A 123,207-nucleotide genomic window follows, 5' to 3' on the forward strand; every position below is an offset into this window, starting at 1 on the left:
GACTGAGTGAAATGGGATGCAGTGACTGAGGGAAAAGGGATGCAGTGACAGAGTGACATGAGCTGCAGTATCTGATGGAAATGTGATGCAGTGACTGAGGGAAATGGGATGCCGTGACTGAGGGAAATGAGATGCAGTGTCTGAGTGAAATGGGATGCAGTGATTGTGTGAAATGGGATGCAGTGACTGAGGGAAATGGGACGCAGTGACTGAGGGAAATGGGACGCAGTGACTGAGGGAAATGGGACGCAGTGACTGAGGGAAATGGGACGCAGTGACTGAGGGAAATGGGACGCAGTGACTGAGGGAAATGGGATGCAGTGACTGAGGGAAATGGGATGCAGTGACTGAGGGACATGGGATGCAGTATTTGTAGGAAGGAGGATGCAATCATGGAGTGAAATGCGATGCAGAGACTGAGGGAAAGGAGATGCTGTGACTATGGGAAATGGGATGCAGTGAGTGTGGGAAATTGAATGCATCGTCTGTGAGATACGGGAAACTGTGACTGATGGAAATGTGATGCAGTGATTGAGTGAAATGTGATGCAGTGACTGAGTGAAATGTGATGCAGTGACTGCTTGAAATGGGATGCAGTGACTGAGTGAAATCGGATGCAGTGACTGAGTGAAATGTGATTTAGTCACTGAGTGAAATGGGATGCAGTCGCTGAGTGAAATGGGATGCATCACTGAGGGAAATGGGATGCAGTGACTGAGTGAAATCGGATGCAGTGACTGAGTGAAATCGGATGCAGTGACTGAGGGAAATGGGACGCACTGACCGAGTGAAATGAGATGCAGTGACTGATGGAAATGGGATGCAGTGACTGAGGGAAATGGGGTGCAGTATTTGTGGGAAGAAGGAAGCAATCACTGAGTGAAATGAGTTGATGAAACTGAGGACAAGGAGATCCTGTGACTATGGGAAATGGGATGCACTGAGTGTGGGAAATTGAATGCAGCGTCTGTGAGATACGAGAAACAGTGACTGATGGAAATGGGATGCAGTAACTGAGTTGAAGGAGATGCAGTGACTGCGTGAAATGCGATGCATGGACTGAGTGAAATGTGATTCAGTCACTGAGTGAATTGGGATGCAGTCACTGAGTGAAATGGGATGCATCACTGAGTGAAATGGGATGCAGTGACTGATGGAAATTGGATGCAGTGACAGAGTGACATGAGGTGCAGTGACTGAGTGAAATGAGATGCAGTGTCTGATTGAAATGTGATGCAGTGACTGAGGGAAATGGGATGCAGTGACTGAGGTACTGGGAAGGAGTGAGTGAGTGAAATGCGATGCAGTGACTGAGTGAAATGAGATGCACTGACTGAGTGAAATGAGATGCACTGACTGATGGAAATTAGATGCAGTGACAGAGCGACATGAGCTGCAGTGACTGAGTGAAATGAGAAGCATTGAATGCACTGTCTGTGAGATACGGGAAACAGTGACTGATGGAAATGGGATGCAGTGACTGTGGTGAAGGGGATGCAGCGACTGAGTGAAATGGGATGCAGTGACTGAGTGAAATGTGATGCAGTGACTGAGTGAAATGTGATGCAGTGACTGAGTGAAATGTGATGCAGTGACTGCGTGAAATGTGATGCAGCGACTGTGTGAAATGGGATGCAGTGACTGCGTGAAATGGGATGCAGTGACAGAGTGAACTCTGATGCAGTGACAGAGTGAAAGGGTATGCAGTGAGTGTGGGAAATTGAATTCATCGTCAGTGAGATACGGGAAACAGTTACTGATGGAAATGTGATGCAATGACTGTGGTGAAGGAGATGCAGTGATTGAGTAAATGTGATGCAGTGACTGAGTGAAATGTGATGCAGTGACTGAGTGAAATGGGATGCACTGACCGAGTGAAATGAGATGCAGTGACTGAGGGAAATGGGATGCAATCACTGAGTGAATTGCGATGCAGAGACTGAGGGAAAGGAGATGCTGTGACGATGGGAAATGGGATGGCGTGAGTGTGGGAAATTGAATGCAGCGTCTGTGAGATAAGGGAAACAGTGAGTGATGGAAATGGGATGCACTGACTACGTTGAAGGAGATGCAGTGATTGAGTGAAATGGGATGCAGTGACTGAGTAAAATACGATGCAGTGACTGAGTAAAATACGATGCAGTGACTGAGTGAAATGTGATGTAGTGACTGCGTGAAATGGGATGCAGTGACTGCGTGAAATGGGATGCAGTGACTGAGTGAAATGAGGTGCAGTGACTGAGGGAAATGGGACGCAGTGTCAGAGTGAAATGGGATGCAGTCAATGAGTGAAATGGCCTGCAGTGATTGAGTGATGTGGGATGCAGTGACTGAGGGAAATGGGATTCAGTGGCTGAGTTAAATGGGATGCAGTGACTCTTTGAAACGGGATGCAGTGACTGTTGGAAATGGATTGCATTGACTGTTGGCAAAGGGATGCAGTGACTGAGGGAAAGGAGATGCAGTGACTGTGGGAAATGGCATACTGAGACTCAGGGTAATGGGATGCAGTGACTGAGGGGAATGGGATGCAGTGACTGAGTGAATTGGGATACTGTGACTGAGGAAAGGAGATGCAGTTACTATGGGAAATGGAATGCAGTGACTGAGTGAAATGGGATGCAGTGACTGTTGGAAATGGGATGCTGTGACTGAGGGTAATGGGATGCAGTGACTGAGGGTAATGGGATGCAGTGACTGAGGGTATGGGATGCAGTGACTGATGGTAATGGGATGCAGTGACTGAGGGAAATGGCCTGCAGTGACTGAGTAAAATGGGATGCAGTGACTGAGGAAAGGAGATGCAGTGACTGTGGGAAATGGGAAGCGGTGACTGAGTGGAATGTGAAGCTTTGAATGAGTGAAATGAGATGCAGTGACTGTTTGAAATGGGATGCAGTGGCTGTGTGAACTGGGATGCGGTGACTGTGTGAACTGGGATGCGGTGACTGTGTGAACTGGGATGCAGTGGCTGAGTGAAATGCGATGCAGTGACTGAGGTACGGGGAAGGAGTGACTGAATTAATAGGGATGCAGTGCCCGAGCGGGCTTGGGGTGCAGTGACTTAGGGAAATGGGATACAGTGCCTGAGTGAAATGTGATGCACTGACTGATTGAAATGGGATGCAGTGACTGAGTGGAATGGGATGCAGTGACTGAGTGAAATGGGATGCAGTGACTGAGTGAAATGGGATGCAGTGACTGAGTGAAATGCGATGCAGTGACTGCGTGAAATGGGATGCAGTGAATGAGTGAAATGAGATGCAGTGGGGAGTGAAATGGGATGCAGTGACTGGTGGAAATGAGATGCAGTGACTTAGGGAAAGGAAATGCAGTGTCTGTGGGAAATGGGATGCTGCGACTGAGGGTAATGGGATGCAGTGACTGAGGGTAATGGGATGCAGTGACTGATGGAAATGCGATGCAGTGACTGAGGTAGTGGGAAGGAGTGACTGAGTTAATAGGGATGCAGTGCCCGAACGGGCTTGGGGTGCAGTGACTTAGGGAAATGGGATACAGTGCCTGAGTGAAATGTGATGCACTGACTGATTGAAATGGGATGCAGTGACTGAGTGGAATGGGATGCAGTGACTGAGTGAAATGGGATGCAGTGACTGAGTGAAATGGGATGCAGTGACTGAGTGAAATGCGATGCAGTGACTGCGTGAAATGGGATGCAGTGAATGAGTGAAATGAGATGCAGTGGGGAGTGAAATGGGATGCAGTGACTGGTGGAAATGAGATGCAGTGACTTAGGGAAAGGAAATGCAGTGTCTGTGGGAAATGGGATGCTGCGACTGAGGGTAATGGGATGCAGTGACTGAGGGTAATGGGATGCAGTGACTGATGGAAATGCGATGCAGTGACTGAGGTAGTGGGAAGGAGTGACTGAGTTAATAGGGATGCAGTGCCCGAACGGGCTTGGGGTGCAGTGACTGACGGAAATGTGATGCAGTGTCTGTTTGAAATTGGATCCTGCGACTGAAGTTAATGGGATGCAGTGACTGAGGGTAATGGGATGCAGTGACTGAGTGAAATGGGATGCAGTGACTGAGTGAAATGGGATGCAGTGACTGAGTGAAATGGGATGCAGTGACTGAGGGCAATGGGATGCAGTGACTGAGGGAAATCGGATGCAGTGACTGAGGGAAATGGGATGCAGTGACTGGGAAATGGGATGCAGTGACAGTGGGAAATCGGATGCAGTGACTGATGGAAATGGGACGCAGTGACTGAGTGAAATGGGACGCAGTGACTGATGGAAAGGAGATGCAGTGACTCTGTGAAATGGGATGCAGTGACTGAGTGAAACGGGATGCAGTGACTGAGTGAAATGGGATTGCCGTGACTGTGGAAAGGAGATGCAGTGACTGAGGAATTGGGATGAAGTGATTGAGGGAAATGGGATGCAGTGGCTGAGTGAAATGGGATTGCCGTGACTGAGGAAATGGGATGCAGTGACTGAGGAAATGGGATGCAGTGACTGAGGAAATGGGATGCAGTGACTGAGGGAAATGGGATGCAGTGACTGAGGGAAATGGGATGCAGTGACTGAGGGAAATGAGATGCCGAGACTGAGTGAACTGGGATGCAGTGACTGATGGAAATGTTATGCAGTGACTGACGGAAATGGGATGCAGTGTCTGTTTGAAATGGGATGCAGTGACTGAGGGACATGGGATGCAGTGACTGAGGGACATGGGATGCAGTGACTGAGGGACATGGGATGCAGTGACTGAGGGACATGGGATGCAGTGACTGAGGGACATGGGATGCAGTGACTGAGGGTAATGGGATGCAGTGACTGAGTGAAATAGGATGCAGTGACTGAGGGGAATCGGATGCAGTGACTGAGGGGAATCGGATGCAGTGACTGAGTGAAATGGGATGCAGTGACTGAGGGCAATGGGATGCAGTGACTGAGGGCAATGGGATGCAGTGACTGAGGGCAATGGGATGCAGTGACTGAGGGCAATGGGATGCAGTGACTGTGGGAAATGGGATGCTGTCACTGTGGGAAATGGGATTCAGTGACTGATGGAAATGGGACGCAGTGACTGAGTGAAATGGGACGCAGTGACTGATGGAAAGGAGATGCAGTGACTCTGTGAAATGGGATGCAGTGACTGAGTGAAATGGGATTGCCGTGACTGTGGAAAGGAGATGCAGTGACTGAGGAAATGGGACGCAGTGACTGATGGAAAGGGATGCCTTGACTGTGTGTAAAGTGAAGCATTGAGTGAAATGGGATGCAGTGGCTGTGTGAAATGGGATGCAGTGGCTGTGTGAAATGGGATGCAGTGGCTGTGTGAAATGGGATGCAGTGGCTGTGTGAAATGCGATGCACTGGCTGTGTGAAATGGGATGCAGTGATTGAGTGAAATGGGATGCAGTGACTGCTTCAAATGGGATGCAGTGACTGAGGGAAATGGGATGCAGTGACTGAGGGAAATGGGATGCAGTGACTGAGGGAAATGGGATGCAGTGACTGAGTGAAATGGGATGCAGTGACTGAGGGACATGGGATGCAGTGAATGAGTTAAATGAGATGCATTGACTCATGAAAATTGGATGCAGTGACAGAGTGACATGAGCTGCAGTGTCTGATGGAAATGTGATGCAGTACCAGAGGGAAATGGGATGCAGTCAATGAGTGAAATGGCCTGCAGTGATTGAGTGATGTGGGATGCAGTGACTGAGGGAAATGGGATTCAGTGGCTGAGTTAAATGGGATGCAGTGACTCTTTGAAACGGGATGCAGTGACTGTTGGAAATGGATTGCATTGACTGTTGGCAAAGGGATGCAGTGACTGAGGGAAAGGAGATGCAGTGACTGTGGGAAATGGCATACTGTGACTCAGGGTAATGGGATGCAGTGACTGAGGGGAATGGGATGCAGTGACTGAGTGAAATGGGATACTGTGACTGAGGAAAGGAGATGCAGTTACCATGGGAAATGGAATGCAGTGACTGCGTGAAATGGGATGCAGTGACTGAGGGTAATGGGATGCAGTGACTGTTGGAAATGGGATGCTGTGACTGAGCGTGCTGTGATGCAGTGACTGAGGGTAATGGGATGTAGTGACTGATGGTAATGGGATGCAGTGACTGAGGGAAATGGCCTGCAGTGACTGAGTAAAATGGGCTGCAGTGACTGAGGAAAGGAGATGCAGTGACTGTGGGAAATGGGAAGCGGTGACTGAGTGGAATGTGAAGCATTGAATGAGTGAAATGAGATGCAGTGACTGTGTGAACTGGGATGCAGTGGCTGTGTGAACTGGGATGCGGTGACTGTGTGAACTGGGATGCGGTGACTGTGTGAACTGGGATGCAGTGGCTCAGTGAAATGCGATGCAGTGACTGAGGTACGGGGAAGGAGTGACTGAATTAATAGGGATGCAGTGCCCGAGCGGGCTTGGGGTGCAGTGACTTAGGGAAATGGGATACAGTGCCTGAGTGAAATGTGATGCACTGACTGAGTGAAATGGGATGCTGTGACTGAATGGAATGGGATGCAGTGACTGAGTGGAATGGGATGCAGTGACTGAGGGAAATGGGATACAGTGGCTGAGAGAAATGGGACGCACTGTCTTCGTGAAATGGGATGCAGTAACTGGTGGAAATGGGATGCAGTGACTGATCGAAATGGGATGCAGTGACTGACAGTAATTGGATGGAGTGACGGACGGTAATGGGATGCAGTGACTGAGGGAAATGGGACGCAGTGTCAGAGTGAAATACGATGCAGTCAATGAGTGAAATGGCCGGCAGTGATTGAGTGATGTGGGATGCAGTGACTGAGGGAAATGGGATGCAGTGGCTGAGTGAAATGGGATGCACTGACTCTTGGAAATGGGATGCAGTGACTGTTGGAAATGGATTGCAGTGACTGTTGGCAATGGGATGCAGTCACTGTTGGAGATGGAATGCAGTGACTGTGGGAAATGGGATGCAGTGGCTGAGTGAAATGGGATGCACTGACTGTTGGAAATGGGAAACAGTGACTGTTGGAAATGGATTGCAGTGACTGTTGGAAATGGATTGCAGTGACTGTTGGCAATGGGATGCAGTCACTGTTGGAAATGGGATGCAGTGACTGTGGGAAATGGGATGCAGTGACTGAGGGAAAGGAGATGCAGTGACTGTGGGAAATGGCATACTGTGACTTAGGGTAATGGGATGTAGTGACTGAGGGGAATGGGATACTGTGACTGAGGAAAGGAGATGCAGTGACTATGGGAAATGGGATGCAGTGACTGAGTGAAATGGGATGCAGTGACTGAGGGTAATGGGATGCAGTGACTGATGGAAGTGGGATGCAGTGTCTGAGGGAAATGGGATGCAGTGTCTGAGGGAAATGGGATGCAGTGACTGAGCGTACTGTGATGCAGTGACTGAGGGTAATGGGATGTAGTGACTGATGGTAATGGGATGCAGTGACTGAGAGAAATGGCCCGCAGTAACTGAGTGAAATGGGATTGAGTGACTGAGGAAAGGAGATGCACTGATTGTGGGAAATGGGAAGCAGTGACTGAGTGGAATGTGAAGCATTGAATGTGTGAAATGAGATGCAGTGACTGTTTGAAATGGGATGTAGGGGCTGTGTGAACTGGGATACGGTGACTGTGTGAACTGGGATGCAGTGGCTGAGTGAAATGCGATGCAGTGACTTAGGGAAATGAAATGCAGTGTCTGTGGGAAATGGGATGCTGAGACTGAGGGTAATGGGATGCAGTGACTGAGGGTAATGGGATGCAGTGACTGATGGAAATGGAAGCAGTGACTGAGTGAAATGGGATGCAGTGACGGAGGTACTGGGAAGGAGTGACTGAGTGAATAGGGATGCAGTGCCCGAGCGGGCTTGGGGTGCAGTGACTTAGGGAAATGGGATACAGTGCCTGAGTGAAATGTGACGCACTGACTGAGTGAAATGTGACGCACTGACTGAGTGAAATGGGATGCAGTGACTGACTGGAATGGGATGCAGTGACTGCGTGAAATGGGATGCAGTGAATGAGTGAAATGAGATGCAGTGACTGAGTGAAATGCGCGCAGTGACTGATAGAAATCGGATACAGTGACTGATGGAACTGGGATGCAGTGACTGACGGATCTGGTATGCGGTGACTTTGTGAACTGGGATGCGGTGACTGTGTGAACTGGGATGCGGTGACTATGTGAACTGGGAAGCAGTGGCTGAGTGAAATGGGAAGCAGTGGCTGAGTGAAATGGGAAGCAGTGGCTGAGTGAAATGGGAAGCAGTGGCTGAGTGAAATGGGATGCAGTGGGGAGTGAAATGGGATGCAGTGACTGGTGAAAATGAGATGCAGTGACTAAGGGAAAGGAAATGCAGTGTCTGTTGGAAATGGGATGCTGCGACTGAGGGTAATGGGATGCTGCGACTGAGGGTAATGGGATGCAGTGACTGAGGGTAATGGGATGCAGTGACTGAGTGAAATGGGATGCAGTGACTGAGTGAAATGCGATGCAGTGACTGAGGTACTGGGAAGGAGTGACTGAGTTAAAAGGGATGCAGTGCCCGAGCGGGCTTGGGGTGCAGTGACTGAGTGAAATGGGATGCAGTGACTTAAGGAATGGAAATGCAGTGTCTGTGGGATATTGGATGCTGCGACTGAGGGAAATGGGATGGAGTGACTGACGGAAATGGGATGCAGTGTCTGAGCGAAATGGGAGGCAGTGACTGAGTGAAATGGGATGCAGTGACTGAGTGAAATGGGATGCAGTGACTGAGTGAAATGGGATGCACTGACTGAGGGAAATGGGATGCAGTGACTGACGGAAATGGGATGCAGTGACTGACGGAAATGGGATGCAGTGTATGTTTGAAATGGGATCCTGCGACTGAAGTTAATGGGATGCAGTGACTGAGGGTAATGGGATGCAGTGACTGAGTGAAATGGGATGCAGTGACTGAGTGAAATGGGATGCAGTGACTGAGGACAATAGTATGCAGTGACTGAGGGAAATGGGATGCAGTGACTGAGGGAAATGGGATGCAGTGACTGGGAAATGGGATGCAGTGACAGTGGGAAATGGGATGCAGTGGCTGCGTGAAATGGGACGCAGTGACTCAGTGAAATGTGATTCAGTCACTGAGTGAAATGTGATTCCGTCACTGGGTGTACTGTGATTCAGTCACTGAGTGAACTGTGATTCAGCCACTGAGTGTAATGGGATGCAGTCACTGAGTGAAATAGGATGCAGTGGCTGAGTGAAATGGGATGCAGTGACTGAGGGAAATGGGATGCAGTGACTGAGGGAAATGGGATGCAATGACTCAGGGAAATGGGATGCAGTGATTGAGTGAAATGCGATGCAGTGACTGAGTGAAATGCGATGCAGTGACTGAGGGAAATGGGATGCAGTGACTGAGGGACATGGGATGCAGTATTTGGAGGAAGGAGGATGCAATCACGGAGTGAAATGCGATGCAGAGACTGAGGGAAAGGAGATGCTGTGACGATGGGAAATGGGATGCAGTGAGTGTGGGAAATTGAATGCATCATCTGTGAGATACGGGAAACAGTGACTGATGGAAATGTGATGCAGTGATTGAGTGAAATGGGATGCAGTGACTGAGTGAAATCGGATGCAGTGACTGAGTGAAATAGGATGCAGTGGCTGAGTGAAATGGGATGCAGTGACTGAGGGAAATGGGATGCAGTGACTGAGGGAAATGGGATGCAGTGACTGAGGGAAATGGGATGCAGTGACTGAGTGAAATGGGATGCAGTCACTGAGTGAAATGGGATGCATCACTGAGTGAAATGGGATGCATCACTGAGGGAAATGGGATGCAGTGACTGAGGGAAATGGGTTGCAATGACTGATGGAAATGGGGTATAGAGACTGATGGAAATGGGATGCAGTGACGTTGGGAAATGCGATGCAGTGACTGAGTGAATTGGAATGCAGTGACACACGGAAATGGGATGCCTTGACTGACGGGAATTGGATGCAGTGATTGACGGGAATGTGATGCAGTGACTGATGGAAATGGGACGCAGTGACTGAGGGAAATGGGTTGCAGTGACTGAGGGAAATGGGATGCAGTGACTGAAAGAAATGAGATGCAGTGACTGAGGGAAATGGGATGCAGTGACTGAGGGAAATGAGATGCCGAGACTGAGTGAACTGGGATGCAGTGACTGATGGAAATGGTATGCAGTGACTGACGGAAATGGAATGCAGTGTCTGTTTGAAATGGGATGCAGTGACTGAGGGTAATGGGATGCAATGACTGAGGGAAATGGGATGCAGTAACTGTGTTGAAGGAGATGCAGTGACTGAGTGAAATGGGATGCAGTGACTGAGTGAAATGGGATGCAGTGACTGAGTGAAATGGGATGCAGTGACTGCGTGAAATGCGATGCAGTGACTGAGTGAAATGTGATTCAGTCACTGAGTGAAATGGGATGCAGTGACTGATGGAAATTGGATGCAGTGACAGAGTGACATGAGGTGCAGTGACTGAGTGAAATGATATGCAGTGTCTGATTGAAATGTGATGCAGTGACTGAGGGAAATGGGATGCAGTGAATGAGGTACTGTGTAGGAGTGACTGAGTGAAATGCGATGCAGTGACTGAGTGAAATGCGATGCACTGACTGAGTGATATGAGATGCACTGACTGATGGAAATTGGATGCAGTGACAGAGCGACATGCGCTGCAGAGACTGAGTAAAATGAGAAGCATTGAATGCACTGTCTGTGAGATACGGGAAACAGTGACTGATGGAAATGGGATGCAGTGACTATGGTGAAGGGGATGCAGTGACTATGGTGAAGGGGATGCAGCGACTGAGTGAAATGGGATGCAGCGACTGAGTGAAATGGGATGCAGCGACTGAGTGAAATGGGATGCAGTGACTGAGGAAAATGGGATGCAGTGACTGAGGGAAAATGGGTTGCAATGAGTGATGGAAATGGGATATAGTGACTGATGGAAATGGGATGCAGTGACTGTGGGAAATGGGATGCAGTGAGTGAGGGAAAATGGGTTGCAATGACTGACGGAAATGGGATATAGTGACTGATGAAAATGGGATGCAGTGACTGTGGGAAATGCGATGCAGTGACTGAGTGAATTGGGATGCAGTGACACAGGGAAATGGGATGCCTTGACTGAAGGAAATGGGATGCAGTGATTGATGGAAATGTGATGCAGTGACTGATGGAAATGTGATGCAGTAACTGAGGGAAATGGGATGCAGTGACTGAGGGAAATGAGATGCAGTGTCTGAGTGAAATGGGATGCAGTGATTGTGTGAAATGGGATGCACTGACTGAGGGAAATGGGATGCAGTGACTGAGGGAAATGGGAAGCAGTGAATCAGGGAAATGGGATGCTGTGACTCAGGGAAATGGGATGCAGTGATTGAGTGAAATGGGATGCAGTGACTGATGCAAATGGGATACATTGCCTGAGGGAAATGGGTTGCAGTGACTGAGGGAAATGGGATGCAGTGACTGAGGGAAATGAGATGCACTGATTGTGTGAAATGGGATGCACTGATTGTGTGAAATGGGGTGCAGTGACTGAGCGACATGGGATGCAGTGACTAAGGGACATGGGATGCAGTGACTGAGGGAAATACGATGCAGTGACTGAGGGACATGAGCTGCAGTGACTAAGGGACATGGGATGCAGTGACTGAGGGAAATACGATGCAGTGACTGAGGGACATGAGCTGCAGTGACAGAGGTACTGGGAAGGAGTTTCTGAGTTAATAGGGAATCAGTGCCCGAGCGGGCATGGGGTGCAGTGACTGAGGGAAATGCGATACAGTGCCTGTCCGAAAAGGGACGCACTGACTGAGTGAAATGGGATACAGTGACTGAGGGAAATGGGATGCAATGACTCAGGGAAATGCGATGCAGTGACTGAGTGAAATGCGATGCAGTGACTGAGTGAAATGCGATGCAGTGACTGAGGGACATGGGATGCAGTATTTGGAGGAAGGAGGATGCAATCACGGAGTGTAAATGCGATGCAGAGACTGAGGGAAAGGAGATGCTGTGACGATGGGAAATGGGATGCAGTGAGTGTGGGAAATTGAATGCATCATCTGTGAGATACGGGAAACAGTGACTGATGGAAATGTGATGCAGTGATTGAGTGAAATGGGATGCAGTGACTGAGGGAAATCGGATGCAGTGGCTGAGTGAAATAGGATGCAGTGGCTGAGTGAAATGGGATGCAGTCACTGAGTGAAATGGGATGCATCACTGAGGGAAATGGGATGCAGTGACTGAGTGAAATGGGATGCAGTGACTGAGGGAAATGGGTTGCAATGACTGATGGAAATGGGATATAGAGACTGATGGAAATGGGATGCAGTGACTCTGGGAAATGCGATGCAGTGACTGAGTGAATTGGAATGCAGTGACACACGGAAATGGGATGCCTTGACTGACGGGAATGGGATGCAGTGATTGACGGAAATGTGATGCAGTGACTGATGGAAATGGGACGCAGTGACTGAGGGAAATGGGTTGCAGTGACTGAGGGAAATGGGATGCAGTGACTGAAAGAAAGGAGATGCAGTGACTGAGGGAAATGGGATGCAGTGACTGAGGGAAATGGGATGCAGTGACTGAGGGAAATGAGATGCAGTGACTGAGGGAAATGAGATGCAGTGACTGAGGGAAATGGGATGCAGTAACTGTGTTGAAGGAGATGCAGTGACTGAGTGAAATGGGATGCAGTGACTGCGTGAAATGGGATGCAGTGACTGCGTGAAATGCGATGCAGTGACTGCGTGAAATGCGATGCAGTGACTGCGTGAAATGCGATGCAGTGACTGCGTGAAATGCGATTCAGTCACTGAGTGAATTGGGATGCAGTCACTGAGTGAAATGGGATGCATCACTGAGTGAAATGGGATGCAGTGACTGATGGAAATTGGATGCAGTGACAGAGTGACATGAGGTGCAGTGACTGAGTGAAATGATATGCAGTGTCTGATTGAAATGTGATGCAGTGACTGAGGGAAATGGGATGCAGTGAATGAGGTACTGTGTAGGAGTGACTGAGTGAAATGCGATGCAGTGACTGAGTGAAATGCGATGCACTGACTGAGTGATATGAGATGCACTGACTGATGGAAATTGGATGCAGTGACAGAGCGACATGCGCTGCAGAGACTGAGTAAAATGAGAAGCATTGAATGCACTGTCTGTGAGATACGGGAAACAGTGACTGATGGAAATGGGATGCAGTGACTGTGGTGAAGGGGATGCAGTGACTGAGTGAAATGTGATGCAGTGACTGAGTGAAATGTGATGCAGTGACTGAGTGAAATGAGATGCAGTGACTGAGGGAAATGGGATGCAGTGACTGAGGGAAAATGGGTTGCAATGAGTGATGGAAATGGGATATAGTGACTGATGGAAATGGGATGCAGTAACTGTGGGAAATGGGTTGCAATGACTGATGGAAATGGGATATAGTGACTGATGAAATGGGATGCAGTGACTGAGTGAAATGAGATGCAGTGACTGAGTGAAATGAGATGCAGTGACTGAGTGAAATGAGATGCAGTGACTGAGGGAAATGGGATGCAGTGACTGTGGGAAAATGGGTTGCAATGAGTGATGGAAATGGGATATAGTGACTGATGGAAATGGGATGCAGTGACTGTGGGAAATGGGATGCAGTGAGTGAGGGAAAATGGGTTGCAATGACTGATGGAAATGGGATATAGTGACTGATGAAAATGGGATGTAGTGACTGTGGGAAATGGGATGCAGTGAGTGAGGGAAAATGGGTTGCAATGACTGATGGAAATGGGATATAGTGACTGATGAAAATGGGATGCAGTGACTGTGGGAAATGCGATGCAGTGACTGAGTGAATTGGGATGCAGTGACACAGGGAAATGGGATGCCTTGACTGATGGAAATGGGATGCAGTGATTGATGGAAATGTGATGCAGTGACTGATGGAAATGTGATGCAGTAACTGAGGGAAATGGGATGCAGTGACTGAGGGAAATGAGATGCAGTGTCTGAGTGAAATGGGATGCAGTGATTGTGTGAAAAGGGATGCACTGACTGAGGGAAATGGGATGCAGTGACTGAGGGAAATGGGAAGCAGTGACTCAGGGAAATGGGATGCAGTGACTCAGGGAAATGGGATGCAGTGATTGAGTGAAATGGGATGCAGTGACTGATGCAAATGGGATACATTGACTGAGGAAAATGGGTTGCAGTGACTGAGGGAAATGGGATGCAGTGACTGAGGGAAATGAGATGCACTGATTGTGTGAAATGGGATGCACTGATTGTGTGAAATGGGGTGCAGTGACTGAGCGACATGGGATGCAGTGACTAAGGGACATGGGATGCAGTGACTAAGGGACATGGGATGCAGTGACTGAGGGACATGGGATGCAGTGACTGAGGGAAATACGATGCAGTGACTGAGGGACATGAGCTGCAGTGACTAAGGGACATGGGATGCAGTGACTGAGGGAAATACGATGCAGTGACTGAGGGACATGAGCTGCAGTGACAGAGGTACTGGGAAGGAGTTTCTGAGTTAACAGGGAATCAGTGCCCGAGCGGGCATGGGGTGCAGTGACTGAGGGAAATGGGATACAGTGCCTGTCCGAAAAGGGACGCACTGACTGAGTGAAATGGGATGCAGTGACTGAGGGAAATGGGATGCAGTGACTGAGGGAAATGGGATGCAATGACTCAGGGAAATGGGATGCAGTGATTGAGTGAAATGCGATGCAGTGACTGAGGGAAATGGGATGCAGTGACTGAGGAAAATGAGATGCAGTGTCTGAGTGAAATGGGATGCAGTGATTGTGTGAAATGGGATGCAGTGACTGAGGGAAATGGGATGCAGTGACTGAGGGAAATGGGATGCAGTGACTGAGGGAAATGGGATGCAGTGACTGAGGGAAATGGGATGCAGTGACTGAGGGAAATGGGATGCAGTGACAGAGGGAAATGGGATGCAGTGATTGAGTGAAATGCGATGCAGTGACTGAGGGACATGGGATGCAGTATTTGGAGGAAGGAGGATGCAATCATGGAGTGAAATGCGATGCAGAGACTGAGGGAAAGGAGATGCTGTGACTATGGGAAATGGGATGCAGTGAGTGTGGGAAATTGAATGCATCGTCTGTGAGATACGGGAAACTGTGACTGATGGAAATGTGATGCAATGATTGAGTGAAATGGGATGCAGTGACTGAGTGAAATGGGATGCAGTGACTGCTTGAAATGGGATGCAGTGACTGAGTGAAATCGGATGCAGTGACTGAGTGAAATGTGATTTAGTCACTGAGTGAAATGGGATGCAGTCGCTGAGTGAAATGGGATGCAGTCGCTGAGTGAAATGGGATGCATCACTGAGGGAAATGGGATGCAGTGACTGATGGAAATTGGATGCAGTGACAGAGTGACATGAGGTGCAGTGACTGAGTGAAATGAGATGCAGTGTCTGATTGAAATGTGATGCAGTGACTGAGGGAAATGGGATGCAGTGACTGAGGTACTGGGAAGGAGTGACTGAGTGAAATGCGATGCAGTGACTGAGTGAAATGCGATGCAGTGACTGAGTGAAATAAGATGCACTGACTGAGTGAAATGAGATGCACTGACTGATGGAAATTAGATGCAGTGACAGAGCGACATGAGCTGCAGTGACTGAGTGAAATGAGAAGCATTGAATGCACTGTCTGTGAGATACGGGAAACAGTGACAGATGGAAATGGGATGCAGTGACTGTGGTGAAGGGGATGCAGCGACTGAGTGAAATGTGATGCAGTGACTGAGTGAAATGTGATGCAGTGACTGCGTGAAATGTGATGCAGTGACTGCGTGAAATGTGATGCAGTGACTGCGTGAAATGTGATGCAGCGACTGCGTGAAATGGGATGCAGTGACTGCGTGAAATGGGATGCAGTGACTGCGTGAAATGGGATGCAGTGACTGCGTGAAATGGGATGCAGTGACTGCGTGAAATGGGATGCAGTGACTGCGTGAAATGGGATGCAGTGACCGCGTGAAATGGGATGCGGTAACAGAGTGAACTCTGATGCAGTGACAGAGTGAAAGGGTATGCCGTGAGTGTGGGAAATTGAATGCAGCGTCTGTGAGATAAGGGAAACAGTGAGTGATGGAAATGGGATGCACTGACTACGTTGAAGGAGATGCAGTGATTGAGTGAAATGGGATGCAGTGACTGAGTAAAATACGATGCAGTGACTGAGTGAAATGTGATGTAGTGACTGCGTGAAATGGGATGAGTGACTGAGTGAAATGAGGTGCACTGACTGAGGAAAATGGGACGCAGTTTCAGAGTGAAATGGGATGCAGTCAATGAGTGAAATGGCCTGCAGTGATTGAGTGATGTGGGATGCAGTGACTGAGGGAAATGGGATTCAGTGGCTGAGTTAAATGGGATGCAGTGACTCTTTGAAACGGGATGCAGTGACTCTTGGAAATGGATTGCATTGACTGTTGGCAAAGGGATACAGTGACTGAGGGAAAGGAGATGCAGTGACTGTGGGAAATGGCATACTGTGACTCAGGGTAATGGGATGCAGTGACTGAGGGGAATGGGATGCAGTGACTGAGTGAAATGGAATACTGTGACTGAGGAAAGGAGATGCAGTTACGATGGGAAATGGAATGCAGTGACTGAGTGAAATGGGATGCAGTGACTGAGGAAAGGAGATGCAGTGACTGTGGGAAATGGGAAGCGGTGACTGAGTGGAATGTGAAGCATTGAATGAGTGAAATGAGATGCAGTGACTGTTTGAAATGGGATGCAGTGGCTGTGTGAACTGGGATGCGGTGACTGTGTGAACTGGGATGCGGTGACAGTGTGAACTGGGATGCAGTGGCTGAGTGAAATGCGATGCAGTGACTGAGGTACGGGGAAGAAGTGACTGAATTAATAGGGATGCAGTGACTTAGCGAAATGGGATACAGTGCCTGAGTGAAATGTGATGCACTGACTGAGTGGAATGGGATGCAGTGACTGAGTGGAATGGGATGCAGTGACTGAGTGAAATGGGATGCAGTGACTGAGTGAAATGGGATGCAGTGACTGAGTGAAATGGGATGCAGTGACTGAGGGCAATGGGATGCAGTGACTGTGGGAAATCGGATGCAGTAACTGAGGGAAATGGGATGCAGTGACTGGGAAATGGAATGCAGTGACAGTGGGAAATGGGACGCAGTGACTGATGGAAATGGGACGCAGTGACTGATGGAAAGGAGATGCAGTGACTCTGTGAAATGGGATGCAGTGACTGAGTGAAATGCGATGCAGGGACTGAGTGAAATGCGACGCAGTGACTGAGTGAAACGGGATGCTGTGACTGAGTGAAATGGGATTGCCGTGACTGTGGAAAGGAGATGCAGTGACTGAGGAAATAGGATGAAGTGATTGAGGGAAATGGGATGCATTGACTGTGGAAATGGGATGCAGTGACTGAGGGAAATTGGATGCAGTGACTGAGGGAAATGGGATGCAGTAACTGAGGGAAATGAGATGCCGAGACTGAGTGAACTGGGATGCAGTGACTGAGTGAAATGGGATGCAGTGACTGAGTGAAATGGGATGCAGTGACTGAGGGCAATGGGATGCAGTGACTGTGGGAAATCGGATGCAGTAACTGAGGGAAATGGGATGCAGTGACTGGGAAATGGAATGCAGTGACAGTGGGAAATGGGACGCAGTGACTGATGGAAATGGGACGCAGTGACTGATGGAAAGGAGATGCAGTGACTCTGTGAAATGGGATGCAGTGACTGAGTGAAATGCGATGCAGGGACTGAGTGAAATGCGACGCAGTGACTGAGTGAAACGGGATGCTGTGACTGAGTGAAATGGGATTGCCGTGACTGTGGAAAGGAGATGCAGTGACTGAGGAAATAGGATGAAGTGATTGAGGGAAATGGGATGCATTGACTGTGGAAATGGGATGCAGTGACTGAGGGAAATTGGATGCAGTGACTGAGGGAAATGGGATGCAGTAACTGAGGGAAATGAGATGCCGAGACTGAGTGAACTGGGATGCAGTGACTGATGGAAATGGTATGCAGTGACTGACGGAAATGGGATGCAGTGTCTGTTTGAAATGGGATCCTGCGACTGAAGTTAATGGGATGCAGTGACTGAGGGTAATGGGATGCAATGACTGAGTGAAATAGGATGCAGTGACTGAGGGGAATCGGATGCAGTGAATGAGGACAATGGGATGCAGTGACTGAGGACAATGGGATGCAGTGACTGAGGACAATGGGATGCAGTGACTGAGGACAATGGGATGCAGTGACTGAGGGCAATGGGATGCAGTGACTGAGGGCAATGGGATGCAGTGACTGAGGGCAATGGGATGCAGTGACTGAGGGCAATGGGATGCAGTGACTGAGGGAAATGGGATGCAGTGACTGAGGTACTGGGAAGGAGTGACTGAGTTCATGGGGATGCAGTGCCCGAGCGGACTTGGGGTGCAGTGAGTGAGGGAAATGGGATACAGTGCCTGAGTGAAATGAGATGCAGTGACTGAGGGAAATGGGATGCAGTGACTGAGTGAAATGAGGTGCAGTGACTGAGGGAAATGGGACGCAGTGTCAGAGTGAAATGGGATGCAGTCAATGAGTGAAATGGCCTGCAGTGATTGAGTGATGTGGGATGCAGTGACTGAGGGAAATGGGATTCAGTGGCTGAGTTAAATGGGATGCAGTGACTCTTTGAAACGGGATGCAGTGACTGTTGGAAATGGATTGCATTGACTGTTGGCAAAGGGATGCAGTGACTGAGGGAAAGGAGATGCAGTGACTGTGGGAAATGGCATACTGTGACTCAGGGTAATGGGATGCAGTGACTGAGGGGAATGGGATGCAGTGACTGAGTGAATTGGGATACTGTGACTGAGGAAAGGAGATGCAGTTACTATGGGAAATGGAATGCAGTGACTGAGTGAAATGGGATGCAGTGACTGAGGGTAATGGGATGCAGTGACTGTTGGAAATGGGATGCTGTGACTGAGCGTGCTGTGATGCAGTGACTGAGGGTAATGGGATGCAGTGACTGATGGTAATGGGATGCAGTGACTGAGGGAAATGGCCTGCAGTGACTGAGTAAAATGGGATGCAGTGACTGAGGAAAGGAGATGCAGTGACTGTGGGAAATGGGAAGCGGTGACTGAGTGGAATGTGAAGCATTGAATGAGTGAAATGAGATGCAGTGACTGTTTGAAATGGGATGCAGTGGCTGTGTGAACTGGCATGCGGTGACTGTGTGAACTGGGATGCGGTGACTGTGTGAACTGGGATGCAGTGGCTGAGTGAAATGCGATGCAGTGACTGAGGTACGGGGAAGGAGTGACTGAATTAATAGGGATGCAGTGCCCGAGCGGGCTTGGGGTGCAGTGACTTAGGGAAATGGGATACAGTGCCTGAGTGAAATGTGATGCACTGACTGATTGAAATGGGATGCAGTGACTGAGTGGAATGGGATGCAGTGACTGAGTGAAATGCGATGCAGTGACTGCGTGAAATGGGATGCAGTGAATGAGTGAAATGAGATGCAGTGGGGAGTGAAATGGGATGCAGTGACTGGTGGAAATGAGATGCAGTGACTTAGGGAAAGGAAATGCAGTGTCTGTGGGAAATGGGATGCTGTGACTGAGGGTAATGGGATGCAGTGACTGATGGAAATGCGATGCAGTGACTGAGGTAGTGGGAAGGAGTGACTGAGTTAATAGGGATGCAGTGCCCGAACGGGCTTGGGGTGCAGTGACTGACGGAAATGTGATGCAGTGTCTGTTTGAAATTGGATCCTGCGACTGAAGTTAATGGGATGCAGTGACTGAGTGAAATGGGATGCAGTGACTGAGTGAAATGGGATGCAGTGACTGAGTGAAATGGGATGCAGTGACTGAGGGCAATGGGATGCAGTGACTGAGGGCAATGGGATGCAGTGACTGAGGGAAATGGGATGCAGTGACTGAGGGAAATGGGATGCAGTGACTGAGGGAAATCGGATGCAGTGACTGAGGGAAATGGGATGCAGTGACTGGGAAATGGGATGCAGTGACAGTGGGAAATGGGACGCAGTGACTGATGGAAATGGGACGCAGTGACTGAGTGAAATGGGACGCAGTGACTGATGGAAAGGAGATGCAGTGACTCTGTGAAATGGGATGCAGTGACTGAGTGAAACGGGATGCAGTGACTGAGTGAAATGGGATTGCCGTGACTGTGGAAAGGAGATGCAGTGACTGAGGAATTGGGATGAAGTGATTGAGGGAAATGGGATGCAGTGGCTGAGTGAAATGGGATTGCCGTGACTGTGGAAAGGAGATGCAGTGACTGAGGAAATGGGATGCAGTGACTGAGGGAAATGGGATGCAGTGACCCAAGGAAATGGGATGCAGTGACTGAGGGAAATGAGATGCCGAGACTGAGTGAACTGGGATGCAGTGACTGATGGAAATGGTATGCAGTGACTGACGGAAATGGGATGCAGTGTCTGTTTGAAATGGGATGCAGTGACTGAGGGACATGGGATGCAGTGACTGAGGGTAATGGGATGCAATGACTGAGGGTAATGGGATGCAATGACTGAGGGTAATGGGATGCAGTGACTGAGGGGAATCGGATGCAGTGACTGAGGGGAATCGGATGCAGTGACTGAGGGGAATCGGATGCAGTGACTGAGTGAAATGGGATGCAGTGACTGAGTGAAATGGGATGCAGTGACTGAGTGAAATGGGATGCAGTGACTGAGTGAAATGGGATGCAGTGACTGAGTGAAATGCGATGCAGTGAATGAGTGAAATGAGATGAACTGACTGATGGAAATTGGATGCAGTGACAGAGTGACATGAGCTGCAGTCACTGAGTGAAATGAGATGCATTGTTTGATGGAAATGGTCTGCAGTAACTGACGGAAATGAGATGTAGTGACTGCGGGAAATTGGATGCAGTGACTGAGGGAAATGGGATGCAGTGACCGAGTGAAATGAGATGCAGTGACTGAGCAAAATGGGATGCACTATTTTTGGGAAGTAGGATGCAATCACTGATTGAAATGAGATGCAGAGACTGTGGGAAAGGAGATGCTCTGTCTATGGGAAATGGGATGCAGTGAGTGTCGGAAATTGAATGCAGCGTCTGTGAGATACAGGAACCAGTGACTGATGGAAATGGGATGCTGTGACTGTGGTGAAGGAGATGCAGTGATGGAGTTAATTGGGATGCAGTGACTGAGTGAAATGGGATGCAGTGACTGCGTGAATTGCGATGCAGTGACTGCACGAAATGCGATGCAGTGACTGCGTGAAATGGGATGCAGTGACTGCGTGAAATGGGACGCAGTGACTCACTGAAATGGGACGCAGTGACTCACTGAAATGTGATTCAGTCACTGAGTGAAATGTGATTCTGTCACTGAGTGAAATATGATGCACTCACTGAGTGTACTGTGATTCAGTCACTGAGAAAACTGTGATGCAGTCACCGAGTGAAATGGGATGCAGTGGCTGAGTGAAATGGGTACAGTGGCTGAGTGAAATGGGATGCAGTGACTGAGGGAAATGGGATGCAATCACTGAGTGAATTGCAATGCAAAGAATGAGGGAAAGGTGATGCTGTGACGATGGGAAATGGGATGCAGTGAGGGTGGGAAATTGAATGCAGCGTCTGAGAGATACGGGAAACAGTGACTGATGGAAATTGGATGCAGTGATTGAGTGAAATGGGATGCAGTGACTGAGTGAAACGTGATGCAGTGACTGAGTGAAACGTGATGCAGTGACTGAGTGAAACGTGATGCAGTGACTGAGTGAAATGTGATGCAGTGACTGCGTGAAATTGGATGCAGTGACTGAGGGAAATGGGATGCAGTGACAGAGTGACATGAGCTGCAGTGTCTGATGGAAATGTGATGCAGGACCTGATGGAAATGGGATGCAGTGACTGAGGTACTGGGAAGGAGTGACTGAGTTCATGGGGATGCAGTGCCCGAGCGGACTTGGGGTGCAGTGAGTGAGGGAAATGGGATACAGTGCCTGAGTGAAATGAGATGCAGTGACTGAGGGAAATGGGATGCTGTGACTATGGGAAATGGGATGCAGTGAGTGTGGGAAATTGAATGCAGCGCCTGTGAGATACGGGAAACTGTGACTGATGGAAATGGAATGCAGTGACTATGGTGAAGGAGATGCAGTGACTGAGTGAAATGGGATGCAGTGATTGTGTGAAACGTGATGCAGTGACTGAGTGAAATGGGATGCAGTGACTGAGTGAAGTGGGATGCAGTGACTGAGTGAAATGTGTTGCAGTCACTGAGTGAAATGGGACGCATCACTGAATGAAATGGGATCCAGTGATTGACAGAAATGTGATGCAGTGACTGATGGAAATAGGATGCAGTGACTGTAGGAAATTGAATGTAGTGACTGAGTGAAATGGGATGCATTGTCTGATGGAAATGGGATGCAGCGTCTCATGTAAATGGGATGCAGTGTCTCGGGGAAAGGAAATGAAGTGACTGAGTGAAATAGGGATGCAGTGACTGAGTGAAATAGGGATGCAGTGACTGAGTGAAATAGGGATGCAGTGACTGAGTGAAATGGGATGCAGTGACTGCGTGAAATGCGATGCAGTGACTGAGTGAAATGGGATGCAGTGACTCCTTGAAATGGGATCCAGTGACTGAGGGAAATGGGACACCGTGACTGAGTGAAATGGGATGCAGTGACAGCGTGAACGGGGATGCAGTGACAGCGTGAAACGGGATGCAGTGACAGCGTGAAACGGGATGCAGTGACTGAGTGAAATGGGATGCAGTGACTGAGTGAAATGGGATGCAGTGACTGAGTGAAATGGGATGCAGTGACTGCGTGAAATGGGATGAAGTGAATGAGTGAAATGAGATGCAGTGACTGATGGAAATTGGATGCAGTGACAGAGTGACAAGAGCTGCAGTGACTGAGTGAAATGAGATGCAGTGCCTGATGTAAATGTGATGCAGTGACTGAGGTACTGGGAAGGAGTGAGTGTGTTAATAGGGATGCAGTGCCCGAGCGGGCTTGGGGTGCAGTGCCCGAGCGGGCTTGGGGTGCAGTGCCCGAGCGGGCTTGGGGTGCAGTGACCGAGGGACCTGGGATGCAGTGACTGAGTGAAATGGGATGCAGTGACTGACGGAAATGGGATGCAGTGACTGAGGGAAATGGGATGCAGTGACTGAGGGAAATGGGATGCAATCACTGAGTGAAATGCGATGCAGAGACTGAGGAAAATGGGATACAGTGAGTGTGGGAAATTGAATGCAGCGTCTGTGAGATATAGGAAACAGTGACTGATGGAAATTGGACGCAGTGACTGTGGTGAAGGAGATGCAGTGATTCAGTGAAATGGGATGCAGTGACTGAGGGACATGGGATGCAGTGACTGAGGGACATGGGATGCAGTGACTGAGGGACATGGGATGCAGTGACTGAGGGAAATGGGATGCAGTGACTGAGGGAAATGGGATGCAGTGACTATGGGAATTGGGATGCCTTGACTGACGGAAATGGGATGCAGTGATTGACGGAAATTGAATGCAGCCTCAGTGAGAAACGGGATACAGTGACTGAGTGAAATGGGATGCAGTGACTGAGGGAAGTGGGATGCAGTGACTGAGTGAAATGGGATGTATTGACTGATGGAATTGGGGTGCAGTAACCACATCAATACTGGGTGATGATCCTGGCCAGGTGTTCGATTTCAAAGTCGTTGATCACCTTGGTGATAGCGATCACAATTCTGTTATGTTTACTTCAGTGATGGAAAGGGATAGGTGTACACCACTGGGCAAGAGTTATAGATGGTGGAAAGGCAATTACGAAGAGATTATGCAAGATTTAGGGAGCATAGGATGGGGAAGGAAACTGCAAGGGATGGGCACAATAGAAATGTGGAGCTTATTCAAGGAAAAGCTCCTGTGTGTCCTAGATAAGTATGTACCTGTCAGGCAGGCAGTAAGCTGTAGAGTGCGGGAGCCGTGGTTTACGAAGGAAGTGGAATCTCTGGTCAAGAGGAAGAAGGCGGCTTCTGTTACTTTCAGATGTGAAGGCTCAGTTAGGGTGATTGAGGGTTACAAGGTAGCCAGGAAAGACCGAAAGAGAGAGCTCAGAAGATCCAGGAGGAGACATGAGAAGTTGTTGGTGGATAGGATCAGGGTAAACCCTCAGGCTTTCTATCGGTATTTAAGGAATAAAAGAATGACAAAAGTAAGATGAGGCCCAATCAAGGATAGTAGTGGTAAGTTGTGTGTGGAGTCAGATGAGATAGGGGAAGCGCTAAATGAATATTTTTCAACAGTATTCACTCTGGAAAACCACAATGTTGTCGAGGAGAATACAGACAAACAGGCTACTGGACGAAGTGGGATTGAGGTTCACAAGGAAGAGGTATTTGAAATCCTACAGAGGGTGAAGATAGCGATGTCCCCTGGGCCGGATGGGATTTATCCTCGGATCCTCTGAGAATCCAGGGAGGAGATTGCCGAGCCTTTGGCATTGATCTTTAACTCGTCATTGTCTACAGGAATAGTGCCAGATGACTGGAGGATAGCAATTGTGGTTCCCCTGTTCAAGAAGGGGAGTAGAGACAACCCTGGTAATTATCGGCCAGTGAGCCTTACCTCACTTGTCGGTAAAGTGTTGAAAAAGGTTAGATGGGATAGGATTTACAATCATCTAGAAAAGAATAAATTGATTCGGGATAGTCAGCACGGTTTTGTGAAGGGGAGGTCATGCCTCACAAACCTTATTGAGTTCTTTGAGAAGGTGACCAAACAGGTGGATGAGAGTAAACCGGTTGATGTGGTGTATATGGATTTCAGCAAGGCGTTCGATAAGGTTCCCCATAACAGACTATTGTACAAAATGCAGAGGAATGGAATTGTGGGAGATATAGCGGTTTGGATCGGAAATTAGCTTGCTGAAAGAAGACAGAGCGTGGTAGTTGATGGGAAACGTTCATCCTGGAGACCAGTTACTGGTGGTGTACCGCAAGGGTGGGTGTTGGGTCCACTGCTGTTTGTCATTTTTATAAATGACCTGGATGAGGGCGTAGAAGGATGGGTTAGTAAATTTGCAGATGACACTAAGATCGGTGGACTTGTGGACAGTGACAAAGGATTGGTTGCAGAAGGACATAGATAAGCTGCAGAGCTGGTCTGAGAGGTGGCAAATGGAGTTTAATGCAGACAAGTGTGAGGTGATGCACTTTGGTAGGAGTAACCAGAAGGCAAAGTACAGGGCTAATGGTAAGATGCTTAGTAGTATAGATGAGCAGAGAGATCTTGGTGTCCATGAACACAGATCCTTGAAAGTTGCCACCCAGGGTGACAGGGCTGTTCAGAAGGCATACAGTGTTTTAGCTTTGATTAATAGAGGGATCGAGTTCCGGAACCAAGAGGTTATGGTGAAGCTGTACAAAACTCTGGTGCGGCCGCACTTGGAGTATTGTGTACAGTTCTGGTCACCGCATTATAAGAAGGATGTGGAAGCTTTGAAAAGGGTGCAGAGGAGATTTACTAGGATGTTGCCTGGTATCGAGGGAAGGTCTTAGAATGAATGGCTGAGGGACTTGAGGCTGTTTTCATTAGAGAGAAGAAGGTTGAGAGGTGACTTAATTGAGACATATAAAATAATCAGAAGGTTAGATAGGGTGGATAGGGAGAGCCTTTTTCCTCGGATGGTGACGGCGAACACGAGGGGGCATAGCTTTAAATTGAGGGGTGAAAGATATAGGACAGATGTCAGAGGTAGTTTCTTTAGTCAGAGAGTAGTAAGGGAATGGAACGCTTTGCCTGCAATGGTCGTAGATTTGCCAACTTTCGGTACATTTAAGTCGCCATTGGATAAGCATATGGGCGTACATGGAATAGTGCAGGCAGATGGGCTTGAGATCGGCATGACAGGTCGGCACAAGATCGAGGGCCGAAGGGCCTGTACTGTGCTGTAATGTTCTATGTTCTATGGCTAGCTCTCCCTGTGCTCCGTGTGATTTAACTTCCCTCTTGGACTACCGTGAGGAACCACCTTGAACGCCTTACTGAAGCCCGTATGCGTCCATCTTTCTGCCTTAATCAATGCTCTTGATTACTACTTTAAAAAACTCAATCAAATTACATGAGTTATGATTTCCTGTGCACATGTGTCCTCGGATCCCATGGACTGTTTCCTGTTCTAACAGTCTTCAAATGGGGGATCTTGTCAAAAGCTTTGCTGATGCCCAAGTAGACTGTATCAAATGCATTGCCCTCATGCACACACCTAGTTAGCTCTTCAGTCATAGATTCATAGAGTCATACAGCACAGAATCAGGACCTTCAGTCCCAATCATCTGTACTGATCAGGTGTCCCAAACTTAACCGGTCCCATTTGCCTGTGTTTGGTATCCGTCCAAACCTTTCCTCGTTGTGTACCTGTCCAAATGTCTTTTAAATACAGCAATTTTATCTGCCTCGACCACATCTGTTGGCAGCTCCTTCCATTCTCGAACCCCACCCCCCCTACCCCTTGTGGAAAGTTGGTTGAAAGTCAAAGCTGTGAATGTTAGAGATTCATCAACAAACCTCTTGCTGTCAACTGAAAGAAACCAGAGCTGATAAATCTCATTCGTAAACAAAATCATAGTTCTCCAGATTTAGTAACCATTATTTCGTAATTCCTCTTTTAATAGCTCTCACACAGTTGGCTGTCACTGAGGGGACTTCTCCTTGTACATTTCCTGCCCTTAACCCAGTGCACTCTACAGGGACAGAAGACAGTAGAACGAAATAAAGAAACTCTAATTCAAAGAAAGAAGAATTATGGAAATGTCCTGCCCTCACCCCTTCTTTCCTCACAACCGCTCCCCACCCCTTTCACAAAGAACGATCAAACGAATGCTGTTGTAACATCTTACTTTGTTCCAAGCCCAGTTTATTTGTTGCTGAAACAGACTTTCTTGCTATTGGTCCCTTTGCACTTAATTATTCCAATGCACCCTGCACACCTCCCGCTTTCTATTCTCGATAAAATCAGGGTCTTCTACTGTTTATGTTAACCGTTCATAGCACATCCTGTGCCCCTTGACCTGCATCAAATCCAAGTTCAGCAAATCCTCAATTTTAATATTAATTAATAAACTCTAGTTTCGGTTTCAAATCCCTCCACGGTCTTGAATCCCTCCCCTAATCTCTGTAATCCCCTCCAGTCTCTTAGTTTTCAGAGCTATCTACAGTCTTACACTAACTCATTCCTGAACATTTCAAGTTGTAGTTAGCTCACAGGTGGCATTGCTGTGAGCTGCCAAGGTACTAATACTGGAATTTCTTTCCTCAACCACTCTGTCCCTCAACCAGTTATTCCTCATTTCGGACACTGAGCATGAGTGACCTGCAGTGAGGTCTCAAGGAATTGGAGCTAGTTCACCAGAGGATGAAGTCACACTCCATTTCAGCTATTGGGGATTCAGATGAGAACTGCAATGGGGATGGGGTGGCCGACAGAAGAAGAATTGGTGCATTGGCAGGTTAGAAAGCCTGCCATTAATGTCACGGAGCATGAAAGACTCTGGCTTCAATCTGGCGCAGTGTTTGGAACCCATCCACTCCAGCACTGAGTTGTGGCCAACCTGATGGGAACAGTTACAGATTGAGTCATGATTGGTATCTCTGCTCCAGAAAAAGCAGAAGCCAATGAAATGGCTGCAAGGTCAGACTCATGTCATCATGCCCAGCAATTCCAGTGCTCAAAGTGCAGTGCATTTCCAGCACTGCTGCCCAGGGCTGGGTGGTGGGGGTGTGGTGGGGGTGACAGTCACAGCAAGAAGTGGCAGTGATGCAATGGGTCATGAACGACCTGTCTGCAAGTGCCCTTCCCTTATTGCCAATCCTTTGCCTTGTTAGTGCCCTTGCTAACATTGCTGGTCAGCCAGCCAGCCCTGATTTCTGCCACACCTTGCTGTTGTGGTACAGTCCTGGGTGGGCCCTTCTGGAGCTAGAGTTACTCAGGATAAACACAATAAAAATCATCAGCTTTCACCTGCAGTGCCACAGTCACAGGGATCGCACTCTGTGGGAGCATTAAGCAAGAAAAAGGCACCTGTAATACTGGTATGAAGGAAATAAATGAGGGCAGTTGATATTTGCATGCATTATGGCATAGATTATTCAACATTATTGTTTTGAAATATCGATGTTGTGATGGCATTTACTGTTGTTTGTAGACAAGTGGTGCAGTGGTAGTCAACAGCCAAGGAGAGGGAAGGTTCAGCCTTGTTAGTGGAATTTGAGCTTACATTTACCTGTATTACAGTTGGTCGAGTGGATCACAGAAAGTCTGGCAACAAAAAAGCTGCAATGGTTACCTCCTCACTGCTTCCAACTCCTCCTCTTTCTCAGCCGGTGCCCGATCACTGGCAGCGACAGCGTACCCTCATGATGCCAAGGTTGGAGACTATCAAGAATCATGATGACACCGGCCCTTCTCTGTACTGCAGGACTGCCCCAGAGTGCTCCAGGCAGCAGAAACAACATTGAACTACTCCAGTGGTCTGCACCATTACATTTCCTGTGGTACTTTATGCAGCCCCTCTGAGTGTATAATACACACTCCCATATGGACCACGTCATCAAACAAAGGCTCTTGTCACCTCCTCATTACTTCAAGTTGTTCAAATGAGGATGGCAGGGCAGAATATTGAAGAATTATGACAAAGTCTTCTGTTCAGTATCCTGCTGCTCTCTGACAAGGAAAACTGAAATGTACTTGATTTTCATGTAATTTTGATTCCCATTACAGGTCCTTGTGGGAACAGGAAAAATGACAAGCTGGAAAATTTTGCAAGTAATCTTTGGGCCAGCCTGGAATCTTCCCATCCTCTGGCCATGACCTTGTGACCCTGCTTGGAGGTTGTAGTTACAGTTTCAGAAGTGATCAATTCCAGTGAGGATGTCTGTACTAAGGTGAAAGCTCACGCTTCACGACGGGAAAAATGGCTCCATTCAGACTCTGGAGATTCAGGTATCCCACTGAGAATCGTTGTCTCCTTCATCATTCACCTTATTCCAGTCACCTGTCCTGCTCTGTGTGATTTCTGTCCATTCTCTCAGTCATGCTTGTCTGAGGGGATAGCCACTACTGTAGCCCTGTTGTTGACTTGTGCAGTATCCTCACAGTCAGGGAATGCTTCCCCATTCCTGAGAGATGTCAGCTGGCTTAAACAGCTCTGAAAACCACTGAACACTTTTACAAGAGTCAGCGGAAATCCACTTGCATCTAACCTGTAAGTGGTTGGTGATATCTCTATCCTCACTGCACTGGATTAAGAGAGGATTGTAACTGGAATACTGAGGTCAAAACATATACCATTAGCATCCAAGCAGCATTACGCATACTTCCATCAGAATGTGAATCAGATGACAGGGATTATACCTAGCACTTGGAGAACTGACAGAAACCCCAGGTTACTGTGTCAGGAAAGTTCCAGTGAATGAAGTGCCAACCGAGCACTTACCATTCGGGGCCAGTCTGTGGCTAAAACCCCACTCACTGAGAGATGCTGGCCAAACAGAGACTAGTGTCTCGCCATTGCAGGTGGTGCCACCAGGAAGGGTGGCTGATGCTGGTACTGCAATTAATCCAATGCTATTAGTGAGTCATGAACAAATTGGGGTCGTGGGAGAGCTTTTCTGGCCAGGGAATCAGGAGGTTGTAAGAAAAGGTAGTCAGGTGCTATCTGTTTGCCATCGCTACTAATATGGCATGGCGGATCAATGGTTAGCACTGCTGCCTCACAGCTCCAGGGACCCAGGTTCAATTCCAACCTCAGGTGACTGTCTGTGTGGAGTTTGCACATTCTGTATATGTCTGCATGGGTTTCCTCTGGGTGCTCCAGTTTCCTCCCACAGTCCAAAGATGTGCAGGTTAGATGGCTTGGCCATGCTAAGTTGCCCAGAGTGTCCAGGGATGTGTGGGTTAGGTGGGTTATAGTGGAATGGGTGTGGGTGGAATGCTGCAAAGGTCAATGTTGGGTCAAAGGGTCTGATTGTACACTGTAGGCATTCTATAATTAAGAGTTTTACTTCTCAAACTTTCTGTGTGATATTTGTTCAGCCTAAGTTATTAATTGCCCACTCAGGGGAGTAAAGACCATTTACCAGCCTTCCCAATCGAGACTGCATCAGGGTAAAACTTGAAAGACAGTCAGGTCCGTACTTACACTCTCCAGCTCAAACCCCGCATAAAGAGAGGGGTGTTAAATTCTACCCGTCATGTACAAAATCCAGCACCTACGTGATTGCCTGCAAAAATGCCATCCATCACTGCCCACAACAGAAGAGTGAACCTGGCAGAAACGCAGAATTGCTACAACGCAGAAGGAGGACATTCAGCCCATCATACTTGCCAAGCTCTCTGTGCACTCTAATTTAAGGCCAATCTTCTACCTTTTTCCAAAAACCCTGTATGTATTTTTTTTTCTGTTAAAGTAACCATCCCTCTTGCGTGCCTCGGCTGAATCTGCCACCACCACATTTCCAGGCAGTGGATTCCAGGCCCAGAACACTCACTGGCAGAATAAAGTATTTTTTCTCACTGCCCATTTGCTTCTTTTGTTAGCATCTTTGAAACTGTGCCCTCTGGTTCTAGATTCATTTTAGGAGTGGGAACATTTTATTCCTAGATAACAAGGTGTAGAACTGGATGAAGAGCTTTCTGAACTTTCTTCAGAAAAATGAAGAAGGGTCTAGACCTGAAATGTCAGCCTTCCTGCTCCTCTGATGCTGCTGGGCCTGCTGCGTTCATCCAGCTCAGCACCTTGTTATCTCAGATTCCCCAGCATCTGCAGTTCCTACTATGTTTGAAGCATTTTATTCCTATCTGCTTTCTCCTGAGCACTCATGGTTTTGGAAAGTTTCTATCAAGTTTCCAAGGAAAGCAATCCCAGTATCTTGAAAAAATCCTCATAACTGAGTTTCTCATCCCTGAGAATCATTCTCATAAATGGAGGCGTTGTGACAACATCACTGGACTAGTAATCCGGAGATTCAAGTAATCAGAATCAACTTTCACCATGACGCATGTTTGAATCCAATTTCAATTTAAAAACAACACCCAGGAATGAAAGTCTATTGGCGCCCATGAAATGGACCAACGACTGTGCTGTACATTTCTATGACTCTATGTCTCATAACAGGTCGCAGTACATTGGAGTTTTGTGTCATCTGTACAGTACAATGTTGTCCCCTGCACACCCAAGCCTAGATCATTTATGTACGTATCAGGAAAGCAAGGGTCTCAATACCAGCCTCAGGGGAACTCCACAACAAACATCCTATCAATCAGAAAAACACCCATCACACTCTCTTTCTTGTGATCAGAGATAATGGGAACTGCAGATGCTGGAGAATCCAGGACAACAAAGTGTGTAGCTGGATGAACACAGCAGGCTGAGCAGCATCTCAGGAGCACAGAAGCTGACGTCAGCTTTTGTGCTCCTGAGATGCTGCTTGGCCTGCTCTGTTCATCCAGCTACACACTTTGTTATATTACACTCTCTTTCTTATCCCTCAGACAATTTTGGATCCATTTTGCTGCTGTCCCTTTCATTCTAAGATTTTCTTCAAAAATTGTACAAAATGCTTTTGGATAGCCCATGCACAGCACAACAGCATCTTTGTCCTTTTCAACCTTCTCTGTTACCTTCGACTATCTCAAGCATCCAAATGATGTGGGCAAGTGGATACTGATGTTATTGGATCTTAAGACACGGAAAATAACTCATTGATAATGTGGTATCCCAAATTAGAACCATCAGAGATTTACATGTCGGTGATAATTTACACACATGAGAGGGGTGCAGACACTTAGAGCCGTTCAGCCGCTAGCTGAAAACATTTCCGAGTTAATTGCCACCCTGCGCAGAGTGCACACACAAATCTTGATGACAAGCACGACCCCAAGTCAGACAGCATCATTAGCATTGCTTCCAGATTAAAAATAACCCAGGGAGAACAAGACACTGCCTTTCAGACAGGTGTGGAGATAATTCCCAAATAACGAGCTTGATCCCAGACCACAGATGGGATGTACAATTATGGATTGACCAGATAAGGAACCAGCCAGAGTGCTCAGTGATAACTGGTTAACATGGCAGGGAAGGGAAGTGAAAAAATAACGAGACGTGCTAATCGGAATTGAGCTGTATTTGTGTGTTAAGTATAATTGAAGGGGCGTAAGAAGTGGGAGAGGGCTGTGGTGGCGGGTGGAATGATTGATGGAAGCCGCATTTGCTTCTTGTCCAAGTTTAATTCACTTCCGGAGACGCCGGTATTATTTTCAAATTGGCGCTATTTGCAGCGTAAAATTGCAATCGCCAAATGTTATGCTGACTCCTGAGACAGCAGGTTGGCAACCCCCAGTGAAAAGGGACCAGGTACCAACGCTGCATCACCTTGCAGTTCTTAATCCAGGATGATAGAGAGTTTGGAACAGTCCCGGCCAAGTTAAAGTTACAGCATCCATTTCCATCAGTTAATATTGTGACGAGCATAATGTTTAAATGTGCAGTTTCACCTGTTCAATTCTTGTCCATCGACCAGTAAATACAGATATTGCAATGGTGGGAAGGATTAGCGGGATGTTAGAAAGTAAAGCGGTGTTATTTTCCGAAAATGGTTCCAAACCAGAGATTTTAAAAGGATTAGTTCCACCCCTTTCCCACCCCACCCCCAACACGCACTCTTTGGTAGGAGTTTCCTTTAAGAGCGCTTCCAGAAATAAACCTGCCTTGTCCCAGGATCTGCCCTATTTGGTATGAGAGGGATGTGATGATTTGGCTCCTGTACAATCTTCCTCCGCCATGCGGCAGGGTAGGAGCATTGAAAGCAGATCTCAGCTCTTGTGGAGAGAGCGTGAGGCAGCGGCTGCGAAACGCGATGGGAGTGAGGACGGACTGAAGAACCATGGCATCGCCGCTGTGTACTTAGTGCAGCCACCAGGCTCTCGGGGGAGGACAGCAAGGAGGATTTTGTGTTGTCCTTTTTATTTGCAATAATCCGGAGTGGGGAAGGGGAGAGAGAGCTGAGATAATGGGAACTGCAGATGCTGGAGAATTCCAAGATAATAAAATGTGAGGCTGGATGAGCACAGCAGGCCAAGCAGCATCTCAGGAGCACAAAAGCTAACGTTTCGGGCCTAGACCCTTCATCAGAGAGGGGGATGGGGAGAGGGAACTGGAATAAATAGGGAGAGAGTGGGAGGCGGACCGAAGATGGAGAGTAAAGAAGATAGGTGGAGAGAGTATAGATTGGGAGGTAGGGAGGGGATAGGTCAGTCCAGGGAAGACGGACAGGTCAAGGAGGTGGGATGAGGTTAGTCGGTAGATGGGGGTGCGGCTTGGGGTGGGAGGAAGGGATGGGTGAGAGGAAGAACCGGTTAGGGAGGCAGAGACAGGTTGGACTGGTTTTGGGATGCAGTGGGTCGGGGGGAAGAGCTGGGCTGGTTGTGTGGTGCAGTGGGGGGAGGGGACGAACTGGGCTGGTTGAGGGATGCTAAATCTCCCCTTCCCCAACTGCATCTCTCAACCAGCCCAGTTCGTCCCCTCCCCCCACTGCACCACACAACCAGCCCAGCTCTTCCCCCCCCACCCCACTGCATCCCAAAACCAGTCCAACCTGTCTCTGCCTCCCTAACCGGTTCTTCCTCTCACCCATCCCTTCCTCCCACCCCAAGCCGCACCCCCATCTACCTACTAACCTCATCCCACCTCCTTGACCTGTCCGTCTCCCCTGGACTGACCTATCCCCTCCCCACCTATACTCTCTCCACCTATCTTCTTTACTCTCCATCTTCGGTCCGCCTCCCCCTCTCTCCCTATTTATTCCAGCTCCCTCTCCCCATCCCCCTCTCTGATGAAGGGTCTAGGCCCGCAACGTCAGCTTTTGTGCTCCTCAGATGCTGCTTGGACTGCTGTGTTCATCCAGCCTCACATTTTATTATGTTGGGAGAGAGAGCTGTTTTGGTTTGTGATACAAGAGACGAGGCTGTCTCTGCCTTTCACCCATCGGTAGTTCTCCTCCTGTCCCTGCCTCTCTGCACACACACTGCCAGGCATAGTCTTCCTCCCTCTCTGTGTGTGTGTGTCTCTCTCGCTTCAGCTCCTAAAACGTAAGATGCATCGGATATAAAAACACGCACATAAACACACACACACACACATACATCAACAAGCCATGGGGAAAGATCAGGAATTACTGCAAGCTGTCAAAACCGAAGATGTAGCTGCAGTGCAGAAGCTGTTGCAAAGGCCGAAACAAGGCAAAGCGAGTGAGTACCCTTTACACACCGTTCCATTGGCTGATGTGAATGTGCCTGCGTTTTTTTGTGTGTGTGTGTTTTGCAAATGTCCTGTTATTGTGGAGTAGGAGGGGACGGAGTTTGGTCTGTTGTTCAATATGGGCTCTCCTATCTTGACCGATGCTGTTAGCGACTCTTGATACAGTGCAATCGGTGAGAATGTAGCATTAGCCTGAATAGTGCGTTCTCTCTCCCTCAGACAGCTCCCCTGCATCCCTTAGCTTCACAAGCCGGCGCTTTCTGCTCCTAACAGCGCAGATTGGACGTTGAGGATTGATAAGGTCAATACTGGGAATCCTAGATTCCCTCTCAACCGGGCAAGAGATTGCAGATGGTTTGTAGCGAATCCACGGTTGAGATACAACGCACAGAATCAGTTCGTATAAGGGGAAAGGTGGTTCTGGAGGTTTGCACTGTTCTGTTTCGGCAAAAAAAGTGCCCGACCAGAGAATATCAGGCCAGTGACTAAGATGGTTAAACAGCTAATTCTAGTGGAAAGCTGTCAAGAAGGTAATAGCTCAGAGTCTCGCTTCTGAGGAAGTGCAAACTGGAGATCTTGTTTGACCCACTCTGTGCAGGTTGTTGCTGTGTTGCAAAGAGAGCCTAGAGACGTGAGGGGGGAACTCGGATGTGACAAATGCAGTGACTCCACACCCGGGCAGTGGTTTGGTAACATGATTCGGACCCTGTTAGCTTGCAGCCCTCTGACGCTGTTCCCTTACTGCCGGATGCTCACTGGCTCGCACGCCCCAAACGACCGGGGCTATTTTAAATTTAACGCCTTGATTGATGGGCTGACAAGTGCCTGTTGATGACAAAGCAATAGATGCTGCAGATCTGGTAATTAGAAGCAGTTTTGCTGGGAGACGCTTTAATTGATAGATTTCAGTTCTAAAATTAACCAGGATTAAACGGGGGAGACCTCGAGCTGGCTGATCTATGATGTAGTAATAACAGTATTTTCGGAAAGATTGTCTGAGACGCAGGAGTGATGTCTCTCCCAGCTATCCTGGCTGCAAGGAGGAGGAAAAGGCAACCCTTTCCGAACAAGGCACAGTGAGGATTTCTGAAACATTTATGTATCGCTTAACTGGAAACTTGATAATGTACGCCACAATGTGGGAGGGGGAATCTTATTCAGTTCTATATTTGCCTAAAGCTTCACTCCAGATATTTTGTTAAAAATAAAAGAATAATGGGATTTGAAGGGTACGCTGTGAGTAAATCGTGGGAAAATGTTAATTTATTTTGATGTGACTTGCTCCTGCATGAGTAAAACATATTGTGATTAAGGATGATGGAATAAACTAAAAGCATTATTTGCCAGGATGAGATTCTGTCATAGTCTGGAGATGCGCTGCTCTGCTATCCAGTAATGAAGAGCTGCTGTAGTTGTGTTCTACAAGACTCCAATTGTTGGATGCAGTGGAAGTCTTTCAGGAGAAGACACCATGTCCCTTTTAAAAATAGTTTCTTACTGATTGATCATGTCACACACAGTACTTTGATTTGTAATTTTCTGGCTTATTCTCTGGTGTTGAGAACCTTTGTGGGTTGACTCTCCCTTTGACCTCATGATCCCTGTTGAGTTTAGATTTTGAATGCGTGGCCTGTGCATTTGTTGGATTTCTCTCTATTGGTTCTCTGAGTTCACTGACTGAATGCAACACTGTATCAATGTTTACCAATAATGATCATATCTGTGATGATGATGCTATTTTCCTTGGGACAGATAATGAAACTCTCCATGCTTCACAAAGTCTGTCTTCGTGTCTATTGGTGCTCCATAATTGGTGACCATGCCTTCAGCTGACAATGCCTTAAGCTCTGGAATTTCTTCCATAAACCTCACCACTCCTTTACCACCCCCCCCCGACCATGTTCTCCTTTACATTATTGGTTATAAAATACCAGAGCGGTTACCTGTGTTGATATTGCCAGTGTCACGTTTGATTAGATCATTCCTCCTATGAAATATTGTGAGACATTTTACTTTTAGCAATGCAAGATGCATACATGCTGTTGTTATTAGACAATAAATCGAGGTGGGAGGGTGCGGTATCATTGGGATTTAAACAGCTGGAGAGGCCTAACACCAAATACCCAGCAGGTAGCTGTGTTGGGGCTGGGTTTGAGGGTGGGGTGGCAGATGGTGACTGTCTCTTCTAAATTAGCCCATGCTCCCATTAGAGGATCATATGTAATGCCTTGCTTATCACCAGTCTTCAAAATTCTGACAACACCCCAACTCCCCAACATATCCTCACTAGGGCCTACCAATTCTTCTCACTTGGTGAGCTGAATCTGGAACAATTGTCCAAGTCCCAAGTGCAATACCAGTAATGTAATACCAGTACCAGTGCTGGAATGCTGCCAATCTCTTACTGGCCTGAATCTCTCTGAGGCAGGACATCTTCATGTATAAGCGGAGCAATCAACCCATCAGATGGTTGCAGAGCTTGGCAGACTTCCCCACCTCTGTGCTTTTAGTCAAAGAGGTGGGGAACCCAGAGTCTTGTGTCATTCAGCCCTGAGGCAGTTGACCCTTACTTGCCTTCTGAAGTAGTATAGCAAATAGTTCATAAAAATGGGCAATAAAATGGTGACTTTGCCAGCATAATCCACATAATTAGAACGTTTCTTTATTAAATTGGGAACTCTGTGTGGTGTGTGCAATGCTAATGGAAGTACAGATCCTGGCTAAGCCCAGTGTTCTGTCTCCACCTCCCATGATAATACGAGGTACTGACTGATTGGTTTCTTGGCTGAGACTGTGGCCACTTACTTTGCAGCCAAAAACACGAAGCAGTGTTTTTCGGAGAGGATGGGACAAAATATTTAGAAGAGTGTCGAGAGGGTCCATAAAGTTTTGCAACTGAAGACATAAAAGCTGCTCGAGTTTAAAAATAACTTGGATCTGTATTTGAACTAACATTAATGTAGAGGGCCAAGAGCTGGAAAACAGGATTCAACTTGATAGTTTTAATTTGGCTGGCAAAGATGCGCTGGGCCAAATGCTCTCCTTCCATTGCTGCAAATTTCCACGATACTCCAAAATCATGTCAAAGATTTCTGAAGAAGGGTTTTGGCTTGAAACATCAGCCTTCCTGCTCCTCTGATGTTGCTTGGCCTGCTGTGTACATCCAGCTCTAGACCTTGTTATCTCTATTGTAGAGCATCTATGTGCCCCACTGTTATTTTACTATCATGCCAGATGTGTAGTACGTGATTTCTCTGCAAGTTGGTCTGACAAATTAAAATCATGAGACATTTTTATTCTCTTAATGATAAAATTCAAAATTCCAACTGCACCTATGTCAACTCCTGTGCTGTGACATGTCTTTACAGATTGAAAGGTGCATTTTATTTCAGTTGGGATGATTCTTGGATTTCTGCCAGACTTCAGCAGTTTGAGGTTTGCTGTGACAGTTCCATGCCTTTTGACCTTCAACACAATCACAGTGAAAGTGACGTGGAAATTACAATATGGATACTGTGTGTGTGTGTGTGTGTGTGTGTGTGTGTGTGTATACCTTGTGATATTTGATATAATCATTTGATATAATCAGTGGCGTTACTTTGGAGAGGTTTTGGTCTCCCCTTTGAATATTGAAGTAGAATGTAAAGCTCTTCCAGAAGTTTCGCTAATGACATAGAGCATCAGTCTGATGAAAACCTACCTCTTTCCCCTTGCTATTATCTACTTGTTATTGCAGTATCAGTTTCTGAGACATGCCTTAGAATCCATTAAAGACGTGAATAAAGGCAAACAGTTGCCACTCACTCTAACCAACGTTTTTAGACAAAGATTTTACCCTCGACATGGACATGAGTCTTAATCCCATGTGCCCACTCTGTTCCAGTGAATGCTTTATTCATCCTTACTTTGACCACTTGCTTAACCGATTCCTAAATATTGACTTGGCTGCCTGTTCAGTCATTAATTCTGGTTGCACATTTTGAACTCTGTGTTTGATGCAGCAGTTGGAAACAAGGGCTTGTGCTGCTTTAGTTATACCATCAATAGAGACTTTAAATAGTCATTAAAGGAAGGAAGAACTGGCACTGAATAAATTACCTGGGTTTTTTTTGTATTCATTCTTAGAATGGAGCTGCTGCTGGCTGGCCAGTATTTATTGCCCACTCATAGCTGCCCTTGACAAGGTGTTGGTGAGCTGCCTTCTTGAACCATGGCTTGGAGGGCAACTTGCAGGTGGTGGTATTCCCATAAATTTGCTGCCCTTATCCTTCTAGATGGTAGTATTTATGAAAGTGTTGGTTTCTAAACAGCCTTGGTGAATTTATGCAGGGGATTTTGTAGATGATGTGCACAGCTGCTACTTCCCATCACTGGTGGAGGGAATGAATTTTTCTCGCTGTTGCTTTGTTAACTGTAGCAGCTTGCTGTGCCTAAATTGACTGCTGCATTTCCTGACATTGCAATAGTGACTACACTTCCAAAATATGCATACTGCTGAGAAAAGGCATATTTTGCTACAGTTTTTCAACTTGCACTTAACAGGACAATTCACATCAAATACAATGTAAAAGGATCAACTATTATAGTCAATAAGAAGTGAGTCCTGGTGTTTTCCCTGTGGAAACACCTCAGAGTCCACTGTAATTGCTTTATTCATCTTTACTTCAACCATTTGCTGTACCTGTTCCTAAATGTTGATGTGGTTCCACTTCCAAATGAATCAGCACTCTCTTTGTGTACAGCTTTTCCCGTCACTTCTTGCAAATTGCCCCAATAAGTGCAAGATGAAAAGGATAATCAAAATGTATTTTTTTCAAGTTCTGTATTACCAACTGATGACTGCCAAAATACTTCATTGGCTGTAAAGTGCTTTGGAATGTCCTGAGGTCATGAAAGGGAAGAAAGAGAAGGCTTTCTTTCTTAACATTGTGCATTTCACAGCTTTCGGATATCCCAAACAACTTCTGGCCAAGAGAATAGTTGAGAATTGGAGTCACTGTCGTAATGTGGAAACACGGCAGTCCATTTGTGCACAGTGAGATCTCACAAACGGCAACATCACAGTGACCAGAAAACCCCTTCAGTAATATCAGTTCAGAGCTTAGTATTGACCAAAACACCAGGATAACTCTGCTTGACAACAGAGGCATTATATTACCTGAGAGGGAATACGAGTATTTAACAACTAGACACCTGAAGCCACAATTTCCAAGGGTAGAGTGTTGGTTCGAATGATATCATCCAAAGGTCAGCACCTCCAACAATGGAGCACTGGGTATGTTAGCCTAGATTTTCTTCTCAGGTCTATAGATCCTGACTTGAACAATGACATTCTGTCTTAACGGTTGGAGTGAAACCCACTGAGCTGCAGCTAATATAGAACATAGAACATAGAACAGTACAGCACAGAACAGGCCCTTCAGCCCACAATGTTGTGCCGACCATTGATCCTCATGTATGCACCCTCAAATTTCTGTGACCATATACATGTCCAGCAGTCTCTTAAATGACCCCAATGACCTTGCTTCCACAACTGCTGCTGGCAACGCATTCCATGCTCTCACAACTCTCTGCGTAAAGAACCTGCCTCTGACATCCCCTCTATATTTTCCACCAACCAGCTTAAAACTATGACCCCTCGTGCTAGCCATTTCTGCCCTGGGAAATAGTCTCTGGCTATCAACTCTATCTATGCCTCTCATTATCTTGTATACCTCAATTAGGTCCCCTCTCCTCCTCCTTTTCTCCAATGAAAAGAGACCGAGCTCAGTCAACCTCTCTTCATAAGATAAGCCCTCCAGTCCAGGCAGCATCCTGGTAAACCTCCTCTGAACCCTCTCCAAAGCATCCACATCTTTCCTATAATAGGGCGCCCAGAACTGGACGCAGTATTCCAAGTGCGGTCTAACCAAAGTTTTATAGAGCTGCAACAAGATCTCACGACTCTTAAACTCAATCCCCCTGTTAATGAAAGCCCAAACACCATATGCTTTCTTAACAACCCTGTCCACTTGGGTGGCCATTTTAAGGGATCTATGTATCTGCACACCAAGATCCCTCTGTTCCTCCACGCTGCCAAGAATCCTATCCTTAATCCTGTACTCAGCTTTCAAATTCGACCTTCCAAAATGCATCACCTCGCATTTATCCAGGTTGAACTCCATCTGCCACCTCTCAGCCCATCTCTGCATCCTGTCAATGTCCCGCTGCAGCCGACAACAGCCCTCTACACTGTCAACGACACCTCCGACCTTTGTGTCGTCTGCAAACTTGCTGACCCATCCTTCAATCCCCTCGTCCAAGTCATTAATAAAAATTACAAACAGTAGAGGCCCAAGGACAGAGCCCTGTGGAACCCCACTCACCACTGACTTCCAGGCAGAATATTTTCCTTCGAATACCACTCGCTGTCTTCTGTTGGCCAGCCAATTCTGTATCCAAGCTGCTAAGTTCCCCTGTATCCCATTCCTCCTGACCTTCTGAATGAGCCTACCATGGGGAACCTTATCAAATGCCTTACTGAAATCCATATACACTACATCCACAGCTCGACCCTCATCAACTTTTCTAGTCACATCCTCAAAAAACTCGATAAGGTTTGTAAGGCATGACCTACCCCTCACAAAGCCGTGTTGACTGTATTTGATCAAGCCATGCTCTTCCAGATGGTCATAAATCTTATCCCTCAGAATCCTTTCTCACACCTTGCAGACGATAGACGTGAGACTTAGCGGTCTATAATTGCCGGGGATTTCCCTATTTCCTTTCTTGAAGAGAGGAATTACATTTGCCTCTCTCCAGTCCTCAGGTACGACTCCAGTGGAGAGCGAGGATGCAAAGATCTTCGCAAGTGGCGAAGCAATTGCATTTCTCGCTTCCCAAAGCAGCCGAGGACAAATCTGGTCCGGGCCTGGCGACTTTTCAATCTTAATGTTTGACAAAATTTTCAGCACATCAGCTTCCTCTATCTCTATCCATTCCAGCATGCACACCTGCTCTTCAAAGGTTTCATATCCAATGATTGATCTGTATAGTGAGTGAAAGGAAAATGGTGTAAACACCACACTGTGCAGCCTGCTCTCATTCACTCACTCGGAGCAAATTTTCAGAAACTTGCCAGTAGATAGTGAGTGCACCTTCTTATTAAGCTGCTGCTTGTAGCCGCTCCTGCCAGGAGACCTGCTGTCATGGTGTGCCAATTCTGTCTGTCTTATGCCACCCTCATACATCGGTTGTGGTTTGTTGGCAGCCATTCTGTGACACCACTCTGTGACCTGTTCCTGGGAAGATAGGGTTCTCCTGTGAGGAAAGGTCGGATCTGTACCAGTTGGAACTTAGAAGAATGAGAATTGATCCTATGGCAATATATAAAATCCTGAGGGGACTTGATACATTGTGTACAGGGAAAATGTTTCCTCTTGTGAGGGAATCTCAAAAAAGGGGGGACAATTTAAGAACAGGAGGTCTTCTTTCTATGATGGAGACGAGGAGGATTTCCATCAGAGGGGTATGGGTCTGTGGAATTCTCTTCCCCAAAAAGTATTGGCGGCTGTACCATTGACTTTATTCTAGGTTGAGTTAGATGGTTTTTTGATAGATGTGGGAGACGAGGGCTTGGGGAAAAGGGACAGAGGGGCTTGAGTCCACAAGCAGATCAGCCACTGAATGGTGGAGCAGAGTTAAAGGGCTGAATGGCTTTCTGTTGCTCTCAAATGACATGTTCCTATATTCCGTTCTAACATCCATCATCCAACTGCACATAGGTTGACCCCTCTTCCTGCTGCTGTCCAGAATCTCTTAGCTTGTAAGCTCAGATCAAATAGCCAAAATTGTGACTCTTTTTTTCTGGGTGTCACTTATTAAACTTGGAGAGAGGAAAAAGGAGTATATGAGTACCTTTTGTTCTTCTCATTTTGGATTCAATCTTTTTATCATAGTTCTGAGAACTGCTTGAGAAACAGAGTCATAGAATCATACAGCATGGAAACAGACTCTTCAGTCAAACCAGCCCATGCCAAACATATTTTTGAGCTAAACTAGTCCCACCTGCCTGCTCCTGGTCCATAACTCTCCAAATCTTTCCTGTTCATGTACGATTCTAAGTGTCTTTTAAGTGTTATAGCATCTAACTCAGGAAATGAATAGTTTTTTTGTGGGTGCATGTGGAATGTACTGTATCATGGTGAGGGAAAGTAAAAGGTGTATTTAGATTGAGGAAATGAATGCTGGCCTGAACAGAATTGGTTGCTTTGTATGGCCTTATTGATTTTGCTTGCCTCTCGTACCTTGTCGTAAAACTGCTTATAACTTCAAGGAAGGAGAATAGCAGTTGCTGTGGGTTTTGCAGAACACATTGTAAGTACATACAGATTTATTTTTTAAAAAAGCTATTAAACCAAAGAAATGGAATTGCACAATAAATCAGAAAGTAACGTGGCAGCCTAGCTGCTTGTTGAAGCACTTAGACTTTGTATAGATGGCTTTGTGCTTTGCCATCCACTTTCCACAATGGTTAAAATCATAAAATTGTACAGCACAGAATGAGTCCATTCAATCCATTCTGCCTGGGTTGACTGGCGGAAAGAGATTTCTGATCTGCCCCACTTGCCAGTCTTTTCTCTGCACCACTGCAAATATTTCCCATTTTAAACTACTTCATTCCTCCTGCCTCAGAGCATCTTGCTTTCATTGTGCTGCTTGGGTTGGCCTAGAAACACTGTTGGCAAAGTGGGTGGCAAGAGAGGTGATTCATTCTGAATGCCTCTTTTTAAAATATTATTTATTTATTGAATGTGGGCATCACTGATACGGGGCCAGCATTAATTGCTCATGAGCAGATGCTCCTGAGCTGCCTTCCAAAACCACAGTATTCCCAAAGCGATGATAAGGAGGGAGCTGCAGAATTCTCAATCAGTAAAGATGATGGAATGGCAACATTTTCATGTCAGGATTGTGTGTACATCCGAAGATTGGAGGGAAACTGAGAAGTGATGCCCCCATGTGCCTGCTGTCCTTGCCCTGCTGGTTGGTAGATGTTGTGGGTTCTGGAGAAACCTTTGAAGAAATGTTGTTGCGTTACTGCACTGTATCTTGTCGATTCCAGTTGGAGCATCCACTTTAAGGCATCGACTTGCATCCTCATTCGAGATTCTCTATTCTGAGTGTAGGGAGCCACTTACTATGCTAGTATTGTATGGTGCTGACTGTTTACAAGCTGCCAATCAAGATGAAGTCATGGAGAAAAGAAATAGCTGTGATGTGAAGGTACATGACAGATTCCATTGTTACTGTATTGGCTTAGTCGAAATATCACCATTGAGTCAAAAGGTTGTGGATTCAAGTCACTTTCTGGAGATATGAGCACGTTTCACTGCAGTATTGAAGGAGTGCTGCAATGTCAGAGGTACTTTTTATTGGGTGAGAAATTAAGTTAAGGTTTGGCCTTCACCAAATATTGTACTTATTTGGCTGAAAAAAATGCTTTGGACATGTCCTGAAGCTCAGAGAGAGATTATATAAAGGCAAGTTATTTGTGGATTTCTGTCGAAGAGTTGGCTCCAGTTATATTTTCTCAACAGCTCATTCTTCTGTGTGATTTGAAGCTAATATTCGTAACTTTCAAATTTTACAATCTATTCCTGAAATGTTTGATGCACTATTAGGCACTATGTATTGTTCATCTTTTTAAAAATGAAAGAAGAGGAATTCTGTTGCATGAGGATTCTCCAGTGGCTTGTATAATATTGGACATAGTATAATTTCATTTAGAAAAATGATGAGATTACAACCATATTTAATAACTAAACACCATGCTTCACTTTGCAGAAGTCATGATAATACAAATTACATGCTTTTTAATAATGTGGGGTACATCGAGCAGTTAAGTGTAATTTGGATGAGTAGGTGCAGCTTTACAGAGTCATCCTATGATCTAAAATACAGAGATGCTCATTGTATTTGGAGTGGCGATTGGATGGGAGGAGGAGGCTGGCCTTATTTTATCTGTATTTATTCTTATTTACAGAAGCCTGGAGCTTATCAAACCAGAGTAGTGCTTGATATTTCAATGTGTTGACCTATCTACCAGTGGAAAGAAAAGTTATGAAAGTACCAGATGCTGTAATAAAATGAATGAATTACATGTAATTTCTACCCCACACTCTCACAATCCTGATGGTTAATGTGGGTTATAGTTCAGTGAAGAATTTCTGGCAAAGAAAACAAAGTGCTTTATTCTATTGAACTATCACACAAACATCAGATGAGTTTGTATCATTGAGTGACATGTTTTATTGGTGTTTGAAGAGTGAATGATCCTCCCTGACAGAAGCAAGAGACTCCTGCCCATTGATGCTTGATGACTGGCTGTAGCCAATTACTTGTGAGTGAATTTGAATGACTGTGACATCCAATAGGCAGAGCTGGTGGATGTTTCTTTTTAATATCGCAATTGCATTTCATAACCATATTGGAACACATGTATGAAGGCACAAAACCAATCCTTTTCCCTGACTGAAGACACTGGCATTTACCAGCGCTGTGGTTCATGATGAACCAATCACTATCAAATGACAGAGAAATATTATACCATTTCAAAGCGAAGTTCACCCAGCTTTCAGCTGCATTGAAGATCCTTTCTTGTGGAGTGAAATAGAAGTTCTATGTTAAGAAACGATGATTAGTCAAAACGTAGCCTTTTACAATTAAATTACAAGCGAAAATGAGGCAGTACTGCAAAGTATGAGCAATGTATTTTTTCATGAGTAAAGCTGAGTCTGCAGTCTTAAATACTAATGTGCATCATTGCATTATCCCTTTGTATAAGTTATTCAAGATTAAGGTTAAGAGTCATGGTATTTGAATGTAGCAGAATGCACACTCATCCAACAAACATCGGAGGGCTCACATATCTTTCACACATCTTATATGAGGCCAACATTTGAGAAAGAACACCAGCTGCCAGGATTTGGTTCTCCAATTGAGCACCCACTATTTGCAGGAGTGTCATGAGACCAAGAATTGACTTGTTCTCAGTGGGAGCATCACAGGGCACAGAATAGTGACCATACATTCTATCAGGGCTGTAAATCTGAAACGTCAATTTTTTTGCTCCTCTTTTGATGCCCGACCTCTCATGTTCCTCCAGCTCCACACTGTGTTGACTCTGACTCCAACATCTGCAGCTCTTGATATCTCCGAGTGACTGTGCATAGCAACCTTTTGAAAAGAGATATCACTTATGAGCAGCGGTTGTGGGTAGCTCTGATTCCCATTCCTTCCTTTTAATCTGGCATGCAGAGATTACTAGTAATGTCTTCTTCATCACTTAGATCCGATAACATATCACAGACTGGTCTGTGTCATTCAATTCCAAACCAGACAGTTTTTGTACTGCCTGAGCCTTTGGTGGATATAAAATAAAGATGGTACTGGGGAAGGATCACCATAGCCTTTCAGCTATTCTACCCTAGTGGCCAAAACGACACAGATTCCCGAAGGTTGTATGTTTGGCATGGTATGTATGAAGTAAATACTAATAGTACGGAAATTGCTCTGAGATGCCTCAGAGCGGAATATGTTGTAAGGAGGAAAGTTGAATTCTAATGCACTTTCCATTACATTCAACTTGAAATATTTCAGCATATACTTGGTTGGTTAGCTGAGTTGGCTGGATGGCTGGTTTGGGATGCAAAATGATACCAATAGTGTGAGTCCGATTCTTGTACCGGCTGAGTTTACCGTGAAGGACTGTATGCCAGGGAGAAGTTGTAATTTCAATAATATTTGAAAAAACAAAGCTGTCAATAGGAAATTCTGCATTTTCACCGAGTTACCTCTTCAAAAGTCAGGAGGATACAGCGCAGAAACAAAAAGAAGGGGAATGGGTCAAAGCATCGCAATGTGGACAAGTTTGAGGCCGATCTCCTTAATGATGAGACCAGGAGCTTTAAAAGATTGGTGTGTCAAGACAAACAGACCATTACAGGATAGAGTTCAAGTAGAAAAGATTGCTTTTATCTCAAGGCAGTTCAAATTCATGAAGCTTGGCCAGACTGCATCTGGACTTCAATGTTCAGTTTTGGTCAGCATGCCTCAGAGAAGAAGGCCTTTTGAGGAGGTAAATTGTAGATTCACCAGAATGATAGCAGGGCTTAAAGAGTCAAGTTATGGAGACAGGTTGTCTGGACATAGCTTATCTCTTCAGTTTAGATGGTCCACATTGATCTCAACAAAATATTTAACATGATGAATAGATTCATTAGGATAAATATAGAGGAACTGTTTCCTCTTGGGGTGAATCCAGAACAAAAGATTAATACTTAATATTGGAACCCAAGCTGAGCAGGAGCAGCTGTCTATACAGAAGACGGGGGAAATCTGAAATTCCCTCCAGAAGGCTGTCTTTGTGCATCATTTTAAATTTTCTGATAACATGGTGTGAAGCTGAATGAACACAGCAGATTCTCCAGCATCGGCAGTTCCTACTATCTCTGAATAAATTTTCTGATAGTTTCCTTTTGTTCAGTGAGGTTTTGAAGGAATTTAGAGCAAAGCGTGGGAAGATGAAGTTGAGCTGGGATCATCAATAATCCAATTGAATGATGGAGCCGGCCTATTTGAATGTTTTAATGAACATTATTTGTGAAGCGTGTACCTCAGATAGAGGTTTCAAGGTGATGATGTCTTGCTTTAATCTCTTCAAACTGAGAAAGACAGAACTTTAAAATAAAGCAATGTAACCAAATTAACTCAGTATGTACTCGGGCTCAGATACAATAGTATTTTCAATTGGCAACATCAATGTGATATAAAACCCATGATAATCTCAACGGACATAAGATGAACTGACTACTCTGACACGTATCAGTTATGGTCAATAAAACTTGTGATCAGCAGTCAACCCACAATTGAAACTGATTCATGTCATTGGGTGCCTTTGTTTCCAATTAGTAGTAAACCAAAGGACATCTACATGCTACTGTAAATGTCAGCAAAGAAATCACTGGTGAGGAGTGAAACAGTTGACGATGTGAAGACTAAATGCAAGGGTGCCCGTTATAATACCTTAAATTACAGGAAGAATAAAGTATTTGTTTTTTAATGATATAAGATGCACAAACAATGTGTGTACGATACATAGGTCAGGGTGTTTTCTATTGCATGCAAATACCATAGACTTTTGCCTTTATTCGGAAAAGATAAAAAAAAGGTGTGCATTAGTATTTCAGTGGGAGGACTCTGCTTTGCTCCTGGAAAACATATTATTCATACACCACTGTAGAATATTGCCAAATTTTCCCTGTAGCTCGAGGTTAATTTCAAAGACTATGTTTTGACAACTTAATATGATGCTTTTCGTTATATTAATTTTTTAAATTATATTGGGCCAAATTTTTACAGTAGAACTAAAATAGGTGAACCTGGATTTTAGATGTTATTTTCTCTCTATTTGATTGCTTTATAATTCTGATGGAATTACTGTGTGCCCTGTGTCTGCTTCATATGCTCTTCAGGCTCCAAATGCCTCAAGTATTTTATTTTATTAATAGGAATAGGACAATCTAACTGTTGTTCAGTATGATATTAATATAGATTGAAGGAATTACTCATTACTCGGCACAACATTGTGGGCTGAAGGGCCTGTTCTGTGCTGTACTGTTCTATGTTCTAAGTACTATTGATGGAACGCCCCCCTCATTTGTAATGACTGTAAGGCTCTATCTCCTTGTCACTATGAATTCTCACATTATTTTACTGTTCTCTGTTCATTTAAACCCCAGTGGATCACTGAATCAATTGAACAGGTAATGGCAGGAAGGCAAACTGCTCAGACACACACAAACTGGTGTTTCTGTATCATAGGAGGCCTTACAGCTCCTTAAGCTTATTCTACCTTTAACTTAGATAACGGACAAACTGAATCCGAACTCCAATGACCTGCCCTGATTCCATATTGCTTCATTTTGCCAAATGAAAATCTACCAGTCTCTCAGTTCTGAAACTTTCAATTGAAATTTAACCTTTTTGGATGTCAGAGTTCCAGATTTCCGTCACACTGTGTACAATGCTGCTTCCTGACGGTGCCCAAGATCGGCCTAGCCCTGATGTTACGTTTATGCTGTGTTGTTCAGAATTCCCAAACCAAATGAAACAGCCGGAACATTGGAACAGGAAGAGGCCATTTAGTCTCTCAAGCCTGTTCTGCCACTTTGTGAGATCATAGCCAATATGTGACCCAACTCTGTATAGCCACCTTTGCTCTATATTCTTTGATACCCTCAGCTAACAAAAATAAATCAATCATTTTTTTAAAAAAATTGACAATTGTGAAGGAAGGTCTAAATGCAGCCGCCCTTTGTATAAAACAATTATTCCTGAAAGGCCTGACTCAAATTTTTTGAAGACGCTCGCCGCCATAGACTTTCAAATGAGCAGAAACATCTTTTTACGACTTTTCCCCTTATTATTTTAAAATCTTCAATCAATTTATGCCTTAATATTTTTGAATTATAGCAGGTACAGCCCTTGTTTGTGTAATCTCTCTTCATTATTTCACCCTTGTAGGTTTTTAGAAGTATTATTCTGATAAACCTACATTTACAAGGTTAGAATATCCTTTCTAAGACATGGTGTCCAAAACTCCTCTTGAGATGTGGTCTGTCTGGAGCTTCATATCACTGAAGCATGATTTCTATCCTGTTGCATTCTAGTAAGGCCATTAGCCGATTCAATTATTTCATTTTCCCCTGTCTACCCAAGAGAGTGCTTTAATCACCATGCATACCAGGAAGCAATGGGAGATCTGTTGATTCCCTTCAGCAAAATGTCTTGCCTCAAGTTGGTACCTTGGGGTGGAAGGTTTTCGAAACTGAGGCAGATATTGAACCTGTAATGTTCTGTCCATTACATGGACTTACCTGTGGAATAATTTGCCTCTTTTTGAAATTCAAGTTCAAAACACATTCTCTCAGCTAATTCACTCCTTCAATGCAATGAAATTGTCTTTAGCTTTCCCAGTTTTCTATTTCTTTCACAAGTTGAAAACCCAATTCAGCCTCCTGCTGCTTATGGACTGGGCCGTATCATGCAGTACATGCTGTGGTTGCTGATTGGTTTGTGGAATTGTGACTAGTTGTGGATGCTACACGTCATCAGCCTGACGACAGCTGTCTGGTTCCTGGGAAAGTGAACAGCTTGTGGGTGTGAATGATACCGTGGAAGCCTTCAGGCCTCAGAAATGGAAGGTAGAGTCTCTCTTTGTCTCTGCAGTAAATAATACTTGGAACTAAAAGAAAACCAGTTGTTTCGCTCAACACTTGTTGTAAGCTGTTGCTTTTAACCGATAAGCCAAAGACATTGTAATTTGTGAACTGGTCGCTCTGTGCCTCCTATGAAGCAGTGAAGGAAACAAAAAGAAAGATCAGAGAACTGAAGGATTCGGGAGACAAAATTTTTATTTATTCATTCACAGGGTGGGGGCGTTGCTGGTTAAGCCAGTATTTATTGCCCTTCCCTATTTGCCCAGAGGCCAGTTAAGAGTCAACCATGTTGCTGTGGGTCTGAAGTCACATGTCGGCCAGACCAGGTAAGGAAAGCAGTTTCCTTCCCTAAATGACATTTGTGAACCAGACGGCTTTTTCCGACAGTCAACGATGGATTCGTGGTCATTGTTTAGACTCTTAATTCCAGATTTTTAAATTACATTCAAATTCCACCGTCTGTCACGGCAGAATATGAATCCAGGTGCCCAGAATATTACTCGGGTCTTTGGCTACACAGTCCAAGGCCCTCCTTGGCCCCATTCCTCCTTATCTTGGTCAATCCCTCCAAATCTAAAACTCTCTGTGATTCTTTCATTCCTTCAAATCTGGCTTCTTCCACATCCTTAATTCCATAGAATATAACATAGAACATTACAGCACAATAGAGGCCCTTCGGCCCTTGATGTTGTGCCGACCAGCCAGACCAACCTGAAGCCCATCTAACCTACACTATTCCATCTGCTTGTCCAATGACGTCTTAAATGTACTTAACTTTCCTTTGTCTTCACTGTTCCAGCAGTTTTAGCTTCAGGTTCCTACTGCCTTACCATTGTAATTCCCTCATGAACCTCTCTCTGAATCTCCACTATCTGTTTCTGCTCACTTAAAGTGCTCACCTTTTGGTCACTTGTCCTAATATATCACGATGTAGCTCAATGTAAAAAATTACCCAATGACTTCTCGTGAAGCAACTTGGGACTCTAAAAACACTACATATTAACAAGCTATTCTTGAGTGATAATGGGAACTGCAGATGCTGGAGAATCCCACATAATAAAATGTGAGGCTGGATGAACACAGCAGGCCCAGCAGTATCTCAGGAGGGTCTAGGCCCGAAACATCAGCTTTTGTGCTCCTGAGATGCTGCTGGGCCTGCTGTGTTCATCCAGCCTCACATTTTATTAACAAGTTATTCTTGTTGTATTTAACAGCATTTACATCCAGTATGGACTGGCTTTACTGAAGTTCTTGTCTCCCATCCCATATTAAAATAGAATGTTCATGTGTTAAAACACTTCCAGATGGAAACCATTGTGTTAATTATATGCAGCATCAATCTGAGAAAAAATTGACTTATTTTGATCAGGTAACATTCTGTGAAATATGTGCCCATTGTAAAGCAGTGTGTTATGATCCCGTGACCCTGTCACACATGCAACACAAATTTAATTGGCTCCATGATTCTTGTGTGTTTCACCTTATTGCTTGATGACCTCGCCATTCATTTTAATCAATGCATCAATGTGGCTTCTAGTAGTCAGAACCTTTTGTATTTAAGTTAATTTGAGCTTGCCTCTACTTTTACTTTTATCATGGTTTTAGCCTTATACAAAAAGATGAAAAAATGACAATTCTTGCATTTATTTGGCATATTTCATTATTTTGGGATGTGTTACAACCTAAGAGACACTTCTGAAGTGTAGGTGCGGTTGTGATGGAGGAAATGTAGGTTGACAGGGCTGCACACAGCAAGATCCCAGTAATAGCAAGGATACCAGGAAAAACTTGACAACAGCAGCCATGGGATCCTTTATGCCAAGCATCATCGTACAGAAGTGCTGAGAAAATGGGGAGGCGGCAATGCGAAGACAGTCTTACTGTCTGAGGAGTCCCGAGGACGAGGGCAATGTACTGAGGTCGTTGGTTCAAACCCTGCCATGGCAGTAACTGAAATGGAATTAGTGGCAACCACGTTGAATGTTGTGAAAACTCATTTGGTTCACTAGTACCCTTTAACTGCTATTCTTAGCTGGTCACTTGCCCCCTGCTTGTGACTTGATACCCACAGCGATGGGTGCCTGCTCTCTGGGGTGGCTTAGCAAGGCACCCAGTTACATCAAAATTTGACAAAACCTAAAGAAAAGAATAGACCACTGTATGGTCAAAACAACGAACCCTGGACTGTTTCTGGGTCTCCCTATCTGGATCAAAACCATTCTGCCTATACTTGCAGAGGGCCGAGCAGGACTTGATTTGTTCTTTCAACACGTCAGAGCAAAGCATTAATGTCTGTGATTGGTACTGAGGTAAAATGGGGCTGGTTTTCTGGCAGTTCCTTGAAAATAGAAAGGCACAAAATTTCAGTCCCTTGTCCAACTCAAGATAGCTACTGTACTTAACCCCTTAGAAGTGTAAGTTTTGTAATTGATACCACAGAATCCCTACAGTACTGATAGAGGCTATTCAGCCCATCAGGTCAGCACCGACTCTTTGCAGAGTATCGCACCTGCCTTATCCCTGTAACCCAGCATTTACGAAGCCTGCTCATCTCTGGACACGACAGACAATTTGGCCCCCACACCTCAGGAAGGACATACTAGCCCTGGAGCGTGTCCAGCGGAGATTCACACGGATCATCCCTGGAATGGTAGGTTTAACATATGGTGAACGGCTAAGGATCCTGGGATTGTGCTCATTAGAGTTGAGAAGGTTGAGGGGAGATCTGATAGAAACTTACAAGATAATGTGTGGTTTTGAAGGGGTGGAAGTTGTTTCCGTTAGGTGGGGAGACTAGGACCGGTGGGCACAGCCTTAAAATTAGAGGGGGTAAATTTAAAACTGAAATGAGACGACATTTCTTCAGCCAGAGAGTGGTGGGCTTGTGGAATTCATTGCCACGGAGTGCAGTGGAGGCCGGGACGTTGGATGCCTTCAAGGCAGAGATCGACAAATTCTTGATCTCAGAAGGAATCAAGGGCTACGGGGAAAGTGCAGGGAAGTGGAGTTGAAATGCCCATCAGCCATGATTTAAATGGCGGAGTGGACTTGATGGGTCGAATGGCCTTACTTCCACTCCTATGTCTTATGGTCTTACGGTCTTAATTTACCATGGCCAATCCACCTGACCTGCACATCTTTGGACTGTGGGAGGAAGCTGGGGCACCTAGAGGAAGCCCACGCAGACAAAGGGCAGAATGTGCAAACTCCACACAGACATTTGCCAGAGGTTAGAATTGAACTGGGTCCCTGGTGCTGTGAGGCAGCAGTGCGAACCACTGAGCCACTGCCATATTAATAGTGATGTCAAACAGATAGCCACATTTGTCTAAAACTGGAGTCTGTGGCTGGTGTACACACTGGGAACTGAGTTAGGATCCAATGAGCCAGTGCTCCTTAAACATCTTGCCACTGTGACCCATTTTGAGGCCGAAAACATCTTGCATCCCGTCTGTGAGGCATGTATGGGTGCGGGGTCATTGGGGGAAGTTGTGAGTTGTTGGGTGGCCTGTGAGAACAGGAAACTGTTAGAATAGGCACACAGTTGATAGAACATGGTCAGAACTTTGTGAATATCATTCCTACCTCAGAACCTGTGGCCTCAACATTTCAGATCATTTTGGGAAAGATCACATGGAGTGCTGCGCTAAAGCTGCAGCACTGAGTTTCTGCCACTAGTTGTCCTCAGTGAGCAACGGGAAGTCAGAAATCTTTTACAATGATGGAAGCCAATGAACATGTTCCAATGTCTTCCATAGAGCCAGCCAGTTTCGAAGGAAAAAAAAACATGCCTAGCCCTCAGAAATCTTTCAAAGTAACTCTTACAGTAGATCATCTTACAGTACAATGACAATTCGTAGACAAAACTGGTGGCTACCCACGCACAGAAAGATCCCACAAATAGGGAATGGAGTGATTTAACATTTCCATAGATTTTTACAGCATAGAAACTAACTATTCAGCTGATGTGGTCCATTTTGGTGCATTTGGTTGATGCTTATTTCAGATGGGGAGGATAGGATGCTAGTTGAAAAAGAACAGTGGTGAAAACCACCAAATATATGCAATTAGATTATTCATTGGTCCACATAAAGTAAACCATTGCTGCTGTAATTCTGATTTGGAATTACTTGGCACGGCATTGGCAGTCTTAGAATCTCTAAAACAATAGTTCATGTGATGGATAATGTCATACATTTTCAGCATGGAACCAATTCCCTACTATCAACCCATATTCTACCTGACCTAGGAGTGCTTGATATTGGTACAAGATGCAAGGTCTGGAAAGCCTTTCCTTTTCTCAGCTGAGACATCCTGGCATATAGAAAACATGATAATTTCTGGGAAATGTTGCCAAGTACGCTGTCAATTTGAAACTTCCCTCCTGAAGAAATACATTCTTAAGCAATACTTATGCAAGTTTGCTATTAGTTTTAATTGTTCTATTCAGAAATAAGCTTCATGCTGGCAGAAAGGCTATTTCATTTTAAAGGGTGACTTCTCTTGCAGCCATATTTGCCGACAACAACATCATTGTCCTTGACTTCAGATCAACCACAACTTCACTTTTGTTGGAATTTCCTGGAATCATAGAATCCCTACAAGATTCTGCCTAGTGAATCTGCACCGACTTTCCAAAGAGCATCCCACCCAATCCAGCCTATCCCTATAACCCTGCATTTCCCATGGCTAGCCCACACACCCCTGGACACTATGGGCAATGTAGAATAGCCAGTCCACCTAACCTGCACATCTTGTGGAAGGAAATTGGAGCACCTGGAGGAAATCCACACAGACATTTCATTTCAAATAAAGCAGCATTATATTTTTAATTAAACAAAAATGTACCTACTGCAGGGTTTGGGACGACACTCTAATACGTGACAACTCCCACGAACTAAAGTTGCCTGGAAAAAAAATCATCTGTCCATGTTTGGCATTGTTCCTTTAAGAGGTGAGTCCACTCTTCTCTGGCAGGCTATTAAAATTCTGTCTTTTTTTAATGAAGCAGCTTTTTATCACTCTTTCTCCCCAGCGCTCGATTGGAAAAGAGCTCTCGACAGCTAATTGACTTGAGGAGTTGTTGATAACAATGGTCATATTTGCAACTGCTGTCACTTAATCTAATTACAAATTGAAGCTTCACCTTTCATGACAAATAAGATGTGCAGCTCTCCCTCTTTCTCCCCCCGTCCCCCCACCTTTCTAAACACCACTCTTTTCTTCCGGCTTTTAAATGCCAAGAATAATTATAGTTTTGCAGACGTAGCGGGGAGGACAGATTTGGGAAGAAACACAGAATTCTGTGTACCCAACCTTGGAGCCTGATGTTTTTCGACTCGGCTCACTCGTGACCTTAAACAGATGTATGAATAAATGCTCTCTGATGAAGGGTCTAGGCCCGAAACGTCAGCTTTTGTGCTCCTGAGATGCTGCTTGGCCTGCTGTGTTCATCCAGCCTCACATTTTATTATCTTGGATTCTCCAGCATCTGCAGTTCCCATTATCACTATGAATAAATGCTGATCTCCCACCTCAGTAGTTCTTTTAAAGAGTGTTGCAGAATTGGTGTTTTGTAGTAATGGGGATAATTTTAACAGCCAGGTTTGACTGATGGTCTGCAAACAAATTCTTGCACTTGAAAGGACACCATCTGATGGAAGTTAAATACTTTGCAGTGGTGGCTATAAGCTCTACCAGCCTGTTAAAGACTTTGTGGGATACTGGAGTGCAACACTGCTTTTGTATAATGGCTGTGCCTACACTGCACTGCTAGATGCATATTGACTAAAAAACTTCAAATAATGGCTAACTTGCTGCCTTTCCTTGTCTGACATATGAACTGGTGTAGGCCAATCAGCTTTTCTGTTTGTTATTACAGAGATTCCAGCGCAGACAGGCAGTGTACCTTTAAAACAGTTACTTGACATCATGTGTAACACTCTTGCATAAAGATACCCACCTCACCTTCAGTCAAGCTCTCAGACAATTAGGTCAGTCTGGCATGTTCAGTCAGCTACGTGCATGTAATTTGTAGTAACATCAATAAGCACTGAAACCAGACTATGAGTACGAGATGCTATAGCAGTGTAAATAGTTAGTGTTGTTAATGAACTTCAAGACATCTGTCTCAAGGAGTACCCAGTCTTTGTGGTATATGTTATGTGAGCTAACATATAGGACAGCAGTCAGACCATATCATATCTAGAAGACACATCATTCTAAAGCTGGTGCTATTATGCAGTTAGATTAAGGTTGATTGGCCTTAAATCCCAAGGCAGCAGATGGTGAAATTTTAATTCAATAAAATCTGGAGATAAAAAAGAGACTAATGGCAGCAATCAAATTATTGCTAATTGTCATGAAAATTCAGCTGGTTTGCCAGTGTCCTTTAGGATACGACATCTGCTGTCTTTACCTGGACTGGCTTACATGTGACTCCAGACCCATTGCAATATGGTTCACTCTTGACTGCCCCCTGAAATGGCTCGGCAAGCCAGTCAAACTACTACAAAGCCCATACAAAGGGACTAAAGTAGATTGACTGGTCAGCGTCAAACCAATGGTAAACCTAACACCCCCTGACGCTGCAAAGCCTTCCTTATTAAAATCTGCACCAAAATAGGGAGAGCTGATCCACAAACGAGGCAATCGACAACCTGTCATTCTCATGCTCACTGAGTCATAGCGGACAGACAATAACCCAGACACCACCATTACCACCCTGGGTGTGCCCGGTCCAACAGGACAGACCTGACAGAGATGGTAGCACAGAAACTACAGCCAAGAAGCAATTACCCTGCGAGTCCCTGGTTTTGATTCTAGCCCATATGAAGTCTGATGGCGTCAAATCAAACATGAGCAAGGAAACATCCCACTGATTCCTACCTACACCTCATTTTTCGGTATGTCTGGCATTGCTTCTAGCATGTCCTCCTGCCCTTTTCACGGAAGAAGGGTTGTTGCCCTAGTTTGATGGTAAGGGTAGAGTGGGGGATATGTCTGGATGTGATTATGTAAGAGTAAAATTCCGCTGCTGTTGATGCCCCTTCTGAATGCCCAGTCTTAAGCTGATGCCCTTTTCGAATGCCCAGTCTTGAGCTGCTAGATGTGTTTGAAGCCTGTCCCATCTACCATGGTGTTAGTGCCACATGACAAAATGGAGGGTACACTCAAAGCCACAGCTGCTCCATGTTGAACATCACTTGGAGGTGGCATCGAGGGTGTTAAAGGCACACAGGGCTCTCTGGGTGAGGGACTCCACTACTAACTCTGCTCTGGACTGTTTCATTAAGTACCCTACTGATCGAATTGGTCAAGTCTGAAAGGACGAGCCTGCTTGACTGGATCTGCGGCAGGTGCTGAAAGAACCAACAAGAGGGAAAAATCTATTTGATCTTGTTCTCACCAAGAGGTGTCTGTCCCTGATTGTATTGGTGAGAGAGACCACTGCACAGTCTTTGCGGAGACAAAGTCTTGTTTTGGCTTTGAGTGTACCCTCCATTTTGTCATGTGGCACTAACACCATGGTAGATGGGACAGGCTTCAAACACATCTAGCAGCTCAAGACTGGGCATTCGAAAAGGGCATCAGCTTAAGACTGGGCATTCAGAAGGGGCATCAACAGCAGCGGAATTTTACTCTTACATAATCACATCCAGACATATCCCCCACTCTACCCTTACCATCAAACTAGGGCAACAACCCTTCCGTGAAAAGGGCAGGAGGACATGCTAGAAGCAATGCCAGACATAGCTAAAAATGAGGTGTCAACCTGGTGAAGCCACAACATGGGACTACTTGCATGCCATTCAGTGATAGACAGAGCTAAGGTCAGCCCAGAAACAAATCAGCTCTAAGCCCTGCTTTCCCAGCACATCCAAACAGCTAACAGCAAACTGGGGCCACTGTCTTGATTAGTATAACCCCGACAATACTTGAGCAGTGTGACTCCAGCCCAGCTAAAACAACCCACTTGATTGGTACCCCATCCACCAACTTCAACAGTCATGCCCTCCAACCACAGGATGGACAGTGACAGCTACCATGTGGAAAAAGCAGTGAAATACTCTCTATAGCTCCTTTGACAGTACCTTCCAAATCTGCGACCTCTCCCAGCTCGAAGGATTGGGCCAGTAGATACATAGGATCACCACCACCTGCAGGTTCCCCTCCGAGTCACACATGATCCTGACTCAGAAATATTTATCATTATTCCTTCACTGTCAACTGGGGAAAAATCCTGGAAATTCCTTTCATGTGGTGTTTCTACATTTCAGAACATGCAATGATTCAAAAAATGCTTCTCACTACCTTCGCTGGTAGTCAAAGGTGATTATCGATGAACAATCAATGTTAATGTAGCCAGAGATTCCCAGGTCCCGTGAATGAATTTTTAAAAAATAGATTTCCTAACTTGATTCTGTATTCCTTAGTACCCTTACCTAAATAAATAAACTCAGATTTGAGATTTTCAGTTGATCCTCACATTTAACAGCTTTTTGAGGGGGTTTGAGTTGGTGGGGGTGAGGTCCCAATTTCAGGATTCAACTCTGCAGTGGGTGAAGAAATGCTTTCTGACATCAGCCTGAACAGCCTAGCTCTAAGTTTAACATTATATTCCCTTATTTCAGACTGTATGACCAGAAAAAAATAGTTTCTCTTCATATACCTCATCAAATCATTTTAAGCAAATCAATTTGTAAACTCCCTAATCTTCTAAATTTGGGAATTAAGCCAAGTTTTTGCAGCCTGCCCCACACTTTAACTCTTGTAGCCCCAATATCATTGTGCAGACAAAAACATCCCAAATACCCTCTGATAATCTGGAATTGTTAAGCAAAGCTGAGAGAAAAATATTGACCTACACTGTATTCATACTTGGGCACTGCTACTGAATTTCTTGAAATAATACCATGAAATATTCAATCCAATGTTGAGTTTGAAATTGACTGATTCCTGGGATGACAGGATTGTTGTATGAAGAGAGTCAAGATCAATTTGAACTGTATTCAGTGCTGTTCAGCAGATTGGGTGTGGGGGGGGAGCGGTGTGTCCGAAACACCTATAAAATTCTAACTGGAATAGGCAGAGTAAACCCAAGAAAGGATATTTCTGAGGAGTGGGGAGTTCAGAACCAGGAATGATAATGTAAAGATGTGGGTAGGCCATTTAGGACTTAGATGAGGAGAGATTCCTTCACGCAGAGAGTGGTGAGCCTGTGGAATTCACTGCCAAAGAAATCAGCTGGGGCCAATACGTTGAATATTTTCAAGAAGGAGACAAGCATAGTTCCTGCAGTGAAAGGGATGAAACAGTATAGTTAAAAGAGGGAACAGGGTACTTGAGTTGGATGACCAGCACGATCATAATGGCAGAGCTGGCTTCAAAGGGCTGAATGGCCTACTCCTATTCCTATTTTTTTGTGTTTCTATCCAGAAAGGGTATGATAGAACAAAAACAAAGATGCTGGAAAAGCTCAGCAGGTCTGGCAGCATCTGCAAAGGGAAAAACAGAGTTAATGTTTCGGGTCCAGTGACCATTCCTCAGAACTCTTCAGGTTTTTTTAATATGGGAGTATGATAGAATTGGTTTTTGCCAGCTCAGTCTCATCATGGCCTTCTCAATGTTTGATCGTACAGGATATATTTCCTGACTCCTGTGTAGAATTATGTTGAATTTACAGCACAGAAACAGGCCATTCTGCTCAACTAGGGTAAGCTGCTATTTATACTTCGTATGAGTCCTCATACCTTCCTCATCTTCACTTTATCAGCACGTCCTTCTGCTCCTTTTTTATTCATGTACTTGTCTAACTTCCATTGTAAGCCCACCATTGTTAGTCACCATCATCAGCTATCCCTGCATTTGAGGATGATGTCTACTCAGGATTGCAAATTTCTGCTGTGGGTCTTCATGTGGCTGAACTGTAATCAACATGGCTTAGAGTAGGATTTCCAACCTTCTCGGATTTCTCTGGAATTCCTTGAGGATTGAAGATTGTGAGAGAAAAATCCAGGGACGTTGAAAATGGTGTTTCTTTAAATACTTCAATTTCTTAATTAAACAAATTTTGGAAATAGAGGAAAACAGTCCAGTACTTGGACATCTTGTGTGATTATAGTCCAAGAATATGTTCAGTGGCAATTCCGGTTGACAGTCATGCGGTAAAAGATCTTTATCTTGGTAAAAGAAATTTCAATGTTTTGCAATGTGTTTTTGTAAAAAAATAACTCATGGGATGTTGGTGACAAAGTCGACATTTGCTGATCATTGTTTATTGAACTTGCGAAAGGGGCTGCCTTGCTGAATTGCTGGCAGTTTGTGCAGTGAAAGTGCTCTCAGTGATGCTGATAGATGGGGTGGTTTCTGAACTCATTACAAAACATGCATTTACAATGCAATTTCTACACATGGAGCTCTGAAACCAGCTGGAACTCACTGATGTCAGGCCCAGCGAGCTCAGGACCCTCAATGTCAGTTTCATCCTATTGCAGCTCAAGGAGCGTGTAACCTTGAAATCAGAGCTAGGCTGTTCCAGACGTACTTCTTGAACAAAGGTTGCTGAAAGCATTGGAAAGCTCTTCTTCTCAAAACCTATCGAGGTGGGAGATCAATCCTTTTTGTCTGTTTGAGTTTGGAATGCATATTTATTGTTCATCCCTATCTGCGCTTGAGAAAAAGGTCATGAACTGCCTTCTTGAACGTCTGCTTTTGATGTGGTGTAGGACATCACAGTGTTGTCAGGGAGGGAGTTTGAAGGATCTGACTCAGCAGCAAAGAAGCAGCGATATAGTTCCAAGAACGTATAGTGAGTGACTTTAAGGTGATGCTCCCATGAGTCAGTTCTCCTTGTTTATCTAAATAGTAGTGATCACCAGTTTGGAAGGTGACTGAGATTTTATAAGAGTCTTGTTGAAGCAAGTTGGGCTTTTGGAGTTAAATCAGAGAACAGTCATGATGTAATTGAACAGTGGAAGAAGTTCAAGGACTGAATGGCCTCCTGTTCTTATTTTCTGGACAGATAAAACGGAGCATGTGCACACACAACTCAACTTTCCTGTATATGACTGACCGCCTCAGTCAAAAGGTTGAAAAGAAAGTGTGAAGTAAAAGTGCCATTATAATTCACACAAAACCAAAGCAATCAATTTGTACGATTAAGCACCAACTTCCCTGTTTGAGTGCAATTGTTCCTTCTCTTCATTGTTGAACTTTGATTGCATTTTTAAATTTTTAAAAATGACCTTTGTTTTGCTTTGTTCTTTAACTAAATGAGACATTAGATTTTCATCCCAAGTACAGAAAAACCTCATGCATAGATTCTTATGTGGCCTATTTTCAACCAGCTATTGTTTCAAATCTGGCCTTGCAACTGTTCCAGGCTGTCAGAAATCTAATGACTTTGATGTAGTATTTTATTCAGGAAAGCTGCTGCTGTTTCTAAGACACAAGGAGCCTAAAGGTTTACTGTGACTTAAATAGACCTGGCAACAGCAACACAGCAATGTCACATGCTGACTATCAGTTGTCACCCTTCTATTGACAAGTGTTTTTGTTTCCCATTGTAATTAGTTCCGTTCAATGCAATGTGTTTTCCTAGCTAGCTCAATGACGAGGTGAAGATCTCTGCCCTTAGAGTCCTGGATGATTGTCAAATAAACAGATATTCTGATCTGTCTTTATGAGAGCAGATTTTTCTTTAACTCTTGATTTATTTCTGTTTTGTTAAATCAACAAACTTCTGGTTTGGCAACATTTTTTGTTTCTCTCCGAGTGTGAATGTTATTGATAAGTGGACCAAAATGATGCTTTCCAGGATTAAGTAAATGCAGTCAAGTGTCTGGATGATCCTAAGGGCTAATCTTTAGGAACCTATCAGCAGAGCTGCTAAAACTGGCACGAACTAACAGATTCTGTACACTTCACATTCACTTGTCATCTGTAATCAAAGTTGCATTTGTCTCGTGCCTTTGCCATAGCTACCAAGCCCCAAGGCATGTCAGAGGAGCAGAATCAAACAGGGAGCCATACTGAGTGAAAGAAAGTGTTTGAGAAGTATCTTATAGGAGGAGACAGGGATAAAGAGGTCTCTGGAATGAATTCCAAACCTCAGGTTGGAAATGGCTAAATGCTTGACCAGCAATGGGTCAAAGGAGTAAGGCTTGCACACAAGGCCTGAGTTGTAGGAGATCAGAGATCTGCTTGTTTAAGAGGAGGTTGTAGAAGTAGTGTCCTCATCAACTGACCAAATGCAGCTTTGCAGAATACCACACTGCCTACATGAAAATCTGTTGGATGTACTTCTTCTACATATCTAAAGCCAGTAATCAACAGTAACAATGCATTTAGCTGTAGCTGCTCTTGTATGCTAAATGCTGATTTCTAATATGTGCTCATTTATCAGAGTGTGGCTGGAAGATATTTTGATTTATCTCATGTAAAGTTTGAAGATCAGGTCCTCCTCACTGATAATTCAGTTCGTAGAATCCCCACAGAATGGAAGCAGACCATGCGACCCATTGAGCTCACACTGACCTTCCAAAGAGTATCCCACCCAAACCCAACCCCCTATCACCGTAACCCTGCATTTCCCATGGTTAACCCACCCAGCTTGCGCATCCCTGGGCACTATGGACAATTTAGCATGGCCAATCCACCTAACCTGCACTGGTTTGCACTGTGGAGAAAACCAAAGCACCTGGAGGAAACCTACACAGACAGAGGGAGAACGTGCAAACTGCACACAGACACTCATCTGCGAACCTGGGTCTCTGGCACTTGAGGCCTAACCACTGAGTCACTATACTGCCCCTTCCGCTGTATATCAGAAACCCAATTTTTCTCCTTTATCTCATTGGTTCTACATTGCTACAGGCCAAAAAGCATTCTCATTTCCTTTGCCATTTTCACAAGTTTCTTCCAGAGAGGTGGAAGGACTGTTCACACACAATAGCCAATGGCCTCAATCCAGTTTTTAGACGGCCCACTGGTCAGTGTTGAATCTTTTCAGAATGCCATCTTTGCATCTGTATATTCTGTTGGTGCAGAACCAATTTTGACAACAGAAAATGGGGTCTTGTTTGCTTCCAAATGTTTTGTGGCTATTTTGTGCTGGAGAATTGTGATAATAGCTGTATATTTGTCTTGGACTTCACCTCAATCCAAGCTGACCCAAAGCCCTGTTTGAGATTCTGTGAAATTCCAGCAATGACAGATTTAATGCAAAGAACGGCACAGATCCATAACCATCGGCTTAACGGAGCTTTCATCAACTTAAGTTCAGAAGACTATTTTTAACTTCTCTCTAATCTGTCTATATTGCAGTATAATTTTTTTTCTAATGTTTCTACTGTAAAAATGCACTTGTATCCAAACAATGCAACATTGTTTTCCATTACCACTTAATGAATATATGGCAGAGATCCTGAAAGCTTGCAATCACGTCATTGCTATTATATTTTCGTTATATGAGGAATCCGATATTGTGCTCGATTTTTCATCTCCCTTTTGTCGTGATTCTATTCTGTATTGCAAACCATTATCTTCAAACCCAAAACAAACTACGCTTCCTGGCCACAGATTCCTTTTCCTGGCGTCTGTCAGAGGCTGGAGCCTGTTTGCGCACTCGGTGGTGTCATATGTGACTCTGAGATGAGCTTCCAATCACTTATCCACAACGTAGAGTCAGACCTGCCCAATTCCCCCTTTGTAACATCATTTGATTTTGCCCCTCTGAGCTCTTTCCTACCACCAACATCACCTCCAACCCACTCCTTTTTTGAGTCTCTGTTTGATTAAAACCTGTATAATTTTTTTTTAGTTCTCCACCGCATCCCAAAACCAGTTCAGTTCGTCCCCTCCCCCCACTGCACGACACAACCAGCCCAGCTCTTCCCCTCCACCCACTGCATCCCAAAACCAGTCCAGCCCGTCTCTGCCTCCCTAAACTTGGGGGATGCAGTGGGTGAAGGGGAAGAGCTGGGCTGGTTGTGTGGTGCAGTGGGGGGAGGGGACAAACTGGGCCCAGTTCGTCCCCTCCACCGACTGCACCACACCCATCCCTTCCTCCCACCCCAAGCCACACCTCCATCTCCAACCTACTTACCTCATCCCACTTCCTTGACCTGTCTGTCTTCCCTGGACTGACCTATCCCCTCCCTACCTCCCCACCTATACTCTCCTCTCCACTTATTTTCTTTTCTCTCCATCTTCGGTGTGCCACCCCCTCTCTCCCTATTTATTCCAGAACCCTCACCCCATCCCCCTCTCTGATGAAGGGTCTAGGCCCAAAGCGTCAGCTTTTGTGCTCCTGAGATGCTGCTGGGCCTGCTGTGTTCATCCAGTCTCACATTTTATGATCTTGGATTCTCCAACATCTGCAGTTCCCATTATCACTTGACTTTGTGAACTGGCTGTGGTATGAGACCAACTCTAGTTGAAGAGATGCATTTCATAGGCATAGAGATATAAAGATTGCAGGAGATTTGTCTTGACATGGTCGGGGAAGAAAATCCATTGAGATAGACTTTACTACTCCTGGTGGATTAGGAAACTATAAAAATTGAGGGAAGTACCTGGAGAGGGCCACTTGAAGCTGCTAGAATGTAAAACATGGAAATACAAATCCATTGTAGGGTTGGAGCTACTGCATATGGTTTACAATGTGCATGGAATGTGCAATGTGTGGGTAAGTTCAAAAGGCAAATGATCCTTTTTGTAGTTCAAAATCTAAGTTGTCTTTCATAATAATGCTTAATCAATGGTGTTTTGGTCATCTGTTGCAGTACAGGTTTTAAAATAAGTTTCAGTAGTGTTACTGTTTTTAACTATTAAATGGAATTCTGACTTTCTTTTTGAATCTCATTGAGCTCAACAGTTAACATAATGCAATCAAAATTTGTGTTTTCATGGGCAAAACAAGGTTACATTGTTGCTTGCAGTAGTTTGCTGTTTTCTACTTTACAGTGGTGACTACAATTCAGAAAGTATTTCATTGGCTTTGATTGCTTTGAGATGCCCTGAACTTGTGAAAAGCATTGCACTAATGCAGTTTTTCTTTAAGACTGTTCCAATTAGTCTCTCAGGATGGTTGGATGACAAAAGGTTGTTGAATACTGATTCAAGGTAGTGGAACTCTAAGTCTGGGAGTGGGAAATAATGGAATCATAACTGCCTAGATTTTTTCCCCTTTTTGCTTTCTTTCTTCTCATGGGGAAATAAAGCACCCTATCCCCTGCAGTGCCCACTCTTTTGGTCCATTTTTTAAATAGAAATTATGATTGACCTACTTTTCTAATCAAACTGTTCAGAACTGCCTAACTTTCTAATGCTAGAGATAAACAGCTGACAATGATACACAAAGTCTGCTTTTCTTTTCCCATATTCAAAGTTCTTCACCTTGCTCAGATTTAAACAAGCTGGATGATCTGCAGTTCTGAATAAAGTTGCTGTGATAGGTACATTAGTATGATATAAGGCCCATAAATGCAAAATTAGTAGAGGGTTAGCGCAGAGCAGTCAACATCTCAGCAATGCCAACAGAGGCATTCATGACCAGCAACAGAAGCATCCACTGGAAACCTATTTAAACACAGAGAGCAGGATTCACCTTTTTAAGAGCTGCAAAGATCCAAATGGGTGATGTGAACGAGTGAATATCATTCTTAACAATTCTCATGTGTTGGCTTTTACAGGATGTTTTAATCTTTCAGCTCTGGGTCAGATTGTTTTGCAACAATGCTTGTTATGAGAGCAAATTGGCCAATTAAAGCTGAATTAATGCAAAAATGTTTACGCATTCTGAATTGATGTTTGAAATAATTCGTGTATTAAAAATGAACTGTACTCATTAGAGCGCACTCCAAACGTGAAATAATAAGCAGGAACCGTCCATTGTGCAGTGAGAGCTGCTGATTGTGGCTGCGTGTTGGAGCTTTTAAGGTTGAAAACTGCCCTTTGCTTCACCTTAATAATAAAAAGTGAGGCTGGATGAACACAGCAGACCCAGCAGCATCTCAGGATGCTGCTTGGGCCTGCTGTGTTCATCCAGCCTCACATTTTATTATCTTGGATTCTCCAGCATCTGCAGTTCCCATTATCACTTTGCTTCACCTGCTGGTCTATTTTAGACATGACTGGCAGAACACTCCAAAGACATGAGCCCCTGGCATTGCCTTCAATGTTCGAAGTGTCTTTCATGGAAACCCGTGGCTCCTTCATGATTGAAAATCAGTAAGTAAGTGGTCTCTCAGTGCATGCTGGAAACAACAGACTGGCATCAGGAAATGACGACAAAAGCTTTTGGTTTGTCGCAAACTCCTAAATGGCATCCTGATATCTGTCAGGCAAGCCACCACGCTAGTCTGCATTTGTTGTATTTTCTGCACTGAACAACATTTCCACACAAGATGGTTGACATAAGCAGTAGGAACTGCAGATGGTGGAGAATCTGAGATAACAAGGTGTAGAGCTGGATGAACACTGCAGGCCAAGCAGCATCATAGGAGCAGGAGACCTGATGTTTTGGGCCTAGGCCCTTCTTCAGAAATTTCTGAAGAGGGGCCTAGGCCCAAACCGTCAGCTTCCCTGCTCCTATGATGCTGCTTGGCCTGCTGTGTTCATCCAACTCTACACCTTGTTATCTCTGGCTGAGATAGGAACAGGAACTGGACCTCAGCCTGTTACTCAAACTCTTCAAGTGCCTGAAACCACTGCACTCCTTCTAGGAGGGAGTAGCAGTGTTGTGTCTGGGCTCTTGCCTGGGGCTCACCCACTCCCATCTGTTTTCTTTCACTTTTTATTCTTTTTATTTCTGCTTTTTTTTCCTGGATTATCTTTTTGGCGTGTGAGTCACCCGGATTGACGTTGCAGTGAGCACGGGCCACGTGAAGACTGGCAGCTGCTTCCTGGCAGTCAGAAACCATGGCAATGGCATCAGGGATGTCCTCACGTGGGGCCAGCAGCTGCTGTGCACGCTTGAAGATGGCGGCACCGGCAAGACAACACCTTGGGTGAAGGCAGCCAGAGCGAGGCTCTTGGCGAGGTGGTCGCCAGCAGAGCCAGGGACTCCTGGATGTGGTGGACCTAGAGTGGGAACTCCTGGCATCATCAAGGTGGCAGTGCGGGCAGGCACCGCTGATTGCAGGCCTGGAGCAGGGACCCCTGGTTATTGGCAAGGTGGCGACGGATTGCAATCGGGAATTCCCGTATGTGGGGCGATTATGTGTTGAGCACGGGACTTGGTGACAGTGATGTGAGCCCCGTGGCAAGGCTCCTGAAGAGTGGCGACACCTATGTTGGTGGACCTGGCACAGATGGTGCAAGACGGCGCAAGAGGGCTGGCAGTGCAGATGTCTTTGGTGAGCCGGCTCAGAGTCATCCTGGAGGCAGTGGAACGAAAACTTTCTTTTTACTCTTTTTATCCTCAGACCATCCATAATGGCACTGTATTGCGGAAACAGTTGGAGCTTTTCACTGTATCTTACCGTATTATTCACTGCAAGTGACAATAAATAATTCAATACAATTCACTGCGGGCAGCTAGAGGTGGGCTTTAAATATGGGTATAGCTACCATCACTGAAAACCCACCAATTAATAATGGACCAGGAGCTGTATGAAAATCTATCATGCTAGTACAGCTATAAAATACAAGACACAAACCGTTCAGTGTTGTTTTTTTTCTTCGCTTAATGTCCATCACTTCCATTAAATTCAGCGTTCAGTATAATACTGCAATTGTGCTTTCTGTGTTTGAATTTTCATTTGGAACGTTTTTGCATTTCTCACTGAAATTTCTTCACATGGCGCTTTCATCTTTTGGTGCTCTCTCTCTCTCTCTCTCTCTCTCTCTCTCCGAGTCTCTCCAGCAGTGTTAGCTGTTGCTTGTCCTTTGAATGCAGAAACTTGGTCATTTCTGCACAAACATGATGAAAAGGTTCTGTGTCTAAGGGGAAATCCATTGATACATCAGGATAGTTTCTGCAAGTTATTATCTCCTACCCTCAGAAGTGAAATTTATGAGATATATTGCCTGGTAGTTCAGGGGTTCAAATCCCACAGCAGGGGACGACATATAGAGTGCTACACTGCCTGAGGTATTGTAATTAAGATGAAACATTTAACCCTCTCAGCTCGATGCAAAAAATCCCACATGTAATCATGGACATTCTTCTTGCTAATCTGGCTGGGATTTATTCCCACAATAAGTATCATGAAAGCAAACAAAAAAAAACAGATTTTCTAGTCGTTGTCATGTTACTGTGTGTGTGTTCTTATGTTTATTTTTATTCAGTTGTGGGACGTGGGCCATCACTATCTGGGTCAGCATTATTGCCCGTCCCTGGTTGCCCTTGGGAAGGTGGTGGTGAGCTGCCTTCTTGAACCACTGCAATCCGCATGCTGTAGGTTGACCCACAATGCTGTTAGGGAGGGAATTCCAGTCTTTTGACCTAGCAACAGTGGAAAAAAAAAACAGTGATATATTTCCAAGTCAGGATGCTGAGTGGCTCGGAGGGGAACAGGCATGTGGTGGTGTTCCCATGTATTTGCTATGCTTGTCCTAGATGGAATTGGTAGTGGATTTGGAAGGTGCTGTCTGAGAGTCTTTGGTGAATTTCTGCAGTGCATCTTGTAGATAGTACAGAGTGCTGCTACTGAGTGTCAGTAGTCGTGGGAAAGGATGTGGGACCAATCAAGCATGCTGCTTTGTCCTGGAAGGTGTCAAGTTTCTTGAATGTTGGAGCTGCACCTGTCCAGGCAAGAAGGGTGTATTCCATCATATTCCTGACTTGTGCCTTGTCGACGATGCACAGGCTTTAGGGAGTCAAGAGGTAAATTATTCACCACAGTATTCCTCGCCTCTGATGTGCTCTTGTAGCCAATCTATGTGTGTGCCAAGCCTAGTTGAGTTTCTGGTCAATGGTAACCCCCAGGAGATAATGGGAACTGCAGATGCTGGAGAATCCAAGATAATAAAGTGTGAAGCTGGATGAGCACAGCAGGCCAAGCAGCATCTCAGGAGCACAAAAACTGACGTTTCAGGTGTAGACCCTTCATCAGAGAGGGGGATGGGGAGAGGATTCGGGAATGAATAGGGGGAGAGGGGGAGGCGGACCGAAGATGGAGAGAAAAGAAGATAGGTAGAGAGGAGAGTATAGGTGGGGAGGTAGGGAGGGGATAGGTCAGTCCAGGGAAGATGGACAGGTCAAGGAGGCGGGATGAGGTAGTAGGTAGGAAATGGAGGTGCGGCTTGAGGTAGGAGGAAGGGATGGGTGAGAGGAAGAACAGGTTAGGGAAGCGGAGACCGGCTGGACTGGTTTTGGGTTGCAGTGGGGGGAGGGGATGAACTGGGCTGGTTTTGGGATGCGGTGGGGGAAGAGGAGATTTTGAAGCTGGTGAAGTCCACATTGATTCCATTGGGCTGCAGGGTTCCCAAGCGGAATATGAGTTGCTGTTACTACAACCTTGGGGTGGCATTATTGTGGCACTGCAGGAGGCCCATGATGGACATGTCATCTAAAGAATGGGAGGGGGAGTTAAATTGGTTCGCGACTGGGAGGTGCAGTTGGTATACTGTATCCATTGTACCCTGTGTGGCTTCCTCTACATTGGGGAAACCAAGCGGAGGCTTGGGGACCGCTTTGCAGAACACCTCCGCTCGGTTCACAATAAACAACTGCAACTCCCAGTCGCGAACCATTTTAACTCCCCCTCCCGTTCCTCAGACGACATGTCCATCCTGGGCCTCCTGCAATGCCACAATGATACCACCCGAAGGTTGCAGGAACAGCAACTCGTATTCCGCTTGGGAACCCTGAAGCCCAATGGTATCAATGTGAACTTCACCAGCTTCAAAATCTCCCCTTCCCCCACTGCATCCCAAAACCAGCCCAGTTCGTCCCCTCCCCCCACTGCATCTCACAACCAGCCCAGCCTGTCTCTGCCTCCCTAACCTGTTCTTCCTCTCACCCATCCCTTCCTCCCACCTCAAGCCGCACCTCCATTTTCTGCCTACGAACCTCATCCCACCTCCTTGACCTGTCCGTCTTCCCTGAACTGACCTATCACCTCCCTACCTCCCCACCTATACTCTCCTCTCCACCTATATTATTTTCTCTCCATCTTCGGTCCGCCTCCCCCTCTCCGCCTATGTATTCCAGAACCCTCTCCCCATCCCCCTCTCTGATGAAGGGTCTATGCCCGAAACATCAGCTTTTGTGCTCCTGAGATGCTGCTTGGCCTACTGTGTTCATCCCGCCCCACATTTTGTTGTCTTCCTTTAGGTTGTTGTTTGATTACGAAATATACATGGTGAAAGGATTGCCACATAGCACATTTTGCAGCATACCACATTAGTGGCGCCGATACGGTCATCAATGTAACGGAGGAAGAGGTGGGGTTTAGGGCCAGTGTAGGTACGGAAGAGGGATCGTTCCATGTAACCTGCAAAGAGGCAGGCATAGCTTGGGTCCATGTGGATACCCTGGCCACCCACTTTGCCTGTAGGAGGTGGGAGGATTTAAAAGACAAGTTTTAGTTTTCAAGGACCGCAACTACCCCCCACCCCCCCGCAGTGGTCGAAAACACCCTTGACCGGGTCACCCACATTTCCCACAACTCACCCGTCACACCCGCTCCCCGTAACAACAACCAAAACAGAGTCCTCCTCGCCCTCACGTACCACCCCACCAACCTTCGGATTCAATGCATCATCGCCGACACTTCTGCCATCTGCACTCTGACCCTACCACCGAAGACATTTTTTCCCTCGCCACCCTCAGGTGACTCCCTTGTGCGCTCCACACTCCCCTCCAGCACCCCGTACACGCGGCACTTTTCCCTGCAACTGCAGGAAGTGCCTCACCTGTCTCAATACCTCCCCCCTCACCCCCATCCCAAGCGCCAAGAAGAAATTTCCACATCAAGCAGATGTTCACCTGCACATCTGCTAATGTGATATACTGTATTCGCTGTTCCCATTGTAGCCCCCTCTACATCGGGGAAACCAAGTGGAGGCTTCGGGACCTTTGCAAGTCACTAAGGCACGAGAGAACTGCACCTACCAGTCGCGAACCGTTTCAACTCTCCCTCCCAATCCTCAGATTATATGTCCATCCTGGGTCTCCTGCAGTGCCACCAGAAGATTGCAGGAGCAGCACCTCATATTCCGCTTGGGAACCCTGCAGCTCAGTGGTATCAATGTGGACTTCACAAGCTTCAAAATCTCCCCTCCTGCTCCCGCAACCCAAAACCAACCCACCTATTCCATCCTGCCACCTCAAGCCCCACCCCCAGCTCCTACCTACTAGCCTCTTCCCGCCCCCTTGACCTGTTCGTCCTCTCTGGACTGCCCTGTCTGCTCCCTAACTTCCCACCTGCACTCCATCCCTGCTTCTTTGACCTGCCTGTCTCCTGTCCACCTATCTATTCCTTTATCCAACTTCTATCCGCCTCCCGCTCTCTCCCTATTTATTTCAGAACCCCCTGTCCCTCCTCCATTTCTGAAGAAGTGTCTAGGCCTGAAACGTCAGCCTTCCTGTTGCTCTGATGCTGCTTGGCCGGCTGTTTTCGTCCAGCTGTACACCTTGTTACCTCAAAGAAAATCCCCCCATCCCCCTCTCTGATGAAGGGTCTAGGCCCGAAACGTCAGCTTTTGTGCTCCTGAGATGCTGCTTGGCCTGCTGTGTTCATCCAGCCTCACATTTTATTATCTTGGAATCTCCAGCATCTGCAGTTCCCATTATCTCTCAGTGGCCCTGACCAGTTTTTCAATTCCTCTCACAAGGGAAGTACCAGAGGGTTGGAGAACAGAATGTGGTTTCACTTATCAAGATAAATGCAAAACTATTCAATTCCAGTGGAGGTTTGAGATGCAGTGTTGATGTTTGTTCTATGTAGTAGCCTGGCCTTAACTTGTCCTGTGGTGAGATGTAATTTGAAGGGGATGCTGTGCTTTTTTTTCTCGTTTTGGTACGGTAGTGTTACTTGACCTTGTCAGCCTATTTTATAGAGTCATAGTCGTACAGCGTGGAAATGGGCCCTTAGGTCCAACATAATCCCAAACTAAACTAGTCCCAACTGCCTCTTCGTGGCCCATATCCCTTCAGCCTTGTCCTATTTATAAACCTCGATCAGGTCACCTTTTATCCCCTTTGCTCCAGTGAAAAAAGTTCTCGCTGACCCAACCTTCCTTTAACACTGAAACCTTCCATGCTCAGCAACAATCTGGTAAATTTCTTCTGTGCCCACTCTTGCTTAATAATATCCTTCTAAAATAGGGCAACTGTAAATTTGTACTGTAGAAATCTTCAAGACTAGAAAAACATAAAAGCAAACAAACCAGGAAATGAAGGGATCAAATTATAGTTCAGGAAGTGGAAAAATGGAAGTGGCTGGAGTGCAGCAGGTTCTGGACTAACGTGCACTGTAGTTCTGAAAGGGCATTTCACCGGTGTGAGTGGAAAGTTGTAGATGAAATAGTGACTTGAATCTTCATATATGCTCTCTCTCCAATTGATGCTGGAAACTCCTTCATGTTTCTAATGACGAATCCCAGGTTTCACTGCTGTTGTCAAGCTGATAGCCAGCCTTCAAACTGTTGCAAAGAGGAAAAGAACAAAGAAAATTACAGCACAGGAACAGGCCCTTTGGCCCTCCAAGCATGTGCCGTTCCAGATCCTTTATGTAAACCTGTCGCCTATTTTCCAAGGATCTGTTCCCTTTGCTCCCTGCCCATTCACGTTTCTGTCTAGATACATCTTAAATGACGCTATTGTGCCCGCCTCTACCGCCTGCGTTGGCAATGCGTTTCAGGCACCCACGACTCTCTGCATAAAGAACTTTCCACTCATATGCCTTAAACTTTTCCCCTCTCACCTTGAAATTGTGACGTCTAGTAATCCCCCCACTCTGAGATAGAAAGCTTCTTGCTATCCACCCTGCCTATACCTCTCATGATTTTGTCGACATCAATCAGGTCCCCCCCTTCAACCTCCGTGTTTCTCATGTAAATAATCCCAATCTACTCAACCTCTCTTCATAGCTAGTGCCCTCCAAACCAGGTAACATCCTGGTGAACCTCCTCTGCACCATCTCCAAAGTATTCACGTCCTATTGGTAATGTGGCGACCAGAACTGTACGCCGTATTCCAAATGTGAATCAAAGTCCTATAAAACTGCAACATGACGTGCCAACTCTTATACTTGATACCCCGTCTGATGAATGAAAGCATGCCATATGCCTCCTTGACCACTCTATTGACCTGCGTTGCCACCGTCTGGGTGCAATGGACCTGAACACCCAGATCTCTCTGTGCATCAATTTTCCCCAGGGCTTTTCCATTTCCCGTACAGTTCGCTCTTGAATTGGATCTTCCAAAATGCATCACCTCACATTTCCCCAGATTGAACTCCATCTGCCATTTCTCCACCTAACTCTCCAATCTGTCTATATTCTGCATTCTCCAACAGTCCCCTTCGCTATCCGCTACTATCTGTTTCGCATCGGTTTTGCACAAAACTAGATTTCTGTTCTATTTTTGCAAGTTAATTGTTTCAAATTAGTTACTGTTCTTTGTAAATCACAATCATGAATGCACATCCAAGCAGTGGGGAGAGGGGGAGAATGGATTTGCGACGTCATGAAGTCGGAGATTTGTTATAATCCGCAAATATTGTCATTATAATTTTTAAAATTCACGAGCATGTCATTGATGTTGCTTTCTTGGGCTGCATTTGCTATCCATTCAGAATTGCTGTTGAGAAGGTTGTGGAGAATTGGCCTGTTGAATAGCTGCAATGCACGTGGTATGAATATATTAATGAACGACTGAGGACAGGAGATGAATTGCTTTTACTCAGTGGAAATGAAGTAACAGTCATACAGTTCCAGATCAGGATTCTGCTGATTTTGACAGGGAACATGCAGATTCTGGAGCTGCTGTTTAAATATTTTTGGGTGGTAGGGTTCACACAATTATCAGGTACTGTGGAAGGAGTTTGATGAATTGGTGCATTGTCTCATTGTAACTCCCCATCTCAAACAACAGTTCATTCTAGATCCATTGTTAATTGTAAATTTTCAGTTCGACCGAAAGGAAAAACAGCATTGAGGGATATGGACCAAAGGCAATATGGAGCTAGGCCACAATTAAGTTATAACCTCATTGGATGGTAGAAAGTGTTTGAAGGGTTGAATGGCTGACTTCTTTTCCTATATCCTTACGTAAGAAGGGGGATCAATCAATGGGATGATTTGACTGCATTGCTGTCGTTTATCGATAGTGTTGTCGGAGTCGCACTCGTTCAGCTGAGTGAAGAGTATTTCACTGACACCCGGATTTGGAGTTTCTCGGCAGTGGACAGCTGTTGAGAAGTCCAAAGTGAGTTACTTGCTGTAGAATCTATTGTCTCTGATCTACGGTTCCAGTCACATTGATTAACATAGATCCGAGAACACTTCAGCAGAGGAACAGGCCCTTTGGCATGCAATGTTGTGCCAAACATGATGCCAAATTTAGCTAAAGCCTTCTGAATGTCCTTGATTCATATCCCTACATTCCTTGTATATTCATGTACATCTATAAAAGTGTCTTAAACGGCCCTGTTGTATCTGCTTCCACAGCCACCCCGGCAGTGCTTTTCAGACTCCTACCACTCTCTGTCTATTAGAATTGTCTTTGACATCTCCTTTGAACTTTCCCCCTCTCACCTTAAATACATGCCCCCAGTTTTAGACATTTCAAATCTGGGAGAAGGGTTACAGTCAGAATCTGTCTATGCATGTCATAAATTTGTAAACCTCTATCAAGTCTTCCCTCAACCTCTGCCACTGCAGAGAAAACAGCCTGAGTCTTTCCAGCCTCTCCTTTCTCGCTCAAGCCCTCAAATCCAGGCAACCTCTTTTGCACCCTATTCAAAACCTCCACGCCCTTCCTGTAACATGACGACCAGAATTGGATACAATTCTTAAGAGTGCAATACTTAAGGCCGAACCAAAGTGTTCTAAAGCTGGAACGTGACATCCTGATTCTTGTGCTCGATTCCTGAACTAATAAAGGCAAGCATGCCATGCGTCTTCTTTGCCACTCTATCAACTTGTGTGGCCCCGTTCGGGGAGCTATGAACTGAATCCCAAGATCCCTGTGTACACAAATGCTGCTCAGGGTCCTGCCATTAACTGTATATTTTTCCTGAACATTTAATTTCCCAAAGTGGAGCACTTCACACTTAATGGATTAAAATTCACTTGCCATTTCTGCAATGGATCTGTATCCTTCTGTATCCTTTTATGACTTTCTACCCTAACTACCACTCTACCAATCATTCTATCGTCTAAAAACTTCCTAACCCATCCATCTATCTTGTCACCTCAGTCATTTTATATATATACCACAACAGCAGAGGTCCCAGTACAGATCCCTGCAGAACACAATAGTCCTGGATCTGCAGCCTAAAAAGCACGTTTCCACCACCACCCTCTGCCTTCTCTGGGCAAGCCAGTTGTGAATCCAAGCAGCTAAGTGACCACGGACCCCATGGATCTTCATCTTCTGGATGATCCTACGGTGAAGCGCCTTGTTTTAAGCCTTGCGAACATCCATGTCAACAATATCCACCACTCTATCTTCAATGATCACATTAGCTACCTCCTCAAAATATTCAATCAATTTAGTAAGACAAGACATGACCTGCCCTGCACAAAGCCATGCTGACTGTCCCTAATTGGGCCATGCTGTTCCAAATACAGATAAATACAATCCCTAAGAATTCTGTCCAATAGCTTCCCAATGAATGATGAGAGACTCTCTCGTCTATAGTTTCCTGGATTGACCCTATTTACCTTCTTGAACAGAAGAAGAACATTTAGCAACTTGCTCGTCCTCAGTACATCTCCAGTGGTTACCAAGGATACAAAGATATCGCTGAATGCCCCGACAATCTCCTCTCTCACCTCGCTCAAAATCCTTGAGTAGATACCATTGGGTCCTGAGGACTTATCCACCTTAATGCTCTTTGTTGATCTCAAAATGCTGTTATCATATGAGCATGCTCCACACAAATCCCACTATCCTCCACACCCTTCGCCTGAGTGAATAGTGATGCACAGTACTCATTTCGGATCTTGCCCATATCCTCTGCTTCCGTACACAAGTTCCCTCCTGAATGGTCCTACTCTCTCACTATTTATCCCCTTGTTTTTGATGTATGCACAGAATGCCTTGGGATTTCCTTCAACCCTCCTTGCCAAGGTCATTTCATCGCCCTTTCTTTTTCTGCTTTTTCTTATGTCGGCCCTGTTCGATTTTAGTTTCCTAAACCTGACATATTTCTGTTTTTTGCCCATTTGACTAACTTCACAACCTCCCCAATTATCCAAGGGTCTTTACCTCGCCATCCTTGTCCTTCCTCCTTCCTGATCCTAAACTCATAAGCAGGCCTTTAAACAATTCCCATAAGGCAAATGTGACAGCTCCTCCCAATTAACACACCCCAGCTCCTACCTAAAACTGATATAATTTACTCTCCCCCAGGGTCCTGACTTGTCCTTCTTCATAGCAATCTTAAAATTGAAGGAGTTGTGATCACTATTTCCAAAATGCTTTCCCACCCTTCTCACCAGTTACCTGACCAGGACAAAGTCCAGCATGGCCCATCTTCTATCCATATACTGTGTCAAGAAACTCTCTTGGATAGACTTAACAAATTCAGCCTCATTTAAACTCTTGTTGTAAGGGAGTCCCAGTCAATACCGTGGAGGTTAAATTCACTGACTGTGACAACTCTGAGTTAGTGCATCGTTTCACAAGCTGCCTACATATTTGTTCCTCAGTGTGTCAGTGGCAACAGGGGAGCATGCTATTAGTTTAATCTGATCAGAGTGATTGTGTCTATCTTATTTTTGAACGCTACCTCTATTGCCTCAGTGGGCAAGCCCTCCTGAATGTCCTTTCTCGGTGCCGATGTAACATTTCCCACAGGTTAGGAGTGCATCTCCTTCTTTTACCTTCCCCTCTATCTTGTCGAAAACAATGAAACCCTGGAACATTGAGCAACCAGTCCTGTCTCTGTCTCAACCAAACCCATGTAATGGCCTCAATATCAGAGACCCATGTACTGATCCAGGCTCTAAGCTCATTTGCCTTACCTATAATACTCCTTGCAGTGAAAGAAACATACGTCAGCTTGTTTGTGCCATCATGTTCATGTACCTGTCTCTGACTGCCTTCTTTTCTGATTTATTGGTCCTAACATGTACCTGCCATCAATTCATCGACTTGCTGACCTGCTGCTCTCGTTTCCAGCTGCCTGCCAGTCTTTAAATCATCCTAAGTAGCACTAGCAAACCTCCGTGTGAAGATATTTGTTCCCGTTCAGTTCAGGTGCAACCCATCCCTCTTACACAGGTCACCCCTTGCCGAAGAAGTGGACCCAGTTATCCATGAACTTGAAACCCTGGCCCCAGTACCAGCTCCTTAACCATGCATTCGTCTCACCTCTCTTTCTATAATTTAGCTCACGAACATGTGACTCTGGTAGTAACCCAGTAACTATTACCCTCTAGGTCCTGCCTTTCAGCCTCTTTGCTAACTCCTTGTACACAGTCCACAGGATCACATCCCTCTTTCTACCTACGTCATTGGTACCAATGTGCACAATGGCCCCTGGCTGCTCACCCTCCCCCTTAAGAATTTGTTGCAACCACTCAGAGATGTCCTTGACCTTGGCACCAGGGAAGCAACACACAGCCCTGGTGTCTCAAATGTGGCGACAGACACTCTGCCCCCAACGAATGAATCTCCAACCACGATCACTCACTTGGATTTGCCTGACCCTGTTCCACAGCAGGGCGGTTTGTACCACGGACCTGGCTCCTGCTGATTAGATAACTGACCCGGTTTAGTTTTAGATCAGTGTTAACCTTGATGAAGTGGATAGCCAAGCACCTCAGTAGTTTACAATACAGGAGAATTAAATTCTTAAGCTCACGGATTCTGTGACAGTCAAAGAGAAGCAGTGAATTTTTCTAACCTCATTCCCAACACCTGGCGCATAGCCTTGCATGGCTTGGATAGCACTTGTACATTTAAAACAAAAATGTAAGGATGATGTTCAGGTAAGGACATGGAATTTTGTGATATGGTCATATTCTCTCTTGTTGGAGCTGATTGCTGCTTCGCACTTGTGTGGTGCAAATGTTACTTATCCTTTATCAGGCCCAGCCTGATCGTTGTCCAAGTCTCACTGTATTTTCTCATCGTTGACTTCACTGTTGGAAAAGTCATGAATTCTGCTGGATACCTGGAAAATATTCAGTGAACATTCATGTCTCCACTTTGGTTCAAATGAAGACATGACTTCAACCAGTGCAGGTATCCAGTGAATGCCACTGACTCAACTTCCTATTCCTCTGCTTCACACCACATACAATCAGAAGTTGCCTTGGTGGAAATGACAGATTGCACTTTCCTTCCTTTTCAAGCTCAGGATCTCTGATTGTATTTGCGGTAAATCCTGAATGAGGTTATGAGAAGTGTGAGCCTGACGAAAAGTAAACTGAACCTCAGTGTGCAGCTGTTTGACAGCACTGTCATCCAGATGTTGCATTACTTTGCTGATGATTGAGAATACATTGAGGCCATATTTGGTCAGCACAATTTGTCTGCCGATTGCGTGATAGGTCATCTTTCTCTGAAATGTGAGTGTCGCAAGTGTTTAAAAATGTCCTGAAAAACATTTACTGTTGGTGTGCTGACCTTGGGGCACATTGTTCCAATACAGTTTGTCGGATGCTGCCAGGTGCCATGGCATTTGCAGTATCCGGAACATTCAGTCTTGTCATTGCGTGAAATAACTTGAATTGCGTGTAAGTTAAGATCTGTGATGCCTCCTCAGGATGAGGGCAAGAAGATCATCCAGACTGATGCTCTGAATGGTTTCATCTGCCTCTTCACCTTTTGTTCGTAACATCTTGTAATAACTGCCATGTAGCCTGATGAGAAACTAAACCTCATCTTGATTCATTTGCATTCGAAGGTGCCTATTTTTCCCAAACAAAAGGACCCATCACTGAGCGGGAAGTATGGAGCATGTTATAGACATCAGTGGTGAGACAATGGTGGATCTTGACCAGAAAACCATTGTTGTGTTGGTGAAATGCAAACAAAAATCTATATGATGTAAACTTTATTCTCAGCTAATCCCTTTAACAAATGACAGATTGTGATGTTGGTTCCTGGAAAGCCTCCATTGTTGGAGGACGAGAAGCCGTATCCAATTGAAGCAGCATAGGCTTTTGCGATGACTGTGGAAACCACTGCTTATGCCTTGCTTCAAGCATTGTCAAGGAATGATATTGACTATGCAACACCGATTGCGAGGTGGCTAACGATGCAACAGAACTATGGTGGTGGATTTCACTCGACGCAGGTAAATGCTTGAGATCACAAGAACAGGCATTCAGATATTTCCATTGATCATGTTACTAACTGGTGGTTGTTGCTGTTTGCAATCAAACTGGACACTGCATTTTCATCTGCAGGTTTGGTGCATTGGCACAAATTCCAGTTCTTCAATGGAGTTAATCCTTGGTTAAATTCTTACATGCACTTTGACTGTGCATCACTTTTCCTTTTGGCATTGTCCTTGAAAAGTACCTGTTTCTGTAAACCTTCACTTGCTTGTCACAGGATCATTGAGGGACAGCATAATAGAGTGCCATGGCAATGGAACAGACCCTTCAGCAAATTGTATGTGCCCTCACAAGATGCAAGTCCCGAACTATTCTCATCACATTTCCCAGCACTCGACCCAGAGCCTTGTATGCCTTGGCATCGCAAATGCCCAATCACGGACTTGTTAAATGTTATCATGCTTTCTGCCTCTACCACCCACACAGTCGGTGCGTTCCACATTCTCACCACAGGTTGGGTGCAAAAACAAGTAAGTTTCCTCAAGGGATAGTAGGAACATGCCAATGCTGGAGAATCTGAGAGAGCAAGGTGTCGAACTGGATGAACACAGCGGGCCGAGCAGCATCAGAGAAGCAAGAAAGCTGACGTTTCGGGTCGAGACCCTTCTTCAAAAATGGGGGAGGAGAAGGGGATTCTGTAAAAAATAGGGAGAAGTGGGGAGGCAGATAGAAGATGGATAAAGGAGAAGATAGGTGAACTGTCCCGTGCTATCCACTCACTGTTCCCTGCTCCAGAATCATAGAATCAGAGAATTCTACAGAATTGAACAGGCACTTCATTCCATTGTGTCTGTAACCACTGCAGCCACACTAAGTTGACATTCAGCTCATGTTCTAGCAATAGGCCTATTGCCTTGAATGTTATTTCATTTTAAGTGTTGTACCAACCCTTTTTCTTTAATGTGAAAAGATTATCCACCTCAACTGAAGTCCCAGACAATGAATTCCAAACCCCCAGCACCTTCTGGGTGTCTTTTCCTTCCTGAAATTCCTTCTGAGCTTTTAGCTTAAATGTATGTATCTCTTCCTCTACCACCACCGCCCCCCGACCGACCCCATTATGGACCTTTTTACCTCGCCCCTACCCATATTAATCCAAACAATTTTTTCAGGACCTCCTTCAACCTTCTCTACTCGAAAGAAAACAATCCAACCTTATCCAGTTAAAACAGTGATGCTAGAGACAATGGGAACTGCAGATGCTGGAGAATCCAAGAGAACAAAGTGTGGAGCTGGCTGAACACAGCAGGCCAAGCAGCATCTCAGGAGCACAAAAGCTGATGTTTCAGGCCTAGACCCTTAATCAGAGATCGGCAACAGTGATGCTGCCTGGCCTGCAGTGTTCCTCCAGCTCCACACTGTGTGATCTCAGACTCCAGCATTGGCAGTTATTGCTAACGCAAACTTATCCAGACTCTCCCAAGAGATAAAATGCTTCACCCCGTCAGAACATCCTGATGAATGTCCTCCAGACATGCTCAAATGCAAACACCTCCTTTCTATAATGGAGAGACCAGAACTGCACTGAGCACTTCAGCTGGGGCCTAACCAAAGTCCTGTACAGCTCTTGAGCCACATGCTTTCTGAACTGTCCTTTTAAGCTGCCATTCCATGTTCAGGAATCTGTGGACAAGCACCCCAAGATCACACCATTCCTCTGACCTTCCTAGTGTCCTGGCATTTCTTTGAATGATTCCTTGCCTTGTTAGTTTGTCCAAATTGCCTTATTGATCAGGGTTAACATTCCATCTCCCACTGACCTGCCCATTTGACCAATCTGTAACTTTGGATTCAACTTGCTGTATTTTCCTGGACCCCCCGAGCTTTACCTTCTTTGCCACGCTCCCATTTGGGACCCTGTCCAAGTCTTTGCTGAAATCTGTTTTCACTACATCAACTCCCATCTGCACACTCTGTCACCTCTTTGAAAGAATCATCTAAGTATGTGAGGCGTGACCTCCCTCTGACAAAACTATGCTGACGATCGCTGATCAGACCCCACTTCTTGAAATGGAAATTGCGTCTGCCGTTCAGAATTTTCTCCAATATTTTCCTATCTACTGATGTGATACTCACCGGTCTGTAATACTCTGCTTTATGTTTGTCACGCATTTTGATAAGTGGAACTATGTTACCTGTTCTCCAGTCCTTTGGTACTTTTGAAAGCTTTGTATGAGGGCGAGTGGAATTTTTGCTCTCATCTCCCTGGGCATCTTGGCATACACCTCATCCAAACCTGGGATTTGTCCAATTTTAAATTCACCAAAACACCTAACATCTCCCCAGCATCTGTTAATTCTGTCCAAGAATTGTGTGCTCCTTCTCACATGTAAAAGCTGATGTGAAGTTCTCGTTTAACACCTGACAATTGCCCTCCAGTTCAAACCATTCATTTGCCTCTTCATCCCTAATGAGACCTGGTTTTCCCTGGGTTTTCTCTTTCCCTCTGAGACACTTGTAGAAGATTGTGAGATTCTCCCTAATCCTAATCTTGGTCACCAGTGTTCAGTTGCCCTGTATTTGTTCTCTGAATTGCTGCGACGAGATGCCCCTGCACACTATACATCATCATCATGGTGGTTTCTCGCAGATATGGATGACACTCTCCCACTCTCAGGCTGAATTGATCGCCGGCTGTACAGACCGATGCAGCTACCGTCGGCTCTGTTGCACTCGGGGCAGAAGGCAGTCGTGGGAAGGGGTGAGGGAGGTGTTGGTGTGGCTGCATGGCTTCCGCTGCTTCCAAAGGCAAGCCTCCAAGTGTTTGATGCCTTCCCAGGTGTCTGCAGGAATGTCGCACTTCACCATTGAGGACTTGAGTTTATCACCGAGTGCTTCCTCTGCACATCTGGGTCGCACCTGCTGTTTTGAAGCTGGGATGAGAACATGTGGAGAGTCTCGTGTCAGTCATACAGATGAAGTGTCCAGCCCATTGTAGCTGATCGAGGATGGTCAGTGCCTCAGTGCTGGGGATGTTGGCCTGGTTGACGTTAGTGCGTCTACAAGGACTCTTGTTCCCTTGATGACTGTTATACACCTCTGTTTTCCTTTTTATGTGGTCAAAGAACAAAGAAAATTACGCACAGGAACAGGCCCTTCGGCCCTCCAAGCCTGCGCCAGATCCTATTGAAAGTACTGTGTTGATGCATTTGTGTAATGATTGTGTTTTGTTTGAGCCCCAACGTTCAAAGCAGTGTAAGAATGTCTTTGTGCAGCAGGCAAGGTGTCACGAGATTGAGCCTTCATACACTTGCAGGATGTTGAAAATTTGCCATTATTTATTAAAACACTGATAAATTTCCATGATCAACATTTCTGTTACGCCTGAATGATTATCCCGTGGCATGTAAAATCAGAAAGATACGATAAAATGAGACTGGGTCATGCCCTAGTCTTGCGGAGTTGGGTCAGCATGCAGGGAGAATGTTTGCATTTCATGTATGTGGAAGTACTGAAATATTTCCATGAATCTAAAAGTCACTTTTCCCTTCATTGAAGGACACAATCATTGCCTTCATCACGATACGACATTGCATTTCTGAAGAGGGAAGAAGAAATCAACATGCAAATTCAATTCCATGGTTTTGGAAGTCCCATTGAGAACACGATTCATTTGCGCCAGCATAATGCTCTGACCGAGAAAGAATTGAAGGTGAGTTTGTAGTTTGGAAGATCGCAGCAATTAATGCATCAACTTCTTCATCGATAATGTTCCATTGCTTTCAAACTGCATTTTCCACTCTGCAAGTTAATAACTGTCAGAACAAGCAACAATATCGGTAGATGGTCTATGGGGAATGCAATGTTACAAAACCCAATCCATTCAACAATATATTTCAGATATGTCAACAAATTAAATATTCAAGCACAGGATAAAACAAGGAAGATGAGAATGAGGAGGCAATAGCTCTGATGACAAAAGAACACCAACTTACCTTTAACCATTTGAGCAAAAAAGCAGGCACACAAACAAATAATCGTCCAACAATGCACATGTGCAACGGAGGCTACAGGGGGACTAAGAATGCCGAATTGTTGTCATGCGTATTGCTGAAAGGATGAGTGAAACAGATTCTGTGGTAAATTTGAAGAAATACAGATAATGCATCTCAGGATGTTGGAGAAAGAACATTTATGGACTGAGGCAAATTGTATTGCCCTTTTCAGGAGTTATTCGGGTCATAATGAATTCGAATACTTTCTTCTGTGCTGAAAGCTTTATCTAAGTTGCAGCTGGATCACAATTTCTGTTCCTGGTAGTATTTAGCAAACTGTTAAAAGTGAATGTCACTGCACAGAATTCCAAACATGACTCCAATCAGTAGAGAAAATATCCAAGGGGTATGATGAGTTGTATCCTCTCATGTTGAACAATGCAGCTCCAGATACAATGGAGGCACTGATGATAATCTTCCAAGAATCCTTAGATTGTGGAAAATTCTCAGAGGATTGAAAGATTGTGAACATAACACCTTTATTACAAAGATACTTCATAAAATAGTGAGCAAGTATTGCCAATTTAGGTCAACCTGGGAAGATGTTCATGCCGGCAATGAAAGATGAAATAACAGGGTACTGAGTGTGCTATAACATCCTACAGAGTTAACATCCTTTCATAAAGGGGAAATAATACTTGACAAACTTGCTACAGTGCTTTGAGAAGGAAACAAACATTACTGACGAAGGACCACCAGTTGATGTCGTACATTGAGATTTCAACAAAGCATTTGATAAGGTTCAGCTCATAAGATGTCTCAAAAGAAAAGAGCCCACGTGTTCAAGCGTAGTATGTTAGGATGGACAGAGGACTGCATCGTACATAGAAGTAGAGTCGTAGCAGCAAGATGGTAACTTATAAGTCATGTACGGCCACAGAGTGAATGCTGCGGAGGCCGTACACCTCATGTTGACTGGGTTGATTTCGGAAATGGCGTAGGGGATTGCCATGCTTAGGAAAGATGTGGGGGCGCTGGGACGACATTCATTGGAGTTTATAAGATTGAAACAAATCTTATTTTTTCAACATTTAAGATGCTTAGGAGGCTTGATAGTGTATATCGGTAGAGATTACTCCCATTGTGAAAGATTTTACGACCAGAGGCCACATTTTCAAATTGGTTGCCTATTAATTTAGGGGAAGAATTACTTCTTTCAGGTTGTAGCAATCTATTGAACACTTTGGCAGAGAAGGTTTTAGAGGTAATGCCATTAATTATATGCTCGGCTGAGATGGCCATGTTAATTTTTAAATCAAGGAACAACGACAATGAGAAAAGGGTAGTCTTTACAGCGGAAGATACTTCAAGGATCCCCTCATTACTAAAGAATACAGGGAGGAATTAAATACATCACTACCACACCATCACTACCATGAGAGAAGTAGCAGTAGACAATCTAATGGAGTAAAAGCAGATTAGACTCTTTGCCGTGATGGTTTACTTTCTAAGATTCTGAACAATGAGCTTCAGAGTCGGTGTATGCATTGATTGTAATTTCCCAAAAAGTTTTAGATTCGAGAGAAGCATCTGAGGGCTGGAAAAATGCTGATGTGACGTTCCTATTTAAAAAGGAGAGAGGCAAAAAGAAGATAACTACAACCGAACCAGCCTAACATCTATTGTTGGAAATATGTGGTGATCAACTGTGAAGAAAATAATAGCAGGACATTTGGAAAATCAGAATCTAATCAAACAGAATCACCACAGCCTGCTGAAAGAGAAATTATGTCTGGCTAATTTGTTTTGGTTTTTGGAGGAAGTTTTGGAAGGAGAATTAATAGAGGAAAACCAGTAAATGTGTTGTGTTTGGACTTGGAGAAAGCATTTGAGAAGGTACTCAAAAGTAATAAGCTGAGAGCTGAGGTTTTGAAGGTAGTATATTGCGATGGTTCAGTATGCTTTGCATGTTCTGGAAGGAGAGATCACATCTCGAGTGAAATGCACCAAATGAAGAATATATATTTTGGGGAACTTGGCGGCAATGTGGCAAGTCAGCGCAGAGGGTAAGAGGTGCCATTTGCTTGCTTTTTTTTGCCTGATAGTTCGTAAGCACTTTTTGTTGAGACAGGGTGAATTGAAGCCTGAATCAGGGACCTAGAGGGTGAACCAGGTTCATTGGTTGGTGATCGCTACTGGTTTAAGAATCTATTATCGGTAGCTGTCAGATTGAAAGTAAATCGGAGAAATATTTACAGGCTACAAACTAAAAGACCAGAATGTTTTCAAATCAAATTAAGATCCAAGTAATTGAAATGGAGATGCCAGGCCAGATGATGATTTATTCCTACATGACGGGGGAGTGGTCAGACCCCATACTCCAGCTCAGGGTTGATGAACTGGAATCTCAGTTTCAACCAATCAACAAATCATGTGGAGCAGAGTTACCAGGGAATGCTGTGCTTCAGGAGGCAGTCACACACCTTAGATTAACGAGCTGAAACTCGGTCAGTGGCCAGAGACGTGAGAGTGTGACAAAGAACAGGGCAGGTGGAAGGATCCAGGATGTAGTGCAGAAGGAACCTTGGCCTTTGATCTTATCTAACAGGTTTGAGATTCTTTCTTCCTGTGTGGATGAGAGTGCAGGGTATAGGGAAGATGAGTAAACTGACTATAGCACTGTGGTGCAGGGGGGACATTCAGGAGGGGATAAAAAGTGAAATGTAGTTATAATCAGAGGTAGTGTAGTTTGGGGAATGAACACTGTTCGTTGTGACTAGGATCGAGAGTCTCGAAAGTAGTGTTGCCTGCCTGGTGCCCAGGTTCAGGATATTCCATCTCGGCTCCAAAGGAACTTGAAGTGGGAAGAGTAGAAATCCAGCTATTGTGGTCCACACAGGTACCATTGATATGGAAGAAAGAGGAAAGAGGTTCTGCTGAGGGATTATGAGCACTGAGGTGCTGAATGAGAAAGCAGAACCAGAATGGTAATAATCTCTGGATTATTATCTGAGCAATTTGGCACGGTGTGAGCATAATTATAGATGCAAATGCATTGTTCAAATGGTGGCATGGCAGAAATGTGTTTGAATTCATGGGACATTGGCATCGGTATGGGGAAGGAGGGAGTCGTTCTGTTGTTATAGGCTCGACGAGAATCATTTTGGGACAAGTATCCTGGCAAAATACAGAGCTTGGTCTTGGGGTAGGGCGTTAAAATAAAAAGTGTGGAGCGGGTGAGCTCAGTTGCATGGAAAATTGTGGAAAGAGTTAGAAGCTGGTAAGTGCTCAGCAAAGTTTCCAGAGCAAGTAATAGGACAAAAAGTTTGGAAATGGGCACGACTCTCACTTCAGGTGCAGCAGATAAGAAGGGTGGCTGTAAATGCCAGACTGAAGATCTTGTATTGAATTGCAGGGAGTGTATGAAACAAAGTGAATGAGTTTGTGGAGCAGATTGAAATTGACAGATACATCACTCTGGGTATCACAGAGAGGTGGTTGTTAGGGGATAAGTGTTGGGAACGAAATATCCAATGATTCATGTCCGATAGAAAGAACAGGCAAGTGGACAGAGATAACAAAGCGTGGAGCTGGATGAGCACAACAGGCCAAGAAGCATCTCAGGAGCGTAAAAGCTGACGTTTCGTGCCGAGACCCTTCTACTTGTGTGTGTTCGTCCTGCTGTGTTCATCCAGCTCCACACTTTGTTATCTTGGATTCTGAAGCATCTGCAGTTCCCATTATCTCCGATACAAATGGACAGAGATGCCAGGAAGGTGAAGTTTTGGGTCAGGACCCTTCCTCAGAAATGGAGGGTGGAAGGGAGCTCAGAAACAAACAGTGTGGAGGGGGAGGAGGTGCTGGGGAAGGTAGGTGGGATGGTGATAAGTGAGTACTATCCAGATTGGAACAGATTTCCCCCAGCAGGTATTGAATATGAATTCCAAATCACTCTCAAAATCTTAGTGACTGTTAACATTCATGTTTTTTGTCTGTGTGTTTCAGTAATTGCATGACAGTTTGCATAGTTCTTTGAGAGTGAGGAACCGATGGACTCTCACACACCAAGATGGAATTTAGTTCGAAGAGTGACTTCAAAATAGTTGCTTGCTTTTAAAATCTTGACCATTTTTGGTGTCCAGTTGAATGAATTTAGCTTCATACTGCTTCAATAGGAATTAGTGTTTAATAGGAACATATTTGTGAAACTTACAGTTCCGTAAGTTTTAGCATAAACTGGTGCAGCCTTTCGGTGCTTGCAAAAAGGCTCACCTCTCCGTTAATACCGAAGGAAAATTGGAGTTTAAAAGTAAGTTCACCCGCTGTCAGGGAATGAAATGATAATGTTGACTCAAATATAATTTTTAAGAAAGTAATATATTTGTGAAACACTAAACTCCAATTAAAATTTGGATATGCTTGTTTTACACATGGTTGGATATTGGATTCATTTTAAATGAGGGTGAAGATCACTTTAAATCCAGCATATTTGTGAAGAAAAGAAATAGCATGTCAAATAAAATTAACTGCATGACTCTACATAGCCCTATATGTAGAATTTCGTTCTGAACTATGAGACAGTTATGATCCCGTACTCCCTCAGTGCTCATGGCAAGAGTAAGACTCTGTTTGACGTGCTATGCACTGCATGGAATGGTGGCGACATCAGATTCATTGATGCTTGAGAATCAAAAGAATATGACGATAAGATTTAAAATCAAAATCTCATTGAACACTTCAAGGAATGTATTACAGGAAGGTGGGGAAAGCATGTATGACTAATAGAAGGTGGTGGCACAGATCAAGTAGACCTGTGTGCTAAAACTTATGACAAATTTCACTTTGAATGGAACAGTTTAAACAGGCTGGAGGAAGCCGATATGCCAGCTCAAACTTGTTGAATTTGTGCATTCTGTTCGTAAACATCAGCAAAATTGTGGGAAACATGTTTATTCTTTCTCTTTTATTGCACAGAACCATACAATTAGACTGTTTTGATGAGGAACTTAAAGATTACGAGTCCCGTCCGTTTGACTCAGAGTTTGGTACCATCGGTTGGTACGATCTTCGTTGGAGAAGGAAAAGGGATGTTCCAGATACAGAAAACCGTCAAACCATTTACTACAAAGTCCGTTTCTGGTTAGTATTAATGAATGCAGTTAACGTTTTCAGATCGATATGATTGCACAATGGAGTCAATAAGAAAATTCCATCTGATATTCCACAAATTTTAACCGGATATTAAAGCCGCTGATTTCTTTTTCATGCTGTCTGCTGCTTTTAAGAATGGTTGTCTTACTGTCGAAATGTTTAGCTTTGACTCCACGGCTTCTTCCATTAGCTCACATTGAAACACATGTTTCTTCAGCCAAAAATGTACGTTTACCCGGTGTAGCTCGACCAACCTTCCCCTGTGGTCGTTCCCCTGAAATCCCCTGCGGTCGCTCCCCTGAAAAACAAGTATACGGTTTTGGATACTGTTCCGGGGGACGACTTACCAGGGGCATGCAGTAGGGTCCAGGTCTCTGGCACAGAGTCTGTCCCTCTTGCACGGAAGGGAAGCGGGGATAGGAAGAGAGTGATAGTCATTGGGGACTCAATAGTTAGAGGGACTGATAGAAGATTTGCCGGGAACGAAAGAGACTGACGATTGGTGTGTTGCCGACCAGGAGCCAGGGTCCGTGATGTCTCGGATAGTGTGTTTAGGGTCCTGAGGGGAGAGGGTGACCAGCCCCAAGTCGTGGTCCACGTAGGCACCAGCGACGTAGGTAGAAAGAGGGATAGGGATGCCAGGCAGGATTTGAGGGAGCTAGGGTGGAAGGTGAGAGCTGGAACAAAGAGCGTGGTCATCTCTGTTTGTCACCCGTACCACGTGATAGCGAGGCAAAGAACAGGGAGAGATTTCAGCTGAAGACGTGGCTGCAGGGATGGTGCAGGTGGGAGGGCTTCAGGTACATGGACAATTGGGGCTCATTCTGGGGAAGGTGGGACCTGTACAAACAGGACGGTCTCCACTTGAACCAGAGGGGCACGAATATCCTGGGTGGGAAATTGGCTAGTGCCATTCGGGTGGATTTAAACGAGCTCAGAAGGGGGATGGGAAACTGAGGTGTAGTCCTAGTACACAGGAGGATGAGCGTAGGGAGGACATGGTCAGGACCTCACTGTCACAGGAGTGTGCTGGCAGACAGCAAGCTGGATTGAAGTGTGACGACTTTAATGCCGGGAGTATCCGGAATAATGTAGGTGAGGTTGCAGCTTGGATAGGTACCTGGGACTTCGATGTTGTGGCCATTTCGGAGACATGGATAGAGCAGAGTCAGGAATGGATGTTGCAGGTTCCAGGGTTTAGATCTTTGATTAAGGTCTGGGAAGGTGGTAAAAGATGGGGAGGTGTGGCTTTGTTGGTCAAGGACACTATAACGGCGGCTGAAAGAACCTTTGAGGACTCGTCTACTGCGGTGGTATGGGCTGAGGTTGCCAAGGAAGGTTTGTCGACTGAGTCAGTGTGGGTGGAAGTTCGGAACAGCAAGGCAGCAGTCACCTCACTGGGGGTTTTCTACGGCCCCCAAATAGCAGTTGAGAGATCAAAGAACTCATTGGCCGGCAGATAGTTGAAAAGTGCAAACGTAGCAGGGTTGTTGTTCAGGGTGACTTCAACTTTTCCGATATAGATTGAAACCTCCTGAATGCAGATGGTTTGGATGGTGCCGTTTTTGTCAGGTGTGTTCAGGAGGGTTTCCTTACTCAGTATGTGGACAGGCCGAGGAGGGAGGACATTTTGGATTTGGTGCTCGGCAATGAGCCAGGACAGGTGTCAGATATCGTGGTGGGAGAGCACTTTGGCGACAGTGACTACAACAGCCTCACATTTACCATAGCCCTGGAAAGGGAAAGGAGCAGTTACCAGGGGAAGATATTTAACTGGGGAAAAGGAAACTATGATGCTCTCAGACAGGAGTTGGGAACTACAGATTGGGAGCAATTGTTCCACAGAAAGGGCACAGCAGACATGTGGAGCTGTTCAAGGAGCAGTTGTTGCGAGTGATGTCTGAATTTGTTCCTCTGAGACAGGTAAGAAGGGGTAAGATTAAGGAGCCTTGGATGACGGGTGCAGAGGTGCTTCTTGTCGAAAAGAAAAAGGCAGTGTACGTAAGGTGGAGTAAGTGAGGGTCTAGCACAGCTTTAGAGTATTACAGGCCTGCTCGGAAGGAGCTCAAAAGGTATTGCCTGTACAATTGTTACCTGTTAGAACCTTTGCGTCCACGCTTGCTCATTCAATGGTGTCAAGATGCCAGCAGTGAGTGTACCTTCTCCATCCCCTAATGCCGTCAGCTCACACAAGACATAGTCCTTACTTAAAATCTTCTGATCAAACAAAGTTCATTGTCTTGGACATTTTAGTTACCTGTCATGAAACGAAAACTGATTCTGACTGGCGTGAACTGCAGTGCAAATGAATATAATCTGCGAAACGAGATTCCTTATGGGCTTGCATCTGCTAGAAATGATTGCTTTTCAAAGACGTTGCATACATACATTTATTTCTCCTATCACCTTATATTATATTTTTGTTTGTGCGTGTTGTGTGGGCTTCCAGTCAGGCCCATAAACACAGGTTGATGCAGTCACTGTTATAACACGGTATTGAAGGAGAATTTGTGATCTTTGGAGTTTCATTCCAGTGTATGAAGGAGTGCATCATCAAACCACTCCAGATCTCTACTGGTGACTATATTGTTGCAAGTTTTCAAGTGTTACCGATGGTCACATAAAATATGGCCTTTTTGTTGTTGCGCTATTCACCTTAACTGCACCATATCTAGTATTTAGGCTTGGAAACAATTTCTATTTTTTTGATTTACTTATTCAAAATCATTTATAGAACATAGAACATGGAACATGGAACATGGAACATAGAACAGTACAGCACAGAACAGGCCCCTCAGCCCACAATGTTGTGCCGACCATTGATCCTCATGTATGCACCCTCAAATTTCTGTGACCATATACATGTCCAGCAGTCTCTTAAATGACCCCAATGACCTTGCTTCCACAACTGCTGCTGGCAACGCATTCCATGCTCTCACAACTCTCTGCGTAAAGAACCTGCCTCTGACATCCCCTCTATACTTTCCACCAACCAGCTTAAAACTATGACCCCTCGTGCTAGCCATTTCTGCCCTGGGAAATAGTCTCTGGCTATCAACTCTATCTATGCCTCTCATTATCTTGTATACCTCAATTAGGTCCCCTCTCCTCCTCCTTTTCTCCAATGAAAAGAGACCGAGCTCAGTCAACCTCTCTTCATAAGATAAGCCCTCCAGTCCAGGCAGCATCCTGGTAAACCTCCTCTGAACCCTCTCCAAAGCCTCCACATCTTTCCTATAATAGGGCGCCCAGAACTGGACGCAGTATTCCAAGTGCGGTCTAACCAAAGTTTTACAGAGCTGCAACAAGATCTCACGACTCTTAAACTCAATCCCCCTGTTAATGAAAGCCAAAACACCATATGCTTTCTTAACAACCCTGTCCACTTGGGTGGCCATTTTAAGGGATCTATGTATCTGCACACCAAGATCCCTCTGTTCCTCCACGCTGCCAAGAATCCTATCCTTAATCCTGTACTCAGCTTTCAAATTCGACCTTCCAAAATGCATCACCTCGCATTTATCCAGGTTGAACTCCATCTGCCACCTCTCAGCCCATCTCTGCATCCTGTCAATGTCCCGCTGCAGCCTACAACAGCCCTCTACACTGTCAACGACACCTCCGACCTTTGTGTCGTCTGCAAACTTGCTGACCCATCCTTCAATCCCCTCGTCCAAGTCATTAATAAAAATTACAAACAGTAGAGGCCCAAGGACAGAGCCCTGTGGAACTCCACTCACCACTGACTTCCAGGCAGAATATTTTCCTTCTACAACCACTCGCTGTCTTCTGTTGGCCAGCCAATTCTGTATCCAAGCAGCTAAGTTCCCCTGTATCCCATTCCTCCTGACCTTCTGAATGAGCCTACCATGGGGAACCTTATCAAATGCCTTACTGATGTCCATATACACCACATCCATAGCTCGACCCTCATCAACTTTTCTAGTCACATCCTCAAAAAAACTCGATAAGGTTTGTAAGGCATGACCTCCCCCTCACAAAGCCGTGTTGACTGTATTTGATCAAGCCATGCTCTTCCAGATGGTCATAAATCTTATCCCTCAGAATCCTTTCTAACACCTTGCAGACAACAGACGTGAGACTTACCGGTCTATAATTGCCGGGGATTTCCCTATTTCCTTTCTTGAAGAGAGGAATTACATTTGCCTCTCTCCAGTCCTCAGGTACGACTCCAGTGGAGAGCGAGGATGCAAAGATCTTCGCAAGTGGCGAAGCAATTGCATTTCTCGCTTCCCAAAGCAGCCGAGGACAAATCTGATCCGGGCCTGGCGACTTGTCAATCTTAATGTTTGACAAAATTTTCAGCACATCAGCTTCGTCTATCTCTGTCCATTCCAGCATGCGCACCTGCTCTTCAAAGGTTTCATTCACTACAAAGTTGGCTTCTTTCGTAAAGACAGAAGCAAAAAACTCATTTAGGGCTTCCCCTACCTCCTCAGGCTCCACACACAAGTTCCCTATGCTATCGCTGATCGGCCCTACTCTCTCTTTGACCATTCTCTTATTCCTCACCTAAGTGTAAAATGCCTTTGTGTTTTCCCGGATTCCTTCTGCCAAGCCTTTCTTGTGCCCCCTCCTGGCTCTCCTCAGACCATTTTTGAGCTCCTTCCTTGCCTGCATGTAATCCTCTCTAGCTGAACTTGACCCTAGCTTCCTCCACCTTATGTAAGCTACCTTCTTCCTTTTCACTAGAAGCTCCACCGCTCTCGTCATCCAAGGTTCCTTAATCTTACCCCTTCTTGCCTGTCTCAGAGGGACATATTTACTCATCACTCCCAACAACTGTTCCTTAAACCGTCTCCACATGTCGATAGTTCCCTTACCATGGAACAACTGCTCCCAGTCCATGCTTCCTAACTCATGTCTAAACAACCCTGTCCACTTGGGTGGCCATTTTAAGGGCAGACCTGGAGGATAATAACACTGTCCTTCAATCGCCCACTCATTTATGATTGTTGTCATGATATCTACGATGTATTATTTTGATTGGACATAGAGGATTGGATCTGTCTTACCTCAACTATTAATGGAAATAATGTATGCGCTTATAAAACCCCTTCTGGGCAAGGTAGTTGCTCAGTGGTGAGAGCTGCTCATGCACTGGGGAGCCAATTGAGATTCCAGTCTTGGGTAACGATCTGTGTGGAATTGACATGTCCTCCCCGCGTCTGCGAGGGGCTTCTGCCAGGTGCTGCAGTTTCCTCCCATTGTTCAAAGATGTGCAGGTCCTTATGTGTGATTTGTGAATCATTTCTTAAATGTTTCAATCCTGCCAGCATCCAGTGCCTTGGACAAAATAACTGGAGGTGAATAAAAGATACAGTGCCTTTTGACACCATTTCCTGCTGGATTTTCATCAATCCTGCTTTATATCGGTGACAACTTCCATGACCTTTTTTGATGCTATGTCTGAATTGACAGTCTAGTTCCAAATATTTGTTGTGTAGTATTACAAGGTCTCTGTTACAGCATACCCATGAATGCCCACTTCAAAAGATACTTCCTTATCATAGAATCCCTACAGTGTGGAAACAAGCCCCTTTTGACCCAACAAGTCCACGGCCACCCTCCAAAGAGCATCTCACCCTGACTCATTCCCCGACCCTTTCCTCAGTAACCCTACATTTCCCATGACTAACACACCTAATCTACACATCCCGAAACACAATGGGCAAGTTTGGCATGGCCCATACAACTAGCCTGCACATCTTTGGACTGTGGGAGGAAACCAGAGCACCCAGCAGGAACCCATGCAGGCATGGGCAGAATGTACAAACTCCGCACAGAAAATCACGCAACGGTGGGATCGAACCTGGGTCCCTGGCGCTGTGAGTCAGCAGTGCTAACCACTGAGCCACCGTGCTGCCCTTGGAGTTAGACAGAGCTTGCTTGTTCTTGGGTGGCCTCAAACTGCCAACCTCCACTTAGTGGCAAAAGTGCTGACCAACTGCACTCATCTTCACTGGTTTTTGCTTTGTATCATTGAATTCAATCCTTCAAACTCTATGATAAATATTTAAATTTCCATTGATATGTGAACGTTGTTTTTAGTACGCAGTATTGGTTTATTATGTTTCATTGGTACATAATGAATATTTTATGTATATGCAAATGGGCAAGTTGGTAATGATGCAGTCCACAGACCTGGAGGATAATAACACTGTCCTTCAATCGCCCACGATGCCCTCTGCAAATTGGTAGAAAACAAAAATTTCTATAAAATTAATCTCTCCTCCCGTCAGTCGATCAAAATTAATTCAGAATTTTGTACAGGCCAATAACTGTCAGATTACACGGGCCTAAACAAAACTACTGGCTCATATTAGTTCAGTCAAGTGAAAGGGCAACAATAGAGGTCGGAGGAACTGCAGATGCTGGAGAATCTGAGATAAGAAGGTGTAAAGCTGGATGAACACAGCAGGTCAAGCAGTATCATCCAGCTCTACACCTTGGGCAACAATAGAGTATGCTTTAAGTCACTAGATATGTTACGTGGGTTTGTCTTTCTTAGGGTGGAGTTAGTGGAACCGAAAAAGATTTCTCCCTCACAGCGTTTGTGACAAAAGAATTGCATCGTTCCTTGGCGGCCTTTCAACAGAAGAATATTCAGAGATTTCCCGAGTGGTAAGAATGTAACTTCTTTTACTTCTCTTTATCTCACTTTTTCCAACAATTGGAAAATAGATTTTAGAAATAACATCGAGCTGATGAAGTGTGAAAAGAAGTATAATTCCAAGCAGTGGTGGGAGTTGGTCAGTGAGGTGGGAGGAGTGGATAGGTGGGAGAGAAGGCGGACAGGTCATGGAGGCGGGGATGAGTGGAGGAACTAGTCTTGGGATGAGGCTGACGGGTGGGGAGATTTTGAGGGTGGCAAAGTCCATATTGAGGCCATTGAGTTGGAAGCTCCCGAGGCGGAATATGAGTTGCTGCTCCTCCAGTTTCTGGGTGGTGTGATTGTGACACTGGAAGAGGCCCAGGATGGACATGTCGTCCAGGGAGTGGGAGGGGGAGTTGAAGTGATGCAATGATTTGGATATGAAAATAGAAGGTGTGGTTAGTAAGTTTCCCAATGATTGAAGGTGCAGTAGCCAGCCAAGAAGGTCACCTCAGAATGCAATGGGACATTGACAAGGGCCAATAAACTGAGGAGTGGCAGATGGAGTTGAAGTTAGACAAATGTGAGGTGCTACACTTTGGAAAGGCAAATCAGGGCAGCACGTTTACACTGAAGGTTGTGGGGAGTGTTGCTTAATAAAGAGACACTGGAGTGCAGTTTCGTAGTTCCATCAAAGTACAGCCACCGGTAAAAAGTATATTGAGGAGACATTTGGTGTGCTCGCCTTTATCAGTCAGTGCATTGAGTATAGGAGTTGGGAGATCGCTTAGCAGCCATATAGGATGTTGGTTCGGCTGCTTTTGGAATACTGCAATCGATTTTGGTCTCCTTGCGAGAGGAAGGATGTTGGCGCAACATTGAGGGCCGAAGGGACTGTTCTGCGCTGGATTGTTGTATGTTGTAAACTTGAAAGGGTTCAGAGAAGATCTACAAGGATGTTACCAGCATCGGAGGTTGAAGGTATACCGTGGGCTTGAACAGGCAGCGATTACTTGGAACTTTGGAGTTCAGGGCTGACCATATAGAAGTTTATACAATTACGAGGGACGTGGATAGAGCGAACAGCCAAGATCTTTTCCCAGGGTTGCTGGAATCCAAAACTGGAGAGAATAGGTTGTAAATGAGAGAGGGAAGATTTAAAATGGACCGGATTTTTTTCATAGTGGTGCATGTATGGAATGAGCTGCCAGAGGAAGTGGTGGAGGCTTGTACGTTTAAAAGGCATGTGGATGGGTATGTGAATAAGACGGGTTGAGAGGAATATGGGCCAAATGCTGGCAATGGGACTAAATTAATTTAGGATATCCGGTCAACATAGACAAATTGGGCCAAAGAATCTGTTTCCCTACTGTACATCTCTCTGACTCTCAGTGTCTTTTTTCTTAACCACGTGGCCCATAATTAGAAAAACTTGAATCAGGATTTGGGAATGTGACAATTCTAATTGGATCTGTTTGATGAAATTAACTCTGTAGGTAATGGTGTTGAATTATGATTTATCAAATTTGAGTTTATTGCAGCATCTTATAGATTAGAGGAGACACATGTAATCAAAATTGAAAATCAAAACTTGGTAAAATTTTGCATTGGAAATACATGACCAGCCATTGGAGGAGATTCATGACCATTGCATTCAAGTGACAACAACAAATGCGATTCAGTGACTCAGTGAAATGGGATGCAGTGACTGAGATAAATGGGATGCAGTGACTGAGATAAATGGGATGCAGTGACTGAGGTAAATTGGATGCCGTGACTGAGTGAAATGGGATGCCGTGACTGAGATAAATGGGATGCAGTGGCTGAGGGTAATGGGATGCAGTGACAGATGGAAATTGAATGCAGTGAGAGAGTGAAATTGGATGCAATGACGGTGGGAAATGGGATGTAGTGACTGAGAGAAATGGGATGCAGTGACTGAGGGAAATGGGATGCAGTGACTGAGTGAAATGGGACGCAGTGACTGAGTGAAATGGGACGCAGTGACTGAGGGAAATGGGACGCAGTGACTGAGGGAAATGGGACGCAGTGACTGAGGGAAATGGGACGCAGTGACTGAGGGAAATGGGACGCAGTGACTGAGGGAAATGGGACGCAGTGACTGAGGGAAATGGGACGCAGTGACTGAGGGAAATGGGACGCAGTGACTGAGGGAAATGGGACGCAGTGACTGAGGGAAATGGGACGCAGTGACTGAGTGAAGTGAGATGCAGTGACTGATGGAGATTGAATGCAGAGCCTGAGGGAAATGAGATGCAGTGACTTTTGGAAATGGGATGCAGTGAGTGATGGAAATGGGATGCAGTGACTGAGTGAAATGTGATGCGTTGACTGATGGAAAGGAGATGCCGTCACTGTGGGAAATGGCATGCAGTGACTGAGTGAAATGGGGAGCTGTGAATGAGTGAAATGGGCTGCAATGACTGAGTGAAATGGGCTGCAATGACTGAGTGAAATGGGGTGCAGTGACTGATGGAAATGGGATGCAGTGACTGCTAAATGGGCTGCAGGGTCTGTTGGAAATGGGATGCAGTGACTGAGGGGAATGGGATGCAGTGACTGAGGGGAATGGGATGCAGCGACTGAGTGAACTGGGATGCAGTGACTGATGGGAATGGGATGCAGTGACTGAGGGAAATGGGATGCAGTGACTGAGGGGAATGGGATGCAGTGACTGAGGGGAATGGGACGCAGTGACTGAGGGGAATGGGACGCAGTGACTGAGGGGAATGGGACGCAGTGACTGAGGGGAATGGGACGCAGTGACTGAGGGGAATGGGACGCAGTGACTGAGGGGAATGGGACGCAGTGACTGAGGGGAATGGGACGCAGTGACTGAGGGGAATGGGACGCAGTGACTGAGGGGAATGGGACGCAGTGACTGAGGGGAATGGGACGCAGTGACTGAGGGGAATGGGACGCAGTGACTGAGGGGAATGGGACGCAGTGACTGAGGGAAATGGGACGCAGTGACTGAGGGAAATGGGACGCAGTGACTGAGGGAAATGGGACGCAGTGACTGAGGGAAATGGGACGCAGTGACTGAGGGAAATGGGACGCAGTGACTGAGGGAAATGGGACGCAGTGACTGAGTGAAGTGAGATGCAGTGACTGAGGGAAATGGGACGCAGTGACTGAGTGAAGTGAGATGCAGTGACTGATGGAGATTGAATGCAGTTACTGAGGGAAATGGGATGCACTGACTGAGGGAAATGGGATCCAGTGACTGAGGGAAATGGGATCCAGTGAATGAGGGAAATGGGATGCAGTGACTGAGGGAAATAGGATGCAGTGACTGAGGGAAATAGGATGCAGTGACTGAGGGTAATGGGATGCAGTGACTGAGGGGAATGGGATGCAGTGACTGAGGGGAATGGGATGCAGTGACTGAGGGGAATGGGATGCAGTGACTGAGGGGAATGGGATGCAGTGACTGAGGGGAATGGGATGCACTGACTGAGTGAAATGGGATGCACTGACTGAGTGAAATGGGATGCACTGACTGAGGGAAATGGGATGCACTGACTGAGGGAAATGGGATGCACTGACTGAGGGAAATGGGATGCACTGACTGAGGGAAATGGGATGCACTGACTGAGGGAAATGGGATCCAGTGACTGAGGGAAATGGGATCCAGTGACTGAGGGAAATGGGATCCAGTGACTGAGGGAAATGGGATCCAGTGACTGAGGGAAATGGGATGCAGTGACTGAGGGAAATGGGATGCTGTGACTTTTGGAAATGGGATGTAGTGACTCTGAGAAATGGGATGCAGTGACCGAGTGAAATGGGATGCCGTGACTGTGTGGCATTGGGTGTGGTGATTGATGGAAATACATTCACTGTCTCAGTTGAATAGGATTCACTGTCTCCATTAACTGGGATGCAGTGAATGAGTGAAGTGGGATGCAGTGAATGAGTGAAGTGGGATGCAGTGAATGAGTGGAGTGGGATGCAGTGACTGAGGGGAATGGGACGCAGTGACTGAGGGGAATGGGACGCAGTGACTGAGTGAACTGGGACGCAGTGACTGAGTGAACTGGGACGCAGTGACTGAGTGAACTGGGACGCAGTGACTGAGTGAACTGGGACGCAGTGACTGAGTGAACTGGGACGCAGTGACTGAGTGAACTGGGACGCAGTGACTGAGTGAACTGGGACGCAGTGACTGAGTGAACTGGGACGCAGTGACTGAGTGAACGGGGACGCAGTGACTGAGTGAACGGGGACGCAGTGACTGAGTGAACGGGGACGCAGTGACTGAGTGAACGGGGACGCAGTGACTGAGTGAACGGGGACGCAGTGACTGAGTGAACGGGGACGCAGTGACTGAGTGAACGGGGACGCAGTGACTGAGTGTCCTGGGATGCAGTGACTGAGTGAAATGGGATGCAGTGACCGTTAAATGGGCGGCAGGGACTGTTGTAAATCTGATGCAGTGACTGAGGGGAATGTGATGCAGTGACTGACGGAAATGGGATGCAGTGACTGAGTGAACTGGAATGCAGTGAATGATTGAACTGGGATGCAGTGCCTAAATGAAATGGGATGCAGTCACTGTGGGAAATGGCATGCTGTGACTGTGGTTAATGCGATGAAGTGACTGAGGGGAATGGGATGCAGTGACTGACTGAAATGGGATGCAGTGACTGGCTGAAATGGGATGCAGTGACTGGCTGAAATGGGATGCAGTGACTGGCTGAAATGGGATGCAGTGACTGGCTGAAATGGGATGCAGTGACTGGCTGAAATGGGATGCAGTGACTGAGTGAAATGGGATGCAGTGACTGAGTGAAATGGGATGCAGTGACTGAGGGAAAGGAGATGCCGTGACTGATAGAAATGGGATGCCGTGACTGATGGAGATGGGATGCAGTGACTGAGTGAAATGAGATGCAGTGACTGTGTGGCATTGGGTGTGGTGATTGATGGAAATACATTCACTGTCTCAGTTGAATAGGATTCACTGTCTCCGTTAAATGGGATGCAGTGACTGAGTGAAATGGGATGCCGTGACTGCGTGAAATGTGATGCAGTGACTGCGTGAAATGGGATGCAGTGACTGCGTGAAATGGGATGCAGTGACTGCGTGAAATGGGATGCAGTGACTGCGTGAAATGGGATGCAGTGACTGCGTGAAATGGGATGCAGTGACTGCGTGAAATGTGATGCAGTGACTGCGTGAAATGGGATGCAGTGGCTGCGTGAAATGGGATGCCGTACCTGACGGAACTTGAATGAAGCGTCAGATGAGAAACGGGATGCAGTGACTGTGTGAAATGGGATGCAGTGACTGCGTGAAATGTGATGCCGTGACGGTGTGAAATGTGATGCCGTGACTGCGTGAAGTGTGATGCAGTGACTGCGTGAAGTGTGATGCAGTGACTGCGTGAAGTGTGATGCAGTGACTGCGTGAAGTGTGATGCAGTGACTGCGTGAAGTGTGATGCAGTGACTGCGTGAAGTGTGATGCAGTGACTGCGTGAAGTGTGATGCAGTGACTGCGTGAAGTGTGATGCAGTGACTGCGTGAAGTGTGATGCAGTGACTGCGTGAAGTGTGATGCAGTGACTGCGTGAAGTGTGATGCAGTGACTGCGTGAAGTGTGATGCAGTGACTGCGTGAAGTGGGATGCAGTGTCTGCGTGAAATGGGATGCAGTGTCTGCGTGAAATGGGATGCAGTGACTGCGGGAAATGGGATGCAGTGACTGCGGGAAATGGGATGCAGTGACTGCGGGAAACGTGATGCTGTGACTGTGGGAAACGTGATGCTGTGACTGTGGGAAACGTGATGCTGTGACTGTGTGAAACGTGATGCTGTGACTGTGTGAAACGGGATGCAGTGACTGTGTGAAACGGGATGCAGTGACTGAGTGAAACGGGATGCAGTGACTGAGTGAAACGGGATGCAGTGACTGAGTGAAATGAGCTGCAGTGAATGAGTGAAGTGGGATGCAGTGAATGAGTGAAGTGGGATGCAGTGAATGAGTGAAGTGAGGTGCAGTGACTGATGGAGATTGAATGCAGTGACTGAGGGAAATGGGATGCAGTGACTGAGGGAAATGGGATGCAGTGACTGAGGGAAATGGGATGCAGTGACTGAGGGAAATGGGATGCAGTGACTGAGTGAACTGGGACGCAGTGACTGAGTGAACTGGGACGCAGTGACTGAGGTGAACTGGGATGCAGTGACTGAGTGAACGGGGATGCAGTGACTGAGTGTCCTGGGATGCAGTGACTGAGTGAAATGGGATGCAGTGAATGATTGAACTGGGATGCAGTGCCTAAATGAAATGGGATGCAGTCACTGTGGGAAATGGCATGCTGTGACTGAGGTTCATGCGATGCAGTGACTGAGGGGAATGCGATGCAGTGACTGACGGAAATGGGATGCAGTGACTGAGTGAACTGGAATGCAGTGAATGATTGAACTGGGATGCATTGTCTGAGTGAAATGGGATGCATTGTCTGAGTGAAATGGGATGCAGTGACTGGCTGAAATGGGATGCAGTGACTGGCTGAAATGGGATGCAGTGACTGGCTGAAATGGGATGTAGTGACTGGCTGAAATGGGATGTAGTGACTGGCTGAAATGGGATGCAGTGACTGGCTGAAATGGGATGCAGTGACTGGCTGAAATGGGATGCAGTGACTGAGTGAAATGGGATGCATTGTCTGAGTGAAATGGGATGCAGTGACTGGCTGAAATGGGATGCAGTGACTGGCTGAAATGGGATGCAGTGACTGGCTGAAATGGGATGCAGTGACTGGCTGAAAGGGGATGCAGTGACTGAGTGAAATGGGATGCAGTGACTGAGTGAAATGGGATGCAGTGACTGAGTGAAATGGGATGCAGTGACTGAGTGAAATGGGATGCAGTGACTGGCTGAAATGGGATGCAGTGACTGGCTGAAATGGGATGCAGTGACTGGCTGAAAGGGGATGCAGTGACTGAGTGAAATGGGATGCAGTGACTGAGTGAAATGGGACGCAGTGACTGAGTGAAATGGGATGCAGTGACTGAGTGAAATGGGATGCAGTGACTGAGTGAAATGGGATGCAGTGACTGAGTGAAATGGGATGCAGTGACTGAGTGAAATGGGATGCAGTGACTGAGGGAAAGGAGATGCAGTGACTGATGGAAATCGGATGCAGTGACTGATGGAAATGGGATGCAATGACTGGAAATGGGATGCCGTGACTGATGGAAATGGGATGCCGTGACTGATGGAGATGGGATGCCGTGACTGATGGAGATGGGATGCAGTGACAGAGTGAAATGGGATGCAGTGACTGTGTGGCATTGGGTGTGGTGATTGATGGAAATACATTCACTGTCTCAGTTGAATAGGATTCACTGTCTCCGTTAAATGGGATGCCGTGACTGAGTGAAATGGGATGCCGTGACTGAGGGAAATGGGATGCCGTGACTGAGTGAAATGGGATGCAGTGACAGATGGAAATTGAATGCAGTGAGAGAGTGAAATTGGATGCAGTGACTGTTTGGAAATGGGATACAGTGACGGAGAGAAATGGGATACAGTGACTGAGGGAAATGGGATGCAGTGACTGAGGAAATGGGATGCAGTACCTGACAGAACTTGAATGCAGCATCAGATGAGAAACAGGATGCAGTGACTGTGTGAATTGGGATGCAGTGACTGCGTGAAATGGGATGCAGTGAATGATTGAAGTGAGATGCAGTGACTGATGGAAAGGAGATGCAGTGACTGAGTGAAATGTGATGCAATGACTGCGTGAAATGTGATGCAGTGACTGCCTGAAATGTGATGCAGTGACTGCGTGAAATGGGATGCCGTGTCTGCGTGAAATGGGATGCAGTGACTTAGGGAAATGGGACACCGTGACTGAGTGAAATGGGATGCAGTAACAGAGTGGAATGCATTGCAGTGACTGATGGAAATTGAATGCAGTGACTGATGGAAATTGGATGCAGTGACTGCGTGAAATGGGATGCAGTGACTGCGTGAAATGGGATGCAGTGACTGCGGGAAACCAGATGAAGTGACTGTGTGAAATGTGATGCTGTGACTGTGTGAAATGTGATGCTGTGACTGTGTGAAATGTGATGCTGTGACTGTGTGAAATGTGATGCTGTGACTGAGGGAAATGGGATGCAGTGACTGAGGGAAATGGGATGCAGTGACTGAGGGAAATGGGATGCAGTGACTGAGGGAAATGGGATGCAGTGACTGAGGTAAAGGAGATGCAGTGACTCTGGCAAATGGAATGCTGTGACTGAGGGTAAGGGGATGCACCGTTTCAGTTCAATGAGATTCACTGTCTCAGTGAATTGGGATGCTGTGACTGAGGGAAAGCTGATGCAGTGACTGTGGGAAATAGGTTGCAGTGACTGAGGGAAATGGGACGCAGTGACTGAGGGAAATGGGATGCACTGACTGAGTGAACTGGGGTGCAGTGACTGAATGAAATGGGATGCAGTGACTGAGGGAAATGGGATGCAGTTACTGAGGGAAATAGGATGCAGTGACTGAGTGAAATGGGATGCAGTGGCTGACGGTAATGGGATGTAGTGACTGAGTGAAATGGGACGCCCAGACTGAGGGAAATGGGATGCACTGACTGAGTGAAATGGGACGCAGTGACTGAGGGAAATAGGATGCAGTGACTGATTGAAATGAGATGCAGTGACTGACTGAAATGGGATGCAGTGACTGAGTGTAATGGGATGCAGTGACTGAGTGAAATGGGATGCGGTGACTGAATGAAATGGGATGCGGTGACTGAGTGAAGTGGGGTGCAGTGGCTGCGTGAAATGGGATGCAGTGACTGAGGGAAATGAGATGCAGTGACTGAGGGAAATGAGATGCAGTGACTGAGGGAAATGAGATGCAGTGACTGAGGGGAAGCAGATGCAGTGACTGTGTGAAATGGGTTGCAGTGACTGTCAGAAATGGTTTGCAGTGACTGAGGGAAATGGGACGCAGTGACTGAGTGTAATGGGACGCAGTGACTCTGGGGACATGGGATGCAGTGACTGTCTGAAATGGGAGGGTGTGACTCACTGAAATGGGAGGGTGTGACTCACTGAAATGGGAGGGCGTGACTCACTGAAATGGGAGGGTGTGACTCACTGAAATGGGAGGGTGTGACTCTCTGAAATGGGAGGGTGTGACTCACTGAAATGGGAGGGTGTGACTCACTGAAATGGGAGGCAGTGACTCACTGAAATGGGAGGCAGTGACTGAGTGAAATGGGATGCAGTCACTGAGTGAAATGGGATGATGTGACCGTGGGAAATGGGATGCAGTGACTGAGGGTAATGGGATGCAGTGACTGACGTAATGGGAAGGAGTGAATGAGGTAATAGGGATGCAGTGCCTGACGGGCCTTGGGGTGCAGTGACTGAGTGAAGTGGGATGCAGTGACTGAGGGAAGTGGGATGTAGTGACTGAGGGAAGTGGGATGTAGTGACCGCATCAGATTTGGAACTGGGTCATGAGCCTGGCCAGGTGTTAGATTTGGAAGTAGGTGATCACCTTGGTGATAGCGATCACAATTCTAAGATAATAAACTGCCAACCTCAGCGATCACAATTCAGTTATGTTTACTTTAGTGATGGAAAGGTAGAGGTGTACACCACTGGGCAAGAGTTATCTGGGGGAAAGGCAATTCTGATGAGATTTGGCAAGATTTTGGGAGCATAGGATGGGGAAGGAAACTGCAAGGGATGGGCACAATAGAAATGTAGAGCTTATTCAAGGAAAAGTTCCTGTGTTTCCTAGATAAGTATGTACCTGTCAGGCCGGGAGGAAGCTGTAGAGCGCGGGAGCCGTGGTTGACGAAGGAAGTGGAATCTCTGGTCAAGAGGAAGCAGAAGGCTTCTGTTACTATAAGATGTGAATGCTCAGTCAGGGTGCTTGAGGGTTACAAGGTAGCCAGGAAAGACCGAAAGAGAGAGCTCAGAAGAGCCAGGAGGAGATTTGAGAAGTTGTTGGTGGATAGGATCAGGGTAAACCGTAAGGTTTTCTATCGGTATTTAAGAAATAAAAGAATGAGAAAAGTAAGATTAGGCCCAATCAAGGATAGTAGTGGGAAGGTGTGTGTGGAGTCAGATGAGACAGGGGAAGCGTGAAATGAATATTTTTCAACAGTATTCACTCTAGAAAACGACAATGTTGTCGAGGAGAATACAGAGATACAGGCTACTGGACTAGGTGGGATTGAGGTTCACAAGGAAGAGGTATTTGAAATCCTACAGAGGGTGAAGACAGCTATGACCCCTGGGCCGGATGGGATTTATCCTCGGATCCTCGGGGAATCCAGGGAGGAGATTGCCGAGCCTTTGGCATTGATCTTTAACTCATCATTGTCTGCAGGAATAGTGCCAGATGACTGGAGGATAGCAATTGTGGTTCCCCTGTTCAAGAAGGGGAGTAGAGACAACCCTGGTAATTATCGGCCAGTGAGCCTTACCTCAGTTGTTGGTAAAGTGTTGGAAAAGGTTCTCAGGGACAGGATTTATAATCATCTAGAAAAGAATAAATTGATTAGGGATAGTCAGCACAGTTTTGTGAAGGGTAGGTCGTGCCTCACAAACCTCATTGAGTTCTTTGAGAAGGTGACCAAACAGATAGCTGAGAGTAAACCGGTTGATGTGGTGTATATGGATTTCAGCAAGGCGTTCGATAAGGTTCCCCATAACAGACTATTGTACAAAATGCAGAGGAATGGAATTGTGGGAGATATAGCAGTTTGGATCGGAAATTGGCCTGCTGAAAGAAGACAGAGGGTGGTAGTTGATGGGAAACGTTCATCCTGGAGACCAGTTTCTGGTGGTACCACAAGGGTCGGTGTTGGGTCCACTGCTGTTTGTCATTTTTATAAATGACCTGGATGAGGGCAGTGAAGGATGAGTTAGTAAATTTGCAGACAACACCAAGATAGGTGGAGTTGTGGATAGTGACAAAGGATTGGTTGCAGAGAGACACAGATAAGCTGCAGAGCTGGTCTGAGAGGTGGCAAATGGAGTTTAATGCAGACAAGCGTGAGGTGATGCACTTCGGCAGGAGTAACCAGAAGGCAAAGTACAGGGCTAATGGTAAGATTCTTAGTAGTATAGATGAGCGGAGAGATCTCGGTGTCCATGAACACAGATCCTTGAAAGTTGCCACCCAGATTGACAGGGCTGTTAAGAAGGCATACAGTGTTTTAGCTTTGATTAATAGAGGGATCGAGTTCCGGAACCAAGAGGTTATGGTGAAGGTGTACAAAACTCTGAAGCGGCCGCATTGGAGTATTGTATACAGTTCTGGTCACCGCATTATAAGAAGGATGTGGAAGCTTTGGAAAGGGTGCAGAGGAGATTTACTAGGATGTTGCCTGGTATGGAGGGAAGGTCTTACGAGGAATGGCTGAGGGACTTGAGGCTGTCTTCATTAGAGAGAAGAAGGTTGAGGGGTGACTTAATTGAAACATATAAAATAATCAGAGGGTGAGATAGGGTGGATAGGGAGAGCCTTTTTCCTAGGATGGTGATGGCGAGCACGAGGGGGCAGAGCTTTAAATTGAGGGGTGAAAGATACAGGACAGATGTCAGAGGTAGTTTGTTTACTCAGAGAGTAGTAAGGGAATGGAACGCTTTGCCTGCAACGGTAGTAGATTCGCCAACTTCAGGTACATTTAAGTGGTCATTGGACAAGCATATGGACGTACATGGAATAGTGCAGGTTAGATGGGCTTGAGATCGGCATGACAGGTCAGCACAAGATCAAGGGCCGAAGGGCCTGTACTGTGCTGTAATGTTCTATGTTCTATCTTCTATGGCTAGCTCTCCCTGTGCTCCGTGTGATTTAACTTCCCTACTGGACTACTGTGAGGAACCTTCTTGAACGCCTTACTGAAACCCATATACGTCCTTGTTTCTGCCTTAATCAATGCTCTTCATTACTACTTTAAAAAACTCATTCAAATTACATGAGTTATGATTTCCTGTGCACATGTGTCCTCGGATCCCATGGACTGTTTCCTGTTCTAACAGTCTTCAAATGGGGAATCTTGTCAAAAGCTCTGCTGAAGCCCAAGTAGACTGTGTCAAATGCATTGCCCTCATCCACACACCTAGTTAGCTCTTCAGTCATAGATTCATAGAGTCATACAGCACCGAATCAGGACCCTCACTCCTAATCATCTGTACTGATCAGGTGTCCCAAACTTAACCGGTCCCATTTGCCTGCGTTTGGTATCCGTCTAAACCTTTCCTCATTGTGTACCTGTCCAAATGTCTTTTAAATACAGAAATTTTATCTGCCTCTACCACGTCTGTTGGCAGCTCATTGCATTCACGCACCACCCTCTGTGTGGGAAAAGTTGCCAGTCGGGTCACTTTTAAATCTTTCCCCTTTCACATTTGAACCTACTCCCTTCTAGCTTTGGACTCCCCTACCTTGGTTATTCCCCTTATCAGTGCCCATCATGATTTTTTACACCTCTGGAAGTCACCCCTTCATCTCCGATACTCCAGGGGAAAAGTCCGAGCCTATCCACCACTCCTCGTAAACCCTCCAGTCCCGGCAATGACCTTTTGTAATTATTTTTGCACTCTGTATAGTTTAACAGCATTCTTCCTCCGGCAGGGTAACCAGAATTCACTGAAGTATTATGACATAGAACATAGAAGATTACAGCGCAGTACAGGCCCTTCGGCCCTCGATGTTGCGCCAACCTGTGAATCCAACCTGAAGCCCATCTAACCGACACTATTCCATTACCATCCATATATTTAGCAATGTTCATTTAAATGCCCTTAAACTTGGCAATCTACTCCTGTTGCAGGCAGGGCATTCCGCACCCATACTACTCTCTGAATAAAGAACCTCCCTCTGACATGTGTCCCATATCTCTCTATCTCCCCTCAATTTAAACCTATCTCCACTCGTGCTCACCATCACCATCGAGGAAAAAGACTATCGCTGTCCACCTCTCTAATCCTCTGATTATCTTGTATGTCTCTATTAAGTTGCCTCTTCACCTTCTTCTGACAAAAACAGCCTCAAGTCCCGAAGCTTTCCCTCATAAGACCTTCCTTCCACACCAGACAAGGTCCTAATAAACCCCCTCCAAATCCTTCCGATAATGTGGCGATCAGAACTGTACGCAATAGTCCAAGCGCGGCCGCACCAGTGTTTTGTATAGCTGCAACATGACCTCATGGCTCCGAAACTCAATCTCTGTACCAATAAAACCTAACACGCCGTACGCCTTCTGAACAAGCCTGTCAATCTGCGTGGCAACTTTCAGGGATCTACGCACATGGACACCGAGATCTCTCTGCTCATCCACACCACCAAGATTCTGGGCAGCACGGTGGCTCAGTGGTTCGCACTGCAGCCTCGGGCAATTGTCTGTGCGAAGTTTGCACGTTCTCCCCGTGTCTGCTTGCATTTCCTCCTGGTGATCCGGTTAAGGCGGATAAGGGAGGGGAGGGGAATATGTGTCTGGTGGCGGCATCCTGCTGGTGGTGGTGGAAATGGTGCCTGAGGTTGGTATGGATGTGGGCATGTGGGTTGATAGGTAAGGTCAAGTGGAACCTTATTGCTATCTTGGGAGGGAAGAGAAAAGGTGAGGGCAAAAGTGCTGGGTTGGACACAGTTGAGGGCCCTGTCGACCACGGAGCCGGAGAATCCTCAGTTGAGGAAGAAGATGGACATTTTGGAGGCTCCCTTGTTGATGTTGGCCTCATGAGAACATGTTCAATGGAGATGGAGGAAGTGAGAGAAGAGGTTGGAGTCTTTACAGAAAGTGGGGTGTGAGGATATATAGACCAGATAGCTGTGAGAGTCAGAGAGTTTGTAATGGATATTAGTGCGAAGCCTACCCCCAGGAATGGAAGCAGAAATGTTGAGGAAGGGAAGGGTAGAGTCAGAGGTAGAGCAGGTGAAAGTGAGGGCAGGACGGAAATTGGAGGCGAAGTTGATGAAGTTTTCCAATTTCAGACAAGAGAGAGAAGCAGCCGGATGATATCATTGATGTATCGGAGAAAGTGTTGTGGGTGGGAATGTCCCACGTACCCCGTGAAGAGACAGGTTTAACTCGGGCCCACGCAGGTGCCCGGAGCTGCTCCTCTTACCCGAAGAAAATGAGAGGAGTTAAACAACAAGTTGTTGAGGGTGAGGATGAGGTCGACCAAGTGGAGGAGGTTGGTGGTGGGAGGGGCATGTTCAGGTCTTTGCTCCAAGAAGAAGGGGACAGCCCGAAGAACCTCCTGGTGGGGAATGGATTTGTAAAGGAATGACACGTTCATGGTAAAGAGGACACAGCTGGAACCGGCAAACTGATGTTTTTAAAACTGCGTAAAATATCAGAGTATTTCTGGATGTACGTGGGCAGTGCTTGGACCAGGGGACAGAAGATTGAGTCAAGGTCGGAAGAGATGAGTTCTGTGGGGCAGGAACAGGCTGAAACAATGGGTCTGCCAGGACAGTCTCATTTGTGGAGTTTTAGGGGGACGTAGGAGCAACCTGTGGGGAGCTGTGGCCTTTCAGCTTGGAAACAGAGGGGGAAGATCACCGGTTAGACCAAGATCAGTTACTGTAGTAGATACAATGGCCCGGTGCGGTCAAGGTCCAGGAGAAGTCGGAGGAGGTATCTGAGAGCTGGCGCTCAGCCTCTGCAAGGTAGACTTCAGCTCACCAGACCACAACAGCACCACCTTATCGGCAGGCTTAATAACAAAGTCAGGGTGAGATATGAGTGCGTGGAGGGCAGTCAGTTGGGCAGGACGTTGGTTGGGTTTGGTGCAGGGAACAGAGAAATTGAGGTGATAGCACGTCGACAGTTCTCAATGAACAGATTGAGTGCACCTGCATCCCCGCCTTAACAATTCTGCACTGAGGGGTGCCATTAACTGTATATTTTTCTGGAATAGTTGATTTCCCAAAGTGGAGCATCTCACATTTAATGGATTAAAATCCACTTGCCGTTTCTGCAACTGATCTGTATCCTTTTATGACGTCTGCACTCATCCTGATTCTCCCAATCATTCTATTGTCTGCAAACTTGCTAACCCATACATCTATATTTTCACCTCAGTCATTTTGTACAGACCACAAACAGCAGAGGTCCCAGCACAGATCCCTGAGGAACACCAATCGTCCTGGATCTACAGCCTGAAAAGCACCATTCCACCTCTTGCCTCTGTCTTCTCTGGGCAAGCCAGTTGTGAATCCAAGCATCCAAGCCACCATTGACTCGGTGCATCTTAATTTTCTGGATGATCCTATCATGAGGCACCTTGTTGAAAGTATTGCTAAAATCCGTGTCAACAATATCCACTGCTCTACCTTCATTGATCACATTCGTCACCTCCTCAAAAAATTCAGTCAAGTTAGGAACACATGACCTGCCCTGCACAAAGCCATGCTGACTGTCCCGAATGAGGCCATGCTGTTCCAAATACAGATAAATACAATCCCTAAGAATTCTCTCCAATAGCTTCCCAATGAACGATGAGAAACTCGCTAGTCGAGAGTTTCCTGGATTGACCCTATTTCCCTTCTTGAACAGAAGAAGAACATTTAGCAACTTGCTGATCCTCCAGTACCCCTCCAGTGGCTACCAAGGATACAAAGATATTGCTGAATGCCCCGACAATCTCTTCTCTCACCTCGCTCAAAAACCTTGAGGAGATACCATTGGGTCCTGAGGACTTAGCCACCTTAATGCTCTTTCTTGATTTCAAAATGCTGTTATCACATGAGCATGCTCCACACAAATCCCACTATCCTCCATACCCTTCGCCTGAGTGAATAGTGATGCACGGACTTAATTTAGGATCTTGCCCACATCCTCTGCTTCCAAACACAAGTTCCCTCCTTTATCCTGAATGGTCGTACCTTCTTGCTATTTATCCCCTTGTTTTAGATGTATGCACAGATTGCCTTGGGATTTCCTTCAACCCTCCTTGCCAAGGTCATTTGATCGCCTTTCTTTTTCTGCTTTCTTTATGTCAGCCCTGTTCGATTTTAGCTTCCTAAACCTGACATATTTTTGTTTTTCCCTTTTGACTAACTTCACAACCTCCCCAATTATCCAAGGGTCTTTTACCTTGCCATCGTTGTCCTTCCTCCTTCCTGATCCTAAACTCATAAGCAGGCCTTTAAACAATTCCCATATGGCTCCTCCCAATTAACACTCCCCAGCTCCTACCTAAAATTGATATAATTTACTCTCCCCCAAGGTCCTGACTTATACTTCTTCATAGCAATCTTAAAATTTAAGGAGTTGTGATCACTATTTCCAAAATGCTTTCCCAACCTTCTCACCAGTTACCTGACCAGGACAAAGTCCAGTATGGCCCATCTTCTATCCACATACTGTGTCAAGAAACTCTCTTGGATAGAGTTTACAAATTCAGCCTCATTTAAACTCTTGTTGTAAGGGAGTCCCAGTCAATACCGTGGAGGTTAAATTCACTGACTGTGACAACTCTGACTTATTGCATCGTTTCAAAAGCTGCCTACATCTTTGTTCCTCAGTGTGTCAGTGGCAAAAGGGGAGCAGGCTATTAGTTTAATCTGATCAGAGTGATTGTGTCTATCTTATTTTTGAACGCTACCTCTGTTGCCTCAGTGGGCAAGCCCTCCAGAATGTCCTTTCTAGGTACAGATGTAACATTTCCCACAGGTTAGGAGTGCACCTCCTTCTTTTATCTTCCCCTCTATCTTGTCTCAAGCAATGAAACCCTGGAACATTGAGCACCCAGTCCGGTCTCTGTCTCAACCAAGCCTCTGTAATGGCCTCAACATCAGAGTCCCATGTACTGATCTAGGCTCTAAGCTCATCTGCCTTACCTGTAATACTCCTGGCAGTGAAATAAACATATTTCAGCTTGTTCGTGCCATCATGTTCATGTACCTGTCTCCGACTGCCATTCTTTTCTGATTTATTGGTCCTAGCATGTACCTGCCATCAATTCATCTACTTGCTGACCTGCTGCTCTGGTTCCCAGCTGCCTGCCAGTCTTTAAATCCTCCCAAGTAGCACGAGCAAACCTCCCTGTGAGGGTATTTGTTCCCATTCAGTTTAGGTGCAACCCATCCCTCTTACACAGGTCACCCCTTGCCCAAGAAGCGGGCGCAATTATCCATGAACCTGAAAGCCTGCCCCCAGTACCAGCTCCTTAACCAATGCATTCATCTCACCTATCTTTCTCTGACTTAACTCACTAACATGTGGCACTCGTGGCAACCCATAAATTATTACCCTCTAGGTCCTGCCTTTCAGCCTCTTTGCTAACTCCTTGTACACAGTCCACAGGATCTCATCCCTCTTTCTACCTACGTCATTGGCACCAATGTGCACAATGGCCTCTGGCTGCTCACCCTCCCCCTTAAGAATTTCTTGCAACCACTCAGAGATGTCCTTGACCTTTGCACCAGGGAAGCAACACACAGCCCTGGTATCTCAAATGTGGCTACAGAAACTATGCCCCCAACGAATGAGTCTCCAACCACGATCACTCACTTGGATTTGCCTGACCCTGTCCCACAGCAGGGCGGTTTGTACCACGGACCTGGCAGCTGCTGATTATATAACCGTTGCAGTTTAGTTTTAGATCAGTGTTAACCTTGATTAAGTGGATAGCCAAGCACCTCAGTGGGCGACAGTACAGGAGAATTAAATTCTTAAGCTCACGGATTCTGTGAGAGTCAAAGACAAGCACTGAATTTTTCTAACCTCATTTCCAACACCTGGCCCATTACCCTGCATGGCTTGGATAACACTTGCACATTTAAAAAAATGTAAGGATGATGTGAGGGTAAGGACATGGAATTTTGTGATATGGTCATATTCGCTCTTGTTGGAGCTGATTGCTGCTTCGCACTTGTATGGTGCAAATGTTACTTATCCTTTATCAGGCCAAGCCTGATCGTTGTCCAAGTCTCACTGTATTTTCTCATCGTTGACTTCACTGTTGGAAAAGTCATGAATTCTGCTGGACACCTGGACAATATTCAATGAATGTTCATGTCTCCACTTTGGTTCAAATGAAGACATGACTTCAACCAGTGCAGGTATCCAGTGAATGCCACTGACTCAATTTTCTATTCCTCTGCTTAACACCACATTCAATCAGAAGTTGCCTTGGTGGAAATGACAGATTGCACTTTCCTTCCTTTTCAAGCTCAGGATCTCTGATCATATTTGTGGTAAATCCTGAACGAGGTTACGAGAAGTGTGGCATGACGAAAAGTAAACTGAGCCTAAGTGTGCAGCTGTTTGATAGCACTGTCATCCAGATGTTGCATTACTTTGCTGATGATTGAGAATACATTGAGGTCATAATTGGTCAGGACAATTTGTCTGCCGATTGCGTGATAGGTCATCTTTCTCTGAAATGTGAGTGTTGCAAGTGTTTAAAAATGTACTGGAAAACATTTACTGTTGGTGTGGCGACCTTGGGGCACATTGTTCCAGTACAGTTTGTGGGATGCTGCCAGGTGCCATGGCATTTGCAGTATCCGGAACATTCAGTCTTGTCATTGCATGAAATAATTTGAATTGCGTGTAAGTTAAGATCTGTGATGCCTCCTCAGGATGAGGGCAAGAAGATCATCCAGACTGGTGAATGGTTTCATCTGCTCCTTCACCTTTTGTTCGTAACATCTTGTAATAACTGCCATGTAGCCTGATGTGAAACTAAAGCTCACCTTGATTCATTTGCATTTGAAGGTGCCTATTTTTCCCAAACAAAAGGACCCATCACTGAGCGGAAAATATGGAGAATGTTGGAGACATCAGTGGTGAGATAATGCTGGATCTTGACCAGCAAAACCATTGTTGTGTTGGTGAAATGCAAACAAAAATCTATATGATGTAAACTTTATTCTCAGCTAATCCCTTTAACAAATGACAGATTGTGATGTTGGTTCCTGGAAAGCCTCCATTGTTGGAGGACGAGAAGCCGGATCCAATTGAAGCAGCACAGGCTTCTGCGATGACTGTGGAAACCACTGCTTATGCCTTGCTTCAAGCATTGTCAAGGAATGATATTGACTATGCAACACCGATTGCGAGGTGGCTAACGATGCAACAGAACTATGGTGGTGGATTTCACTCGACGCAGGTAAATGCTTGAGATCACAAGAACAGGCATTCAGATATTTCCATTGATCATGTTACTAACTGGTGGTTGTTGCAGTTTGCAATCAAACTGGGCACTGCATTTTCATCTGCAGGTTTGGTGCATTGGCACAAATTCCAGTTCTTCAATGGTGTTAATCCTTGGTTAAATTCTTACATGCACTTTGCCTGTGCATCACTTTTCCTCTTGGCATTGTCCTTGAAAACTATCTGTTTCTGTAAACCTTCACTTAATTGTCGTAGGATCATTGAGGGACAGCATAATAGAGTGCCATGGCAATGGAACAGACCCTTCAGCAAATTGTATGTGCCCTCACAAGATGCAAGTCCCGAACTATTCTCATCACATTTCCCAGCACTCGACCCAGAGCCTTGTATGCCTTGGCATCGCAAATGCCAATCAAAGACTTGTTAAATGTTATCATGCTTTCTGCCTCTACCACCCACACAGTCGGTGCGTTCCACATTCTCACCACAGTTTGGGTGCAAAAACAAGTAAGTTTCCTCAAGAGATAGTAGGAACTTGCCAATGCTGGAGAATCTGAGAGAGCAAGGTGTAGAACTGGATGAACACAGTGGGCCGAGCAGCATCAGAGAAGCAAGAAAGCTGACGTTTCGGGTCGAGACCCTTCTTCAAAAATGGGGGAGGAGAAGGGGATTCTGAAAAAAATAGGGAGAAGTGGGGAGGCAGATAGAAGATTGGTAAAGGAGAAGTTAGGTGAACTGTCCTGTGCTGTCCACTCACTGTCCCCTGCTCCAGAATCATAGAATAAGAGAATTCTCCAGAATTAGACCATAAGGCCATGAGACATAGGAGTGGAGGTAAGGCCATTCGCCCCATCAAGTCCACTCCACCATTTAAATCATGGCTGATGGGCATTTTTACACCACTTCCCTGCACTCTCCGCGTAGCCCTTGATTCCTTTTGAGATCAAGAATTTGTCGATCTCTGCCTTGAAGGCGTCCAACATCCCGGCCTGCACTGCACTCTGCGGCAATGAATTCCACAAGCCCACCACTTTCTGCCTGAAGAAATGTTGTTTGATTTCAGTTTTAAATTGAACCCCTCGAATTTTAAGGCTGTGCCCACGGGTCCTCGTCTCCCCTCCTAACGCAAACAACCTCCTAGCGTCCACCTCTTCTAAACCATACATTATCTTGTAAGTTTTTATTCGTTCTCCCCTCAACCTTCTAAACTCTAGTGAGTACAATCCCAGGATCCTTAGCCATTCATCATAGGTTAAGCCTACCGTTCCAGGGATCATCCGTGTGAATTGAACAACCACTTCATTCCATTGTGTCTGTAACCACTGAAGCCACACTAAGTTCACATTCGGCTCATGTTTTAGCAATAGGCCTGTTGCCTTGAATGTTATTTCATTTTAAGTGCTGTACCAACCCTTTTTCTTTAATGTGAAAAGATTATCCACCACCTCAACTAAAGTCCCAGACAATGAATTCCAAACCCCCAGCACCTTCTGGGTGTCTTTTCTTTCCTGAAATTCCTTCTGAGCCTTTTAGCTTAAATGTATGTATCTCTTCCCCCCCGTCCCCCCGCCCCCCCGACCTCCCACCCCATGAATGGTCGTTCTGCTTCCCTCGCCTAGACCCATCAGAATGCAGACCGTTTTTTCAGGACCTTCTTCAACCTTCCCTATTCGGAAGAAAACAAGCCAACCTTATCCAGATAAAACAGTGATGCTGCCTAGCCTGCAGTGTGTTATCTCAGACTCCAGCATTGCCAGTTCCTGTTATCTCAAACTTATCCAGACTCTCCATCGAGTTAAAATGCTTCACTCCCTCAGAACAACCTGATGAATGTCCTCCACACATGCTCAAATGCAATCACCTCTTTTCTATAATGAAGAGACCATCAGAACATAGAGCATTACAGCGCCGTACAGGCCGTTCGGCCCTCGATGTTGTGCCGACCTGTCATGCCGATCTGAAGCCCATCTAACCTACACTATTCCATGTACGTCCATGTGCTCATCCAATGACGACTTAAATGTACCGAAAGTTGGCGAATCTCCGACTGTTGCAAGCAAAGCATTCCATTCCCTTACTACTCTCTGAGTAAAGAAAGCGCAAAGTCCAGTTTAGAATAACAAGCTCACAAGAGAGATGACCTGGTTTTAGATATCACTCGGGGCCACAGGCTCAGAGACAAAGCAAGACGACTCTGCGATTTGATGTAGAAACTGCTGACACTCCAAAGCCTGCAGCCCTCCTCCAATTCTCAAGTCAGAAGTGTGTCAATGACGGTGCAGATCCAACAACACTGAAAACAATCTTGAGTCTGGGCCAAAGCAGCCCCTTGATTGGCACCGTATCCATTCTCTCCACAGCCAACTCCAAGAGACAATAATGTGTCCCTGTACAAGATGCACTGCCACATTTTTTACCCACTATTCTGACACACACCTTTCCAGACTTAGAAAACTCATCTTCAAGGGCAAGGACATCAGACATGGTAGCACTAACCCCAGTAAAAATCACCTCCAAGCTGCTCACAAACTTATTTGGAAATGAATGGTTGTTACTGAGTCAATCTTCGTCATCTCTTTTGGAACAGCATTGTGGGTCTCTGTACAGCAACATGAAGCTGTTCAAGAAGTCAGTTCATGCTGGACAATCAGCAACAGCTGTGTCTCATTAAAGAATAAACAAATCGGAAAGAAATCCATCTGAGAGTCACAGGCAAATGGGTACTTTTTTTGTTCACTCAGCAGATTGTGGGCTATTACCAATTTTGAAAATGACAAATGAAGCTTTTGTTTGGGTGGGTATTGACAGCAGCTGCCCCCAAAATAAAAAGAAAATGGGAACTGCAGATGCTGGAGAATCCAAGATAACAAAGTGTGGAGCTGGATGAACACAGCAGGCCAAGCAGCATCTCAGGAACACAAAAGCTGACATTTCGGGCAGAGACCCTTCATCAGAAAAGAGGGAGGAGCTCTGAAATAAACAGGGAGAGGGGGAAGGCAGATTGAAGATGGACAGAGGGGAAGATGGGTGCAGAGGAGACAGACGAGCAATAAGGAAGGAGAGGATCAAATATGAAGGTAGGCTAGCTAGTCATATTAGAAATCACAGTGAAAGCTTCTTTCAATACATAAGAAACAAACATGAGGGAAAAGTAGACAGTGGGCCGCTCCAAATTGATGCTGGAAGGCTAGTGATGGGAGATAAGGAAGTAGCTGAAGGACTTAATAAGTACTTTGCGTCAGTCTTCACAGTGGAAGACATGAGTAGTATGCCAACACTTAGGGAGAGTCAGGGGGCAAAGTTGAGTACGGTAGGCATTACAAAAGAGAAAGTGCTAGAAAAGCTAAAAGGTCTAAAAATTGCTAAATCTCCTGGCCCCGAAGGGCTACATCCTAGAGTTCTGAGGAAGGTGGCTGAGGAAATAGCAGAGGCTTTGGATGTGATCTTTCAAAAGTCCCTGGAGTCAGGGTAAGTCCCAGATGATTGGAAAATTGATGTTGTAACCCCCTTGTTTAAGAAAGAATCAAGGCAAAAGATGGAAAATTACAGGCCGATTAACCTGACTTCGGTAGTTAATAAAATTCTTGAATCATTGTCAAGGATGAGATTTTGAAATTCCTGGAAGTGCAGGGTCAGATTAGAACAAGTCAGCATGGATGTAGTAAGGGGAGGTCGTGCCTGCCAAACCTGTTAGAATTCTTTGAAGAGGTAACAAGTATGTTAGCCCAGGGAAACCCAGTGGATGTTATCTATCTAGACTTCCAAAAGGCCTTACGTAAGTGTCTTACGGGAGGCTGCTGAGCAAGGTGAGGGCCCATGGTGTTCGAGATGAGCTACTGGCTTGGATTGAGGATTGGCTGTCTGATAGAAGGCAGAGAGTTGGGATAAAAGGCTGTTTTTCGGCATGGCAACCGGTGACGATTGGTGTCGCAGGTTTCGGTGTCGGGGCCGCAGCTGTACACCTTACGTATTGATGATCTGGATGAAGGGACCGGGGTCATTCTGGCGAAGTTTTCCGATGATACGAAGATAGGTGGACAGGCAGGTAGTACTGAGGAGGTGGAGAAGCGGCAGAAAGAGTTAGACAGTTTAGGAGAGTGGTCCAGGAAATGGCTGATGAAATTCAATGTGGGGTTTTGCACTTTGGTAAAAAGAATACGGGCATGGACTATTTTCTAAATGGTGAGAAAATTCGTAAAGCTCAAGTACAAAGGAATCTAGAAGTGTTGGTCCAGGATTCTCTAAAGGTTAACTTGCAGGTAGAGTCCGTAATTAAGAAAGCGAATGTAATGTTGTCCTTTATCGCAAGAGGGTTGGAATATAAAAGCAGCGATGTGCTTCTGAGGCTTTATAAAGCTCTAGTTAGGCCCCATTTAGAATACCATGTCCAATTTTGAGCCCCACAGCTCAGAAAGGACATACTAGCCCTGGAGCGTGTCCAGCGGAGATTCACACGGATGATCCCTGGAGTGGTAGGTTTGACATATGATGAACGGCTAAGGATCCTGGGATTGTACTCATCAGAGTTGAGAAGGTTGAGGGGAGATGTAATAGAAACTTACAACATAATGTCTGCCTCGGAAGTGGTGGATGCTAGGAAGTTGTTTCCGTGAGGCCGGGAGACTAGGACCCGTGGGCACAGCCTTAAAATTAGAGGGGGTAAATTTGAAACGGAAATGAGATGACAATTGTAAAGCCAGAGAGTGGCGGGCTTGTGGAAATCATTGCCACGGAGTGCAGTCGGGGCCAGGACGTTGGATGCCTTCGAGGCAGAGATCGACTAATTCTTGATCTCACGAGGAATCAAGGGCAACGGGGAGAGTTCAGGGAAGTGGAGTTGAAATGCCCCTGAGCCATGATTTAAATGGTTGAGTGGACTTGATAGGCCGAATGGCCCTACTTGCACTCCGATGTCTTCTGGTCTTAAGGAAAAGGGGCGGACATGAAGCCAGTAGAGGTGAGTGTGGGTGTGGAGGTAGGGAGGGGTTAGGTCAGTCTGGGGAGGACGGACAGGTCAAGGGGGCGGGAAGAGGTTTGGAGGTCGGGAATGGGGGTTTGGCTTGAGCTGGGAGGAGGGGATCGGTCAGAGGAAGAACAGATTAGGGGACGAGCTGGGCTGGTTTTGGGATGCAGTGGTGGGAGGGGAGATTTTGGAGCTTGTGAAATCCACGTTGATAGCATTGGTCTGCAGAGCTCCCAAGGCTCAGTTAAGGAAGGACAATAAACACTGGCCAGTCAGTCATACATCCAGCAAAAAAAGTTTATTTTTTCTTAAAAAAAGGATGCACCTGTTAATCAAGTGGCAAAGCATTATCGAGTTTTGAGAAGATTTGTAGCTCAGGGTTGAGGTTCTGGATGTAAGATTGCTCACTGAGCTGGAAGGTTAGTTTGCAGACGTTTCGGCCCCATTCCGGGTAAAATCTTCAGGGAGCATCCGGGGAAGCGCTGGAGTTAGGTCCCGCCTTCTCTTTAAGTGTTCCGGTTTCCTTGGGTTGGTGATGTCATTTCCGGTTCCTTTTCTCAGAGGATGGGAGGGGGATTTGGCGCCAACGTGTTCTCCCGAGTGTAGTTTGTGTGTGGCATGAACTGCCAGAGGAGTGACAGAGGCTGTTATACTCACAGTAATGAGAAGTCACCTGCAGGGACACATGAATAGGAAGGGGCTGGAGCGATATGGGCTCCAGGCTGGCAAACAGAACAAGTCAGTTACGGTGTCTGGTCGGCCTGGCGGAGTTGGACTGAAGGGTCTGTTTCCCTGCTGTACAACTCTACGACTCTGTGTCTCTCTCTCCCATTTTCTCCAAACCCACCCCCCGCCACACACACAATCTCTGTCTCTCCATCTCTCTGTGTGTGCCTCACTCTATGTCTCTGTCTCTCTCTGTCGTCTTGTCTCTGCCACCTCGCTGTGCACTTCTGTCTCTCTCCTCTCTCCTCTCTCACTCTGTCTCTTTGGTCTCTGTGTGCGCCCCTCTCTATCTCTCGTCTTGTATCTGGCTCCCTCTGTGTGTGCTTCTGCCGTTCTCTCTCCCCTGTCTCCCCTGTCTCTCCGTCTCTCCCTGTGAACCTCTCTCTGTCCCCTCTCCCCCGCCCCCCTGTGTCTCTCTTCCTCTCTATCCGAGCCTCTCCACCCGCTCAGCAGGGAGCATTGTGAGTTTTTTTGAACGAAGTTTCAAAATCTCTATTTAAACCCAACCCATCCGCAATCAGACTGCATTTCTCATCCCCCCTCTCTCTCACACACACACACACACACACACACACACACACACACACACACAGAGTCTGTCTCTTTCTCCCTCTCAGTAAATCCCCTTCCTCTCCTGTTCCTACTCACGCCTTTCCCCCGCTCTCCGTCGGCGACGAGTCCGCTGTCTGGATCCCTTTTCCCAGGAGGGTTCTGAGGACCCAGCTGTTCGGCAGCGGGGATCATCGCACCACGCTCCCGGACCCCTACAACCTCATGTTCTCCAGCGGCCTCCAGCATGACCACCGGGCTGGGAGCAGGCATCCGGGCTGCTGGAGCGCTCGCTGCTCAGTGGCTCGGCCCTGCGTCGGGAGCGGGGATCCAAGGTGGGAGAAGGCCTCTTCACCCGGCGCCTGGGCACAGCTGCCTGGCACCGAGCCCGAGCATCCGGCCACGGGTCTGCGACGCCTTCCGTAGCTGAGCAGCCTACAACTATGTCCTACTGCAAGGTAAGCGGGGGGTGGTGGTTTGGGGTGAAGGGAGGATTGGGGACATGAGCACGGTCCCTGTTTCACATCGTGCGCCGCTCCTATCCCAAAGCGAGGTGTTGGGAATGGATGTTTTGCGGGTGAGAATTCCCCTCCCCGGGTGAGGGGAAGGCTGGGGACATTGGGAGGGTGTCTATTATCCAGCCTTGCACGGGTTTCCGTAGCCGACCAGCCTGCAGCTCTCGTACCACATGGCAAAGGGAAGGAGGCGGATGGGATGGGGTCGGGGTTGGAGGATAGCCGTCCTGGAAGTGAGTGGACATGGGGAGAGTCACTATTGTACAGCCCAGTGACTGAGTGGCCGACAGCTACTGTAAAAGGGTCGGATTAGGAGAGGGGTGTTGTAGGGAGGTTTGGGGTCACGGGCAGCGCCGCTTTCTGCAGCCGAACAGCCATTGCCACAAGATTGGATGGGAGGAGGTGTTTTAGGAGTGAAGGGATGCCCCCTCCCCCTGCTGCTGTGGGAAGTAGGTTCTTTATCGCACAGCCCTCCGTAGTCAAATAGCACCCCGGCAACAAGGTGAGAAGGCAGGAGGGGCTCCCGGGGATGAGGGAAGGACACAACCACTGTCAGTATAAGGCTAGGGGGTGATCATACCCCTTCCTGGGGCTGAGGGGAGCTCCTGATGCCAAGCGAACAGCCGAGATGGAGCCGCAGCTCTCCAACCTCAAGGGGACCCTGTCTCAGAGGCTGGAGCATTTCCAGCCGGAGCTCTGAGGGAAAGGGTCATCGCACCCAAAACGCTACCTCGGGACTTTTTCTTCACAGATGCTGAGCATTTCCAGCACCTTGTGTTTGCATTTCCACCCGGAGGTGGGTTTGTGGAGAGACACCATGGGACGGGAATGGGTGTGGGGTTTGGTGGGACAGTCGCAGAGACTGTCGAGAGAGACAGAGAGACAACCCCTGTGTCAGGGTTTGGAAAATCTCCGGCAGTTCTTCATTTCTGTCTCAGCCGAAGGCGCTGCGTGCTTCGGTTTCCTTTCCTCTTGTACTCTCTCCCCCTGTGAATAAAGCCAGAGTGAGTTTGTGGGCGGAGAGAGAGAGAGAAGGGACAGAAAGATGGAAATAAGGGAACATGACAAGGGAGTGAAATTAGAGCCAGCAGAGGTGAGAGAGGGGGAGAGAATCAGAGGAAGGGAGGAAGAGCAAGAAAACACAAACAAAGGAGAATGGGGGGGTAACAAGGTGTTGATGTGGATGAACACAGCAGGACAAGCAGCATCAGGGACGCAGGGAAGCTGATGTCAGAGATGATGGGAACTGCAGATGCTGGAGAATCCAACATAATAAAATGTGAGGCTGGATGAACACAGCAGACCAAGCAGCATCTCAGGAGCACAAAAGCTGACGTTTCGGGCCTAGACCCTTCATCAGAGACGGGGATGGGGTGAGGGTTCTGGAATAAATAGGGAGAGAGGGGGAGGCGGACCGAAGATGGAGAGAAAAGAAGATAGGTGGAGAGAGTATAGGTGGGGAGGTAGGGAGGGGAGAGGTCAGTCCAGGGAAGACGGACAGGTCAAGGAGGTGGGATGCGGTTAGTAGGTAGATGGGGGTGCGGCTTGGGGTGGGAGGAAGGGATGGGTGAGAGGAAGAACCGGTTAGGGAGGCAGAGACAGGTTGGACTGGTTTTGGGATGCAGTGGGTGGAGGGGAAGAGCTGGGCTGGTTGTGTGGTGCAGTGGGGGGAGGGGACGAACTGGGCTGGTTTCGGGATGCGGTTGGGGAAGGGGAGATTTTGAAACTGGTGAAGTCCACATTGATACCATTAGGCTGCAGGGTTCCCAGGCGGAATATGAGTTGCTGTTCCTGCAACCTTCGGGTGGCTGGCATCATTGTGGCACTGCAGGAGCCCCATGATGGACATGTCATCTAAAGAATGGGAGGGGGAGTGGAAATGGTTTGCGACTGGGAGGTGCAGTTGTTTGTTGCAAACTGAGCGGAGGTGTTCTGCAAAGCGGTCCCCAAGCCTCTTCTTGGTTTCCCCAATGTAGAGGAAGCCACACCGGGTACAGTGGATGCAGTATACCACATTGGCAGATGTGCAGGTGAACCTCTGCATAATGTGGAATGTCATCTTGGGGCCTGGGATAGGGGTGAGGGAGGAGGTGTGGGGGCAAGTGTAGCATTTCCTGCGGTTGCAGGGGAAGGTGCCGGGTGTGGTGGGGTTGGAAGGCAGTGTGGAGCGAACAAGGGAGTCGCGGAGAGAGTGGTCTCTCCGGAAAGCAGACAGGGGTGGGGATGGAAAAATGTCTTGGGTGGTGGGGTTGGATTGTAGATGGCGGAAGAGTCGGAGGATGATGCATTGTATCCGGAGGTTGGTGGCGTGGTGTGTGAGAACGAGGGGGATCCTCTTTGGGCGGTTGTGGCGGGGGCGGGGTGTGAGGGATGTGTTGCGGGAAATACGGGAGACGCGGTCAAGGGCGTTCTCGATCACTGCAGGGGGAAAGTTGCGGTCCTTGAAGAACGTGGACATCTGGGATGTGCGGGAGTGGAATGTCTTATCGTGGGAGCAGATGCGGCGGAGG

The 123,207-nt window shown here is 46.0% G+C and overlaps 1 long non-coding RNA gene across 2 annotated transcripts; it reads left to right on the plus strand.

Moving 5' to 3' along the window:
* Positions 1 to 33,965: 33,965 nt before the first annotated feature.
* On the plus strand, positions 33,966 to 120,620 carry LOC132208049 (uncharacterized). Of its 2 annotated transcripts, none has more exons than XR_009444162.1 (4): positions 33,966 to 34,367; positions 88,019 to 88,183; positions 94,728 to 94,840; positions 120,251 to 120,620. It is a non-coding gene; the product is annotated as an uncharacterized LOC132208049 (long non-coding RNA). The 2 variants fall into 2 exon arrangements; XR_009444163.1 differs by lacking the exon at positions 120,251 to 120,620 and adding an exon at positions 109,904 to 110,152.
* Positions 120,621 to 123,207: the final 2,587 nt, after the last annotated feature.

Source organism: Stegostoma tigrinum, unplaced genomic scaffold, assembly GCF_030684315.1.
Source record: "Stegostoma tigrinum isolate sSteTig4 unplaced genomic scaffold, sSteTig4.hap1 scaffold_268, whole genome shotgun sequence".
Classification (NCBI taxonomy): Eukaryota; Metazoa; Chordata; class Chondrichthyes; order Orectolobiformes; family Stegostomatidae; genus Stegostoma; species Stegostoma tigrinum.